This window comes from Gambusia affinis, linkage group LG10, assembly GCF_019740435.1.
Source record: "Gambusia affinis linkage group LG10, SWU_Gaff_1.0, whole genome shotgun sequence".
In the NCBI taxonomy this organism is placed as follows: Eukaryota; Metazoa; Chordata; class Actinopteri; order Cyprinodontiformes; family Poeciliidae; genus Gambusia; species Gambusia affinis.
Genome location: NC_057877.1, coordinates 15200712 through 15344890, shown reverse-complemented (window position 1 = coordinate 15344890; position 144179 = coordinate 15200712). Strand labels below are relative to the sequence as shown.

The window sequence follows — 144179 nt, the reverse complement described above, 5'->3', positions numbered from 1 at the left end:
CTCTTCCCTCCCCCCCCCTTCATGGAGTATCACAGGAACTTCTTCAGGACTCAGCGGCTGGGAAAACATTGTGTTTATGCTGACAGTTTATGCATTTCTTCCTGGTTTGTAAAACAGAGAAATGTGAAGTTTTCAAACTGTCGGGTGATTGTTAACCAGCACAGTAAATAGCTGCTGTTGCTGAGGAGGATTTTTACTAGCAGCATTATTGCAGGAGTCATAGGTTAAAATCCTTTCTTATTGCACCCCAGAGTGATGTTTCCCTCCATGCCTTTTGCTGACCTGCTCAACACCCACTGTGAGTTATGGTTAATGTTTAATTCCCTCGCAGTGACAGCTGTGGATCCACATGGTAAATTGGATTTTTCTCTCCCCCCATCCCTGCCTGCCTCTTCTGTTGGAACTGAACTTGTGCAGTTAAAGAGAGAAAAAGACATTCATTGCATTGGTTTGGCAAAGACACCCTTGTCAAACATTGTTCAGAGATTCTCTGTCTCTCACTGACAAATCAAATCAAACTGATTTGTTTCTGAGCACCAACAGGAGAGGGGGGCTAGACTCTCCACCCTGGTCTTGGTGTAAAGTGGACTTGCAACTACGGGTTGCTGAATGAACCACCGTTTCCTGACACTGCCTGGCCTTCTGCTATCAATTCTGTGGACCACAATGAATGATAAAATATGTGGAAGATATATCCAACCTAACAAGTGCTGTTAAGTCATAAATAGAACAGGTGAGGGCATACCCTTCTTAAAGAAAAGCGGAAAAATAGCATGGTAGCTAAAATTCTGTGCAATGGAAAAATAATTATGTCCTTACACTTTTCCTCTGTTTTTGCTTTTTCTTCACACAAACTGCTGTGCCCAAAATCAGTAACAATCCTGGAAGATTACCAATTTTCATGTTGTTGATCCCAAAAGTTAAACCGCATGCCATTTTGATTTTAAAACTGAAGCAAGCGTGAATGAAACGTGATCAAATAAAATGGCAGAAATGTGGATAATTTCAAATTTTACCCATGGTGTATTATTAGTCTCTTCTTTTTAAAACACCAGACGTACAGAGCAGGGATAAAGAAAGTTCATCAAGATGTCCACGTCGGTGTAAATATTTGATCAGAACAACAATGGATCAAAACTTCCAACTGGAAAATTCAGTTCCTCCTCATTATAAAATTGGACATCTGTCACTCTCTCATCTGTCAGCCGTTTGCAGGTAGGACGTCTTGAAAGGCAACAGCGTCTCCCTGTAGATGTTCCAAAGAGCAACAACCCTGGAAAAAGGAAAGTCCAGATTTAGTTCACCTGGTTGCTCCACTCTACTCCACTCTTCTCTTCCTCCCTGGGGCTTGAATGTGGAGAGTGGACAGTGGGGTTAATTCCTAGCTGTAAGCACTGTTTAGGACTAGTGATTGAGTTTGTGTTGTCGTAGGCTTCTCCCACCCACCAGCGAAAAAACATCCAGTGAAAATGACACTGGATGTACCCTGTGGGTACTTTATTTCCTCCAACTCCCCTCCTCATTGTTGCAGCTCAGCGTCCCAGAGGGCACAGGTGAATTTGATGTGGAATGATGATTAAAAGTTTGCTCCCTCAAGGTGACCCAAATACAGGAGAAGGTGAAAGTCGAAGAGATGTGAAGATGAGAGAAGGGCATGGGGGCGAGAGTCTGGTTTGGACATTTTTATGGCACAAATGTTGGAGCAAATGCTAATGCACAGATGCTGTCTCTTCACTGCGCAGGAAATTGATGACATTACCAAAGAGAGAAATCAGTAGCAATCTCATCATATCCAGAGATACCTGTGATGTATGTCGGCGGTGCTCTATTTCAGTGGTGCTCTAACTTTTTATGCCACTGTCATGAATACAAAGTTGCTGAAATACTGACAGACCTTTTATTTCAGTGGTACAAAAGTTCTTGAGCTTTGTCCGTTTTGCTGTGTTAGGTCATAAAAACAGAGAACAAGATATGCAGCAATACATTTTCATTTCTTGTTTGGTTGAAGAATCTAATTCAGGCCCTTACTGTAGCAACTTACTTACAAGTGTAAAAAAATGTGAATTGTGTTTTTTGCTGTCAAGCAGATGCCAAATTAAGAACACATTTTTAAAATAGACTTTAATAAAGCACATGCAATAGATGTACATTCTTTGTAGTCTAAGACAAATTAGTGATATTAGGCTTAATAGTACATAATACTGAACAAATTTCTCAGTTACAGGAATGTGGATTAATTTATTGATGCTACAGCTGCCTTCTGTAGCATCCATCACATCTCCCCACCTGCAGCCCAGCAGTCTTGTGCAAATCTCCAACTGGTCTCCATCAGCAGCTCTTGGTCTTGCTCATGATGGAGAGGTTAGAGTTTGATTGATTAAGTCTTCTTTGTTCATGTAACAAGTTCAAATAGACGCAATTAATACAGGTAATGAGTCAAGGATAAAAGGGTTTTTTAATGATTTGTGAGAGCCAGAATTATTAGTTTTTATACACACAATATGATATTATGGACTTTCTTTTTAGATTCTGTCTCTCACATTTAAGCTATACCTACAATGCTATAATGAAAAGTACAAATCTCTCCATTCCTTATAAGTGGCATTTATGAACCGTAGGTGTTGTATTAAATTTTTCTTACTGTAACTATCAGGACTTGTTCTCACCATTGGTCACTATTGTACCCTCAACATTGCACAGGGAGTTCTCCTTTGTTCTTCATCAGGGCTTTTCAAATTGAGGAACAAAAATTCACCCAAAAAAGCAACTGCAAACATTGATCCAACTTCACTGAGAATATCCCTGAGACAAATTTGATTGATTTCTAGTATTTAAAGCTACTGCGAGTAAGGAGACGGAGTTTTGGCCAAGCAAAAATAATAAAAGAAGGAAGTATTACCATTATTATTTAAAATGTTCAATGTCATGGGCTGGATCTGGTCTACTGCCACAGCGTGGTCTGACAAGCTCCAGGAGTTTTTTTGACAGGAGGCTAAATGGACTGCAGCTACACCAGAAAGTAGTTTACACTTTGGGTACTGTAAATGACACAGAAACCGAAGCATCATATCATAAAGCTTAAGCAGGTAAACCCAGCAACATCAGTGAACCATGTTCGAATGGAACATGAAGCATCAACAGCAAAAAGTTGATAGAAATAGAAGAAAAAAATGTAGCTGGAAATACGTGGGAATCACAATTTTGCAAAAACACAATCCTGAGGGCTACTAAGAGCAGCCCTCTTGGTACCACACTTCAAGAACCAAGACTCCATCACATCTCCCCACCAGCAGTTTGGGCCGCCGGTGTAGTCGAGCAGCCGGTCGACAGTGACAAATGCCAGCGATTAGCCTGGCTACAGTTCAATTATGATAAAAAGCCGGCACACCTCTTAGGCCGTGATTAAAGCCTCGGCCTGGCCTTGATAAAGAGATCCCATCCCAGCCACATTATGAGACACTCTCCTGTGGTGTTCTGCCTCATGCTTTTCACATCAGAGCCTGGATGGAGTTCATGGCAGAGCGAGCTAGATTGGGGCAATGGGGGTCTTTATCATTCAGACTTGGCTGACTATACTTCTCTACCTGCTGATTTTCTATTTACACTAGTATTTTTTTTTTTTACAACCTTCTCATTTTATATCTCCATCTTATATCAGCCTTGTAACTTGGGATGAGTTTTGATACTAAGAGGTGTAGCAAGGAAGCCCCAGTTTTAATAAATGGATGGGCAGTGATGAAAAAGATATCAGAGGAGCATGAAAGGAGAGAAGAGGAGGAGGGAAGGGATTAATCCAACAGCCGACCTGTAGAGAGCGAGAGAGAGAGAATGAAAGACAGAGAAGAAGGGCTGAGAGAAGGGAGGAGGAGGAGGCGAAAGAAAGATAGCCTTTCGGCTGTGTTCTGTCAAGGGAGAAATTACACATTTACGGAGGTTTTTTCAGCCAACGACGAGTTCCATAGATCAAGCCACTGGATTTATGAGCCAATTTTCAACATGAAATATAGACACAGGGAATCCATTTTACCCATGTTTACTTGCCTCCTCTCACTCTTTTTCTCTCTCCGTCTCAATCAAATGGCCTTCAGAGTGAGGATGGGTATACTACTGTAACGGTAGCAGTGCTTACTGAAGCTGTGAATGAAAAGTAGGTGGATTACAGTATTGATTAATGATTAATGCACATTTCAAGAGTGCAGAATTTTGAATTTGAAGATAAAGCAAAAATATAATTTTTTTCATGTCTTTTTTTTGGGGTTTTGTTTTTTACTGAATCAATGACACAAAACTTTTAAACTGAAAATTAAAGGCTTCAAATGTTTACTAAAACACTCAGGAACACTCAAAACAGTAACCCCGGGTCCAGGGCCGGATTTAGGAGGATGGGGGCCCCTGGGCTAGAGTCAGGATGGGGGCCCCTGGGCTAGAGTCTATATATATATATATATATATATATATATATATATATATATATATATATATATATATATATTTGTATGTGTTTGTTTTGTTTTAGAGGATGAACAGAAAATGACCGAACAGTAAGTTTTGACAACTTACAACTTTAATAAGCCAGTTGTCACAAACTACAAACAACTCTGAACTCTTTTCTAGAAAGACTAAACCACATGTTGGGGTTGAAACTAGAATATGATGCTTGCATCACAAAATAAAATCACTGAATAGTTATTGTTGCCTGGACTTCAACAAACTATAAAACAGATTGAGTGCAAGAAAGTGCAATGCTCAAATATACTTTTACAAAGCAAAGCGAGTAAAACAATATTTATACAAATATCCCCAGCATTTACAAGTCCATATAAGTACAAGTGGAATATATCAAAACTCAAACTTTTTCATTGGTTTTAAAGTTCTTGGTAAATAGTGGAGGAAATAAATGTCAAAAAAGTGCTTCTCTGCCAGTCAGACAGAACATGGATATAAACAATATCTTCTGGAAAAAAGAGATCAGGCATACTGTAGTTTTCAGAAAATATCCTGACCCAGGTAAGTCCAAAGTGCTGCCCTCTGAAGGATTTTTTAAAGTTTAGGCATTTGCGTTCAGTTGCGTGCTTCCAGTCACTGAAACCAGTTTCAAAGTTTGACTGAGTATTAGCATTGCTGAAAATGCGGCATGCAAAACAAAATGCAGCTCGTGGATGGAAAGTAGAGCAGCCACGGTCTTCGGCGTACTCACCATTTAACATCTATGCTTAAAGTGAGATTTGGAGAAGTGACGCTTTTGTTGCTTGTACACCCGTTCTGATGCTTGAAAGCCAACATTCATATTTTGACAGCTCTCCGGTCCTCGCTCAGCCCAGTAAGCTCGCACGGACTCGTCAATTTCCCCCCAATGCGCCGGATCGGTACTGTACGGATCCACAGTCGTCTTTCCATCTGCGGAAGAAGATCCCGCTTCCACCAACTCTGACTCCACAGACGCCAGTCCAGCCACCGACTCAGTCACGGTTAAAGGTTCTGGCGGGATCTTAGTGCCGGTGTTAGCATAGCTAAGGGTTTGAGGAGCGGGGGATAATGATGTTTCTGCTTCATCTCCGCTAACAGGTTTAAAAAAGCCTGTCAATTTAGGCATTTTGTTTGTCGCCTCTTTGGCGCGATGCTCTTTTTCTTTTCTCTTCCTTCTTTTCTGCGCTCCGCTGTCATATTTTCTGTTGTCCGCCATTGTAAAATAATATTCCCTTGACGCTCCTCCTCCCCAATGCGTAAGATGCGTCAAAAGTGGACCAATAACAAGCAAGCATTCAAGATGGACGTTTGCCAGAACAAATTGGAACATTTTTCATCGGTGCTGTCAAAATCATGGTAGTCATTGATTAAATTCTGACACTATCCATTCACAAAAATATAAAACATCCTTCGGGGCCCCCGAAATGCCGGGGCCCCGGGCTGCAGCCCCGGTAAGCCCCTGCTAAAATCCGGCCCAGCCCGGGTCTAACTATCTGAAGTTAAAAATGACTCAAAAGGCACAAATGTAAAAGACTCATTACCAATTGTAGGACATAGCTGAAATGTTGCTATAAGTGTATATATTTTTTCTGCAGGTTAAAGATGGAAAGACAGATAAGAGGCTCTTAGTATTATGACAAAACATCAGGTGCTGCAAAATCTTGAAATGACAAAAATAATATTGCTTCTCATGTAAACAAAGTTAAATTTGTAAACAAATTAGTTGGAAAAATACAAGCAGATGTTCTGTCATGATTAGATTTTCTTAAAATGTTCCACATGTGCCATGCACAGAGCCAAGTCTGTGAAACATCTGGAGTATCTCTAAAAGACAGTGTTGGGAAAAAAAAAGTACAAATAAAAACCTCAAAAAATGTTTTCTTTTTTTATCTAAAAGTCAGATGCCTTCTGTAACACATGTAAGACATCATAAACAATCACCATAATTTGAAAGGAAAATTAAAATGGCATTCAGACTAATAAATTAATTAATGTATGGAAAGGTTTAGATCAAATCATGATTATTTAGCTTTAAAAATGTGCAATTTCAAAACATTTTTTAAAAAATTGATCCAGAAATATTTTCCAAAAATTGATAAATACTAAATTTAAAAGGGCCATGTTACAGAATAAAATTTTTGCGCCAGACAGAATCTGTGAATTTAAAGTTTCAAGTCCTGCCTAAGATTCTTGATTAGATTTAGGTCTAGATTTCTGATACATAAATATGATTTGATCTAAACCACTCCATTGCAGAGCTGCTTGTATGCTCAGGGTCACAGAAAGTCCTGACAGTACACAGAGAAAATACGAACTTTAGACATGGGAAGTTATAATTTTAGATATCTATGGCCACATATGGCCCCTAGTCCTAGAATTTGACACATTTGTTCTGGGTAACAATACTTTTTCAAAGCCTGATAAACTACTAATGCATGTCCCTAATTCAAAAAGGGTCCTTCTCCTGGCAAACATATTCAAAATTTGCATAGAAATTAATGCCTAAGTAGGCTAAACACCATAATTGACAAGCAATTAGCAATATTATGAGAAGGGGGAAACTTAATGAAGTTTCATTGGCTCTGCTTAATTATCATATTAATGGAGTCATTAGTTGTCACTTAACTTAGATGACAGGTAAGGTAAGAATGTCAGGATCCTACAATTTTCTGAACAAATCTGTATTCAACACTTATTGCCCTCCAAGCCCACACCATCTGAAAAGAAACAACTAGACACAGTTAGAAAAAAAAAAAAAACATTTTTATTTTATTGTTTTTCGTAAGCAGAAATTTTTTTGAAGTTATCATAAAAGAACATTAAGACAGTTCAACATAAAAATAGACAGAAGGAAGACAACAAAACTCCCAAGTCGAGAGGGATCCAGCTCTGCAAGACGACACTGGAACACATTTCCAGTAAACACCATTGCATTATTAGACTACAAAAAAAAAAAAAAAAAAAGCAAAAACCCTCCGATGACTCCAATGAGCATTGCGGTTCCAGGTCCACCCACTCCCTGCCTCTGGTCTTTCATTCCAATTCATTTCAATTACCCAGTCATTCCCACCTTCTTCACCCTGTCCCGATTAGTTCAGCCTTGCAATTTACAGTTGCTCTTGCCTCATCTATGGGCAACCGGTGGTGGAGGCAGGGAGACGAGCAGTAATGGAATGAAATGTCACTCAGTCATTGTGAATGACAAGTCATCTTGAGAAGCTTTGATTAATTGACAGCTGTGAGGATATTGTGGCAATTTAAAGGTTGAACATACTGTACTAATGCATCTGTCTAGCAAATTATCTGATAAATCTTAGGCAGGTACTTAAAACACTTAGGTTGTATTAATCAGTTTAGTAAAATACTTTTATTAATGTGTTAAAAGGAACAATTACCACTACCTATTACCTGTACACTTCAACATTTTGTTTGCAAACAGAGGTTTATGATAATAGAGGTGCGTTGCTGATTAATGTGAAACAACACACCTTCAGTTAAAATTAAAAATGTAAAACAGTAAGGTCTGCGATGACATGTGGGAAAGACAAAAACAAACTTCTGATAAATGTGTAATTTTTTTGTTTTTAATAGCTCTGGTGATTTATCATTTTTTTATACTTTCAGAGGATATCATTCCTGATGATCAGTTGGAAGTATAGTCATTTATAAGGAGGTGCTTCAACCTTCACCCACCTTTAGACTATAAAATTCATTAATGTTGGCTTTTGAAGATTATATCTTCTTATTGTTTGATCTTATTCATAATTTGCTGCTTTTCTGTTTTATTTTCAGTCTAAAATAAATACATCACTAAAAAAAGAAAAACACATAACACTAAAGACAAACTGCACACCTTTCTGGACTGTATGGGAACCCTGCTAATCTACTGAAGTTGTCACTTTTCCTCCTCTACTCAAACTCACATTTACTGCAGAGGACTGCTGAACATGTGAAACTATAAAATGTTAGCTGATTGCTAATATTTATTCATACTCACCCACTCCTTGCTCTGCCAGGATCTGCTCAATGGCCTTGATCTTCTTCTGGCCAACAGAGCTTGGCAGTTTCATCTGAATAACAGAGAGAGACGGAGAAACGCACCAGCGCAGGGCTGTGATTTAAGGTACTGGCAATATTAGGATAAACGGCTTCACCTCAGGGCTTTTAATTTGTATGAAATGCACTTCAGCGGGTCAGATCAAAATGTCTTTATCCAGTGAACTGCATCTGACTGATTAGCCATAGGGGCTCTCCACTTCCTCAGCTGTGCTAATGCATTTTCCATTGAGATCAGAATCTCCTCATCAGTCTTCATGATAAATAAAGATGCTCTTGCTGCTTTTACAGATATTAGCAGTTCAGCAACAGATTTAATCATCAAAGTGATAATAAAAGATAAGTTTGAAATTCCTGTTACTTTCATACATCAAATTTAGCACCAACCCACCAGGCTTCTGGTTGAAAAACTAAGTAAGAAAAAAACTTTACTGGTTTTTCTAAAAAGTTTTTCAGAGCTTTAAAAAGAAAGCTGTGTGATCATTTATTGCTGACTAGAGCAGTTTCAAGTCTGATTTTTATTTCATCTGAAGTTTTGTGACTCCCGACTGGGATTTAAGAACCAGGTTATTTATGCAGGAGGAAGAAGCAACACTCACCCTCTGACTGCGCAGAGTGACACCGGCAGACTTGAAGTCAGGGAACTTGATGCCAGCTGTCTCTGGAACGGCCTGGAGAAAAACAAATTACAGGATTTGATTTTATTTTCAACTTTTGGATTGCTATCAAACAAAATCAAATAAATATGTTGGGACAAATCTGAGTAATTTGTTACTTTGATGACATGAAAATTACTCTTTAAGGTTATTTGAGTGACAACTGCCGAAACAAACATAAAATAAAACTGATTTATATTTTTTACATATTCAATTGAGGGTTGTTTTTTTTTTTCAACTTTTTGCGCAGTTCCTTTGCTTACTGGTTTCTCTGTGTCTCTTTTTTGAGGGAGCTTCTTCTTAGAGACTCTCTTTTCAGCTCGCCTCAGCTCTGTAGTCGTGTCAGCTGCTTTGATGAGTTTCTGCAGATCCTGAGCCTTCTTCTCACGCTCCTTCTTCCTATTCTCGATCTTCCGTAGCTCCTGAATAAGATACTCTTCTTCTGCCACCTAGAGGACAAACAAGAGAGGTGCATTTTTCTTATTAAAGGGTCACAGAAAGCACATAATCAGTTTTCATAAACAGTTCAAGTGTGTCTTAATCGATTTGAAAGGCATTGATATATTACTGCTTTTACCTTAATTCAATTTACAAGTGAATTAATAAACTTGTTTATTTTATAGATTCATTAAACAGAGTGATATGGTTTGAGTTTTTATTTTTGTTAATTTGGATGATTTTGGCTTGAAAATGGCATCTTATTACACAGAACTTATAATAAATAAATACAGAAATGTCATGTTGAGGCCCAAACTATAGTTGTCCAGCAGATTGCCATGGACATAATCCACAAAGAGTCACAGGAGGTTATTTCTACCATTGTTAAACTAGCTGAGAGTGCTGTGTAAAAGTATTTTAATTTAAGGTTAAGTGGAAGAAAGATTTGTGACAGCAAAATGTACGTAACTTTTCACTCATTGAAATGAACTTGTCAACATTGCTACACTTTATTGAGATTTAACTACAAACATTATAGTTTATATATATTTTAGAAATATTGAAGGTAAAATATCACTAACTTGCTCAGGTGTGCGATTAAAGAGCTTCTCCAGTTGCTCCTTGCGGCGCCTTTCATGGCCAGCATCAAAGATGTAGATCTTGGGTTCGGTCCCAGAGGCTGCACGGATCTTGGTCAGCTTACCACAAATGTTATAATATCGTTCTTTCAGGTCCTCTATGGAACGTTTCTAAAGATGCACAAATTCAGAAAGATTATTCCAAATGCAAATGTCTCAAGAGTTGGGATTTTTCTCATAAACAGCAAACAACAGTTCTGGGAACTTTACTCTGTATTGTTGGTAGTCATAGCGGTCGTGGATAACTACGAAGCGCAGGTCGAAGCGCTTGCACAGGTCAAAGAGGTGGTCTGTCTCTCCCTTAGTCCAGCCATCGTCATGGAGATGCATTTGATATTCTTGCTCTGAATACACTGGCACTTGGACTGTCTGGACATGCAAATAAGGAAACAGAAACATCAAAAAAGAAAAAAGAATTGGGAGAATACTTTAAAATATTCTTTGTCTTAAATGTCTGTAAAGAGACAGGTGAAGCTTACCTTGTTAAAGCGAGCAAAAGGGTAGTCCTTTCCCTCCTCGGCCATCCGTCTCCAGTGGTGGAAAATGGCCCCATCTTTGCGAGCTGGATTGGTGAAAGGCATCCATTTCCAGGGACGAACTTTTTTACATCCAAGCTTGGCCTTGACCGTCCGATAACCTTGAGTAGTATCACTAGGCAGCAGAGGCGGTGCGTCTCTAAAGGTAAATAAAAGACAAAAACACTGGGGATTTTTTTCTTCTCCTTTTTTTCCTGCTTTTTGGCACTAGTGGTCTTTATTCCTTAGTAGCTAAACAGGAAACAGCTCTGAGAGAGAAGGGAAGGATATCCAGTAAATCCCTCTGGACCATTTATTTCATGTCAAACCTAGGAATTAAACCAAGGACAGCTGCGTCGAGGACTGGTGCCTCAGTAAATGGTGCCGAACCAAACAAGAGAGGGCTTAGAGGAGATCCTTGATGCTTTCCCGCCTCCCCAGCTTAAAAGCATCAAGAATTATTGCTGGGGATAAAACAAGAAGTGTAAAATATATTGAAACTCCCCAATCAAAATCAAATTGATGGTCTAATTTCCTAATGAATACAAACAAACTTGTTTTGAGTGAGGAACTACATAATGAACTTTACAATCATCTTGAAAGCAACTTTCCTTAAAAAGGCTTCCAAGAGTTCAAAAAAAATTATATAGTTAGTATTCTGTTTCTATAACAGCAAAACATTTTGTAGAAATATAAAGTGAATTAAAGAAACAACAACAACAAAAAAAAACATGAATGTATGTTTTGGAAGAAATGCATACTTCTTATCTGAATAGAGCAGCGCATAAACCTCTCTGTGCATTCCCTCTGGTCTCTTGAAAGTCAGCGTCTCAGTTGCTTTCTTGGATTTTTTCTGCAGTGAGTAACGGGGAAAAATACATCTGAATTATAATGGTGTTACATACATAACCCCAATGTATAATTATACCAAACCTTACAATCATTTTAAGGCTGTGGTTATCCCATATGCTAATACAAATTTTGCTATCACACTTTTTTCTTCCACTCAACTTTTTATTGATATGCTTTCAGCCAGCTCTCTATCAGTGGCGTTTTAGTATCTTACCCTCTTTGTGGAGGTTGTCAACAACTGTCTTCTTCATGACTATAGCATAAAATGTCTGTTTGAAAAATAGTTTGTTTTGGTCAAGATAGTCTAACTTTCAGTGACATTCGGTTTTCATAACTGTAGGCCCTAAACATTCAACGTAACAGAAATAAATCATATTTTGTTATTCTAATTTACTAAGACATATCTGCGCTCGAACAAATCAATAACTGTTAAACTTTCTCTCACCTTATCCGAGTTGATGAGATCTTTCTTACTGATGGGACCATCGTTGTCCGTTCCGCCAAGCTCCAGAATGTCCCGAACATCAGCACCGGTAGCCATGGTTATATGATGTTTCTTATGCTGTTTATAAACGCTTTTTCAGCCTGTCAAACAGAATTACCGCTCACCAATCTATAGGCGCTCATTCATTCTCTGAACAGTTAAACAGATGCCATCAAAGCTAAAGGCTAACGCGTTTATTTCTTAAGCTTTTGTCTCACATTACTCCAAATACCTGAATATTCTTGTATATCTTTTAGTATTGTAGCTACTTCGGCTAAGGAAATACGCGTAAACTATTTACAAAACAAAACAAAGAAAATGTTTTGTTGTTAAAGGCAGAGCGATAGCTAGCTAAACACCGACGCTGATTATTCCATTCTGACTACACCGAGAGGAATTGACCGTCGCCACCTTGTGGTGTGGAGGAGCAATAACTTATCAGTTTTTTGGGGGTCACTTTTTCTGCTTTCTGAACTCAATTACTCTTTTTTTAATTAAAGTGAATCTGTTTTGGAATATATTATAAATGTTCTTAATCTATGTGTAGACTATACTAGGATAATATACAGATGAACTGCATGATGTCTCACCTAATGACCGCTCATCAATTCATACTCAGCTTCAAAAACAGTCATGTTCAGTTTATGTCGACTTGACAAACATCTGTATGTAGAAACTCAGTCGACTGCTTGCCTTTTCAACAACCCTTCAGCCTGTGAGCATGTGAACATGCAACCACTGAAAAGAAACAGCAAAAAGTCCACAGTAAAACTTGGCTAAGAAGGAGCAATCAATTTACTGAGACCCACTGGGATTAATCAGTTTTATTGAAGTTTGTGCACACAACCAAGGACTTTGTATTCGGTCCCACTTTGCGCTCAATAAAGACATATAGATTATAAATATATCTTAAAAAGGCAAAAATATTTATTTCTTGTAAAGTGTTGGAAGGACAAGGTTGAATTTGTGCAAATATGCTATCAATCTGAGGATGCCGTGCATTTGAAAAGAAAAAATCTAACATTTTTGGTGTGTATTGATTGCTGTAATTTATTTCTATATTCTGTAAGATTGTATTATTCCGGTTGAGAGGAAAATTATTTCGGTTAGTGTTGCTGTCCCTAATTTATTATTCAGGCGAATCGTTTTCTAATAAATTTACAAGCATAAATTTGCGATTATATAACTATAAATACATAAATAATAAATCTCGTTAAACTTTAAGCAGATCATTTTTCAACAAGAATATTTTGTTAATGATTAGCATACATGGTTACTGATATATAAAAAAAAACACTCAAGGATTTTTAAAACAATACACATTAGGTCCTGTTACCAACAAGATTAAATAGATTGTCTTAAAACTGATTTAACTACAAAATTGTAATTTTGTTATATTTTGCGCTATTTGATGTTTTTTGGAACTATTATAGTTTTATGCAGTTCGAGACTGAAAATTACATTTCCAAAAAAGCATTTACCATGATGGAATAATGACACAATTGCAACAAATAATCTATATTTGAAAGGTTTAGGTTGAAATTTGGCGGTGCACTAATCTTGAAATCCCGTTTGATAGTAGCAGCCAGCGAGGTCCTTCTCGTAGGAGCTTCCAACTCACCGGAAGCAGTTGCGAAAGATTTAAAACTCGCCCCCAGTTTCTGCTCCGCCATTTTTGTAATAAGCTAAGAGCGAACTGTGCTATTACACCAAGTCGATCTGGTAATACCAGCCTTTTTTATTTGCAATAGTAATTTTAGGTTTCTTACCACCTTCATCAACTCAACAAAATGTCGAGCGAGCAGGGAGAAAACAACATCGAGGCGACTATCGAGTTGCCGCAGCAGGAGTGAGTCCATTCTTTGTCGTTTTCTTTGTTGTAGCTTGCTAGTGAGGCCTAGCGGTTCTGTACAAGCTAATATACTATCATTTATGTTCAGTCCAAGAAAATTCAAAAATATTTTCAAAAATTTAGTATGGGACATGGTTCGTAACTCGAAGAGGTGCATGCATTTTATCTTTGCTGTTTGATTTAAATCATCATAAAAGGCTTGACGTGGGATCCGTCTATTTACTGGCGCCAACTAAGTCGAGTGCTTAAATCAGACTGTTGGCGTAGATACTCGATAGTGTAAATCAATTCATGTAAATTCATGTTTCTTGGGTAAGAAAATGAATAGTATTTTTCTGTGTGGCTCCAGGTCTGTTTTATTTCTCCTATTGCCATTTTAGACCGATATTTAGGGCACTTGCCATGTGGTCAAAGTTTAGTCCTGCCGACTTGCAGCCAAGTAACTCTTTTTGAGGATTAAATGAATGTTAGTAGTGTTGTTTTTCTCTTTGAAAATGCATTATATGATTAAAAGTAGTTGTTGAATTTGCATTGCTAGTGTTTTGGTTATTTTTTTTGTTTTGTTTTTCATAAATGTTGCTTACCATTAAAATTGAGAGCTTAAAATTAGCTTTGAAATTTAACTGTTTAACTTTTGTGCTTCAGAGGAATTAATGGGAAACCCAAGAATGAATCAAGTTCAAGCAGGAAGGAGAGACCCGCTAAGAGAGGTGGAGGTGGTCGCTATGATCCCTATGGCAACGTGAAAAGATACAGAGTGTTTGTCAGTAACATCCCCTATGATGTGAAATGGCAAGCCCTCAAAGACCTGATGAAAGAGAAAGGTAAGGTTTTTTGGTAGGAGACATTTAAGTGTGTGTTTTTTAGGCATCTGCATCCAGGGTTATTTTGTTCGACCATATCACTTCTGAAGGCCTTGTCGGAGTGGTTCTTCAGATTGTTTGGATTTTTTTGGAACATCACCACAAACTAAGGAGTTGCTGCCATTTTGTACAAGCGCTGTGTACCTGGATTGAACATGGAGTCGCCATCGAGGTTATTGTAACCTCTGAGGTGTTTGTCAAATGGAGGTTGTTATTAAAGCAAGTTGTCTAATGTGAAAATCCCTTGGCTTGGGATCTTGAATGGCATAATGAGGTTTACTCTAACAAGTGACAGAAAAATATGGATACCAGCCTCATCTTGTCTTTTCAGTTGGAGTATCTAACCATCTGTATATGTTGAAATTATGTAAAATTTGTTGGAAACATGTCCAATTATAGTTTTGTGCAGAAATTTTGATTTCTGCAAAGATTACATTATCTTCTATATGCATGAAGAGTTGAATAGTTATGGGATATCGGAATTGATCACATGTCATTAGCCATGCAATGAACTGCTATGTTAAAGAATGTGTTTATAAACGGAACAGTCTTTTTGGAGAAGGACGGCCAAGTGTTCGTTTCTGTCAACTGTTGAGTTAAATTGCATTTTCTTTTTTAGGTGTGACCTTGACAAGCAAATGTTTTCTCAGCAGATCTCCATGTTGTGCCACACACAGCGTTTTGCTGGGGATTTCTGTGGGGTACAGGTCTACAAAACAAAGCAGCTTCTTTTTGTACTGTCCTTGTTTTGAAAGCTTAGGTCACTGACGTCCATTTGGTGAACAGGCATGTGACCTGGAACATTGACAGTGGTTCCCATTGAATTGAAAATGGATATTTTTAAAATTTAGTTCCTTTATTTATTTATTTATTTTTTGCAACTCAGGACTATTGGAACAGGTTCGTAGTTAAAGAAGCATCCTGTGCTCAAGAATTTGTTGTCTTTAAGAACACGGTTATTTTTGTAGCTGCAGATCTGATGGGAAGGTTTTATTGCGTTGGGGTGAGGGACAAAATGGCAACATTTGAGTATCAAATGTATCACTAGATGTGTCCTGAAATAGGCAGAGGTTTGGTATGGGATTTTTCTAACTTGAAATTGTATGGTCAGTAAACTACATGGAGAAGGTGGTCTTCACTGTTTTAGCCAAATCTGAAGGCTATTCATTGGTCATTTCAATACTTGGTTTCTTCAATCTACTGCTTTTGTTGTTTCTGGAGAATTCTTGCAAGGACAGACAAAGAAGTATTATTACATTTTTTTTTTAAAGATCCAAGCTTGTTTTTTGTAGACCTGTACCATATTGTGTTGCTGAGGTGCTGGGGGACAGCTCAAGACTAGCAGTCAGAGCTCATCGGCCTCCCTCCTTGTTTCTGCTCTAAACCCCCATTGTTCTCTCGGCTTCTCTCCCCTTGGTGTGTGTCGTCTCTGGAATCTGATTTGTAGTGGGTGAGGTAACGTACGTGGAACACTTAATGGACGCAGAAGGCAAATCGAGGGTAAGTGAAAATGCATACAATCAAAATACATGATTAAACCTAGACAAACACGTGTTTGTCAGCCTTGGCTTCATTAGCTATATTGCTGGGAATTGTTCAGAAATAGAAACCTGGTGGAGATCTTGAGATGGTAATGTGCTGGAGGTGTGTCTTTGGTAGTGTCGTCTGTGCCACTGATTTGAGGCCATCCTGAACTGTTGATGGTTTTAAAACAGGACATCAGCATTACTTGCTTCCAATCCCGTGGATTGAATAAGATGATAATTTCCCTTTTGGTTGCTGGATTTGTTCCTTATGACTTAAGGGGTTTACTCAGCAAGATGTTGTTACAAAGCTGTTTGATGTTTTTGTTAAATGTAATTGGAAAAGACACCTTTTTAAAATATCATAATGGAGTGGAAACCTATCATATTGTGGAGTTTCTTCCCTTTGAATGGTTTGAGATGAGAAACAGATTTTTCACTATTCCTGCTTGGTCACTGACTGATTTGGGAATATTTGTCAGTCTAATTTACATAGGCTTTGTGAAGAATTTTGTGTGTTTCATTCTTTCTTGTGCATGTCATTTCCATTTTCTACATGTTAGTTAAATAACCAGTTAAATATTTTCATTTCTAATTAATTTTTTTTTTGTATTTGTATTGCCTGTTCTGATGACTTCGATCAAAAGGGTTGCGCGTAAGTACACATACTTAATACTTTCATAATTACCTTCTATGTATATCTGGTGGTACAGGAAAGTAGAACCCTGCATTTCTGATTTTGAATGTTTTGTTTAGTGTTGTTGAGTTCAGAACAGAAGAACTTATGAAGAAAGCAGTGGAAAGTGTCAACAAGCACAACCTCAACGGGCGGCCTCTTAAAGTGAAGGAGGTAAACTGTGGGAAAGAAAGTAGTGACACATTTGCATCTTCAGTTCAAAAAGCTTGAGTGATGTTTATACTTTTTCTCTATTAGGATCCTGATGGTGTCATTGCTCAGAGAGAGATTGGCAAGTCCCAACAAGCTGGAGGTCACCCAGGAGGAATGGGGGGTATGGACCGCATGGGAGGGATGGATCGTATGGGGGGCATGGATCGCATGGGAGGGATGGATCGCATGGGAGGGATGGATCGTATGGGGCCTGGACCAGGAGGCCCCCTGGTCAGCATTCCTCCCAGCCTTTTGAACAACCCCAACATCCCCAATGAGATCATTCATGGTCTTCAGACTGGCAGGATTGGAAGCACCATCTTTGTGGCCAATGTGAGTTTTCAAGAGTTTTGGACATGCTATTGTATTTAAAATTAAATCTGAATATTGAGAAATAAGAGCATAACCTAAATACAGCAAATCCTTGGAAGAAAGGAATTTCATAAGTTAGCCTAAACCTGACAATAAAATTTTCAAGGATTTTTTTTATTTTTTATTTACTGTTACAACCTCAACAGAAAAAACTGGTGAATCTGACTTAAAGAACTAGATCGCAGTCTTTGTTTTATAACTGATCTCATCAATTGTTTTTGTAGCTGGATTACAAAGTGGGATGGAAGAAGCTGAAAGAGGTGTTCGGCATGGCAGGTGTCGTGTTGAGGACAGACATTTTGGAGGACAGGGATGGCAAAAGCAGAGGCATGGGCACAGTGACGTTTGAAATGCCCATTGAAGCAGTCCAAGCTGTCTGTATCCTTTGTCATATTCAATACACGTCATTTTTATTTTTACAACTTGGTTTCCTGGCATTTTGTGTGTATTTCCTTAATTATCCCTCAGCTATGTTCAATGGGCAGCTCTTATTTAACAGGACCATGCATGTCAAGCTGGTATGTCACAAAGCCTTGATTGTTAAATCAATTTTGTTGCAAAGGAGGACATCGTTTTAAATATTCTTCGTCCCTTTTTTTCCCAGGATGAGAAATCCCTCCCTAAAGATTTTGGACAACCAGATAGAGGATCCTCTCTTCCCCGTAAGTATACTTAACATATATTTTTAGGTTTGATTTCATTATACCAGCTAATTCTGAAAATATTGTGCATTAACTCTTCCCAAAGTAATAGCAAAAAACAGTAATGTATGTTGAACATTTCAGTGCTGGAAAATTATGTGCGGTCCCCAGTTCGGTTCATACATAGTACGATTGGGAGTTAAAGTTTGTATCTTGTGTAGTTTTTGAAAAAATACGCTTTTGTGCAGACAGGAATTTAAAGCTTTGCAATTTTTCCCTGAAACCAGGTGGACTGAGTGGTATTGGTTTGGGGCTGGGACCCGGAGGTCAACCTATTGATGCTACCATGCTGAACAGAGGAAGTGGAGGTGGTGGTAGTGGCATGGGGAACATGGGCCCTGGCGGTAACCAACACTTTCTTTTGACATTTTAAGTAAGCCTGGTGAACTGTGTTCTTACAAACACTTTTCTCCCCTTCAGGAATGGATGGTATGGGATTTGGCAATGTGGGCGGTCGCATGGGAGGAGGTAAGTTTTTAAATTTGCATCAATAAATTTGACCCTCAGGAGATTAAATATACAACACTTGAACATGATCAGCAAATGTGGCATTAGGACCATTTCATCAATGTTTTCAGGAATGGACAACTTTGGCGGAATGAACATGGATCGTTTTGGTTCTTCAGGCATGGGAAGAATGAATGGTAAGTTTGGGTTGATACTCACTAAACACTCCAAGGCAGGCGTGCTACTCCTCACGTCTTGCCAGATGTTTCTAATGGTTTCATCTCTTGCATTGTCAGAGATGGACCGTGGGATTGGTGGTGCTTTTGACAGGGAATTTGGGCGAAATGAAATGGGAATGTCTCGCAATAATTTTGGAGACTCCTTTGAAAGAGGAATGGGTTAGTACTTACTGGATTGTTCCAAAGCCCTTGTATTGCTTTCTTGTGCTGAGACGATTAAATGTTGCTGTTTTGTGTTAATTTCTGCAGGAAATTCCCTTGGCATGGACCGCATGAACTCTGGAATGGACCGCCTAGGAGGCAGCTTGGATCGCATGGGAGGAATGGGCATGGACAGAATGGATCGTGTGTCTGATCTGGACAGGATGGGATCTGGCTTTGACCGTATGGGCTCTGGGATGGACCGCCTGGGGCCAAGTATGGACCGGCTCGGACCAGGCCTGGACCGCATGTCATCAAGCATCGACCGCCTCGGCCCTGGAGGATTTGACCGACTCGGCCCGTCTAGTCTGGATCGCATGGGAGGAAGCATGGACTTTAGTTCCTCCATGGGTATGGATCGCATGGGCAACACCGGGCTCGATAGAATGGGAACCAGCTTCGATCGCATGGGGTCTGCTGGAGGCCTCGACCGTTTCTCCTCTGGAGGGCTTGACCGCATGAGTTCTGGGATGGACCGAATGGGCTCTGGAGGCGTCGGTGGTCAGTTTGATCGCTCTGGAGAAATGGACCGAGGATTTGGTGGGAACTCCTTCGGCGGAGCTGCAGCTGCAGGGCCTGGAAGTGGTGGAGGCAACATGAGGAAGGGATGCCAGATCTTTGTCAGAAATGTACGTTTCCAGATGTGGCTTAATTTAGAGGGTGTTTAAAGTGTCTGAGTTTTAAACTTGTAATGGATTGTGTTTTTCAGCTGCCATTTGATTTCACCTGGAAGATGCTGAAGGACACCTTTAACACATGTGGTAAGATTACCTTTTCTTTTTCAGGAAGTGTAAAAACTAGCAGGGTTTCAGCTATCCTTTCTTATCCCTGTTGTTGTTGTTTTTTTGGTTTTTTTTTTTACCATATTCTACATTGTGACTACAGGAATGGTCCAGTATGCTGATATCAAGATGGAGAATGGGAAATCCAAGGGCTGTGGCGTGGTTCGTTTTGACAACCCTGAAACTGCTGAGCGCGCCTGCAGAACCATGAACGGCTATCGTCTGAACGGGAGAGAGATCGACGTTAGGATTGATAGAAACGCATAATTCATGTATCTGTGTTGCATCAGATGATTTAGTCAGTAATGTCTAAAACATTCTTGCTCATCAGATTTGTCCTTCAGTATAATTGATTTAGTAAATGTTGGTAAAAGTTTGTTTTTCTTTTTTCTTTTTTTTTTTGTTTATACTTTTAGTTAGCAAATTGTAACTGTGGATATTTTTAGTTTTAGGTTATTCTGGTGTTCTACTTTTTAGCGACCAAACTTTTAATTTTTTTTCTTTTTTGTTCTGTTATGCATCACCTGTCATTGCTTTTGTTCTGTAAGGTGTTTTGCTAAATAAATCAAAGTTGTATGAAAATGTCTTGCCTTCGTTTTGTTTAATGACAACTGGCGAATAGGGATTACTATTTTGATACTGAACAGAATGCGATGACTGTGCACTGACTGTAAAATCCAAGACGTTCATGTATATAAAAATATATATATCAAGATGGAGAATGGGAAATCCAAGGGCTGTTCCTCTTTGCTGACGTAAAGGTCACCACCGGAAGAAGGCTACATTTACTGTATTCAAGATGGCGGCCCCCTTATGTCAGTGTTACCAGGTGAGAGTTTGGGACGCGGTTAATACTCCAGATTTGAAGAAAAATAATGACATATGAGGGGGATTGTATATTTGAATAGTTTTGCATATATATAGTAGATTTTTGACGGCATGACTTGCTTTAACTCAGTCCTTCAATGTAGCGTAAGCTAGCAGTGTTAGCTCTTATCGATGGGAATCTCTTGTCATTTGGACGTGGAATTATATTTATTAAAATGTACCTACATATGCATTCCATACGTAACACTGTTTTATTATGTCACATTTTCTTAAAAGGTGATATTCTCCATATTTTTCCGAGTTCATAACTTTACTTTGACTTGTCAGTGTACTAAAGTTTAATATCTGTTCAGATATGTCTAAGAAGAGGTTTGGTTGCCTTCCCTTCCACTTACGTGCTGCTACCGAACAGAACCAACGTTTACAGGATATGTGGGCTCCCATCAAGATCCTCACAGGTACCAGAACCTCATGGGACGTTTTCTGGACTGAGCAACTGCACTTGATATGTGCAAACTGCATTTTGAGTATTACGACTTGCACTTTTGAATATGGTAAAGTTTTGTATTTCAGAATGTGAAAGTCGTGTTATATTGATGCACACAGAATAAAACACCTTGAAGCCTTAATGTCTTGCAATTTTGATGGTTAGAACTTACAGATAAACATAAGATCATTAAAAATATTTTAAGTAGAAATGTCATACCTCTAAACAGTGTAGCTACAATGAAGATCCCAACAAGATGTTAGAATTGGTGTAATGAAAACCCAAACCTAAATTAAAAAAAACATAGAACACATTAAGTTCTGAATGTTAGACGTAGGTTGAGACTTGGATTATGCCACTACAAACATGCTGCCACACACAGTTTATTTGTAACAGAATTTAAAAATTATTTTCTTTCCTCTACATTTTATTGATGAACCTCATAAAAACCCTAAAACAAATACTTCATTATTTGTGGTTGTAGCTTGACAAAATGTGAAAAACTTTAAGGGGCATGAATGGTTTCTTTAAGGCATTATTTCTTATTTTTTAATTCCCTTAAACATACTTTAAATTTATTTTGTTGTGCCTCAGCCTCCTCTTCTTCAGGTGCGGTATATGTCAGAAGAGAAAGGCAGAGGGAGAAAAGGTTTCTTGGGGGAGTTTTTGGATAACCTCAAGCAGGAACTGAACAAAAACAAAGAAATGAAAGAAAACATCAAGAAGTTTCGGGAAGAGGCCAAAAAACTTGAAGAGTCAGATGCACTGAAACAAGCTCGGAGGAAATATGTTAGTATCTCTACCCAAACAAAATCACTCCCACTTGCGTCATCTTGGCCTCTATTGTCTTTTGACTGTTAGTCCTCTCCACTTTCTTTTCCAAGAAAACCATAGAATCAGAAACAGCGAAGACCTCAGAGGTTCTGAAGAGGAAGTTGGGAACCATTTCTGAGACTGTTAAAGAGGTAAATGTGAAATGAATCTAACCGTGTTGTAGCCCCTGTTTTAACTGACATGAGTTGCTGTAGACTCTTGAAATGTGTTTGCTTATTTGTGTGGGTGTTAAGGGGCTGGAAGAGGTCAGTCGTACAGAAATTGGTAAGAAAATCAAGGAGGGAATGGAGGAAGCAGCAAAAACAGCAAAGACTTCTGCAGAAACGGTCTCCAAGAGTGGAGAGATGCTGGGGAAGACGGGTGCGTTCAGGGCAATATCTCAGGTATGCACTTAACTGAGCCCAAGCCTAAATCATGTTACCTTATGTTCATTTCTTTCCGTTTATTGTTCTATAAATTAATTAAATCAAGCATCATTTGTATTATACTGAGAATGAGAATTGTGAGTGTTACAGGTGTTATTCCCGAATTTGTTGTAGAGCGTGGAGAGTGTGAAAAAGGAGATCGGTGACCTTGGCCAAACGGGACCTTACAGATCGCCAGCCCGACTCCGAAAGAGGACAGAGTTCTCGTCCAAAGGACCGGGGGAAGACGGAAAGGTCTTCGAAGCCAACGAGTACGTGAGTGCTCATTGAGTCCTCTGATACCAAGAGGGAGGAATACCCCTTAAAGTTAGAAATATGAAGTTCCACTCATTTAGGAGTTTTTATCAGGCTTGGCAGTTTGCAGAGTAAAGTAGCTTAGATGACTATTTATCATTTATTTGATGTGGTGATTGCCTTTTCCGTTCTGACTCAAAATGTATCAGAAAGATGTTTGAGTTGAATGCATGGTTAAAGCTTTCATTTCTGTCTTATTTAGGGAAGCTACAGGTGTTGTGTTGCACAAAGACTCAAAATGGTACCAGCAATGGAAAGACTTCAAGGACAACAATGTGGTCTTTAATAGTAAGGAGTAATCACCTTATGTATCTTACTACGTCTCTGCTGTTGTAATTGTTTCCCCAACTGTTGTTCTTTCAGCTTAATTCTTTCCTATTTTGCCAAAAATAGTAATATTTTGACAAGGAAAAGAGCTAATAATTTGCAAAACATCACCAGAATAGCTTGCAAAATAGTTATACTGTTGCCGTATTTATGCAACACATTTTACTCAGAGTTCCACTGCAGATTTGACTGTAGATAAAATATTCTGTGTGGTGTCAGTACGACAAAGAGTTGCAAGTATGTCCTTTTGTATGTCGTGCATTAAAGTTTTTCAGAAGCAAGTGTTTTGTCAGTCATTTTGTCTCACATTCCCACCCAAAAGAGTTTATTTCTAACATTAAACATAACCCAAGAGTTCGGTATTTGAACCTGAGATTATTAAAATCCATAGTGCTGCAATGTTTTGCAGTTTCTCTCCTGTGTTCAACTCCCAATCTAACCCTCTCTTTGTTCTCATTGTTGTCTACAGGATTCTTTGAGATGAAAATGAAGTACGATGAGAGTGACAATGTCATCATTAGAGCTTCCCGTGCCGTCACTGACAAGATGACAGACATCATAGGTACAAATAGTCTGGAGATGCAGATATCGGACGTAAAGATCTTATCAGAATGTTTTTGTTATTATTCCATTTAATAGTAGGAACTCTACTATGTTTTTAACAGACCACCTTTTTGTGCCTTTTTGTTTAGGTGGTATGTTTTCAAAGACAGAAATGTCAGAGGTTTTAACTGAGATCTTGAAGGTGGATCCATCTTTTGACAAGGATTCTTTCCTGAAGCTGTGTGAACAAGATATCATCCCAAATATTCTCGAGGTATGTTGAACAAAAGGTCAGCTCTGTTGTTTCTGTCAGGAGGTTTATTTGGGGGGGAGACTGTATTAAAGAGGTTTAATACGATCTTTCATCATCTAGTCCTTCCATAGTCTTTTCATTTTTCATATGTAATACCTGACAGTTAATAAATACATGTTGAAATTTTTACTTATATGCCTTAAGTGAAAGAAAGATTGAATGCAACATCTGTAAAAAGAGCTTGGAAATGTATGGATTTTTGAAAACAGAGATCTTCAAACATGTCTAAACACTGTGTGTTTTGTTGTTATACAGGCGATGATCAGAGGGGAGCTGGAGGTACTGAAGGATTGGTGTTATGAAGCGGTGAGGACATCAGCTTGGAGGTCTTCTGGGGCAGTTACCAAAGACCATTAGGAAATACTTAGTCATTGGACCATCTACTGAGAATGTGCAGCTCTTACAAAAATGTGTTTTAAGAATGTTGTTTATCATCTATTTCTTTGTCCCTTGGTTTACAGACATACAGCCAGCTTGCTCATCCTATTCAGCAAGCCAAAGCCATGGGACTTCAATTCCACTCTAAGATTCTGGACATAGACAATATAGACGTAAGTTCCTCAAGACCCGATTCACAGATAATTGGTATTCTGAAACATACTGGTTGTTCATTTAAATATTCTGTAATAAACTCAGCAAGTGGTGATTAAATTCAGTTTATTTCTGTTTTGCTAATTTATGCTGTAGGAAATGTTTAGTTACAATTTGTGACTTTTAGCCACCATAGACTTGGCTGTAGGCTGCATAAAGACTGTAAATAAATGCAGAAACATATAGAGTATAGCCGATGAGATCATTCATCACTTCTGCTAAACATATTAACAGATTTATGGTACCAATAAAACATCTGTGTCATTTATTACTTCATAGCAATGGATTAATGTCTGTCTACATGTCTATTTAGTGTTAACTAGAAAACTTAACATTGCTGAATTTGACCATTACTTACTTCAAAAATTCATTCAGGGAGTTTAGTTCCGATTTTTTTACTGTGCATATAAGATTTGGCTTTAGACTTTGCTTCTAAATGACCTCCATTTGAGGAGGGTGACAGCAGGAGCAAATAACAGTTACAGGAATATTTACATTTACATTAACACCCCAAATACCCAGCCCTCATACACATACATCGGCCCATTCTACAGGACTTTGGTTGCACAAGGACTTATCTACCTCATTTCCCATTTGCACCTTGCTAATGCATATTGCACTTTCTTTCTACTTATGTATTTTATGTTTTATTCATTTTTATGCATGCTTTACATGCCTCTTTTAGTGGGAGGGTTAAATAATAGTATTTTGGATTGAAATAGAAACCTAGGATGACATCATGTATTTGCCAGGATTACTACACAGTCTGAAGATGAATAGAGTTTAGTTTTAAGTATTTTCCAGGCCTGAATGGAAAAATGTTTTCATTTTTACTCTTTAATATTTATTTCTTGCTTGCAGCTTCCGTATTTAAATCTTGACCACTGCAGTTCATATTGATTTTTTAAAATGATTTTTAAAAAAATGTTCATAAAACACTTATAACTCTTGAATCTATTTGCCGAAGTTGCACAAATCCGTTCACTCTACTTGTGAATAAATTTCTGGTCTGTTAGTAAAAGAACAACCATGGCCTCTGGTCATTGATATGGATTATTTTAAACCTTCTGTAATTTATGTTTTCTGCTTCATCTTGTGTTTTATCCTGTCCTTCTCCAGCTGGCCATGGGAAAGATGATGGAGCAGGGTCCAGTTCTGATTATAACTTTCCAGGCTCAGTTGGTGATGGTGATTCGAAACACTAAGGGCGAGGTGGTGGAGGGAGACCCCGTAAGTGAAACAGCCAGACAGAAACATTGACTGCTAAGATCATTGTTATGGATTTTTTTCCCCCCTGTAACTGTTATGTGATCAAATGTTTCCAAATTACGGAAGAATTTCACAAAAAGCACAGAGTTTTCTGATGTGAAAAAATATCAAAACACAATATTGGGTTTAAATGAAGCTGGAGACACTACATGCTTTTTAACTCCAACATCCAGTTGGGAACGGCAGCATTATTCTGTGTTGAGGTTAGCAGCATCTTGAGAAGGAAAATCTCTAATTATCAATATGAAACTGAGTTTCTTTCCATATAAAAACTTTAATTGATTGTTTTAATAAGTTTTGTTTTCTGGAAACTTATAGGAGCAGATGTTTCATTGTAATTTATGTTACTCTTTGTTTCAGGATAAAGTGCTCAGGATGATGTACGTGTGGGCTCTGTGTCGAGACCAGGAAGAGCTAAATCCATATGCTGCCTGGAGACTACTGGACATCTCCGCCTCAAGTACTGAGCAGATCCTCTAGGATTCTTTGATATGCACAAAACGCACCAACCCAGGAACAGAACACGCTGTACGCGAACAGGTCCAGGAGCAGCCTGGAGAGACGAGAAAGAGGGGAAGACCTATAGGAATCAGCCGATATGGCATGGGCATTTCAGCACAAAAACACTGTGGCGTAGTGTTACTAACCACTGTAGGTGCCTCTCTGTGTCATATTTTGTTTTATCTTTTCTTTTTTTTTTACTGTAGTTTCTTTGGGTTAAACCAGTTTTTTGTTTTTTTTCTTTAAATGCCTGAGTTGTTTGCGATTGTTTCTCTGGCTCACAGTAGAGGGCAGCAGACCACCATAAACATTCACCTGAAGTAATTTTCTGTTGCATGAAGATGGCTCACATTCCTTCCCATTCCGAGGAATAGTAAATTTATTAACTAAAATTCATCTTCTCTATTATGACTGGTAAGACACCATGAGGATGCAAGTATTTTTTGCCCATCTGATCGAGATCAGGTTGGTTCCTTTAAGGCTGCCCCTCATCTGCAATCAGTCCATCATGTTTTTTTTTATCTTCGTCTGATTTGTTGTCATATGTTGCCATAGCCAATCAGAGCTCTGATGTCCTTATTATTATCCTAATTTCTATGAATATTTTGCAAAATAATTGTTAAATTGTCAGCAAGTCTATATTTATTATGGAAAAAATTAAATATGACAATTTTTTTCCCAAATAAGACACATTTTTGGAGCTTCTAACATTCAAATGGGTCTGTCTTTTTCTTTTGTTTAGCAAACAACTTTTAAAAGTCATCATCTAGTGAGATTTTATTTATGGCTCTAGTATTTTGTTTAAGGAAAATGTCCTTTTTTTAAAAGTTAAATGGTGTTGCCTTTGTGCACTGAGGTGTACGTCAAGCCCCTTAGCTGCAGCAGGATGCTTTGACGCCGTTTCTTTTTTTTTTTTCAGAGGGTGGGTTATTTGTAGGGTCAGAATTTATGCATTTTAGGTTTGACATGTCCTCAGCATACTGTCAGCTTAAGGTCTCATCAACAACAATAGATTATGCCATGCTGCAGTTCCTTTCTAGCAGCATATTCCTTAACCTTCAGTGCTGCTAAAGGTTATATGTGTACAGGTGGATGTTGTATCTACCAGAGCCATACGGCTCTGTGAATAATTAGCAGGCCAACACTTCTTTCATGGAGGTGAAAAACACCAAAAATGGAGCCCTGAGATTTTTGTCTGTGAATTTTTGAGAAAAAAAAAAAGAAACAATATGAAAAATAAAGTTTCAGCTTCAAGAAAAGTCATTATAAACATCAGGTAGTCCTCACAAATATGCTTTTTTAAATGGCAGTCGAGGTAATGAAACATTATTCACTGTAGCAGCCAAGAGGTCCAAGGTAACTTAAGAAGCTTCATAGATCCACAGCTCGGGCTGAAACATGGTGGGAGTGTCATGGTGTGCAGAGGATCTTCCTCTTAAAGGACAGAGAAACTGAGTCAGATACAAGGCAATCCTTAAAGAAATCCTGCTAGAGAAGGATTGTTTTTCAGAAGGTCGACAATCACCAACAAGACTCTAAAAGTGCAAACTATTGTTTGAGATTATAACCCATAAACAGTCTAAAGAAAACTAATAAATGGGCAAGAATTTTATTGTTTAGGTGTGTGTGTTTAGGTATAGCTTTCATTGTAGCCAAAGTTCATTCACAAATAAAAATGCATGTGGCACTTTTTAAATTTTTAGTTGGGAAAAAAATGCTGAAAACCCTGAAACCTTTTCACTTTTTATGGTCTATCATATGAAATCCCAATTTGTAACTGTAATATAAACAGGTTCTGGGGGTATGAATGCATTTTCAAGGCTCTGCACATCATTTTGTACTTTTTTTTCACAAGTCAGCCATGTATAACTTGCCTGTCCTTATCGCTTGACTAGAAGACAACTGGATTTCTTCAGGGTGCTTTAGCTCTCGCTGGACTAAAGACACTTTTGAAATAACCTGTAAAACAAAGAAAGAAATTTGGGATTCACAAATTGCATAGTTTTCACCATTAAGAATCCCACTTCTTCAAAATAAAATTTTATAGTTATTTTGATTGTAGGTGAAAGATCAAATGGATAGAAGCAAGTGTAACTGCAGTTTTCCTAATGAATATTTTTGATAAATCTGTAACTGTTCTCATGATGACACCTTGGCAGAACTAGACTGACATTTAATCATTAACTTGGACATGTGTGTTTTTTTCTGGACAGACAAATTGATTATACACCTTGAGGATGAAGGTGATGGGTGGTTCAAAAGCAAATGGCTGCAGTTCTGCTGTGTACCTGCATTTGTTCATGTAGACCAGCACCTCCATGTTTCCGGCGCTGTCCTGGATGATGAATACTGACTCTTGCAGGGCTGTGCTGAGGCTGCAGCTTCCAGCTGAAGCACTCATCGCTCATCGTCCAATCTTGATGCACGCTCACGTCCCTTCTGCTATTTAAAGGGGCATTTAGCAAGGCCTGCTCTGCACAGTTCAGACCTTTAAACTGGTGGGTAACATACTGACCAAGACAAAGTTTGATTCTTCTTGCACATTTTTGTTTTCATTTTATCAGTACTATGATGTACTAAACTTTATGATATAGTTTAGTACATCATAGAGTAGTGCACAATTCTTGGTTGGAATGATGTGTTCAGGGTTGTGTACATTACATATGATATTTACCTATAATATTTTGAAATACAATTCCGTTTTGGTTTCATTTGACGACAACACCTTCTCCCTCTTCCCTGCTGTAACCTCCACGAGGAGCATGTACGTACTGCTAAACGTGCTAATGACAGAGGAACAACTTACCTTTCCAAGAAATCCATTTAGCCTCTGTCATCAGTGACTGTGCTAATTACATTAAGCATTCTTAGCATCCTTTGTTGTGGCCAACTAGCTGTAATGTAGCAGGGAAGAAGGGGATAGGATGTGAGTGGTATGTACATGAGGGTCTGGCTCTGATTGGGTGTTTTTGACTGGGAGTGGTGCGTTTCTACATATAGAAATAGTTGCACTTGGAGGACAAGAAGGAGCTTGATCTTTTCACATTATAATCTCATGACATAATGATAACCAAGTATGTAAACATTAAAAATTTACATCTGAACTGAGATTTATAAATTACACATAGCTGGACAGTATTTAGTAAATAAATAACCTCTTAGGTCACTGGATTTTATTTAGTTGGCATTAGATGACTAGTAAAAGATTGGTGAAATAAAACAAAAATCAACTGATAATTTTCTTGCTACTTCATGATGATGATGATCTGCTGCTATGTTTTGATGTGTCACATACAATCAACACGACAAAAAGCAAAACGGTTCAACAGTTGTGGACATTTTGCAAGGCTTTGGATGCATGAGGATTCAGGAGTGTGTTCCAGTATTGTAACATGAAGTCAATGGAAATGTTGTTGGACTCAGTCTTGGACAAAGAGCTCTCTACCATGTCTTTCTCTGAAGTAAACATAAACTTGAGGAACTGGTGCTGGGTCAAAGAAGTCAAACAACTAGGACAGAAGTGTCACAAACACTCACTGCCTTGACATTTGAGTGTTGACATTCCACTGTGGCTTCTTAGCTTAGTAGCACCGATGAAACTTACTAACTGAGTGACACATCAAAATGTTATTTAGAAATGCAAATTCTTCTCTATTTCTTTGAGAAATTAGAAATGACATCTTCAAAAAACAAACAACAAGAAAAAAAAATAGTACACAGGTACATTTCCTCACTTTGGTGGTAATTTCTTCAGCATTCACAGTTTAAGCTGTACGTGCTGCAAGGATCAAATTTTTCCTAGATGTTGAGTGTTTTTCACCTGCCTGCCATCCCTTTTTCCAGCATCCGCTCCACTTCCCTCCTTCTCTGTCATCTGTCTGATGCCCCATTAACTATGCTGTCCTTGAGCTCCCCTGACACCAGTTCTCCTTTAGGGCGACTTAACCAGCATTGTTCTTTTCTCTAATCCCTCCTCCATCCAATTATCTGTTTTAATAGATTTTCTGCTGAGATCAAACTATGCAGGTTACATGTACTGTATCATTTTATTCTCTCTGATCATTTACGCATCCCACAGCAACATAACAGCTACAGCTGGAAGCAGTTAATTCTTCTGTGTCAGGAAAAAAAAACATTTGATGATTTTACGTGGACTTAATGCAATGTGACCTTGTCTGGCTTGGTAGTAGAAGTGAGTGCAGCAACACTCACATCTCTGATGTGTTTGATTTTAAAAAGAGCCCAGATAAGGGTTTATGTACGAGGTGGTGAATCTGACCCAGATTCACTGTTGCACTGGGACACTGTGCCGACACGACAGTTCAGAGGTACAGAAGGAACTGCAAACATGCACATAAGTGCTGTCAGTCAAGCTTCAGTAAAGTGGAAAGGTCAGGAGGATGTCCAGATGAGGCTGCTGCAACATTATTTGATCAAAGAGCACTTTGATCAAAGTATTCATATTCATTTTGTTGGATTCAAAATAAGAATAAAGAGTTTATTTAAAATAATTTGTTAGCTACTTCTCTTTTATTAGTTGGGATATGAACAACAATGAGCTCAGATAGAGGAACCATTAAAACATCTGTCAAAATGTTTTTTTTTACTATTCTTTCTAAACTCAAAAGAAATCTGAACTTCTGTTTGTTTACTGTATGCTGTGGAGAAGTTTGTGCACTTCATTGCTAAGGAACATTCTGACTTTACTGTCCATACTTAATTATTAGCGATTAGTTGTGGACTGTACGTCTCCAGATGTTTCAGCTAATTTGTCCCTCCTTAGCTTCACCTGCAGGAAATATTATCACAGTATCTCGGGTAGCATCAGTTTAAGATAGTTCAGTGGAAGATTGTCAAAGTTTTGTTTGGGTATATTGCCTCAAACTAAAATTACAATTCACCTTTGAAAGGTTATCTTTTCATCTTTTCATAAAGCTGGTCTTGTTATTGCAATTCTAGCAGTGTTTGTGATCTAATATCAGGTCACAGACCCTTCGTGAAAGTTAGCAGTCAATATGTTCTTATCATATTTTCATATATTGCTCTGGACCCCTGAGATGAAACAATGGTATCAAATTTTGGACTTGTGTTGTGAAAATACTTCAGCTTTATTGAGCATGTACTCAGTGTGAAAGAGTGAGACAAAGCAAAAGAGAAGTTGGACAGACAAGTAGACAGCTGATTTTTGTTTAGTATTGGTAATAAATATGAAAGCAGGATGATGAAATTTATTTAGGACTGGGTGAGCTCTGATGTTCAGCACAGAATCGGCTCCAAACGGTGCCACATCACGCATATCCTCGGACCTGCCGGGTTCAGCGAACGTGCCAGAACTTCCACAACCAACATTACAGTGTAAATGTGGGAAGACGACTCTCACCGAGTCAACGCAGCAGGCTCAGCTTTGTGTCCCTGCATGCAGTATCACTAATAAATGCTTTCAGGCAGGATCACACTCTCTGCTGGGCTGCTGAGGTCATCAAGCAGAAAGATTTTATTACACATGTTTTTCATTTGATGTGATGTGCAGTGCAATTCTTGCTTCCTTTTGTCTTCCCTTTATTTTGTGAGTTTTAGTTTATTGTTCTGCTGTTTGCAGCCTCAGCGAAGTAACAAAGTTTATTGTGCAAAACGATTTCCTTTACAAATATGGTATTGACAGTATACATTTTTATATTGCAGATGGAATTGCTTTCTGTTTTGCCACTGTCACTTCAAAATTGATCTAAATGAAATTGTCTTTTGGAAAGAAAACGCAGCTCTCAGGGAAAACTTATTTTATTGTTCTGTTGCTGGTTTTTAACCCACAGTTAAGTCCAAAATTATTCAGTCTCCAGTTTTTGATTTAAAAAGATTTTCATTCAGTTACGAAGTTTGTTTTTTGAGAGTAAATGAAACAATAGTTTATCTGTTTTTACATTTTATTTTTAATGTTCTGGCATTAGATGAACCAGACTCTTCTCATAATGGTTGACCAAGTCTTTGAGTAAAACATCTTCACCACTGCAAGCTGAAATCATTTCTAACACAAAGCATTATTATGAGAAGTTATTTTCACTTTTCTTCTTCTAGTTGTCTTAGATTAGCTAATGTGTGGTTTTAGTTACTACAGGATGCAAAAAAAACCATTTTCATTTTCGTACGTAAAACAGATTCATTTATCTGTCAGTCTGTCCGTCCGTCTCCCTCTCATTCAAGGGTATCCCAAATCATTCACAGGCAAAAGAGATCAATTGTTCATCCACTTTATTCTGGATCCACGTTTCCCGAATCCATGAGTACGGAGGTGATAAGGAGGCACCACGATAAGAAGCCTGAAATGATTCAACTGAGTCCTTTTGATACAAAAAAGCAGCAGTCAGTATCTCATTAGTTCAGTCATGTATCTTTTGAACATAAGAAGGTTGAAATGTCGATAATCAAAAAAGTTAGATATTTTATTCCCTTTACTTTGACTATGCTCGTTTTCACAATGGTAGACTGGAGTCGTGCCTAAACCAGTGAATTTCATCCCACACCTTTCCTTCCAACAGGACTGCATTGTAAGTAAAATGCAAATATGAGCCTTTTTCTGAGAAATTGGACCAAGCTGTGTCTATATGACAGGTTAAAATCCTTCTGTCTACATCTGTCTGTTGAGTTTGCCTATTGAGACAAACATTGTAGATAATCTTTTTAACCTATATCTTTAGGATTTTTTTTATTCCTGAGAGTACTTTCTTGGATTATTTACAGGTTTTAGTTCTGTATACTCATGTCACAATTGGTAAAAGGATTTTTGTCCATTTTGCCCCTTTTACATGCAACAAGCAGCAGATAAACTAGAAAATGTCATAACTAGTTTTATTGACCACCTTTAAATCTAAATTACTAGTAATAGAAGTACTTTTTTTTATCTGATTCAAGTTTATGCTCTTGTATTTTGTAATCCACTTGTAAAATTTTAAAATGGACCTTTAATTTCTGTGTCATTATTTTTCTTAGTGTTTTATTTATCTTTGTAAATTGTGACCCTATGTTATCCTGATTTTCTAAAACAGCATCTGACTAAAAAGAGGCAGATAAAATGATAAAGAAAAACATTGAATATTATTCCTTAATTCTTTTTTTTTCTTCTTTTAAAGTTTTCCATTTTGAAAAATCTCCATCCATTAGCTAGTTTCAATTTCAATTAAATTATCACCTCCCCACAGTCCACCCCTTTCCTCCTCTCAGCTTCTTTCTAAATCGAATCCTCTGTCCACCCAGGACATCATCAGCAAGTCCACTCTAATTGCAAGGAGCAGATTCTTTAGAGATTCTGCTGAGAGGAGGGAAAAACAATGGCTGCAAATGCTATTTCTATTGATCAGCCAGCGTCTCTGTCCTCCATCCTTCCCTCCAGCCGGCCGTGTTGAGTGTTTCTGTTCAGAAATGTGCGGTTTCTTAAGATTTAGAAGGTTGGGTGCCCATATCAACCTCTGAAGGAAAAAAAGTATAAATTTTATAGCAGGGCAGGAAAATGTGACCTTAAATGCAGGCGGCTCCTCTGAAAAGGTATGCTGAAGTTCAAGGGTTGTCTGGAAAAGCATCAAGCAAGACCATTAGTGTCATACTTGCACAGTGCAGACAACCCAAAAGTCTGAAGAAATGTATCACTTCAAGAAATCAGCGTGAGTAGCCTGCGTGTCGAACCTTTGAGGGCAAAGCCAGAGTATATCATAACTAAAGAGCGTGTTGGCAGGGGATACATCAACACAAAATGGGAAGCCTAGAAGAGCTCAAACAAAGTAACTCATTTCTAGTACAGACTACACTGTGAGTCATGTCTTTTACTTTATACCCGTAATGTTGGCCAGTGGGTAGTGTCAGATTGCATCACTTCAAGCTGCAGATGACTGAATCAGATCGGGGTCAGAGGTTAAAGGATAGCTGGGCAAAGCTACAGGCACTGCCCTGTCTGCACTTACTGACATCCAAAGTCAGTCTGAGTCTGGATAAAGGGGTATAACTTTTACTTTATCCTCTGGATGAGGTTCTGAATAAGTAACCACAGACAGGCAAACACTGCACTATTTAGATGACATTTGAATTTGTCAAGAATATATATTTATGGGTGTCAGAATAAAGGAATCTGAATACTGTACACATGTATGCCACATTTTTTTTTTATTTCATTTGAAAAATATTTTGAATACCACTTATCATTTTTTTCTATTTTTTCACAACATGCATTGCTTTTTGTGGCTTTTTCATATGAAATTCTCATAAAATGCATCAAAGTATTTGATGATCACTTTGATTCTTTCAATTCTTTAATCATTCAAGGTGTTGCTTTCTTTACTTAGTGATACTTTGTGGGTTCTTATGCATTCCTGCAATTGTAATTTCCACCAGTAGGACTTTCTATTCTTCATGGATTTTGACTAATGCTTAGTTTTTTGGTGTTCAGATCACAGGTTTTGACATCATCACCAATCTACCAGGTTAAATGTTGATGTTCAGTCGTCTTTTATTGCTACAATAGAAATTTTAAGGTCTGCATATCATTTATTCGCTTCAAGGTTAATAAAAAGAGAAAGATATCAAAAGTTTGGATAATTGTAAGACTGCTGGTTGGAGCTGTTGGCATATTCGACTTGCAGAAACAGCAATCACCAAACAGCAAAGGTCTGCTCATTAAGGATTATTGCTCACTTATGTGTGGATTTAGGAAATGGATGACATGCGATAAGACAAGGTTCAGCACTGCTAATTAGTCCACGCCCGCTCTTTTTTAAAATGGGATTTTGAAATTAACTTTAATTACACAGTCCATTGATTAAACTTTTGCGATCATCTCACTCAACTTCACAACATAAGTCACACTAATATACTTTTACGTTCCCTAGTCTGAAGCATTCCCTCCCAGCCTTCCGTGACAAATAACACCAGTGTCAGGCTGACATATTTAATCCACCACACTATTCTCATGAGAATCTGCCACAGGCTAATAATGCGTCAAAGAATAATTGCAGTCATTTAAAAGTAATGCGTGAATGGTGTTTGATTATCATTGTCCCAGCAGCCCGCTATTTCACAGCAATCCACATCCTTCAGACCGGAGGCAAGGACTAAAGTCTGCTTATTGCTTATGAATGTTCACACCACTTACGGATAAGAACCATTTCTTTATGAGTTTCCTTTATGAGGAAACCCATGTTTTCTTATTCAGCAGCTGAAGGTTATGTCAGAATTACCTAGAAGCCAAAATGTTCAATAGACCGAGAAACTCACCAAAGCAATGATTTGATCTCAAAGTCACCAAATGTTATTATACTTTATTTAGAGTTACAGCTGCTCCCACAATGTGCTCAAGCTACTTTAAAATGGCAAGTTTTTCTAATATGAAGAGGTGGGACTTTTTCAGTGTTACATGTTGTTCGTTGAGGTCCAAAGTACTCTTTCAGCCATCTTGTCTAATTTTCTGTGATATTACATATGTTTTATAGACATTTTTTTATGTGTTGCCTTAAATTACACACACACGCCCACGCACACGAGTGTGGCTCCAATTAACTTAAATCAAATGCCATAATCAGCCAAGACTTTCCCAAGATATTATGTTTGTATAAATTATGAATTAAAAAAAGAAGTAAAGATTCTAAATATCTTTACACATAAAATATGTAAAATAATTAGATCAGATGGTGTGTAAAACTGTGTCTTTATATTCTTTGTATGAAGATACATGGTTTCCATTGTGTCCTCTTGTGAGTATTAAGGTTAGTTTTAGACCATACTCAGTATTGTTTTATTGGTGATGAAAAAAAATTATATTCTAAAAATAAATCTAGAGAAGAAACTATAGATGAGATAAATTATGTGAATTTGGCCTCTCAACAAAAATGCTTAACAATCCAGCCAGAAACGTTTAATGCCATTTTACAGCCTGTCTTACCTACAACCTCCTCATTTAAATCAACTGTTTAGACATTTTTCCCCATTTTTCAATCTCCTCACTGGACATATTTCCATTCTGTCTGTTTCCCTCATAGCATCCATCTATCTCCACAAAAGGCCAGTCATGTGGCCTGAACGATGCAGGAGCAGCCTGTGGCTCCCTAAATGGCGTGCCACAGAGTTGGTGTTCACTTTGGAGTGACGGATCGTCCCGCCCGGCCTGGCGGAATAAATAGAGGCATTAGCAGCTCTACGACTGGCCCACGCTGCTGCCGAGGCTTACCGGTCTGTGAGCTGTGCAGTATGGCAGCTTCCTGGGCACAGCCACAGTGTGATGAACGGCCTATATTCCTCCATAAACCATATTAAAGTCAGATCACATGATGAATAACAGGCGGAGGACTGGAGGGAAGGAAAAGATGGAGGCAGGAGGACGGAAGTTCAGGAAGTAGGAGAGCGAGCTTATGATAAAATATGGAAAAGAGAGGAAATTTAATCCAAGACAAAAATATCAAAGCTGCTCCCCTTCTTGCTGCTCTACATCCCCCATTTTCTGGTGACTGATGAAAAGAGTAGAGGCACATCTGAATTTTTTATGAATCCCCTTTGGGCCTCAATTTATCGTCTGGTCTTTGTGTGGCCTGTAGTCTGAGCAGAAAGGTTCCTGTGCATTTGCTTCACTTCACCCAGCTCAGGTGTTCTCCCAAAGGCAGCCTTCACTTCTTGCCATGATCCGTCCATCTCTGAGTGACAGTCTGTCAAAACACAGGCTGTGTTTGCTCTGAAAACTCTACTGGAAACTCTAAGCAGGTTCAATGTATTAGAAGAACACAGAAATGTACTCCACTTGTGTTTAAATGTCTAAAGTTATTTGTTTGGAGAACCAGAAAAATTAAATCTAACTTGGTCCAAATAAAGTAACTACATACATCTTGTTTCATCTCTTATGTTCTGACTTTTCACCGGGAAAAATAGGAAAAATATTCTTTACTATATATGTATATATATATATATATATATATATATATATATATATATATATATATATATATATATATATATATATATATATATATATGTATATATATATATATATATATATATATATATAAACCAAATGCAAAAACATTTACAGTTAAGTGGGAGTCTGCTTGCTTTGACTGCCTGTCACTGAGCTGCTGTTGTTGTTTATTGTTCCCCATTGTGGTACAGTAAAGTAGATTTCTATTCCATTCTTTTCTATCCGTTGCTTTGCACTCAAATAGGCTTATTATAGCATTTCTTTGGAAAAAAGAGGAAACCTTAAACCAAGATTATTTATTGAAGGTTGACTTCCTGGTGGTTAGTTTCATTATTTCTTTTCTGCAGAGTAAAATAAGTCACTTCCGTCCTCTTACTTTTGTAATGATTAATATTGCCCACACAGAGAGTCATCAGGATGAAATGTAACTCGCGTGGCTGCGAGGTTGTGTGGCCTTGGAGATAGGAAATTAAATCAGAGGTAAAATTCTCCACCAAGCACATTCAGGTGTGAAGATTATTAAACAACCAATCTCTATATCTGCTAGATAAGCTAAGCAATCACAGTTTGCTGCAGGGGGCAGGCCTCCAGTCCTCTGCTAAATTATTTTCCAAGGCCAAGTTTAACTTGTGCAGGAAATGTATATGCATCACACTTGCACATGATCCATGTTCTATTTTCATATTTTCATTAATTATGCTTTCATTTTAATGCTCTTGTTTGCATTTTTGGGTAATTTCTATGAACTGGGGTGATTTCGACTAAGCTGAACAATTTCTCAGCTGTATGGTCTTATTGTGCATCTCCAAGCATGACTGATTAATATTTAGCTTTAAAAATGTTTAAACATCAATGTTCTTTAGGAACAATGGAGCATTTTTGACATATATCTTCATTCCTACAAAAATGTTTTAAAATGTTTAACAAAAACTGTAGACAATTCTACTCTAGCCTGGCTATATTCTGTTGCAATGTAGCCAGGGGTAGAAACTTGTACTTTTTATTATCATTGACAACCAAGGATGCTTATTTGTGCAAAAAATTATTAGTCACTGTTTTGCCGCGATAACTTCAGGGATCATGATTTTTTCCCTGTATATGTACATTTCTGTCCCCTACCTGGTGAGTCACTATTCAACCTCAAAGGCTTCATCCTAAAATGACCCCAGTACAAATGAACCACTCTAACGTAGACTTTAGGTTCTTTAGGAACAACGGTCACAAATCCTAAGTCAAATGCTGATAGATTTATGAAATAAAGAACCCATGCATAAATTATGGATTTCATAATTACCTCAGAAAAAATCTAGTTATATATTATTAATTGTTAATCCCCTTTCACAGAAATTTCCCTTCCCATTAACTGCCTGTCAACCTCAGTCAATTAGTCTGAGGCTTTACTGTGTTGATGATGCATTCAGGCTCCCAGCATCGTAAACACTGAGCAGTGAGCAGGTCGTGCAGTTTGGGTCGATGTTTTTCAGAAATCCTGTTCTCAAGGTCTTTGTTTGGGGAAGTTTGCTAACCTCTAAAAACAGTCAGACAGAGTTTGGGGATCAGAGGAGGATGCTCCCACTCCTTTACTTTCTATGTGCAGCTCAGAACATGTTATTGATTCATTTTATTTGAAGAGATGAACAATATATTTTCATACTCTGTACAAAAGGCATCTACATTATTTCCCACTACAAGATATTACACCAGTTTAAACCACTTCCTGGCCAGGGGCCATTTGCTGCATGTCTTCCTGTCGTCTCTCTCTCCCTTCCTCCTTCCATCAAATCTTAATTAAAGGCCACTAGTGCCAGGAAATTCTAAAAAGAAAGAAATAATAATTATCCATTACGATATTTGTGTAAAAATGTTTACATTTTTTTTAAATCTTTCTCTGCTAATCTAGATTGAGTTCCTTTGGATCATCCTCACTATTAAAGCAGTGTTAATTTCCTCTTTTAACATTTCTCTTGTGTTATGTGATTCCCAAATTTTCATCAATATTCCTATACTCCTGTTGTGTTAATCATGTGTACAAAATTCAAAAGGCTGCTTCATCAGTTAGCCATACAATGTGCTGAGTGTCCTCTTGCTTTAATTTAATTCAGTCCTTCTCTCCCACCCTCCCAGTTCTTTCCTCTTGTTATCAGAGAAGTAAAATTATCCCATGTGTTGCAGGACAAGATTATTTTCTATATCACACTGTCTCTATCATCAGTGTGATTAAAGCTTTCATTTTCAATGCATAAACTGTCGTTGCTTTAAGTTTAGGAGGAATACTGGCCTGAAAGCTCAGATATAAGCTTTTCAAGAGACCTTTAGCAAAACCACACTTTCTCACTCTCTGTGCCAATTGTTTATTGCTTCATACATAATTAAAACTCTTATGAATACAGAATATAATCTTCCAAATGTTTTTTCTTTCTTTTTTTTTTACCAAGGTCGGTATTTGAGAGAATAGGCCATTAAAAGCCAATTTTCCAAATGTGCTTTCAGGGATGAATTGAAAGCAACAGGCAGCTTCAAGGGGAACTCAGTCTGATTATTGTATGTTTACTATTCCTGTCCCTATTTTAGGAGTAATGTTGCACAGTCTTGTTTTGAATTTCCAACATTAACACATTTTTAAAAATGTCTGCAAAATAGCCCAAAACAAAGAACAATCTTGTTGCCTTGCAACAGGAAGGTCTTGGAGGCTTGGGACTTTTTGTATGGAGTTTATTCTCCAGCTGCACATTTGGGTTCTCTCCAGGTGCTCTGGATTTGAGGGAGCACGGGGGGAGATTGTTTTCCAGTAAAAACAGTATTTCTAATATTCATTAAAAGGCTAAGATGTAATTAATTTGATCCTGCAACCTACTCTTCATGGATCGTCATGACTTTGTTAGTGAACTGAAGTTGAGAATTTATGTCAAGAGGAGGAACGAATGTAAAATGAAACTACTCATATCTGAGCTGCGTGGTTATTACAACACAGGATGGTTACTAGTCCAAAGATGTTTTGTTAACCAACTATGGTCAACCTGATACATCCATGTAAAGATGAGCCAACTAAAAGGTATAACAGTATATTCTGTAAGGTAACTACCGGTACTTATAAACAAACAATAATCTAGCAGGTGTTTTTTCTACATGCAAAACTGCTTTTCAAAATAATAATAATAATAATAATAATAATAATAATAATAATAATAATAATAATAATAATAATAATAATAATAATAATAATAATAATAATAATAAAGAAATGTTTTAACACCATTACAATTTTTATATGTTTAATTTTGGGACCAATTACAATAATGGCTGATTTTCTGCTTTAAATAAAAAGCGATTAACTCGTGTTGAACATTTTTCATTTTTTTTACTGTGATACTGTGGTATTTCTACTCAACAATGTCATACTGTGAGAATGTCACACTGGATCATTCCCACTAGTTAATGTGTGAAGCACCGTGGACACACACACAGAAAAGAGAGAGAGAAACCTTGACTCTACCTTGTCAGACGCTTTAGAGTAATTAAACAGGAACAGAATATCAAATGGTCCATGAAGAATGGATCAGCGAGGAGGAGCTTGTGGTGGTGCTGTTTATGCCTGTGTGTTTGTGTGTGTCCGACTCCACATTGCTGGCTCTGGGACTATCCAGGGTGAAGTTTTGAAGCTGTATAATGAATGTCGCTCCATAACAAGAGCTGAAGGGGAACGATTAAACCATGTCCACCAATCGCCTCCTGTGGAGCCTGAAGGAAACAACCAGGGAAACACGAGCTTGGCTCTCAGCAGCCCTGACAGCAGAGGACACACACAGATGCACACATTCTGGTTATTTTCACATACACGCTTTGTTTTCTTTCCCTATATATTTACAAACCAAATGAAAACAGTGTAAAATGATGCTACAGATGATGAAGGATGCAAAACTTCTTGAAATTCCATGTTGATCGCCAGATGCCCACTCCCTTCCATGTTTGTAATTCATGTCCATGAGTTAGTGTGAAATGTGCTGAAAAATAAGTTCTGCTTTAGCCATTGAAGCATTTTTTTTCTGATTTTAGTTTATATTCATAAAATTATGTTCAAGCAAAAAGTGGGTAAACCCCTATTTTAGCTAAATTTCAAAGCAAAGCTGCATTTTCCGTTAATAGCATTTGCAGTATATAGCCAACATCCATATTGTAAAACCAGACATGCACACGCAGCGTAGCGCAGCCCACAGGGTCTCAGGGCACTCTGGAGGTCAAACAGCTACAAAGCAGCTTTGATTCCCTGCAGTTTTAATGACTTTGAGAGACCATGTTCACTTTTCTTTTTATTCCAGTAAATTATTGTGATGATCCTTGTGCTGCTGTGCAGCACAGGAGGGATTACTGCCATGAGGGACATTAGGCCTTGAGGAGCAGGAGGAGGACATTTTTAACTACGGTATTAAATTGTCCAACATCCAGTGCAAAATGCAGTGAGACAAGATTTGTCCCCTTGTAGATTTCTGCTGTTTTTGTCACACCTATATAGTTCAGATTTTTGCATCATTGAATAATGATATGAGGAAATTCAAAATGCAGTTTTCAAACTGATTAACCAAACCAGCCTTTTGTTGAAAAGTATTTGCCCCTGATTATTGGCAGTGCCATGCAAATGCACAACTTTCATAAAGTCTTCCTAAAAATTACTCATCATTTGTGTTCATAGACACGATAGTTGAGCTTCAGGAAAGAAAAATCCCAAAGTTTGTTACCAAATCATTTATTTAATAATTTTGTTCTTTAAAATATACAGACACTGTGTAACTAATAGAATGAGAAATACTTCTTGAAGTTAAGAATTACATTTTTTAAGTGTCTCCAATAGTTCCCTTTGTGTTTAGAGAAGTAAAATGTAACTTCCGAATGTGGTGTAATTTTACTACACATGAAGTGGGAAGTAATCTAAAATACAAATATTTCCATTTTGGTAAAAATGAGAAGCAAAATGAAAAGTTTATTTAAAAAACTTACAATTTAAAGAAAAGGTGTAAGCCTTCTTATTTTGGGGTTAATGATGGTATATTTTGTAAAATGTAAATATAAATATAAAATTATTTTTATTTGGATGTTTATTCATTTTTTTATTGAAATTGTTAATTTTATTTCTCATAATGCTCACATATTCAACTCAAATCAATGTAGTGAATAATGTAAATGGTAGCGGTAAATAAAAATGTATCTTTTGTACACAAGAACATCTTCAAGAAATGTTTCTGGCATCCAGTTGGATTTGTGTTTGTCCTAAAGGTTAATGAGGTGCATGCTAGCTCAGAGGAAAGGAGGCAACAGTGCTCTTTACGAAAGACGAGACGTCGCTCGCCTGAGGGGCCCCTATAACGACACTCCTCAGATCTAATTATCAGGGTTATTGATTGGCCATGGCCACCTACTCCTCCACCCACATACACACAGAGATTCACGATCACATATGCAGATAGAAATACAAAAAACACATTGTAATATGCATACAGGGGAATGTTAAGGAACGACAGACTAACATCTGCTCAGTCTTCCGGCAGGAGACTGCTGTCAGCCTGTATTCGTCCTGTCAGTCCAAACCTCCTACTCACTATTGACACATTTGGACAAACTCACCTGGGAAAATGGCTCTCTCAACATCCGTAATGCACTTGCTCTCGCCCACACAGCCACTCCACTGGGTATGAAAAGGCGGACTCTTTCACAAACTCACTGACATTTTTTGAGCCCCTGACGTAAAGCTGCCATTTTGTTCCAAGAGAAATGTATTTTTATTTCAAAACAGAGATAATAGACCAGCTGAGTTGTTGATGGTTTGAACACTCCTCCAGTTTGGCCCACACATTTTCGCCATCATGAGCTGAACCAGGTGCCAGTGGCTGACATTTTTCACTAGCATGTCCTTCCTGAGCGGCGGGTTAAAAAATGTTTCTTACTAGAATATATGTAAAAGTTTTAGAAATGATTCAGCAAATTCAGATTTTACTCAGTAATAATGTAAATACGTAAAAAAAAAAAAAAAAAAAAAAAACATCAATTAATCTCCTACATGCTGGGGGAAAAATATTTTGAAAAATTATTTCTTAAACTAGATATCTATATCATGAGTACTTTTCCCAGCTGGAGAGACACATAAAGCCTGACCCACTCTGCTGAGGAGAATGGCGGGAGGTGATTGGCAGCAGGGTGGAGGTGCTGAAGAGGACGGCACAGATGGCACAGATTGCACAGATGCCAGCCGTTCTTTCCTTTACGGGAAAACTCAAACTATAACGGTAGGAGGATACCTGAGCTGGCTGGTCGGATTGAACCTGCTGTGAAAAGGAGGGTGAAGAGTTTCAGGCACAAAGCTGAACTGTGCTACAGATGTTAATGAGATGAGAGGATGCTAACTCTATTTTATGACTCTTGATTTTATGAAACACGCTTGCAGTGTTTATACATATAAGCCACTGGATGATTTTTACAAATTTCCCACTTAAAATCAACTCTAAATTCAGCCAGCTCCTTCGTTGCCAAGCCGAACTTGACTAATACTGTTCAAATATACTTCAGAAACGTTCAAAGCATTATGACTATAGCCAGTTAAAGTTTCATCGTCGTCAAAGAACAGAAGTTTGAGAATTAATCATCCCAATAAGTGAATGCGAAAACACAAAGCTGGCGACATATCTCCAAATTTCACCAGCTTTCCAGTTCTTACTAAAAAAAGCATGCCCACAGCATATCAGTACCCTTTTTATGGAAGAGACAATCAGTGGCAATAACCCAAGCAAATACAATGATGACACAAATGGGGCTATTGTAGCTTTTTAATGCCACTGATGTTTTAATTTGGTCAAATCCCATAACGTGGAGAAAATGGGATCTGGGGTTCAAACCCTGGCCCCTCTTGCTGTAATGTAATAACTGCTCCACTATGCAGTGTTGATGGATGAAAAATGTTTGATTGAATAATGTTTAACTGGGAACATTATTGGGAATTCTCTCAGGATCTCATATTTGTTATTTGTTGACCCAAAGTGAGGCCTCACCCCCACCTTTGAGAACCACTGAGTTCTCAAAGAAGTTTGACTCACTGTTTAAAATGTAGCATTTTTTAAATTAAGGTAAATAAGCAGTAGAAAAAAAAGCTTCTTGTAAAGACAGAAAATCATGCTGAAAAATCATTTAAGGGTCACTTTCAATACAAAAGCTTCACGATTTAAAAGCTGGACTAACTGACCTCAGGCTGCAAAGATAATACTCAATCATATTAGTATTACTATGACTATGAGGACACATATTGAGGAGGGTCTGCCTTTGTGATTGGCTGTGCGGTCAGCAGCGGTGGGCGGGGAGCTTTAAAGACTCTCCGCCTGCCATCAGTGTTGTCTCTCGGAGTAAAAAGCGGCGCACAGCAGCAGCGACTGAGCAGGAGGAGCAGATTTTAAAGTTTGATGCCAAAGCGGTCCGGACAGAGCGGAAACTCATCCCTGCTGGACTCCGGAACCAGGTTGGTAAATATAAACCTGAAACTTATAAAACCGGCTTTAAAATACGTAAAGAGTTTGCAAAATTAAGGCAAAATATGTGCTAAGGGCGAAACTGCCTCTTCTTGTTCATTTAAAATGCGGTGCTGCAGAGTTTTAAAGTTCGGGTGTTGTTTCCATGAATCAGCTAATTTGCATCAAACTGTGGAAATTAAAGCACAGTCCTGTGAGGTGATTCTTCAGATGAAGCATATAAAGAAGTTCCTTTGGGGATAAAAATAAGGGATTTAAAAAAATCAAGAGCTGCAAAGGAAAACTCAAAATCACTATACAGATTAAGCAAAAACGTAAAATGACGGAATAATTTTACACACTGGTGTTTAAATTAAATTTTACATTTTAGCCTATTTTCCTCTCTAACATTTAATATCAGACTTGTAGTCTACTGTTTTCTTAATTAACCTTTATGTATTCATGATTTCCTAAATTTACATCAAACTACTCAATCAAAATAAAACCAGTTACTTACATAAAGCAACTGGGTCTGTGTACACTGGAATTACGTGGATTGTGGTTAGATGTCCTTCCAGTCTCAATCTTGCGCAAGTCACCTTCAGGAAATATGGATCCCGTTGTCCTGCTGTGATATCAGGTGAATATTATCCTTCCTGACCTCCCCTGTGGACCACAGTGGACCAGTCAGGAAGAACAGGTTCTCTGTAGTCTATATGGGACCTGTTAGGAAGAGAAGTTGATTTAATGTAAAACTGTCAGCTAGCATTAAGATTTTCTTTGTAATGTTTTTCATATTTGATAAGCTTTTTCAGGGCTTAGTTGCTGAACCATTACTTAGTTCATCATAAACACCAGTTTCTTATTTTGATTTAGTTTCTGTTTAATAAGGATGGCAATGTACAAACCATTCTGAAACCAGTCCCAGACATTGTGGAGCCCAGAAAAAAGCTTTCTTGATTTCAGTAATTTTTTGTTGTCTCATTTCAGTAAGAAATGCAAATTGATTTGTGTGTTATGCAGGGCGACCAATTAAGTTTTGTCATCCAGTATCTGCTGTAAAGCTGGGTTCTTTTAGCTTAATGGTACTAGAGATAACTTTTTTTTTTTGCAGGACAGCCCATATTGTGTCATTCTTCCACTGAGATAAAGCACTCAGATATTTGTATTGCTGTTTGTTTCACATTTTTTAATAAGGACTCAATTTATGAAAACTCAGTGAAGAGGTTGAGCACGTAGACAACAGTAAACCATGCCAGATTTTGAAACAAGCCTAAAATGCAACTTGTTGAAACTACAAAATCCAGACCAGATTTTGGCTGTAGCTTCTAGGATTTTTTTCTACCACCAGGAAATAAAGAAAACCTTTTTTGAACCCATATCAGCTTTGCTTTTTATGGTAAAGTTTTTGCTACTGATTCTGTTACATTTTCATCTCTTTAATCTCCACACATTGGCTCCTTCAGCCCTTTGGCAATCTCTACTTCCCCTTTCTTACCATTGCAGTTCCATTTATTCATTCATTCTAAGTTTTATTTTTGTATTGTTGTGAAATTTTTATTAATAGAAACTGTCATTAAGAGAGCTAAAACCTCACAAATAACGTAAATGAGTCTTGCGTTTTCTTCTCTCCTTTATTTATGTCCTGATCCCTGATTGGGCCAAAGAGCTCTAAGGACCCTGGATTAAATCTAATATTCCACTCAGTGAAGTCTGTCTTTTTGGTAACATTTACTGGAGTCAAAACGTTGTACATGAAATTACCATATCTGCAAAAATACAGAATGGAGTAAAGGTGAACTCACCAGCATTTATTTTGAAGCTGAGCCAGACTACATCCAACTGGTTTGGACACGTTTTCAAAAATTGCACATTACTACGTGGTGATGTGCAAAGCCGATGCACATGTATGTGATTCTCAGAGTCTCTGCATTTGCTACATTTGTATTTTAGAATTTATTTTAATGATGTTTGTTTTTTAGTCCATTCATGGTATTTAACCATTGACAATATTTGTCAGAGTTGCTTTGATTGTATAAATTATTTCAAATCCATCAGGTAACCTGGAAAATGAACAAAAACCTGTGGTGAGGAGGTATTTTCTGATTACAGCTCTCAAATTTGTACAAACCTGAAGGCAGTGGAGACTGTTTATGGTTTCCAAAAAGGATATCTTTTTTTGCCTGGCTTTTAGTTGCCCTTCTTTGATAATTTAGTACTATTGAATTTTACCGAATCAGGCTGCACAGTGGCGCAGTTGGTAGAGCAGTTGCCTTGCAGCAAGAAGGTTCTGGGTTTGATTCCCGGCCCGGGGTCTTTCTGTTTGCATGTTCTCCCTGTGCATGCATGGGTTCTCACCGGGTTCTCCGGCTTCCTCCCACAGTCCAAAAAGATGACAGTCAGGTTAATTGGTCTCTCTAAATTCTGGATGGATGAATTTTACCCTGCATTGACTGAATTTGTACTTTTATTTCCCTTTTAGTTTCCTCAGTCCTTCAACCCTACCTGCAAAGCCTTGTTTATTTAATTATTTCATTTCTATTAGATTTTGTTTTTATTGTTTTTTTTTTTCTTAATTTTTGTTCTTTATCTTATATTTTGTGTCTTAATAGTCCTCTGTAAATAAGACTGAATAATTGAGTGTTTTCATGCTACGGTATTGTCTGGTTGTTTTGGTAAGAATAGCCTCTGTGCTTGCAGAGTCATATTAATGAAAATTTTCTCACTACACTTTCCCGCCCACTCGACAGCAAAGGCTGCTCGACATAAATTTCATCATGTTCTTTCCCGTTTGGTCTGCTGGGACTCTTTGCATACATCCACCAGATTGTTGTGACTTTGTGCTTTCTTTTCAGCTTTTCTTCTGACTGCACTTAAAGCTGTATATCTCTGAGTGGAACTTTAACTGGAATAGTGCAAATATGGTATGCTTGTTGTCAAGATTCAAGCTGCTTACATTTATGAACACTCTGGACCTGAATAAGAAAAGTTTACTCTAAACGATGCATCAGCTGTTAGATATGAGAGGAGAAATGCTTGGTAAATGTCACTTGGTTTAAGGACAAAATGCTTGCACAACCTAATTTAGAAGCTTCATTAGAAAATAAAAACTCAAACTTGAAGTGTAATGGTTTTTATTCATGCTAGACTATGGATCTTTAATTTTATAATTATGGCCACTTGGAGACAAACCTGCTCAAACTTGACATTTAGCTCAGATTTGACATTTACAAACACAATCAAAGGAACTGGAAATGGGGAAACATTTATGTCTAAAGGTTTAAGAATGTTACCACCTACTAGCCTGCCGGTTTACATTTAATAAATGAAAGGGTTAGGGTTAATGCTGATTGGCTTGATGCTGTCAGTCATTATGTAATGTTCTGTAATGAGAGGAGAGATGGAGACAAAGAAGAAAAAATAGAGCTCCTGACCTCCCTTCCCTGTCAGCAGACAGACTATTACAAGGAGCACATTAGAGAATCAGGTTCTCTGCCACATAGCTATCTCTCTATGTCACCGCCAGTCTCCGTTATTAGCTCAGATATCGGATATCATTTACTCTCTGCTACTCGCCAAGGTGGATGTTTTATTTCATTGTTCAGCTGTCATTTAAAAGCAGTCAAGTGAGGAGGTGAAGCCACTAATGTGTCTTTGCTGCATCACTCTGACACGTTTAATTCGAATGTCACACTGACGCTCAAATGACTCTTTATGCAGTTGACAGCATCGCCTGTGTTTTTATCCCTGAGTTATTAGCAGTGTTACATTTAGTTTAGTACAGTTTAGAGAATTTTATTAGGTAGCACACAAGTAATAAACATTCTTGTTGGTGTCCTGAAGAGCCACCTCCTGCAAATCCACCAGGGAGGAAGGGGAGGACGGCTCCTGCCAATATGACTTCATGTCAGTACAGAGGGATGTAAGAAAGTCGTTGAGGGCTTTCAACCCTGACAACTTGGTCCAGTAAGTGGTTTTGATTTCTTGTTTAAGATCAGCCATCAAATATTTATCAACCGTTCATCTATCAGGCTTTGGTTAGTGACTCAGGGCCTGAGATTTATTGTCCCTTCTCGGCTTCGAAGGCAGAGACACCACAGCAACCTATCAAACATGTCTATTAACTTTTTTAGAAATGCTAACGGGGGAAAATGTGCTGATTCCAGTTGGATTACTGGAAATAAATCTGCTGAAGGAATGGGGAGGGAAGAAAACAGAAAATACATCCTTTCTTCTGCCTTAGATGGATTTAGTTTGGTCAGACGTGAGCTGTAGAAACGCCTACTTTACCCAGAGGGATGTCTGGTAATCAAACATACTGAACAGGCAACCTTTACTTCCACAAGGTGACGTGTTTGAGTTTAGGGCATAAATTTTCATCTGTGTTTAATGCATGGTCAGGTCTCTAACTGGTAGATTCTTTAGCCTCTTGGGAATGGAGCAGTCAGCAAAATTAATTCACATTCTGTGCTTGAGTCAGTGCTTTCACTTTTTTGGTATTTATAGTTTGTCGACTGTATTTTTCAGACATTGGGCCCTAACACTCTATTCTGTCACTCCTGGGTGTGGCGGGGTTTTTTTTTTTTTTGCCTCGCTGACTGAAAGGCATTGTTTCACTTCCTGGCTTAAGGCTGCACTGACATTTCAGCTCGCTTTGTTTGCTGGCTGGAGGAAAGTTTTTGACTTTTTAATGCTGACTCTGGGCTCTCTTCCACCTTGGTTTTGAGCAAGTGTTGTGTGGGCAGAGCATGTAATATATATGGCCTTCGTAGCGGGCGGGTTGGTTGGCTCCGTTCTGTCTCGGTGGACTTGACAGAACGTCTGCCTGATGGAAGGAAAGTACTTCTGTCATCTCCACGTTGGCCTTCACATACACACACATACACTCTTTATTTCTTCATGGTGTCTTTTTTGTGGTTTCACCTCCCTGAGTACTTTTTCCATCTTCTTACATTCACGTTCACTTGATCTATCCTTTCTGACCCTTCGTTCTCACCAAGTAGCTACAGAGTTCAGGTCTAACTGACTGCAGGCATGAATCATGGGTTCTTAACATTCTGCAAGCTACCAATCTTCCTGTAATGTCTCCTGCTATAACTCTGTAACTTTTCACCATATCTTGCTATTTATTATTTCATCAGTCCTGTCTTCCTTATCTTTCAGCTTGGTTTCACTTGGTAATGTGGCTAAAATTGCATTAAATCCGACTAGATGTTTAGTGTTTGAGTTCATTTAAAAGTTCCAACTTTCTTTACGTTTGCTAAATGCAACAATAAGGAATGAGGAATGTGTGTTATTTGTTAAAATTCAGAAGTTTACATAGACTTGGATTAGATTCGGGGCTAAATAATTAATAAAAAATGAAGATGACCGTCATCTTTTGTAAGCTTTGGGTTAATTCGGAACATTTGGGTTTCAGGCTGTAGTTATATAGATGTTGCAAAATCTCAAACAAACGACTTCCTTGTTTGACATCAAAAGCAATCAAGAAGAAATTGTCTACCTCCACCAGTCCGGATGCCTGAAGGTGCCACGTTTATCTATTCAAACAATTATATGAGAGTGCAAACACCATAGGAATGCACAATTATATTATTCAGGAGTGAGACTGGCTCTGCGTTCCAGAGACAGATGTGGTCTGGTTGGATGTGTTGGTGTAAAAACACGAGATCAAAAGCAAAAAAAAAATAAAAATCCCTGTGAAGATACTGACAAGTTGTTAAAAGAGCGACAACAATCAAAATTTTTTGTTATTTCACTATTTAATTTGAGTTTATTACAATTTTTGGAGCTATTATTCAGTTTGAAATTGATTCAAAACAATTATTTATTATAATTTCTATTAACATGCTATAGTTGTGCAAGGATCGTGTGCTTTGTACAAGCATCTCTTCCAAGGCAAATACTTTGCAATGACTCTACCTTGCAAAATCCTTCTGCTTTGCAAGACAGGAGCACAATTGGAGATAAAGCGTTTTTTCATATTTATTAAATTCTATATAATAATACATGCATAAATGGAATTACTCTCTCTTTGCATCGTCTATTTTGCTTTATAAAACAGCCAGAATCGCAGGTTGTGCCAACAACACTCTTCAGTGTTGATGCTGTTGCCACCAAAGAAATAACATTCAAGGTTTGCTATTTTCAGTGTCAGTACAGAGTGTAAAGTGAAATAGACGGCAACACAGAAATGTAAATAAAAATTCTATAAAAAAATTTACTTCCCATGGTATGTCAACAATGTCTGCAGTTCATTCAGGCTCCAATAGAGAAATTGAGAGCAAGAACTTCAATACACAAAAGAAAGACTTAGTATTTTACAGCAAAATGACTCAAACTTCAATCTTTGTCTGTCATGTAACTTGCTTTATTTATTATGTATGGTTTTATTTATATGTTGACTGCCTTTGGGAACTCTATGTGTCGCATACGTATAGGTTGGTAAAAACGTTACAAAAAACAGATGTTAGAGATCGACCACAAAACTCTGACTGATGCATTAGATCGATTTTCTCAGGTGTTTGCTCTTGATCTCATCTTCTGTCCACAAATAGATTTTGCCCACTCACTGCTGACCTGCGAACATTTGTGAACCAGTCTCCATTCATCTTCATCCTGGTGTGAATATTTCATGTATATGATTTGTGAATTAAACATAGGGCGGATATGATTGGCTTGACATTTATTCACTCTGACTGGTGGGACAGAAGGATTTTTAGAGCTGATTAAAGTGGTGATCTTGAACGGGACATAAAGGTGGGTTCAGTCTTCAAGGTAGAATCCTGCAGGTGACAAATGTCTTTCAGAGTCTTTGAGTTTAATGCTTGCAGCATAATAGTTGAACAGACTAATATCATGTTTGTAGTCTGTGGGTTCAGTTAGTTTTATAAATTTTTCATTTTTCCTATTATGAATATTTTTCTTGACATTTATCTGTTGGACAGGTGGGAAACCACATGGATGCCAAACATACCTCTCAAAAAGCCTGAAACTGGGGCGTGCTCTGGTGGCGTAGAGGTTAGCGCACCCCACGCTTGGAAGCCTTCAGTCCTCGACGCTGCCGTCGCGGGCTCGATTCCCAGACCCGACGACATTTGCCGCATGTCTTCCCCCCTCTCCTTCCCCCTTCCTGTCAGCCTACTATGATAAAAGGGACACTAGAGCCCACAAAAAAGGACCCCCTGATGGGGGAAAAAAAAAAGAAAAAAGCCTGAAACTAGAGGATGTGCAGAAATTTTGTCCTTTAACCACAATTTGTTTCAATTAAGTGTTTATGGATTTATCGGCCTGGCTTTTTGGATATTTTTGTTGGTCGTCTTAAATAGATCCCACCGTCAGCCACTGCAACATCTTTTCAAAATTAGAAATGCCAACTTAGCTATATTAAATATTATTTTTTTTCCTGCACATGAAGACCTTTTTAGGTTCTCGTCCTTTTTTGTGTCTTCTTTCCTTGCAAGCATAAAGTATTTCTTTCATCAGAGTGCTCATTTTTGCCAAATAGATTTGTACAATATCCTGGGGAAAGGACAATTGAGCCTTATTGGCATAATGGACTTCCTCTCTCTTTTTTACTGCCATTTACATGTTTTCTCCCACAAGGGATAGACTAGTTACTGTGATAAGGTTAGTTTCATAATAGCATAATCTTGTTTTTGAAACTCTGTCTACAGATTAAAAGCATTTTAATGGCATCTTAGAGAAAGTGGCCTCAGCTGCAGAGGCCTCTGAAAATCATGTAAGTTTGCTTTTATCACTAGTAATTTAAACTAAAGCTATTTGATTGGTAAGTATTAAGTATGATCTCTACAACTTTCCATCCCTTAACACTTTGGAACAGTCAAGTGCACAACTAATGTGCTGCCTATGGTCTAAAATTGTAGAAAATGGCAAACCAATTTTAAATTAATTTGCCCTCCATTCTTGAGAATTAGCTCAGTGTTAGATGAAATTCATCAATTGGATGGATAGAAAAATATCTATCTATCTATCTATCTATCTATCTATCTATCTATCTATCTATCTATCTATCTATCTATCTATCTATCTATCTATCTATCTATCTATCTATCTATCTATCTATCTATCTATCTATCTATCTATCTATCTATCTATCTATCTATCTATCTATCTATCTATCTATCTATCTATCTATCTATCTATCTATCTATCTATCTATCTATCTATCTATCTATCTATCTATCTATCTATCTATCTATCTATCTATCTATCTATCTATCTATCTATCTATGTGTCTTTTGAGGAAATGTGCTATTTAGCACACAGCTGGTGATCTTATGATGGGAGTATTTCAATCACAAAACAATCTTCTTTGTGTTCAGGTAAAATATAAAGCCGTTTTGTCCAAAAATCGTCTTTATCTGAAATGCTGAGTTCTCTCCCAGTTGGTGCTGAGGGGCATTCAAGTAAATCTCTAAATATGCTGATAAAGACAAAAGATATTCATCTGGGTTCACCTGTTAAAATGATAGATTGTAGGCGCCCCAAAGATGGAATTACTCAGCTGCATTGGTGCTGTTGAAAATCTCAAGGGACTTGTTTTTTTTCCTTCCCTTTGCTGTTTCATCTGTACTCTGCTCCATTTATCCACCTCAACAGGGAATGCAAACGTTTGAGCGCATCAAACAAAATTCCAGCAGTAAAGATAAACTATTAAGGAAATGCATATAATTTATTTTTAATGAATAGGGCAATATCTTTTTCAGTCATATATGTACAACCTGATTCTTGATCATAGATTGTTAGTGACAATTATGAGATGAAAAATTAAAGCATGATCAAATCATCAGATTTATGGCTGCTCAAAGGAATCATTATGGAAGCGAAAAGATAAAGCAGTTTTAGAAGCTTGAAAATTAAGACCCAAATAGTTTTTTTGCTTTTGTTTTTCAAAGCGTGACAACAGAGCTGCTCAAGTGAAGCGACTAAAAGCAGCGCTCTCACTCCTCCTCACCAGCGTTACGAAGGGGCACCTGTGGGCATCCTGACAAGCTGCATCACGTCTTGGTGTGGCAGCTGCAGTGTGACTGAAAGTCTCTGCAACATTTGCTAGAAAAGGTCCAGGGATACTCGTGGTCTCACTGCTCTCTGGTTGACCATTTTGAAGAATAATGAAATCATCAGCTTTGGGAAAGATCCATTTCAGTCCAAAAACTGGATTGTGTACATAGTATTCATATTTCATGAATTCATTTCATCAAAATATACTTAAGAGAAATAAATAAATAAATAAATAAAATCTTATTTGTATAGTATATTTCAGCAGAAAGGCATTTCAAAGTGCTTTACATCACAACAAAAACACAAAGTCATGCAACGTAGAATCAACAATCAAAACATTACATTAAGCCAAATGCCATCAGTAAATTTGTAATTGATTACATTTCGAATACAACTCCAAACAGGTGGGTTTTTAGTCGAGATTTAAAAGCATTCTGTGTTTCAGCTGAATGTTATGGATTAAATTGTCAGAATTATAGCTGCTTGAAGCTGTCAGTTTTAGTCTGTCACAAGATTTATACCATCAGTATCCTTTTAGACATTATCCCACACTCAGTAAGAACTGCGGCTTCTTTTTAAAAAACTTCTTACAGAGATCCTCTATGACCTAACTTTAAAATTATTCAGTGATATTAAAATAGCTTGGCTTTGGCACAGTCCAAGATTTTATTTTACTCAACTGAAGCAAATAGCCACCAAAGAAAAGTGTTAGGTGTAGAAAAGTAGCAGTTGTTATGTAAAACAGACACATATTGCATGGCTGGTAACTTGCTGGACTTTGTTTTGTTTTCAGAGGTTGGTACTGTGGACTGCTTTCTTCCTGCAGCACCGCTACTCATTTGCATGCATGCTCAGTGAATGTCTCATACACAAACACACTTTTTTTGTTCAATGTTGCATGCACAGTCAGAGCCGACTGGCTGGCTGAATGTGAAATATGCAGGACATTTAGCTGCCAGACTTTATCACCCATACAGTAGCTGCCGACTGTCTGACGTCCTAATTATGACCAGGAACATCTGAGGAATGGGTTGGTGGTGAACCAGGATCCATGCCAAGTGGAACAAGGAATGATCTAAGAGTCTGTCTTCACAGCTGCAAGACACACCTGGCATGGTATAGAATTGAATAAATACTTTATTGTCCCAATAGGGAAAATGTGCTCATTGACTGAACACATGACACACAGGTCATTTACATCGACTTAAAGCAAACAGAGTAATCAAGTAAGACACTTAGCTGCACACAATGTAAAACCAGAATCAGCTACAATAGAGTCATAGTGTTTTAATATAGGTTCTTAAATCTCTTTGAATTCCCCTGTAATTACTATTTGAAAAAAAAAAATAGTGATTAATGTATGAAAAAAAAAAAAAAAAAAAACATTTGTTGTTTTGTGGAGCTCAAGGTGACCTGGTCCTTGTTGTCCTCATTAGATTTGGAAAAACAGCAGGAACCAACTCCCCCAGGTGACAAATGAATCACATGTATCCAGAAGAGAGAAAAACACATCTAACATCAATAAGCTTTATGACATGTTATACGTTTCTATTAGGGTTTCCCCTCTTTGTCTCTGCAGTTCTTGTTCTGCCATGTCCTCTGAATGCTCCATATTTGTCTTGTGAGCTCGATTACTTTTGTGTGGATGTGATGGGGATACCCAGCTGAGCTTGTGGATCACATGGAGCTCCCCTCAGCCTTTTCTCCAAGTCCACTTTATCTTTATAAACAACAAATTGGAAAGGGTTAATTCAATTCCCTGCTGGCTGGAGCTGAGACGAACATTTACCATCTCTGTCTCTTTCTTTCTCCACTTCTTCACTGATGTTCTTTTCCTCCCTGCCTCTTTGTTGCTAAAGTGTAATTACTTTTAGAAAGTGGCTTTACTCAGTCAATACATAACAACAGATCATGACTATCTGCTCAGAGCAACATGGAGACTGGCTTGGCTGGCTGTTTGCATGCTTAAAGTATCATCTCACTAATGTCCAATAACAAGATAATGCATGTCAGATCTGTTTGATTCTCAGTTAAGTATTTTTGTTTCTGGATTTAAGTGAAAAGGCCACATTCACAGTCAAGTCAAACACCTCCACCTTGCTTACCGTGTCATGATAGCTCTCCACTTTTCCTTCTTGCACTTGGTGTTCCTTCAAGGTAACTAATATTTATCTTACCTTCGAGGAATAAAGTAAAATGCCTCAAAGATTAATTTCACTAGAAGCAATTCACAATAATTGCCACCTAAATCGTGCATTAGACAAACAGGCTTATGTGTAAATCCAGTCCAGTTAATTTTTACATAATTAATTTAAACATTCAGATTCAGGTCATATAACTTTCCAGTTCAATCGTCGTAAGGCCTGTCACGATAGCAAATTTTGCTGAGCGATTAATTGTCTCAAAAACTAATGCGATAGATGATAATATTGTTTGAAGACCTTTGTACACTGATTTAATGGAAATGACATAATAAAGCATGCGATTTCCTGCCAAAGATAGATATGCTTTATTTTCAAAAGAACACTCAACACAGGAACTGATAAAATAAACAAAACAACCAAAAACAAAAATAAAATGGATTCTCAGGCTCCATTAACAAAAATGTATTTGAATAGAAACACCAAAGTGTAAATAAATACTGCATTCAACCAAAAAAGTGCAGATTATAAAGTCTGTTTACCATATTGTCCTTCAGTAATCATTAGATTTAAATAGAGAAGATGGGCACATCGACTACCTGATGCAATAGTTCACACTACTATTGCATCAGGTATAATGCAATACTATATACTGTTATAATATACCTGATATATATATATATATATATACTCCTGGTTAAGGAGTACTTAACCAGGAGTACTTTCTCTAAGAGCCAAACAAAACAGGAGTAATGGTTAAAGGCATCTTACCTTCTAGGAACAAAACACAATTTTGTCCATGAAGGGCAGCCAACGTCTGAGCTATTGGAGCAGGCTGAGTCTCCGTGCTCATCCTGCTCCTGCTCCTGCAAGTGTATGCATGTGGGAAATAGATGTCAATTTGAGGACCTTTCAATGAAGACTGACAAGTGTCTGCTTCACTGCTCTTCATTACAAGGGTCTCATTGGTGCTCCGAGGAAGTGTCATGGAGGAGAGATGTAATGGGTGCAAACTAATGTGCAATAAGGTGGGCGTGCGTGAGTGTATGTATGTATGTGTGGCTGCATGGGTGTTAGGACTGACAGAGTGATATGGTATGGATATGGCTTAACGAGGAGGAAAATAAGCTGAGCAATCTATGTCTGCCCTCCTTCCACCACCCAATTTCATATGCCGACACACAGCCATGACAGAACTACTGGGTCACTAACTGTGCGTGGGCTTGTTGCAAGGCAGAAAAAATGCAATTGTGAAATTTCAGGTTTCTTTTTATAAAAATAGGTTTGTAATATATATATATCTTATATAACATCAGTATCTTGGAGCACAAAAACAGCTTATCAGAATTTATACCTTAATACTTCCTTTTTTTCAATGGTTTTGCTAAGTATATTGTAATTGCAAAGAGCTTCTTAAATGTAATATTTGGTAAGATTTTGACTTCAATTGTCAAAATCTTACTGGATTTTGATAATATGTTGGAGAGATTGCAAATGGGGGTTACTCAAAATGGATATTTTGAACGCAGTTTTCAATAGTATTGCAAATTTGTGCTGCACAAATGTACACCATCTTTTACCAACAGTCCACAAATGCAAGAGGTTGTGAAGTGAATAAGAAATTGAATTTTGTTATGGTTTTTTTTGTAATGATGCATATTTGATACTAGGACTGCAGGGCTATTTTTTTTTTTTAAGTTTCAACTTTGGCAGGTGAAAAAATGACAAAAATGCAGCACATTTCTGACTGTCACTATGCAGAAATATTGCCACTAAATCTGAAAACTGAGTTCAAGGTTTATTCTTTCAATAACAGTGAGTCTTCTGCATGCACTGCTGACAGTATCTTTGCCATAGTTTAATTCTTTGTCATTTCGATTATAAAGAATTTATCTCACAGGGCTAAAAGTCAGCGTAAATCTGAAACTGGTTGAAAAAACGCAGCAGATCTATTTTTTGCTCAAATGCAAAAGTGCACATTTATTCACACAGTGAGTCTGTTCTCCCAGGTGTGTCATCCTGCTGCCAGCCAGCCTGGTGCAGAGCGGACCCTGGAGACTCCAGCTGATGAAGTAGCAGACAGGAAACCTTTGAACTGAACACGACACAGAGGCAGGGAGTGTGTGGAGAAGGCATTTTGCCATGGTCACGCAGAGGAGAGTCAGTCCAGATTGTGCCAGTGAACTTTTCCTCTTTCCTCTGAAGTGCTGCCCATTCGCCACAGGAGCTTCTCCTCGTGCATCTTTAGCTTGTCTGCCAATCTTTTAACATCCATCCTCCTCCACTTTCCTTTTTCAGGTTCTTTTTACGTAATAAAATGTATTTTGCATAACCTCCCCCCAAACACACACAGAGCGTGTTGCATTACAATTGTCTGAACAAATAGCTCAGTCATTCTGTTCGGACCGGTGAGCAGGTGTAAATGGTTTGTGTATCACATTCCTTCAATGATTCGAAACCTGGTCCGCTGCAGGTGATGTGATTATACATTATTTATAGCCCTCCACAACACTTTGTCTTTCCATCCATAATGTTGCCAAATTTACAAAAAGAGGGTCAGTTAAGGACCCAGTGCTCCTCTTTAACAATGCCATGACAAATGAGAGTGAGGTAATGCAGCTTTGTTTATAACCATGCTTTCATTACCACTAATGTGGCCGTAATGACACCATAATCAGCTTCCTAATTGAGTGTCATTATGGGGAGTGCTGATGCTGTGCTCTCCATGCAGACGGTTAATGTCACTTTTACTTAAATAGCAAAGAGTCACCATAACCCCTCAAAAAGATGAAATAATGGAGGAACGACTTCATCTTCTTCTGCTTATGGATCTCATTAAATCCAGTCAGACATATGTATGAAGCTGATTTAATTGTGAATTTTCATTGGGCTAACTGTACATTTTAAAAACTGCTGGGCTGAACACAACTCAGGCTGGGGGATCAAGCCTTGAGTTCACAAAGAATACTAGGATTATTTTTCAATTAAAAAAGCTAGCTAAAGTGACTAATATCTCAACATTAAGGAGTGAGTTGAAGAGATATTCCATTATCTGTAATAAAAAAAGAGTAATTCTGATCTTTAAAATCTGTAACTATGGCTTTGCCTGAAGGATGGAGTGTAAGAAAAATCCTGCTCCGACAGCAAAACTTTTCCGTTTAATCAGATTTACTGTAACTATGGCACAAGTAAAGGTAAGACGACTGAATGCTAAAATTTAATCTTTGAAAGGTTCTTCAATAAAGCATTTCAATAATAGGCTGGCCATAAGTACATTTTTTTTCCCTCTAATAAATTTGTTTGGTTCTTTAACATGTAGGACGTGTCACCAAATATGATTTTGAAATTATTTATAAAGGTAATTTTTTTTTCACATTACTGTATTTTCTCTGTGCTAAATAAAGACAAGGACTGAGTTTAAATAGCCTTGATTTTCATGAATGTCCAGTGTTTAGACTGTATTGTCTTCTCTAATTCAGACCTATAGGAAGCTTGTTTTGACCCAATGCTTGGTCAAAACTACGCAACCTCTTTCAAATTGGTGTTAACGCAACATTTGGCTTTAAGAGTAGTGTGTAATTGTAATGTTTTATTTGTGCGGTTTTGCACATATTGTAACCAGGAGCTTCTGTTGTTTTCAGGTGTAGAAACCTGGCTCGGCTTCACCTGGAACATCTGATAAGTCCGATAACGCTCTGCTGAGAACTGCTGAGGACACCTGGAACAAGCATCTAAGCGGATTCTGTTTCTCCAAATATTTTGTGCTTCTTGTTGCTTCTCAACTTAAAAAGAAAGGCTTTTTTTTTTTTTTTTTTGAGGAAACCATTCAGAGGGGTAGACGGCAAAAGAAACTTATTCAATATATGACTGTACTGACCCACTTTTTATGCTCCAGCTAGCTGGGTGAAGAGGAACCTTTGCATTTAGCAAGCGGCATCAGAGAAGCCGTTTAACATGCAGGGCCATTAATCAAGTGACCTCCAGTTCTAATTAGCTGCCACACACGTACGCAAACAGTTGCTTCTGGCTGCTGAGGTAGTCTGTTTGTAACAGGATGCAGACAAGCTCTGAAACCGCCAAACCAAGTCAGGTGTTAGATGTCCTCCTGCATTGTATCGTCTCTCTCGGACAACACTGACTTCGGCGGAAAATAGAGATGCTTGCTTGTGTTTGTTTGCATTAGCGGAAGATGGTGCCACCCCCTGTGTGCTATGATTGAGAGTGTCAAAGACACCTGATAAGCAGGGAGGAATAATTACTGCCTGAGGCACGGATGCTCAAATAAGAAGGTGGCTGATCATTATCAGACTTTTAGAGTCTCATCCTTAAATAAGTGACACAGAAACGTAGCTTGTGCTAATTGCGAAGTGCACACGTGCGTCTATCTGACGCGTTGTCAGAGCAGATTAAAGTCAGACCTTTTGTAGGTCATGTCACTTAGACTTACTTAGCTTTGACAGCATCAAGTGGCCACCAGAAAAAAAATGTGTGACGCAGCAAAAATACCAACACCTTAGACGAATACATCACATCAGCCCGCCTGTCTGTCAGATATAAAAGTTGCATGCTGACTTCTTCATCACCTCTCATGAACGCCTTCCCCTTCTTCTCCACACTTCAACCCAACACACCCACCATCCAATCGGTGTGTAAGCCCTGTCTCCGGGCCCCGTGGAGAATGAACGATGTACCCACCCTGGACTACGAGTCGCTGATGTCCCCAGCCAGCTCCTCACTGCCCAGCAGTCCAGCCAGTGGCGGCAGCAGCCCTCCCTTCGCCCTGGTTGCGGTGGACACAGAGCAGCGCACTGCCTTGGCCTTCGTAGGCCTCCTCATGCTTTTCTTGGTCTTCCTGCTTGTCAGATGCTTCAGGATCCTGCTGGACCCATACAGTCGCATGCCTGCATCATCCTGGACTGACCACAAGGAGGGCGTCGAGAGGGGTCAGTTTGATTATGCACTGGTGTAGGCTACAGATTACATGTTTGTTTGTATGCAGATTTTTTTATTTATTTTTTTTTTTAGCTTTCCTCAAAAATGATGATACATGCTGTATTGTTGTAAATGCACTAGCAGATGGGTAGACCTTTTGTTGGTGTAAATTAATGCTGCAGGACTATTTATCTACATCGAGTGTTGTTCAACACAGGATTCACCTTGACAGGCAAACCCTCGCAGTGCTGTGAAAAAGTATGTACCCACTTGCAGATTTATTCTGTTTTTGCTTTTTGTTTTCTTGTCACATTTTAAAATCTGTTTCATAATTTAAAACATTTAATATCAGACCAAGATAACTTGAAGAAACTTACAAAAGATTTAATTTGTTTAGAAAAAAAAAAAACCTCTTAAAACTAACTAGCTTTGCCACCTTTGGCAGCAATAAATCTAATTGAGCAATGATGTATATTTATTCTGGCCCATTCTTTGTTGCAGAATTATTTTCATTCAGCCATACTGTACAGTTTTTAAGCATGAATAGCTTGTAGTGTAAAATACCCAAGCATTAGGAAAAGCCTTGTAGCCTTTTTCAAATTGATAAACTTGAAAACCTCTCTCTGATCTGATCTTGAATTTCTTTAGATTAGATGGTTTTAGCGATATTTTATCATACTACATGTTGAATTATTTGGTGATTTCTTGATTGAACAGGTCTGAGAGGAATCACTATTCTGAGGTGACTTTGAAAATGAGTTCACCAAGAAATTAAATGAAAAATTAAAAAAATATTTTATTGTGACAGTGAAGAAGCAAAAACAAATCTGTAGAGGTTTTTTTTCCCCCACAGTACTGTAGAAACCGGACCTTTAAAAGACAGACAACAACTGCCTTAACCTGACCTACTGTAACAGTCAATGACACCATCCAACCACAGCATCACTATTTTTATCTAAGCTCAGCGGTTCTTGGTTGTAAACATTACTTTACTCATGCTGCTTTTTTAATTCACTCTGTGCTTAAAGCAGACAGTAAAAAGAACTCAGGTGTTGGATGGACTCAGAAAAAAGTTATTCTTAAGCAGATGCCCCTTTAACTAGATCCGGTAGAGTGTCTAAGTTTCCACTTCTAATCCAGGAGCTCATTTTACTCGCTGACTCTGAACTTTTGAACATTGGTGTGGCTTCACATGTTTTCAAAAATCCATGCAAATAGTTTCCATAAAACCCTGACAGTCTATGCTTAATGTGTTGTCTACACTGAGAAGCCATATTAAAAAACACACACAAAAAACTAGTTTGTTACTGCATGCAGAATGTTATGTGGATGGGTTATGTTCCTGTTTTTGGCAACGAAGCAAAATGCATCATTTAGGACAAAAATTATTTTTCTAATCTTGACTCAAGTTTTGGAGTCTCCTTTTTTCTATCTTTTTGTCTCTTCCTCCTAACCCAACATACCAACTTTTAGACAGAAACTTTCAAGGCCGTCAGACAGCCTTGTTTTAAAAGGAGGCAAACAACAGCTTTGCTTTTTGTGAGTGTGTTTTCTGACAGCTGGCTTTCTTTTTTAGCGCTGGGTTAAATTGGTGAGATAAGAACTTTCTTGCAGAATTCATATGTGCTGATCTGAGGTAGTAAGAAGTTCACAATCCGTGTGGGAAATTAAATAAAACTAAATTCTACTTAACACATTAAAGTTCTTTGTGCTTCTTTTTCTTTTTTTCCTGTTTACCAGCAGTGGTGGTCCCAGACTTTTATGCATAGTGTATTTAATAAATATGAATTTAAAAGAAAAAGCAAAATTTAAACTTAAATGATATGCAGCTTGTAACAAATGTAGATTGTCTTTTCAAGTTTTTCATGTTATGTTCTATTAAATGTGTTGCAATGGAATTTTATGTGATAAACCTACAAAAAATCTCCAAGAGTAGATCAGCTTTTTATTCAGACTCCCAGAGTCAAATTCTGTTTGCCTGTCTGTACTTACAGCTGCAAGATTTTATGACGTTTCTTGTTTTGTGTATGTGGATAAAGACATCCATCCATTCATTTTCTGTACACCCTCTGTACCCAGAGAGAACCCGCGCATGCACAGGGGGAACATGCAAACTCCATGCAGAAAGACCCCGGGCTGGGAATCGAACCCCGGACCTTCTTGCTGCAATTCAACAGTGCTGTCACTGTGCAGCCTGGGGATAATGACATATTTCTATATTTCTCTGTGCAAAATAGCTCAAGCTCAAATAGATTTGATGGACATCTGTCAGTTTCCAAATCTTGCCATAGACTGACTGGATTTTTTTTTTAATATTAGGAATCTCGTAAAGTCTCTTGCGATTGATCTTCTACATTTGTTATCAAAACTTTAGTCATAGTTTCCATCAGAACATCCCTCCAGAGTACACTACTAAATGTTTTATCTGCACACAACACTGATACAGATATTTATCTTTGAGAGATGAACTAAGGAAAAGCATGGATTACCAACTGTTTGTACAAAATAGTTTTGAGAAATGCATTTTCCATACTCTTGCAAATGTCTGGGATGATTTGAGAAGTGCACAAAACCTTTAAATAAACTCCAATCATTCTGCTGAGGTTTTGGGGTTGATGTGCCATCCTAAGACTTAAAAAATAAATAAGTAAAAATACAACAACAACATTTTATTGCCATAATCGTCACCGGACAAAATTGTACAATGCGAGTCATTTACATTTTTCCACACTGGCTGTAAAAATCTTTGGTTTCCATCTTCACACAATCATTTAGGATACTGAAAATCCTCCAACAGGAATGAAAGTTGTTGTAGGTGCAACAGAGTGATTGTCATCAGCTTTGAGTTAAACCCCCCTCCCCCTTCCCGCTACTCGCTACTCAATTTCTTTGCTAAAAACCTGCAAAAAGGATAACAAAGGCAGTATTCAAGTTTGATGCTGTAGGTGGGTTACAGCCATTTTAGCAAAGAAAAAAAAATAACAGATTGACAGTAAAGATACAAAGTATACAAACTTTTTCAGATTAGAAAATGGTTATGTGCTATAATCATTGGTCTACTGTTAGCTGTGGAGAAGTGCAGTAACCCTGAATGTTCAAAGAAAAGGATTATTGTAGCACCAAGTAGATCCCAGCATTGTTTACAAATATGCCTCATCATCTTTGGCATCCTACAGACAGTGTATGTTTCCCTGTGTATGAGATTACAAATAAGCATATAGTTTTATTACCTTTTTGTTGATCACTGATATGAGCAGTGATCGACAGATATATATTTTTACCTTGCTTTTTCTTCTTGGGCTGTCCTGAAACAGAATGTCACACTCACTTCAATCTTCCTGTTTTGTTTATATTGTTGATTTGACAGTAAAAAAAAACAAAAAAAAACAAAAAAAACTTTTCATTTGAAATATACAATTTAATTTCAACAAGCATGTTTGATAATATGTTTGTCAGACATTTCAAAAGGCAGACATACACTACAACAAAACCTAGGAAAAAAAAAAGTAAGATTCAAGACTGCGCTTACTTTGTACAGCAACATAGATGGCGTAATGTAGCACCTTTTTCTCTTTCAGAGACAAAATAAGTATGACCTGACAGATATTTTTTGTGAGGTTTTGTGTTCGCCGTGTGTGCCCTCACTCCTCTCTACATCATTAATTTACAGTGTTGTGAAAATGTTTTTCCCCCCTTGCAGATTTCTTCTGTTTTTGCTTTTTTGTGACACTTAAATGTTTCAGATAATCAGACAAGCTGGAGAAAACATGGATCGAATTTATTCCAAGAGCACGTTAATGACTCATCCATCTTTTCTTCATAAAAGGTCAGCTGTCATGATTTAACCACAAGAAAGACACTGGGTACAAATTTTGGAACAAAATCATAATGAGATTTTAGTCTGCTCAGTTCTGCCTATTTTGAGCTCCTGTCAGAACGAGCTGTTTTATGGTGTTTTGTAACTTTAAATTTGCATTTGAAAATTGGTGCTGACAGGACACAATTATACAACCATGCATCTTTAAAGAGCAAAATTGGAGCCTCCAATTCAACAAGAATACAGAAAGTAGTTTCTGAATAATAAGTCAACAACGAAACACTTGTCTTTTCTACCAGCCATTGTACAGTGCAGATAGTGGTAACACCAGCTGACCAAACATGCTGGAGCTCAGCTGGGGTTGCTAGGTCCATTGATTGTGAGTCAACATTGGGAGGTTTTTGAAAAGGCTCCTTTTCCAGACACCAAAATAACACATTAACTTATTGCCAAAAAAACTGCTGGGTATTTTCTTAAAGACAATATTTAGAAACAGTTGATACCCAAGTGGAAGCCCAAATGTCAAAAATTTTAACTCTGTACAATAGGTTCCTTTGAATATTTTAGAGAAGGTGAGAAAAATAATATATGAACTGAAAGGACTAAAGTGACGTTTTTTGAGTGCATCATAGTATCATGATGTAAATTTAGGATTACATTTCAGAAAAATAAATCACACCAATAGTGATGGCCTGGGACAGTTTTATTGCTTCAGGACCAGAAAGAGTTGCTGCAAATGATGGAACCATAAATTTTCCCTCTAAATGGCTCAGAAACAAAATATCTGAAAACAAAAGTGAGATGATCTGAATCATTTAACTGACAAAAACAGAATACATTTGCAGGGGACAAAAATGTTTCCAAAGCAATAAATGTTATAGCTGTCATGTACCTTTGAGATGGCTCCTGTCACGTTGTAAACTAGGCTCAACCTTCCGTTGTCAAAGAAGTCAGATAAAATAAGCTTAATTTCAGCTACAGCTCCTGAAGCATTTCAGAAGACTTCCTGCTCAACGACAAAGCTGGCTCTCAGGATGAGAATCAGTACACCTGAAGTGAAGATAAAAACAAATTCAACATGATCTACCTTCTTTAAAAGCCTATGAGCTCCTAAATGGTGTTTCCCTGCTTGTGATGGATGCTGAGGGACGCTAGCACCCTCTTTTGTTTCAAAGTCAGCATCACAGCAAGGCGTCCACACTATGCAAGACATACTGAGGTAAGCAAACATGACAGCACACACGCACGCAAACACGCCAATCCCTGCTTAGCTCTCCGCCTGCGGGCACGAGCAACAATCAGTCGCATCAGAGCAGAACGCAGCTTCTTCGTGTCTGGATCTGAGGACCGGTCGTCGCCGAGCTGCAAAGAACAGAGTGCTTTGGACGTTAGAACCTGAAATGCTGTGTAAATGTTGCAGTCCTTCGTGGTGATAATCTTTCAAACAGCACAAACACATTAAATGGCACACTTGAATACCGAGAGGGTCAAAATGTGGCAAACCTTTATCCTCAAGTGTTGTGAAAGAATCCCGAGATCAGGTACTTTCACACGACTAAGAAAACCTCCAAATCATTTTAGCTCAGCCCTTGAAACATTGAGACACTAGCCTAAACAGACCTGCTACGTTTTCTGGATGGAGTTGGAGAGGCCCAAGCACAAAAGCATGCCTTTGCCCTCTTCTCCGCTGCCTCTCAGCAGAGAAATGAGTGCTGGGTCAGGTAGAATTACAGTCATGGAACAAATAAAGGAAAAAACATCAACATATAACTTGCAGAGTAACAAAGTGGTGGTAGAGGTGGGCTTATTGACTCAGTTTTTCATAGCCCGTAATACTCCCCCTGTTAGTCTGATGGTCCTTTCAGGCGGGGGAGTAATTCGATGGTTAACAAATAAGTCCAGAGAAGGATTGCACACACATACACTGAGCTCAGTGCAGGTGAATGTGGAGCTTGATCCGCAGAGCGCCCCCTATTTCCCCCTGTAGGTAATCATAGTCGTGCTGCTCCTCCAGCTGATGTAGTCTGCGGGGTCCAAACAGAGGCAGGCTGGTGATCTCCAGCCTGTAGGACCCAGGCTGAGGCGGTCTCTTCCCAAGCCGGAGCACACTCTTTCCGTCCCGGCGCTCCAAAAGGCGGAAGTGTTCGTCTGTGTTGCCATGGGTTATGATGTAACGTACATGATGCTCCAGCGGCTCCAGGGCGGGGAGAAGCTCAAGCAGAGGCTCCTTGTTGAGCAGTGAGGTCAGTGAGAGGTTCATGGGGATGGAGGCCTGGGTGTCCACACTGGCCATGCTCACAACTGCTTCCTACAGAAAGGAGAAGAAGAAAATGATGATGCAAAATCTAAATAAAACAAACTGAAGTTTATTTGGTGCAGAACAACAAAATGTAAAATAGTTCAGGTACATAAATGCTTTTGTAATGTACCCTATACACATTATACGATGTTGGCCAAAAAAGTGAACTCTGGTTTGCCTACAAATTGAAGTCTCGATTCGGTTGAAGTGAACACTGGTGTGGTTTGATTGCATATGTGAACGACAAGCTGACCAAAAGCAGGAAGCCAACTACACCGTAGGGCATTCTGGGTAAATACAATCAAAACAAACATGAGAGCCTAATGCTATTAAGAAAAATTTCTCATGGTCTTTTACCAAAGACAAAAAATAATTTATAGAACTACTAAGACAGTACTCTGTTTTTTGTTCTGTGAAGAAAGAATTTGCATTCATCTTCCTCTGAGGTTTTTGTGTTGTTCCCCTCGGTTATTTGTGCTGCAGCGCCACCACAGGCAAGGGGGTGAACAGGCTTCTCAAAGGGTTTGAATTGTTTGACACGGCCCAGTGTCCAAGTGAACTGCACCAACTGAAAATGTAACTATCAAGAATGAAAACACCCTTAGAAATCTTTGTGTCGCTGTGCGTACCTGATTCAGTTCATTTTCATCAGTACTGCGCCTGTGTCGTCCAGGCTTTCCTCCTCCATTGATCTTGCACTCATAGCAAGCTTCAGGAGACAGACTGTCATCCTCATCACCATCAACGAGTTGGCCTGGGAAGCCTGAGCCTGAAACACAGTGACTGTGAGGAGACAAAAAGAGAAAATTATTTTAATAATCATTACATCAAACACCAAACATGGTTCACTTATTTGATGACGATGTAATTCCTCACCCCTGTCCAGCTCTGAAGAAACCTCCAGGACAGCCACACAAGTAGCCTCCGTCAGTGTTGGAGCAGCCATAGATGCAGGGGTTTGTGCCTGTGCTACATTCATTCACATCCTGGCAGCCACCAGCGTTCTGCTCAAAGTCAAAACCAGAAGGACAGACGCACTTGAAGCTGCCCAGGGTGTTGTAGCAGGAAGCGGAACCACAAACAGTCCCGCTCTGACACTCGTTTTCATCTGCAGAAAGAGAAACCTATTCATTCTGATGATGATGCAGACACAACACATGCAGTGATCCCAGACATCAAAAGTGTTTTTGTACTTTTAGCAATACAATTTTCTGAACTTCTCCACCAAGCTAAACATGACAGCAGTTTAATAAAATCCCTAAAATTTTATAACGGCTTCCAGTTATCATTCAATTATCATTGGATGGCAAGAGTCATAAAGATTTCTGAAGTATTTCAAAAAATATTTTCCTTCTCAAATGGTCCTAGTCGGTGATGACTCTCAATCAGGCCAAATGAACAGACAGATTTGAGGACACACTGACTCACCCACACACTGGTTCCACTGGTAGTGCTGCACGTATCCCTGAGGACAGCCACAGCGGTAACCTCCCAGCATGTTCTGACAGCCATGCTGACAGCGATGGTTATTGCTACACTCATCCACATCTAAGGAAAGGGGAAAATTCATTTCTTTCTGTTACTTACTTTACAAATATCAGCAGTAATGTCAACATTAGAACAGCTATCAAAAGATGGATGGAAGACCGTAGGAACGATTCTAAAAACCCTTACATTTTAAAAAGATTAACGCAAAGAAATAACAATATAGAGAACCCAACGGGACCTGAATATGTGAACATATCTTGTCTGCTCACCTTCACACTCTATGCCAGTGCTATCCAGGGAGAAACCTTTAGAGCATTCACAGTTGAAGCTACCAGGAGTGTTTACACAGGAAGCTCGAGAACCACAGACACTGTTTTGGGCTGTGCACTCATTGTTGTCTGCAAAGAAAGAAACAAAACAAAAAAAACACAGGATTTTTATTTGCTTTAGGGGCAAATAATTAGTACATTAGCGACTATTTGTAACTGAACTCACCAATGCAGGCGGTCTGATGCTGAGTGAACCCAGATGGACACTTGCAGTTGAAGCCTCCGATGGTGTTAACACAGAGGAACTGGCAGTTGTGCTGCTTTGTTGAGCACTCATCCAGATCTTAATGCAAAAAAAGCAAGGAATACAAACTAATTTAGCTTAAAACATGCAATGTAATACGTAACTTTGAAGCTAGTTGATGTGTGAATATATTTGCAAATTACATATTATTCCAAAAGTAAATATTAATCATCATTTATCTGCAAAGGCTAGGCTGGCTTAAGCACAACTACAGAGTTCTGTCACCTTTGCAGGTCTTTCCATCGGGTTGTAGGCTGTATCCTCTGGGGCAGGAGCACAGGTAGCTGCCTTCAGTGTTTTTACACAGGAAGTTACAGGGTTTGGGAGACAAGGAGCATTCATCCACATCTGTAATATGCAGTAAAGTTACACGAAGTAGAAAAAAGGTGAGTCAGGATGCCAACACAAATCTTCACAGTTAAAACCAGATTTTAATGTTTTCAAAGTGAGAAAAAAATGGATGGAAATAAAGCAAAGATCAGCCTTACCGACACAGGAAGTGCTGGTGAAGTCAGCTTTGTATCCTACATTACAGTGGCAGCGGAAGGATCCTATAGAGTTGATGCACTGACCGTTCTTGCACAGATCTGGCAGCACCTGGCATTCATTGATATCTGTAACAATAAAGTTCTACTTTATATTGATCTGCACAGACTGCTATTGCAACAGATTTTCACAAGTCAGTTTTTTAAGTCAAAGTCAACTCTCAAGTCCAGGTCCAGTTGGTTCTACAACGTGCAAATACACACAACACTTTTCAAATATTTAGTTTGAAAAGTTTTTAAAAAGATGTGCAATATTCCTTCCAATCCCACACTATCTGGAACTGTCTCATAAAATTCACATAGAACACATAAAATACTTTGAAGTTAATGGCTGTGTGAATACATTCACAAATCAGATGAAAATTAAAATATTATTACAATCTTTATTTTAATTTTTCTGTTTCAAAGTAACACATTGTGGGTGCAGATTACAGTTTGCTACTCACCTCTACCATCTGTGGTGTATCCAGGTCCAAGAGGGCACATCTTCTTGTACTGCACAGTGCCAGGTAGAGGGCACAACTCGCACTGTGACCCCCAGCCTCGACCCGCATTGCAGCAGCACTCAGACTTAGTCACAGTGTTCCTGTTGGTTGACGACTGCTGGCACATAGTCTGCAGGACCTCTGTGAAACAGAAGCCCTTTCTGTTGTCTAATGGAAAAGAGAAGAAGTGTTTTTATACGTGAATGCATTCTTGAATTTAGGATCATCTATGATCTGAAGGACGCAAAACTGTGGGGAAGTTTGAAAAGTTATTGAAGTCATAAAGAAATATTAAAATGTTATTTTATTAAAAACTGAATCAAAAAGGAGGTTATGTCGACATAAATCTCATAAACTACGCAAAGAAAGACTAATTAATGTCAATAGCGGGACAGCCGGCAGCATAGTTCTTACCAATGCATTCAGTTCCAGTTGAGCTCGGCTCAAATCCGTCGTTACACTCGCAGCGGTAGCTTCCCACCGTGTTGATGCAGCGACCGTTCTTGCAGATTCCAGGTTTGGCACGACACTCGTTCAAGTCTGCAGCAGAACAAACAGGTGAAGGAATAAAAAGTCTGAAGAAAAGGGAGAATTCTGTTGCAACAAAGTTGCTGCAGTATGGCTGGATGAATAAATTATAACATATATGGAGGGGTGAAAACAGATGCATGAATGGTTGGGTTGATGGACCGAGGTATGGATAGATGGAAAAGTAGCTAGATGGACATAAAGGACAATAGATATCTGTTCATCTGAGTCATATTTAATCAAGAAAACCTATAGAATGTGCATATATATTTTGTTTTTCAGTCAGTGATTAAGAAAAATGTTGCCTCAAAAGGCAAACTAATGACTTCAAGTCTTCATGTAGTCAAGCAGAAACAAGCAGTGAGTTTCTTTTATACAAAACTTACATAAAAAGAACCTAAATAGGAGCTACTTACCTTTAGTAAATAAAATATTCTCATTTTCCATCCTGATCTTGATTTAGAAAATACTTTAATAAAATCCCAGAATTTTTTAGACTCTGCAGGAATCCTGTAATCTATAACCTGGCACATTTCTACTGACCCATGCATCCCTCTCCATCTGGTCGCCGCTGCATTCCAGGAGGGCAGATACACATGAAGGTTCCAATCAGGTTCTTGCAGGTCATGCCTTTGGAGTCGCAGTCATCTAGTCCCTCCAAACACTCATCCTGATCTGTTTAGGGTTAAAAAAATGGCAACTGGTATTACTATTACTCATATTTATACATAAATCAGAACAGAGAAGAAGAGGTAAAAGTGAGAATGTAATTTCTGATCTACCATCTCACCTCTGCACATGCGCTGGTCATCTCGCAGCACATAGCCGGCAGGACACATGCACTCGTAGGACCCAAATGTGTTGACACAACGGAAAGCACAAAGAAGGGGATTCTGGGAGCACTCGTTAATGTCTTGAGCCAAGAAGAGGGACAGAGAGTCATTACTAAGGGGTATTGTCCAAATAATAAGTATTATTGGATGTGATCCACTAACCTTCACAAGTCATCATGGGTCCCGGTTCAAAGCCCTCCTGGCACGAACACTCAAAGCCTCCCACTACATTGGTGCAGGTTCCGTTCCCACAAGGGTTCCCAATGGAGCATTCATCCGCGTCTGAAGAAACCGAATCACAGGAGCAAAAACACAAAGTAAATACATAAAAAAATGATAATGGATGTTGATTCTATGACCATTAATAAGCAACCCAAAACCCTACATTGATCATACATACATGCAGATAAATCCACAGACTAAATCAAGCAAAATTCAGTGATAATAGTGACTTTAGAGATTAAATATGTTAGCTAGAAACCTTTGACACCATAACTCTGTATTTGTCTTGTTCTATAAATTGAACAGCTATCTAGAAGTCATCTCACCAACACAGTTGACTCCAGTGTAATCCAGGTTGTACCCAAAGGGACATTCGCATCGGAAAGAGCCATCTGTGTTGATGCATATTCCATTCTGGCAAATTCCAGGATTATCCAGACACTCGTTCATATCTGCACACAACCAGAAAAAGCTAGCTCATTTCAACAAATCTGTATTTTTTTTTTCTTTATATTCAGGACATCAGATCACAGTTGCAGCACTCACCCTCTCGAGTGTCACCCAGTCCAGGCAAAGCTCCAAGGCCGTAGGGGCATAGAGTGTTGAAAGCAGCTGTTGAAGTGTCAACAAAATGCCAGTGTTTTATGGTTGACATTGTGTACATATGTATGTGTAAAAAGGTGAGTATGTGTGTGTTACACACCATCAGTTTCTCGTGGGCACAGTTCACAGGGAATTCCCCAGCCCTCTCCAGGCATCTTGCTGCAGCAGCACTTGGCTTTAGTGGTGTTGAATGCTTTAGGGACTGAGCATTTGCCCGCCTCAAACTTGGTGAAACAGAAGCTCTCTCTGGTGTCTACCATAAAACGTAAGTGGTTTTAACAGAAAGCACAACGGTAAATATAGCTACAATTTGATCTTCAGCATTGTGATAACGCTTACCATAGCAACGCCGTTTGTTGTCAGAGAGTACAAAGCCTGGTTCGCAAGAGCACTGGAAGCTGCCTGGGGTGTTGGTGCAGGTGCCAAACTGGCAGAAGTTGGGCTCTTCACATTCATTAATATCTAGTAAGATGGTGTGCAAAAGAAAAAAATAGAAAAAGGTATTAGTCAAAATTTCAGCCATTTAAGTAATGACATAATAGCACATAATTTAAAGTTGCACTTTACTGACAAAAAGAGACCTTGCAGTGTCTCGTCCACAGGAATTTTCAAATGCACAAATGGACTACCATGTATGGGTGACGTATCAATAAACTGTAAGTCTTCTTTTTTTCATACAGAAATTGATAGCGTTTTGGGGTGAGGAGTGCCAGGTTACCAAAAAAGATTTTACTATTTGAAATTTTATAAATAAATGTGAGGTGGGTTGGTGGTAACACCAAAAAGACACTGCTGTGTAAAAGCAGAACTGCAGAGTAGTGGGACAGACATTATCCCCAGAATAAATTGTTGACATCTTCAGTGCTGTAACAGTTATGTATATCCACATAAGTAAAACATGGACTGATTGCTTTGTTAAAAAGTGAAACCTGCAGATACCTCAGTTGGTTTTTACTGAATATGTCATGGTGTGTGTCAACAATCATGATGTATTGAAGTTTTTTCCTGTTACCTAAACACTGGTCATTTTGCACCTGGTAACCTGGAGGGCAAATACATCTGAAAGATCCATCCAGGTTCTGGCAGGTTCCCGGAGAGCATGTTCCAGGCAGACTTATACACTCATTGATATCTGTGGGAAATAATTTTAAAAGCATAATTTTACATTCAGTGTGACTTTTAATGGATTACATTTATCTCACACATCTATTAGAACTTGTGACTTACCAATGCAATTCTTTCCATCAGGGGTGTTTTCGTAACCCTCATAGCAGAGGCACTGAAAGGAACCAAGCCCGTTGATGCATTGTCCATTCCTGCACACTTGGCCCTGCAGAGCAAAGCACTCATCCACGTCTGTAAAGAAAATGTTACAGTGATTAGGAAAAACAGTGAAAAATCTTGACAAGAATGATTGAATGACAAGAGTAATCTAAATTAGTTTTCTCATGGCTATACCACACACACACAAAAAAAAAATAGAAAGAAAGCTGCATATTCAACTATTATTTAATGTGTGGCTAAATGTCATGGTGACGCAGCTTATTTTATTAAAATACAGAGGTATAAATGTAATCAATATAACAGTAGCTGAATCCCTGAAGCACTTTGACTTTTAAAGTACACAGCTTGCTGTTGGCATTTTTGAAGCAGAACGATGAACAGTTCCTACCCATGCAGTCATTGTTGTGTGTGAGCTCAAATCCAGGGAAGCAGAGGCAGTTGTACGATCCCACCGTGTTTTTACAGGTACCATTGCCGCACGGCTGCCTTTCGCATTCATCAATGTCTGAAGCACACATATAAAAAAAACATGATTTCATTTGTGAGAAGCTAATATACAGTATTCTTATGTATCACAAAGTTTGAGATTGTACTCTTACCCATGCACATGGTTTGATCAGCAGTGGCCTTGAAGCCATTGTGGCAGAGACAGCGATAACTGCCCTGCGTGTCGATACACTGTCCATGGCTGCAGGCGTTAGGAATCTCCTGACACTCATTGCGATCTGAAAATAAATATATTAGATTTTTTTCTATCCATATTTAATCATGAACTTTCAATCTAGGGATGAAAGTTTTAATTTAAAAAATATTCCTGTCAGAATAAACTCAAGCACAAAAACTAATGAAATGCATTGAGAAAAGAGAAGCATTTAATATTAACTTGCAGTAATATGTATTATACCATTATAATTACCTTATGTGTTGATTCATTATTGGTCTTAATTACCTGTCAGCCTTTTCTTGACGTCATAATAAAATATCAAATGTTTTTGCATAATCATGTAATCTGGAGCTGTACATCCACATTCCTGAGGAGGTTCTTACATATTTGGAGATGTAGAAGAAACCTCTGACATTTCTTTAATGTCTGGTCTTTAAATGTTAAGTGGTCTAAATAATTATTTTCCAGGCTTTTTGGGTGATATAACACTACTCCACCCTGGCTTGTCACTCTGCATTGCATGTCAGGTGGCTAAAAACATGTTACTTTCTATCTTGGTCAGAAAATCAAAACAACACATCCAGGAACTAAAGGAGTATATCCAGTTATATTCATAATGGTATGCAAGATAAAATAAGAACATATTTCTGTGAAAAAAAAAAAAATTTACATGTTGAAAATACAAAATTTAGAAGTATTTGTAGAAACATTTGTTGCTTTTAAAAATAAAAGCAGTTACTCCATGTAATTTATGTTCTTTTGAGTAAATACAGTGATACTGTGATTTTACAGCCAGATTATCATACGATGCAAATTTAATACCAGCCTGTCCCTGCAGGTAATCTGTGAAGGTAAACGTGAGCTCACCCAGACAGGCTCCGCTGGGGGACAGTTTGAAGCCCTGGGAGCATTCGCAGCGGTAGCTGCCTGGGATGTTGATGCAGTTGGCGTTGCGTTGGCACAGGTTGTCCCCACTGTTGCACTCATCAATATCTGTGATGAAAATAGAAAATAACAAGCTATAGACATCGATCACCAGCTCTATAACTCATCATGTTTGGCTCTGAGACTATGTACAACAGGACAAAAAAGACATTATGGAGTCATTGAGTTCAGGAAGCTCCTCTCAGGTTCTGATTGATGGCTTGGCTGGACACAGTTGCCCTTACAAGGACATAATTCATGATAACTGAAGCAGAAATTAACCAGGAGGCTTGTAAACATATCTCACTGCCAGTGAGTAAGAGATGCGCATGCGTTAACTGAGCATGCATGTCCTGGTATGACTTCATTTATTATTGATTTATTTAACCAGCACTTCCAGTAGTAAGTTCTTTGTGATATGAAATGCATTGGTGCATGCAACATGCGTCTGTTCTGTCAAAATTGGAAGAACGGTATGGGTGGTGTGAGAATACATACAAGGCCAATATAGTTTTGACAGCAATTTGCAAAAAAATCATCTTTGATATCAAATAAAAACTGTTTTTTTGGGCTGTCTGTGTGCAACTAATCAATATAATATGCATCACTTAGTGAAAGGAATTATTAAAGCAAATTAATTATTCTGAATTTGAATGTGTTGTTTATTAATGAACACCACTTTAACATTAAATGGTATGTTTTGGTTTCTTTTTTGAAAAGACTTAGTCAAAAATGACAAGTTACACTGACCATAGTTTCCATTACAAAAGCACTAAAGGGATGAAACATTTAGTTTTAGAATGCTTTTTAAAGGACTTGTATGGTTAATTACATGTCGTCCCCAGGAAAATTCATAATGCAGCAGATAGAAGAATAAAAAATATTTGAGCGGAGACTAACCTTCACAAATCAGTAGTATGTTGTTGTAGCTGAAGCCCATTGGACATTCACAGCGGAAGCTTCCAATCTGGTTGATGCACACTCCGTTAGCACAAATACCCGGGATTTCTCTGCACTCATCAATGTCTGCGACAATAAAGCACAATTATAAAATAGCATCAACAATCTTTGAAGGTGATCATTTGAAACTGATTAACAACCACTGCTGGATTCACCATGACCTACCAACTGGTTTGCCGGTGTGGATGTCAATGATGAAGCCAGGAGCCAGGTTACCGCACAGTGTCCGGTACGCATCTGGACGAATCAGCACAAAGGAGACTCAGTGACAGTGATGAAACATGTCAGTGAGGTTGTGTTCAATCAGTCTATTTAATGCATTGTTCTGGGTTTTTGTTGCAGCTCACTGGTAGCAGGAGTAGGACACGGCTCGCACGGCTTGTTCCAGGCTTTGCCCACATTGTAGGCGCAGCAGCACATCTTCTTGGTCATGTTGAATGACAGCTCATTCTCACACGTGTCATTGAAGTTGCGGTAGCAAACACTTTTCCTCATGTCTGCATTACAAGGCAGAAATGAGAACCTTCCAATACTCTACAAAGCTGTTTGCAGTAAATTTGTTTATTTGAGGGAACCTCTACCACTCACCCATGCAGTTGTTTCCTCCATTGACCTGCATGTATTCAGGGGGGCACACACAAGTGTAGTTGCCCAATGTATTGTAGCAAGTTCCAGGCCCACAGATCCCAATATGAGCAGTGCATTCATCAATATCTGAAACAGAAAAAAAAATTAAAATAAATGAAATTCATTCAACTGCATTCATTTTGTAATAACTTCACCGTTAAAAGAAGAGTAGATACCTTCACAGATGCGCGTCTCTTCATTCAGGTAGTAGCCTGGCGGACACTCACACTGGAAGCTACCAAATGTGTTAATGCAGTTCCCACCCTGGCAGAGACCCGGTAACTCCATGCACTCATCAATGTCTTAAAGATTAGGCAAATAGAGAAATGAGTGTTTGTCATGGTATTCCTTTTCTATTAACATGTATCACCCAAAAAGGAGAAAGCGCTGTGTTCTACCTTCCAGAAGAACAGTGATGGGATTTGGTCTGAAGCCCTCCCCTCCTGGACAGAGAGTCTTGTATTCGGCTACAGGGAAATAACAAACAGTGAACCACTGTGATTTCAAAAATATATTACAAGGTAAATGACTGGACTTTGGTTCTGAGGATGCATACAGGAGTTGGATGTTGGGCAAAGTTCGCAAGGGTTTCCCCAAGCTCTTCCATCGGAGCAGCAGCAGGAAGCTCGTGTAACACCCACACCGATCTCCACACTGCAGGAGATTCCTCCGTCACCCCGAGGAAGGATGTCCAAGAAACAGTTGCCGACACGGGTATCTGACAGGAGTAAAGAGCACTGTTAAGCCTGAATAAATCATAGAAGTATTTAAACAGCAAACAGTACAGTTTCTGAATTTTTTCATGTTTTATCGTCTGTAGTTATGAGACGGGGTATTTTGTGCATGCAGTGGAAAGCAATATTGTCACTTAAACTACGGAGTAAGTAGCAGACTCCTCCCCCAGCTTTAAAAGTAAGGAAATATAATGTCTTTGCACCACTGATTTTAACTAAAATGTACAACTTCTCCCTTTAAGAAAGATTAAAGACATGGAAATAATTGTTGTCATTTCATGAAAGCTGCTGAGAACTTCCTCTTTCTGCCACTAGGTGGCATGCTTCAAGCTTGTTACCTGAAGGGAAGATCTCGACATGCAATGAAATCTCACCATCAACAGTTTAGGTATTTAACGTGTCCGATATTAAGCAACTAATAAATCTATTAACTTGTTGCATCAGGTTTGCCTGTGACCACACCTGATTTGCTGATGTGTGCATTGTGTGCAGTAGTTGGTTAATTAATTTAAACCTTGGAGTGCTACTTAAATTGTTCTTGTGTCACTTATTTATTAAAACACTTTTTTTTTGAGTAAACAAAATTTGGAGCTAGGGATGAATTGACACAATTTCTGTACTGGTATGAAGTTCATTCACCTATTTCATCATATCCAAGAGTACTCTTGGAGGACTATCTTGAAATCTTCTGAATGTGACTCACCCACGCAGCCCACGCCAGTGGGGTTGAGTGTAAAATCAGGTGGACAGTTACACAAGTAACTCCCTGGTATGTTCACACAGAGTCCGTTGAGACAGTTCACATGGACAGCACATTCGTTGATATCTGGAAGACACACAAAGAGCACTCGTTTTGAATAAATGCCAACTTCATTGTTTGCACAGGAAGTACAAACTGCAGTTTGTAATAATGAAATTAGCAACTTATCAAGTTGACTAAGTTAGATGGTAGGTTGTTTCTTTATTGTTTATCACTTATTTTATTGGACTTGGTTAAACACCAGGAGGTCAATTTGAAAAATAGAACATCAAGCCTTGCATTATTTATTTAAACTTTAACGTGACAGTTACCAGTGCAGTTTCCTCCACTGCGGTCCAGCTCGTAGCCATCGTCACAAACACAGCGGAACATGCCTGGAAGGTTCTCACAAGTTCCAAACACACAGATGTTCTGGAAATTACACTCATCAATATCTGCAGGGAACATGCCAAAGACAAGGTTATTATACTGCCCAACTTGTGTGCAAATAGTGCAGTCTGCCAGAATTAGTGCTGCACCTTTACAGGCCTTGCTGTCCTCAGTGGGCGTGAAGCCCATCTCGCACTCGCAGCGGTAGCCTCCAGGAGCATTCAGACACTGCCCGTTCTCACACAGGTTGACGTTGTCTGCACATTCATCCATGTCTGCAATAAAGCAAAGAAATGTGTTATTAAACAATGCCAAACTGGACTTGAATGAAATAAAATTTAACACTTAAACAAAAAGAATAATTTAGAAAAGACAACCTTTATTTTTCATCAACAACTATTTTATCATCACAATAAAATCTTTATGGTGTTTTTGTTTTCACAATAAAGCAATAAATACGTATCCCTAATCTCTTAAGCTTCAGTCTACTTGGTGGTGGACTGGTTCTTACATTCAAAATATTTATAGTGTTATTTTTGGGTCAAGACAGTTTATTGTTCATTGTTCTTTTTTCTTATTTGCAAAATGCCTAAATATTTCTTTGCTAGCAAGGTCTGAAAAGTAGTAGGTGTAGTATTGACATTATTAAACCATGTTTAGATTATCTGTCTTTTTCTAAAAAGTTTGCATTCTCTTTATTGAAAGTCAAACTTTCATTTCAATCACAGACTCTTTGACCAAACCTGCTCTCAAGTGAGCACCTAACAACAGAGTAGTTTTCTCACCTGAGCACGAAAAGCCGTCTCCATTGAAGCCTTCTTTGCATGTACACCTATATGACCCTGGTGTGTTGACGCAATCTGCATTGAGGTGGCAACTGTGGTCCTCTGAGGCACATTCATCATAATCTGGAAATAAAAGATTATCATGTCACCATAATCTTGGAAATGAAATACAGCTCTGGACAAAATTAGGTAATTACATTGAATTTAAATCAATTTAAATATTGGGAAATAATAATCAACAACTTCAATGTTTACAGAGTCAATCTGAGTATCGACTCACCCACACACTTGATGCCGTCTCCCACCCAGCCGTCTCTACAGCGGCACTTAAAGCTCCCTGGCACGTTAATGCATGCAGCGTGCATGTCACAGTTGTGAGCTCCAATCTCACACTCATCAATATCTGAAAAGAAATAAACAGCAGATATACCCAGCAGTTATATCATTTATGTTATGTGAACTTTAAAAAATAACTACCACACGAACTCTCATCAGTAAAAAGTGGTTTTGAATGTGTTGAAAGCATCAGGGGGAAAAAAAATCAACACAAATGCAGTGCATCGTTAACCAGGAAAGGAGAAAATATACTTTGTTAGATTCTAATAAATTGAACAGTTTTGAATTTTCATTCCAAAATAAGCTTCACATACAAAGAGAATAGAACAGTTTTTGATGGCAATAAGGAGCTTTGGCAGCAGAACGGTATCTTAAAACTTATTTCTGTCCCTTTGATAACAATACATTATTAAAATGTAAATTTTCCTCACCATCTACCACAACTGGTTACTTATTTCTTGAATGCATTCTAGAGCTACAAAATATAATTTTATGAAAATGTAGAACTGAAAAATTTGAATAAATGGTCGGCCTATTTAAACACTTGGCTCAGACAGCCACTGATGTTTTTTTTCCCCTGTTGGAGTGTGTGTTTGCGTGTGTGTACCTGTGCAGCCTGTGGATCCCTTCTTGACAAAGTATCCCAGCTGACAGTGGCAGATGAACGAGCCTTTGGTGTTCTCACAGTCACCGTGGAGACAGATGTTTGGGTTCAAATCACATTCGTTCACATCTGGGCAGACAGGGATGGATAGAGACCGCTTACACAAGTAGAGTTTTCTCGACGGAGCTCAGAGTGATTTAAAGTGAGACTGACAGAGAAAGTCCCACAGAAACCAAAACAGAGTCATAGCATGTCTGAACCTAAGCACAGGTCAGGGAGAAAATAAATAATGTGTCAGCCAAAAATAAAATGATGAATTTTGAAGAATTTTCCTGTTACCGATACAGGTCCTCATGTCCATGGAAGCCATAAATCCATCAAAACACAGACAACGATATTCCCCAGGAATATTGGTGCACTGGCCTCCATCACAGACCTCTGGAGTCTCTTCACACTCATCAATATCTACCAAACAGCAGGAGTAGTTTTTTTTTTAAATGTTAAAAGCAAACACAAATTTCCTAGTGTACAGTAAAGCATATCCAGAGTTTAATTACCTGAACAAGTCCTGAGGTCAGGCATCAGAGCATAGCCCTCACTACAGCTACACTCATAGCTGCCCTCGGAGTTGGTACAGTGAGTTTCACAGCCTCCGTTCATGATGGTGCACTCGTCAATATCTGGAGAAGAGGTTATCGTCATTAAACATTGGACATCCACAGTCTCAGTGAAAGCAGAAACCTAAAGTTGAATGGATTTCAACTTTTATCAAAACGTTATTCAATATCAGAACAAATTTTCCACGTACCGACGCAGCCCTGTCTGTCAGGTGTGGCCTGGTACCCGGTGTTACAGGAGCACTGGTAGGTCCCGGGCATGTTGACACACTGTCCATTTCTGCACAAGTTGTCACTCAGCTGGCATTCATTCATATCTAAACCAAGGTGAAAATAATGACATAATACATTCCAAAATACAAGAATGTATTGATTATTTTGCAATAAACCCATTTGACTTTCATGGATGCTTATATATATGTATATGTAGGTGCACTATAAAAGATTTTAAACATAAAAAATATCATTACAAATTAATTCAAACAATTAATTCAGCTCAAAAATGGAAACTAATCTATTTTGGAGATTTATTACACAAGTAATATGTTGCAAGATCAATTTTAATAACTAAGGCTTATAACTAATCAATTTTACTTCTCAGTAGGTCATCGTATAGAAAAATATTTCTAATACTGAAATGTTATATTATGACCATGTCATGGTCTACACCAGGGTTATCAGACTAACTAAATTGAAAAGATGAACTAATTTTGAGCCCAAACAATAAAGCATGTAAAAAAAGATGCATAATAATGCAATACAGATATTTCTAACTTGAACAGTGATACTTCCAATCAGAGTGTGGGACTAAACACATGGTAGCTAAAAAAGGAAATAAAAGGTCAGGAATAATAGAAAATGAACAATGAAGCTGTTTCTTAAGAAATACACAGAGATAAATTATCAGCTGGACAATTTATCTCAGGATACAAAACAAACTGCACTGAAATTCTGTTGAGAAAACACTTTATTCTTTCTTTTCACTTTGTTTCCTGTTCTCCTTTTTGTGCATACTGTGCGTAGTGTGTAAACTAGTGTATTACCATCCCATAAGAATATGTGTAGAAGACAAAATATCTTAGTGGAACAGAGTTGTTGAGCTTTGCTAAAAATAATTTGAAATTGGCACATGCTCATCTGTGAAATCCAATTGGTTCCTGGATGCATGCGTTCTTATTTATTTAATCATGAGACTGGTTTCAAGGACAACACTAAAACCTCAACAAAGACACAGGTTAATTGCCTTTAGGCTGGACCACACTGGTCAAGAAGGTTATGCTAAATGAGCTCCCAATAAGAATTAAGTGCATGCATACTTCTTAAAAAACTATTTTTTTCTATTAAAATCACATTTTTAAAAATTTGTTTTAGATAATACTGAAATTTTCTAAGAAACAAAAGTTTGAGTTTTCTTCAGTTGTAAGCCATACATATAAAAAAAAAAAACAACAACAGAGAAATCATTCTTTGTGCAAAATAAAATCTCTCATACATATTTGGTTTCCATTTAGAGCTTAATTACTGTAATAAATTACCCTTTGGGCAGTGTTGTTTGTCTTCACCTTTATATTTTGTGTTTATAACCCCGTACCTTCACAGACAGATGCATCGTTGCTGAGCACATATCCTGCAGGACATTCACACTCAAAACTTCCTTCTGTGTTCAGGCAGGTTCCTCCGTGGCACAGCAAGGGGTTTCTCTCACATTCATCAATGTCTGTCATTAATTAGAAAACCATAAAATTATTTAAAAAGTTACTCAACGAGTGTTAAAAAATGAGCTCATACAATGTTTTTCTGTAGTTCAGACTTACCCATGCAGTTTTTCATCATCATGAAGCCACTTTCGTAGCCTTCAAAGCATTCACACTCAAAGCTGCCGGGTGTGTTGACACACGTACCATGGCCACAGAGGTCAGGGGAGATTTGACACTCATTGATATCTGAAACAAAGGCACACAGAAGAAAAGGAAGCAGTTTGTTTTATTTTATGGGGACATTTGATCAGTTTTGTAATCTTAAATTTAGAGCCTCTGTCACCCAGTTCGAACCTGTGCAGTTTCTCTCCTCGGCTGTGAGAGCAAAACCGCTGTTGCACCGACACTTGAAACTGCCGATTGTGTTTCTGCAGGTCCCATAAGTACACAGACCCTGGAAGACCTTACATTCATTCACATCTGTAAAGAAACACGTTTAAAAAGTGATTAACAACCAACTCATACAGTGAATTCAGTACGGTTCTACCACAAACTGGCTCCCCATCTGCAGGCAAAATCAAGTACCTTTATAGAAAGACCTGCCGGTGAGAATATCTCCTCTGTTTGCAAAACCGCGACCTCTGGGACAGATGGTATTGAATTCAGATGTTCCTTCTTTAGGACACTCCTCACAATCGACCCCCCAAGCAGCACCCACCGAGCAGCAGCACATGTCCACACGGTACCTTCCGGGAAGAGGCTCACCGCACTCATCCTCGTGCCATTTCTTATAGCACTGCTCACTGCGCATGTCTGGAGAAAGTTCACAAAACCAAATGAGGATTTCTGCATTTAGACTTGAAGAAGTGGGGGTTTTATCATCTAAGTTGGTCTTACCGACACATGTGCGACCACTGCTGTCTAAAGTCAGGCCTGCAGTGCATTCGCAGCGGAACGATCCCTGGGTGTTCACACACCGCCCATTGGTACACACTCCAGGGAACACTTCACACTCATTGATGTCTGCAGGGAGAGAAGAATTTGACACATGCATAAAACATTCAAAATAAAAGAAAAATCATAAGACTGAGGTAAAATTGCAAGGTACAAAACACATATTCAGGATCTTCAGTGGCAACTAAAGGGGCCACACAGAGTCATCACACACACATTGATATAAAATACATTTACCTTCACAGACGAGGCCCTTCATCCGAGCAAATCCTCGAGAGCAAGCCGTGTCTAAGAAAACAAATAATGTTATGTTATGAATAATATATACAGTTTTCTTTTGTTAATAATTACACCAGCGTGGATTTATCACATTTTACAATCTTATGTAAAGGGCAAGAATGAATTTCGTGGCACATGCACATATCTTTAACATCTGAGTGATCTCATTAGGCCACTAAATGATAGTTTATTGATTGGAAAACTGTCAATGCCGCAGGGAACAGACGAGCACTATGGCCAGGATACCTGCTGTTTGTTATCAAACTCTTTGCCGTCTCAAAGATAAGTTAATGTGTTGGGTAACTTTTCTTGCATCTGGTGAATTAAGACCAAACCACTAATGGAGAAACATGATGAGAGAGACTTTTTTGTGCTTCTACCCTCATTATTCTGAGAAAATGGGATGCGTTACCTCAGACCCACATCTGATTCACTTAAAAAACATTGAGACAAAATTAACTGGTTGGTTTGCCACAGCAGAGTTTTAAACAATTAAAGATACAAACAATGCCAAGGGTGCATTCTTGGTAGAACTCCAGGTAATCTGTTATACTAGTCTTGGCAACAAGTCAGTGAGGTGCCTTGAATCCCACCATGGCTCTGGCTACAATCCAAATGCAGCAGCTGAAATAAAAAATCCACAGTCTAACTTTGAATATGTGCAATGCTACGATCAGGTGTTTTGCACAGAGAGATTGGTATGTGCCCAGCCACCAATGGAATGTGACTCTCAGCTGGTAAAAGACCACCCCCCCAAAAAACACATCTCCAAATTGTGCATATGCTTGTTTCTTTTAAGCTAATTAATCATTGGTATAGTATTTACTAGATGCTGCACTCTGCACAGAAGACCCAGTCGCCTGCATTCTCTCATGCTGCTGATGAAGGTATTAATGGTGTTTTCACCTTCCACTGTGAAGCTTAGACTGATTCCTCGGTACAAGAATTTTCTCTCGTATACAACGGGAACAAAAGGCTCACTAGATGTTTGGTTTAATTTTGCTGTGATTTATTGACATTCATCCCTGGAAGTTTCAGAAAATGTGGAATTGCCTTAGCCATAAATTAACACCTACTTCATCATAAATAACTTGAATGACTTCAATTATTTGAATTTATAATGTTGATGCTTCCTGTTGTACACAAAGATCTTCAAGAAATATTTCTGTCTTGTAAATAGTCAGATTTTCCATTTCAGATTTCCATTGAGTGACATCAACTTTCCTACTTTGTAACGCTTGAACCGCTATGTAGTATCAAACTAATACTTCAGAAATCAGCAGTAAATGACCTTGATTACTGTCTTCAAACATGGGAGCCATAACCAATAAAACAAAAATGCCTTTGTATCACAGCATAAGTGATATTTTACAGCAAATATTTTTATTTGCTGTGAAAATATTTTTACAATTTCATTAAAGGCATTCATAACTACAATCTAGAAGTTTCATAATATATCGAATCACAATTGTCTTATATATTGTTATAATTGGTCAGGATATTTTTATGTCATGTATTTATGCTCATAACTATATTATAACTAGCAAGTTAAATGAACTCCAGTGTGGCTTAATGCCCACAAGAACATTTCCTTATAGGTTAGAGATGCTAGAGGTCATGCAGAGTGGTGGGGACATTGTGTAATTGAAACAAAGTCAAGTGTGCAAAAGATTTTCAGCAACATAATCGCAATAAAAATATTTCCATCAGATTATGTAGCTTTACTGAATAACCAGTGAATGTCAACTTTACACCCAAACTAACAAACATTGATGAAGTCGTGTTTTCGGATAAATGAACTAACCGATCTCGCAGGGTTCGCAGGGGCTGCCCCAGGCGGCTCCTAGCGTGGAGCAGCACTCAGACTTCAGTGTGGCTCCATTGATGTTCACCTCACAGCGGTTGTCTTGTATTGTGAGCCAGCAAGTGCTCTTCATGCTGTCTGTGGAGCCACAGCAGAACAGAGAGGACTTGATTTAAAGAACTTTGTGGTGTTTTTAGGTGAAACAAACAGTTCTGTTAACACTCAGGATTCCCCAGCCAAAAAAACCTAAACAACAGGCTGAGAAATGTGGTGAGCACATTTCTAATCCCAATAAAACATTTGCCAAGCCAGTTTTTTTTCCTATTACACTCATGTTTGTGGGACACAAAATATAAACCAAACAGCTAAACTGATCAAAGATGACCTCAGCACATTAATATTATCACATAAACCTGGGTAACATCATGTTAAACTCTAATAATATTTAACTTTCCATATTTTACTCTTAAATAATAAACATTTCTGTCTGAGGCTAAAGGTTAAGATAGGTAAATACCATAAATCTGTGCATTTTTGTTATTTTCTAATCCCACACCCCTGCATTGCTTACAAATTTAGAGAGCAAAGATTTCCCACCAAATCCAGACGGCCACCCAAACACAAAAGCACGCTTTACTTCCCTAATCTCTTCCCACTGGGAAATATAGAGCAGGAAACAGAAAAGCTAGAGGAATCAGAAGACCTCTGAAAGACACAGCCCATGCAATGTGTGAACTTTGATTAATATAGTAATAGATACCAAAATTTTTGTTCTAGTTGTATTTCCTATCAGCATATGGCTTTGAAAACTGAAAGAAATACTTTTTTACTTTACTATATAATCTTTCATTTCACCTTATTATTTCTAATCTGTTTCAATGATTATAATCTCTTTTTGAACCAAGGCTAAATTTGGGATATTTTCTAAATAACAGTGTGTGTGCACCTGCCCCAGTTTTCATTTAAATTACTAGTAATTTATGTCCGCACCTGTTTTTTGCAGAGGCATATAGAAACACCCACAAAATTTGAAGTGTTTGATGATACATATAAACTTATATTTTCCTGTGAGTCATGTAAAGCAAGATTATGTATAATCTTGTGACATGGCAAACTTCTAAATTGTAAGGACAAAATGTTAGAAAGCTGTAGTTTGAGAAGGCTGATATGCTGTCATTCTTTTAAGTTGGGGGTTTTTTGTACAGATGAGTCTGCTTATTTCTTAAGCGGAAATCGGAATAGACTAAAATGGAAACTTAATAAATTACAAAAGAAAAGATAAAAAAATCAACCACCAGAATCTCTTATTTGCCATGTTGCTGCCATAATTCACATTAAATGACTGTCTTACCAACGCAGATGGTATTCGTGGAGTCCAACTTGCTGCCATGGGCGCACTCGCAGTTAAAGGAACCGGCCACATTGCGACATAATCCATTGATACATGGGCTGGAATCACATTCATTGATATCTGGGACAGGCAAAGACACACATTTGAAATCAGGGAAAGGTAACTTTCAGTAAGTTAACACATCTGGCAGTAACACCACCTGCAGATGATATCCATGGATAGAAAGAAACAATAGAAAAACAAACAAACATGACTTTAGCAGGGTGAGAACTCACCCTCGCATGTCTCAGAGTCGGGTTTGAAGACGAACCCTTTGGGACAGGAGCACGTGTAGGAGCCCGGGGTGTTTCTGCACAGTCCATTGTCACAGAGCAGTCGGTTCACCAGACATTCGTTGATATCTGCCAGTAGGTCAGAGAGAAAACTCTTTTCAACGTCATTAGGATTTATTTGCATTGTTTACTTATAATTATTGCTCAGGCTCATCACTAGAAACTAAACATATTTAGTTACATTATAACCACAGTCCTCAAAGAGTTGTTTGCAGCTTTTATGTTGACACAATGAAAAACATGCATAATTTTTCCTTCCACTTTAAAGTTAGGCATTTTTTCTATTGGTTTCTCAAATAGAATGCCAGAAAAATACAGAAAATGAGAAACAATTCAGGGGATTTGAATAGCTTTTCCTGGCACTGCACATGTCCAGACATACAAGTCATAGACACAGCTACTTGACTTTTACTAACATTTGTAGCACACTTATGATCACAGCAGCCCTGAAACATCTGTGAATCCTTTCTTTACAGGAAGAAATATTATAAACTTCCCATAAAGTTAAGCTTTGAAAACAAATACAGACTCACCGACGCAGTTCTTTCCACTCGTGTCAGATTCGTAGCCAATGTTGCAGATGCAGCGGTAACTTCCTCTGAGGTTTTCACACATGCCATTCTGGCAGATTTCTGGGTCCAAGGCACACTCATTGATGTCTAAGAGACCATCAAATGTTACTCAGACGATTTTGGAGATAAAAATGAATGAAGTAATGATTTTTCTAAATGTAAAAGGCTAACCTCTTCCATCAGTTGTAATACCAATACCACCGCTGCATACAGCTTGGAACTCAGCTGAATGGGAAACATTGAACAGCAATAAATAAGCAGATTTTCTTTTTTTTTTTTTTTTTTACTTTCAACTTTGACACAAAGATATTACCTGAGTTTCTGGATGGACAGGGTTGGCAGGGCTCTCCAAAGCCGTGCTCAGGGTTAGCACAGCAGCACTCAGACTTGGTCACCGCTCCTGGAAACGGACGTGAGCAAGTTCCCATCTTTATGGTGCCGTAGCAGGTGGTCCTCATGTGTGTGTCTACACACACTCTTCCATCAACATCAACGGCCAGACCCGGTGGGCACTCGCAGCGGAAGGAGCCCTCGCTGTTGATGCAGCGGCCATTCATGCAGATGCCAGGTGTGAGGCACTCATCGATGTCTGATGGAAAGAGAGGGTGCAACAGAAGGACATCATGAAGTAAATACAAAGTGTTTAAAGATTTATGCCAATAAATTAATTTCATAACCAGTCATGACGATTTTATCCCGACCTACTTTTAGATCAGAATTTTATTGTAATTGTCCTCCAATATACTTAGCCAGCAGGCAGCTACTGCTAGTGTAGTTAAACCCTCAAAAGGAAAATACAGGCTGGGTATGTGATCTTAAGAGCTTAAGTAGAAGACAACGGGACTTCTCTTGTTTCATGAGGATATTTTGATTCTTTCCAGAAGTGATAAAACCTGTTAGGTGAAAGATTAAATATCTTCTACTTAGAAAATGAGCGATTATTGTGAAGTCATGCCATTCACAATCACTGACCTACCTAATACTGTATAATGAAAAATGTTTTTGGTGAACCGGTCTTATTTGAAATCCACCGCTGTCACTTGTTGGCATAAAAGTTACTCTGCTGGCTAGAACTGGAGCAGAAATGCAATGTCTACAAAAATGCAATGAGAATTTTACTTTTTTGTTTTCCAAGTAAAAGTTACTTGGAAAATGCAGAGCATTTAATTCCTTCATTAAGGTGTCAGTTTATTAGGCTTTCAATCTTTTTTCTCCTCTCTGAATACATCACAGTACAAATCTTCACATTGTGAAATCAAGTTGTGTTGCAGACTCTATCCCTTTTTTTTTATCCTGAACAGCACCATTGTGTTATGCGCCAGATTGGCATTCGCTCTTCAGCAAATTTTAATTTGTTTTCAGGTTGTGCTCATTTTCTTGTTACATAATTCTTCATTTTGGATGTGAATGTGAACGTAAGTGTTGAGAGTCTTAACACTGAAAAAGGAAAAATTATGTCTTGTGAAAACTTCTTAAGAGAAAATATAATTGTAAGATCATATCCTGTTATTTTGGTTTACTTATATTGTGTTGTTTCTTTTACTGGTCAAGAAATTTGGGATTCATTTATAAACAAAGCTCATCTTAAATATATGTTTCATTACAAATGCAATGATTTGCACAATCATGTGCTAATTAGGAAGTTGGAAAAATTCAATAACATATTCTTAAATGAATTGTTAATTTCCTTGTCTGTTTAGTTATTTTTGGACAGTGGTAATTAGCGACTTGTGAGAAAGTTTAAAAAATGGCACAAAATGTCTTTAAAAAAGAAATGATCATTAAGATTTCACCAAATTCACACATGCTAAATCATACCGATGCAATACCGGCCACTGGGTGCTAAAGTGAAGCCCGGCTTGCAGATGCATTTAAAGCTGCCGTCCTCGTTGATGCACATGCCATTGAGACACATGTTGGTAGTGGCGCACTCATCGTGATCTGGCAGAACCAATAAAAGTTTGATGATTTACATGATGATGACCTCTTCCATATGAAGTTCTGCCATGTTTTTGCATTCTCGTCTTTCTCACCAATGCAGTTTTTCCCATCCGGAGTAAGCTCAAAGCCAGCATTGCAGATGCACTGGAAGCTGCCCTCTGTGTTGACGCAGCGGCCGTTACGACACATCACTCCGTTCACAATGCACTCATCAATATCTATAAAGAGATGAGACTATCTGTTAATTGTGTTTACGAAACATTTGACTCTGCTATGATGAATTTGTGCATGGTGAAGGCAATTTCAGATGTACCAATGCAGGCCTGTTTGGTAGGGGTCCCCTGGTATCCCTCGTGGCATTTGCAGTGGTACGCCCCAGGTGTGTTGGCACAGTCGCCATTGATACATGGGTTACTCAAACACTCATCCACATCTATAGGTATATAATAAAAACAGAGCAAAAATTGCAAATAATCAACCAGGACAATAATTAAGTTCTTTAATCTTACAGGAGATGGCAGCGTAGAGCCTGAAATAAAGTTGTAACTTTCACTGCATCACATGTGGTTCTATGCTCCAGTGCAAACTGCATGGCCATGTTTCTTACCAATGCACTCCCCGCGGACATCCTGCTTGTATCCCATGTTACACTCGCAGCGATAGCTCCCACGTGTTGGGATGCATCGTCCATTCAAACACAGGTGGGTAAAATGTTGGCAAAAATCAAGGCTTTCATTCACAGAAACGGTGCCTTAGAAAACAGCGGACACAAAAAAGAATAAAAGTTCAGAAAAGATTGTGTAGGTACCACACTCTCTGTTTTGTTTCAGTAAACATAATCATTCAGATCTACTGAAGGGACTCACCTATGTTCAGGTGATTCAGGCCTCCTCCATTCCCTCCAAATGTCCCTCCATTGCCCCCAAAGGTCCCTCCATTCTCTCCAAAGCTCTCCCCTCCACCATTGGTATGTGGCCTTCCATTCCCATTACCGTTTGGTATACTGGGCAGCTTGAATCCGTAGTTTCCGTTGTTGCTGGGGAAGTATCCGTTGGGGAAGGTGTGAGGGAGTCCTTGTGGGACACCCACAATACACAGACGCCTGAACTCATCTTGTAGAAAAAGAGATGGCAAACAATAATTTAGAGTTTTGCTGTGATCGGTGTGCTTCACTCGATTCATGCATGAAACAAAATGGCTCATGTAAATCCTCACAGTACTCAGTTATTCAAACCAGCTTGCTTTAGGGCAATCAGTAGGAGAAAAATGTTAACAATGGGACTTTTTAGTCAAAAGGTCACATCAAAATTGATTTTAAATAACCAACTCCTTTGAAAGTCACATTAGATTGCCCCATTTCACCGGCTCCAACCAACTTTCAAACAGATTTACACATCAGTGGATATCTGTGAACATCATTTAGACTTTCACTCTTCAACAACAATTTTAAATTGTTCAGACAAAAGGCAATGTTGTCTTTTCTATGTCTAATCAATAAACCATTGCTGTGGAGGAAATCTGGCTGTATAAAGGTGAAGCGCTGTCCAGTGTCTGTGAAACAGTTCTGAGTTAACCGGCATGAGATTTGCTACCTGTGAGAAAAATAAATGGTCTGATCTGTTAACAGATAAACCACATATTCTATATTATTTCTACAGGTTTATGCCATTTGCAAGTAAAATAAGTGGAGGATATCTTTAATCTAAAATAATTGAAACCACATTTTAGTTTACGGGTGAAGCAGACACTCCTGTAACTGATCAGCAGACTGACGCACAATGATTCTTTCAAATTATTGTTTAGATGACGAAATGATGAGTGACTGAATACTTTCCATCTTTCTTTGTTTGGACTTTCATGACATCATTTCAGATTGAATCTTTGAGCCGGATCTGAAATACTGTAATTTTTCATTTGGCTGACGTTAGCGTTGTTTTGGTTTTAGAAAACAGTTGTAGCAACATCCAATCATAGAACGCTAATATGGAGAAAGTCCAAGGGAGTCTGGACTGTCCGTTACCCAGCCTTTACTTGGAATTACCTTAGCTTAATTCATGTTTTCTGTCCTCTGAAAGGTTCATACTCACCAGACCCCCTGACAGGACACATCTCTGGGATCTGGCCCAAAGCCCAGCAGCGTCCTGTTTCACAGCAGCATTGCATCTTCGTGTACTGGCCATTCAGCTCCGCAGCACAGCGACCATTAGCAAGAGCAGAGAAACAGGTGCCCACACGCTGATCTGGGAGCAAAAGGAAAAAGATTGCACAGCACAATTACAAATCAAACAACAACATAATCTGATAAAGAAAATATACAGAAATCTCAAAGCTACACAAACAACATTCATTTAAAAGAAGGAACCTTTTTGAATGTGTATGAGTTTTGGGTTTTATTTAGATTATTGACTGTGACTGCTAAGCTATTTGTCTATTTTCAGGTCTAAAACAAATCTAATAATAAACTGAAAAAACAGTGACTGTACATGTTTTAGGTGGAGAACCTGTGAATCCAAAAGCTGTGGTTAAAAATGTTGTATTTTTTGCTAAATTTATTATGCGTTGTAAAAATATTGATGCCCCTTTAACATTTCAGCTTGTCCTATAGCACTAAAAATGCTGATGTATTTTATTTAGGAATCATGTATCAGAATGGACACTCAAAGTACAAATGTAAATTCAACCCTGAATATTGATGCACAGCCACTTTTTCTGTAGAGAAAACTTTTAAATCATGTATCATTTTCCACAATCATGTGCTAATTTGTTGGCCTATCACGTAAGGTACAGAGAAGCTACTAAGGTAAGATAATTTTATTTATATAGCACATTTTCAGCAAAAACACAATTCAAAGTGCTTTACATGAATTAGGAGGAAATACAACAAAACAATAAACCAAAGAAAAGAGCAAAAGAAGAAAAAACAAAAAAATATAACCCCAATGTAAAGAATAAGTAGTCTGTGATTTATAAACTGGTAAGGGTTTATCTGTATTCTTGTTAATGTTGAGCAAGGTAATAAGTACTTTCTCTAGAAAGTAATTGTAACATGACAAAGTGTGGAAAGTTCAAGATGTGTGAATGAGGTTGCAGCATACTGTGATGTTGTGAACATTAAGTTACATTCATTCAAACACCTAAAGCGGGACCCACTGGAACTATAAAAGTCCTTTGACTGGCTTGCCCTCTCGATGGTCCCCGAGGAGGAAGACTTTTTATTCGCTCACAGCAGGAATGGTTGCTTGGGGCCTCGCCTAAATACCAACATCTAAAGGGCCTCCGAAAAAGGGGTCGCATTTGTAACGGCTTTCCAGGCCAAGGTCAGTGGGACAGGAGAGTGAACTTGCATACATGGAGAGGGTGATCTGGTACAGCTGGGTAATAAATATAATAACCATATAAAGTAAAAAGAAAGAGTAGCGGTGAACATGTGAGTATTAACTTGGAAGCTGAAAGAAATGCTAAAGTGGAGAAGAAAAAATAAAAAGAGGAGTGAATGAGGACAGGAGGGAGGGTCTCAAGTCGATTAACCCACTAATGAGCCAGCAGTCTGGAATTAATCAGTTCCATATGGAGCAATTCCTGCCAATTAGATTGAACATGAGGGGCTGTGCTGTGTCTGGGAGCTTATACAGAGCAGCGCACGTACGCATGTAGAGGCACACTGACGTATAGGTATGCATTCCCCCGTATGTATACACCAGCATGTACACAAACCACAGAATGACGGAGCTGTAGGCACGGCAGAGCAAAGAGGGAACAGAGTGAGTGAAGTTGTGGTGTGTGGGGTTTCTCATGAAGATGATGATGACTTAAATTAGATCCAGACTACGTTTTACTCACTTCTCTTGCTCCATTTCAGAAGTATATACTATTGTTTGATGGGGTGTTTAAACAGACTGACTGACGGTACAGATCTTCTTTATTCATGCCTTTATCATGCGACAGTATATAAGGCTCTGATTACTGTTGGTGCCCATTGCTAACTCTTCCCCAGTCCTTAAAGTGAAATGGCTCCCACTGGCCTAGTTCACCAGAGAGCAGAACATCCCTGAATACACAAAACACACAGTAACGTTTCCTAGCCAGGACAAACTTCCTGTTTCAAGAACAAGAGACACGGAAAGCTATCAATCAGTCTCATTTATTCTCTTTATGTTAGAATTTTTTTTAAAAAGGAAGACGAGGGTTTTTATTTACACATCGGAAAGTTACAGCCAAATAACTTCAATGTACTCTATTGGGATTTTAACACAAGCTAGAGCACAACTGTAGGAGGAAAATCACACATGGTTTTCAAAGAAAGGTTTTACAGGTTTTCACTGCAGTTACAGCTTCAAGTGTTTTGCAAGTTTAGGTGACAAATGCAAGAAAATAATGTTACATTTTGATCTCGTCTGTATATTGCACCTTATTTCGGGTATGAACAACACAGTTTATAGATTTTTTTCTTGTTAAAGATGTTTGGGAACAATGCATAATCTTCCTTCCACCTAATCATTGTGGAACATAAAAATAATTGAAATTTGTAGGATTAAGTTCAATGGGTAAGAAAACTTTTGCAGTGGTTTGTAGCTCTTGTTGTGGCTTTGGGTTGCTGGTTTGGAACAATGAAAAGATTTAGTTTGTAATTGCATTTGCAGATTTGTACCTTGTTTGTCAATTTGAACAGAAAAATAACAAAAGATACCCATTTCATTTGCTTATGCATTTAGTTTTGTTTTTGTCTTCTGCTGGTTGCTTTGCAGTTATCCATAAAAGAAAGAAAATGGAGAACAGAGTGAGTATGAGGAGGAAGCAGAGAACATGAAGAACAGACATAAAACTTTAACTCAGTGGGAGAGTGTGAGAATGTCTCAGTTTTGGAGACTAAGTGCAACACAAAGAACTTAAAGGAGATGGAAATGGGCTCATATCCACTAAAACAGCAACACTCTACTGTAAATTTTCTTAGATGTTCACCAAGGGAATATTTTATTGCTTCAAAAATAAGAAAAATTGGACCAGAAAGACGGAAACAAAGTGACAGAAATACATCCACTGAGGGAAAAGAAAAGAAACAAGAAAAAAAATACAAAAGGCCTTCATCAGATACAGAAAAGATGCTGTAAGTTGTTTGACTTCATCTCTCCTTTCATTGGGAAGTTCTATGAATATGCAACCATTTTTCTTCCTGCTTTTTAAAAAGACATCACAAAAACTCCTCCACTGTTTATGTCAAAGCTTACTGATTTTTCTCTTCTCATAAAACATTCACGAGAAAAAAAAATACAACTTCAGTAAACAAACAGTTTGAGCTTTGTCTTGTGTTAAGGAAACTCTCCCATCAAACTGCCAAAAAAGCTAAAATCCAGCTGCCAGGTATGAGCTTTGTTTCCTGTAATTCGTTTTGTGCTTGTTGACACAACCAGTTCAAGATCCAACATTAAAACAGTTGACAACCAAACAGCTAACATAATTTTTTATTTGTTTGGTGAGAACAGCTACTTTTATTGATACACACGTTTGGTGGAAACATACTTTGAAAGCAAGACACCCAAGTAAATTTCCGCTGAGAAAATACAAGTGAAACTGGAGTTTTCAAACTAAAATACTGAATGCCCATTTAAATTGAAGGATATGGTATCAGTTGTCTCTGTTGACCAAATATGCTGATCTTCAGATCACTTCAAGATGTCAAAATAACCTCTTACTTGATGCAAAATCCCTCATGAGATCTTCACAATATGTGGAACAATTGACTTCCTCAATTGTTTGCTCATAAGCATTTGTCTAAATGCCTGAATATATGACAAATGTTTCGTTCTGCTTTCTTGGTGGCAACATGTCCAGAAGAAAAACCCAGCAATCTCAACACTGTCCAGCCCATTCCAGGAAACTCCTGGACATTCTCCGGCCAGAAGGGAGCTATAGTACCCTCACCATATTATGAGTTTGTACTGATATATTGTCCAAGAGGGATTTGCCCAGGCAACCCCAAAGAGAGGTTCCCAGTGAGCATCTTGAAAATAAGTCTGAACCAACTCAGCAGAATCATTGGCTGTACTATGAGCTTTCCCCAAATGATGGAGCTCCTAACATTACAATGTCAGTTTGCCATGTCTTCAAAATATCGATTGTTAATGTCACAAGACCTTGAATGATAAATATTGTCTCTGACACAATGTTTGAGATAGTGGCATTGAGACTACCCAAGTCAGAAGTTAATACTTTTATAGTGGCAGGTTGTTGAAACTTATGCTCTCTACCTCTCAGCCAAAACCAATTGTTTGAGGTAGAATCTGATGTTGGATTGGCTGTCTAAAATGACGTAGCTCTCGTATTACCTTTCTTCTGCCTCTGATTGGTTGACCAGTCTATTCTGACATCACCCTTTGAAGAAGGAGACCTCTGAGACTCAGACCAAAAACTCAAAAGCCATCAAAAAGGTTTTACCTAGCCAAGTCAGAGCAAAGCCTGGTGTCTCTTAAAGAAGATTTAGTTGCAATGTTTTCTTTTGTTCTTTTACAATGCATTGGTCACTGTGCTACATTTGCCAATTTCTGTGTGAAGTTCCTTTGAGATTTAGATTTGTTTTACCATTCTCCTTGAACCTGTTGTCAGGGTCACTAAGTACTTTTCTTTAAGGGAGTGATTCAAAGTGATGAATAACCAAACATCCAAAACCTGGGCCAAAGTCTGTGCTAGACAGAAACACTTTTGTAGCAGAACAGCTTACTATCCCTGCAGCTGAGACAGACAGAGGTGGAGGATCTGCATAACAAAGACACAACCTGTTAGTATAAAAGTAAACAATGGTCTGAGCCAGTAAAACATGTTTATTTTATTATGGGTTTTTTTCTCTTTCCCCCTTTTAGATTACCAAAAATGCAGACAAAATTAGCCTGCAAGAATCTGTTAAAATAGGCTTAGGAGACACTGATAAAACTCTTGATAGATGTGAAGATGTTTAGTGAGTTTAGAACTCAGGATAGAAAATGTACAAGATGTGTATAAGATTTTATACCCAGCATCCATTTTGAAGCAGCTTTGTGAAATAACCTGGCTCTGTTTCAGTGTAGCTGCCGTGATGGAGGAGAACTGCAGGAATACATTAGCAACTAGTGGAGTTTCATTGCTGATGTCAGTGAAGTATGTGTTGTGTGTGAGTCAGAGGAGCACTAACATCATGGTAGATTAAGGAAGTTAAGGCCAAACAGTGAACGTAAGTGTGTTTACACATGGTGATCATGGGTTTGCTCATCAAAACTGTTCTCAGGAAACAGCAGTGAAGGTGAGTTCCCAGCCACATGTGTGGCTCTTAGCTGGAAATTCGCACCACAGAGTAAAAAGTGGTCACGTCATTTAGCGGGCGACTCACCCACACATCTGGAGCCATCTGTGCTGGAGATGTAGCCTCGTGGACAGGTGCAGACGTAGCTACCAGCAGTGTTGGTGCACTCTCCTCCATCACACACTCCAGAAATGGTGCTGCACTCATCAATATCTGAAACACAGAGTCCCATCGTTAGCATGGTATAAATGCTAAATGCTCATGTACTTTGAAAAGAAGAGCAGCAATGAAAATGTGTTGAAACATTTTTAAGTCACAAACAGATAACCACAGCAAGCATTGTGAAAGTAGTTAGGAGTGCATCAAATTAATGTTGTTTATAGCTGCATAAGTAAATGGCAAAAAAAAAAAAAAATAGCACAACATGTTCTGCTGGTGCAGAATGATTTTATGATGAGAAATGGGTAAAACAAGAAGCATGTAGGCCAGGTCCAACTCCCGGCACCAAGGGGTGGTCAGAAATGTTTTTCTTTTAAAACTGATTTTACATGTTTTAGTCTTTTAGAAGAGATGCTAGATCAAGTGGCATTTTCTCTGACAAAATGAAGCACAGAGTAATAGTCGGTGCAACCTCCTCTACCTATTGAGACAACCCCTGCAACCCTCCTCTACCTATTTCTGAGAACTTCCAATACTGTTATAAAACTACAGTCAGTATGCTGAGCAGCATGGCTGTAAAACAGGCCTTGCCTGAGCAAATAACCTGATAAACCAGCTTTATGGATTAGCTAAATGCTCTGCATCCTGTTATTTATATTTTTCACTACATTGCATCTGTCAAACATATAGAGAACCCTAAAATTAACAGATCAGAGCTGGATGCTCAAACACAAGTAATGAAAGGCACGGTGTGTTACCTGGCCTTAATAAACACCTATAACAACCTAATTGGATACCAGTTTAAAAGGACTACAACACACTAAATCACATGACATCTCTGAGCCAGAAATTTCAGAACATTTGCTGATGTTCTTCATTCAGGTCACAAAGAACCATTAACACACGTACTGCAGGAGAATAAACCAATTTGGATTCAACAATTTCCAGACAAAAAGTATAAAAATATGTAATACTTTTACATCTGTTCTATTGAAACAACTAAACCACAGTCTAACATTTTGAAAGTCTGTGAGTGTTTGCATAGTGCTTGGCAGGGGCCCCATCTCTGTGGTGGGCTTTATGACGGCATTGGCTTATATTATTCTGAGAGGGGGTCTTCGTTGCTCCGTGATGTTTCAAGTTTCCAGGCTTTTTACAATGTGTCCTGTGTAACTACTGAGCCACTGCTGAGCACAATTATAGTACTGATGCCGAGGTAATGCAGACTGAGGGCGTGCCTTGTGTGTTTAGCTTGAAAACGAGAAAGGCACTTAATTGTCTCTCTTACTTAAAGTAAGAAACACATGATTATCTGTGAAGCTGGTATGGATCTGCTTTTTAATGTGCAGTAAAGCCCTTCTCGTAAAGCTAGGTAAAGCACAGCCAAAAAGCAGCAACGGTGCACCAGACGTTACTCTGGACGAATATTGTGCTGAGGGACTGTCAGTCTGCACAAGGGGAAATAAATGTCACATTTATAAATGTCAATGGGAGTTATGAATATGGCTAGGTGCTTGTAGAGGTGTGTGCACAGAAAACTTAAGTAATTAAAACTCTATTAAACAGTACACTGTTTTTGCTTTTCTGTCTGAAATGAATACAGTTTAAAACTAAATGAAGCCATCAGCTGGTATCTATATGTATAAAGTTCGTACTGGAGAACCTGCGAGTGTCCATGCAACAAGAAGCTCTGTGTGGGTAATGGCCTCACTGAGCCTTCTTACTGCTTCTTAGTCAACACTAACAGCTGCTTTTAAGTCATTATGTGTTCATGGAAAACTGGAGAAAAATGTAGAATAAGCAGAAACAAAAAGAGCAAAAAAGCAGTTTAACCATGAAATCACAGGTGGCTTATTGTTCAAACAATATTGACATTTTAACCGCACTCTATTGTAACTGCTTGCTAATTTCACAGTAATCGCTCTAAGTAAGGTTCCTTGTGTGTTGGCTGCAGAATACAGCCATTTTTGTAAAGACTTATCCTTAAAGGACTGATGGTCTGATCAATAGTGAAAGTTCATTAAATAAGGGTTTCCTGCACAAACACGACCATAGAAACATCTCACAACCGTGCTTTTGTTTTTGCAACTTTTCAAAACTCTGAAGACTTTCAGCTCTCATGTTTACTAGATGAATTAACAAAAAATAATCACCATGTTAGTAATGCTTTCTGAATATAGATAAAGATGAAATCATTTTGAAATCAAAATAATTGGATTAGTTCCCTACAGAACAGAAATTAAATAATTCTAGACTTGGGTCATTCTTACATTGTAGTCTAAGCTGTTTAAGTTGGAAAAATATAAGTTTTTATTCTATTTTGTGGCTGATTTTATCCTCAGAATTATGACTCTTTGATCAAGTACAAAAATCTGAATCACTATGTATTTTAATAAAATCAATCAATTAATTTGACTTAATTGAAAATACTTGAAGATTGCTTTTTCTTTTTGTTTACTGTCTGTTTGTTCAAGGCTGATCTTGCTGCCACTATTGTTGCTGGTCATTTCCTCCTCTTTGCCATTTTAATTTTCATATGACTTTTGTCATGTACAAATTGGTACATTTTGTACATGACAAAATGTCATGTACATTTTGTTTTATGCAAAATGTACATGACATTTTGCATGTACATTTTGTTTTATGCATCATGATTCACTGCCCACCAGGAAGTCAATAAGTCTAAATACTTTCACAGTCGGGAATAAATGCTTTGAGGAACAAATACTCTGTTCACTGATCCCAGACAGGTTCCAAACTTGAATGTTTTAAAATTTTCTGAAAACTACATATCATGTTGGGGCTTTTAGATGTACTGTGACAAATAGTAAAGTTTTTTTTTTTTTAAAAACCTGCACTTTATCCAGAGTCTGTCTGCCCGTTATGATTTGTTCAAGATCAGCTTCCACTAAAGCATGAAGAAACTGCTTTATAATTTTGTTCAAAGAGGTGATTTATTTTCTCTTTACTGTAAATATGACATTTGAGAAGCCCCCAGAGTTCCTCAGGAGGATTTGAGTTCGGTAAAAATCCAGGCTATGCCAATTTTTAGTCAAATTTGAGTTCTTTGCTGGCTACTCAGTCAGAGGAATACTTGATTGAACTCAGTCTTTAATAACAATCATGGTCTTCTTGAATGCTGCAATTACTTTTTTCAGGACATCCAAAAAAAAGTTTACACTGTGATTCCCAAATTTCTCACCATAACACATACATTTCTGTCACAAAGAACAAGTCTCCTTCTCAAATACATCTTAAATCACATCCGAAGGTGTGCCTCCAATTAGCCTGTATGTTGTGAATTAACTCAAAGCGCACAACACCATGACATAATCATCTGGGTTTTCCCAAATTATTTTAATTGTTTTCATGTAAACTTCTGAGTTTAAAGAAATTAATAAAAATGATCCCTTTCACTTCTCTAGCAAATAGCAACAATAAATCATTTAGGTAATTCTGAGTGATCAAAAACATAAAAAGTTTAATTTGATAAAAAAAGATTGGGTTTTTATATGGATTTTTTTAAATATTTACTTTCAATAGTACTCCTAAAATTTATGAAAATATCTAACAGGTGAGAAGAAGATACTAAAAAAGGCAAATATGACTTTATAGATAGCAAAGACTTTATTTATGGGTATGAAATGTAAGAGGGGTGGAATAAAATGGTAATGGCAATCATTTGTCCCTGAGTCTCAGAATTTCTATTTGAAGTTGTTTTGTTTCCATGCAGCTGATTCTTTGCCCTATTGACCATTGGAGTTATTAATGATCCCCTAGTGAAGCATAAATGTTTTGGCTTCATGAGGAAAGACAGGAATTTCTTATCCTCCTTTGTGTTGTTGTGTTGTTATCCTCCTTTAGTTTTAGGCTTGGGTTGTTATTTTATCACCACATCCACACCCAAATCTCACTTAGCAAAAGCTCAGTGTCTCTGGAAACTGTCATCCAATCCAAAGCCACAACTGAAACCAAAAGTCTGGCAAATTTAAAGAAGTCATCCTCCCAATTTCCTCCTTTATCCAGAGACATAAATCAACTCAGTGTGTCACATTAATTGCTTCCCATGAATCTAAAGGTGGAAACATCTTTTCACAGCAAACATGAACAGCCTTACTACATGCCAATAAAAGTCTCATTGAGATAATAAGTCATTACTAATACATGGATACAGTGCAGGCCTGCACTTTTTTCAGCAGACTGACTATCACAAGGCTGAAACAGTTTAGGTGCTCTCAGTAATCCTCCCAGGAGACCGAGACCATATCAGTCTCAGTCCAAGAGACGCGACCCCTGCCTGGAAAACTATCAGGTTGTTTAGCTTGTGCATTGTTCAGATTCCAGTCAATCAACACACTGCGGTGGAAACCCTCTGCTGAGTGCAGACATTTCCGTGTGTTTGCGTGTGCACGCGTCGGGACTGCTTCACCTTCTTACATATCATCAAATTTTAAGCACCGATGGAGATTTGTTAGGCTGATCCAGGGAAAACCAGGATTGACCTTATTACTTAAGTAGTAAAATTTAAATGCTTGGCTGATTAGTAAAATGTCAAAAATTATTTACATCAATCTTTTCACATCATTTTTATACGTATTATTTTTTTTTAGTGAACCAAACCTCTGAAAATTAAATTTCCTGCTCAGAGATCAGAGTGCTATTTTCTTATGGTTCTGTGTCTTTGTGCGTCATTTACCCCAATAGAGAGTGATTTACAAATGTTGGCTTGACACTCACCTTCACATTTGTGACTGGTTTCACTTTGACGGTGACCAGCGGGGCATTTACATTCGTATGATCCAACAGTGTTGATACAGTTGCCTCCAGAACACAGACCTGGCACCGCCTGGCACTCGTCCACATCTAAAAGAATCAGAGACAAATATTGGTGAAAAAAGCCAATGGCAGATAGAAGAAAAAGCTTTGAATGTTGAAATAACTCAAACGAAACAAAAAAATTAAGATTTTATGCTCAATACCAAGGCACCAGCTGTACGGTTTTAGACTCTGTCCGTAAAATACGTACTTCAGCCATTGTTTAAACAGGAAATGACATTTTAATGGTGTGTTTTCCCCCAAAGTTTTATTGTGAATTTGGAATTAGGAATTTGCCAGTGGGAAAGTTCTTGTTAAACTGTGGATACTACTGATTACGTCAACGGTGAAACACACACAGACACACAACTCAGCGTCAGTTAATGATCGGCCTTTAAGCTTTCTGAGCTTTCACCCATCCAATCAAAAGCTGTTTGAACGAATTTTGCACGCATGCAAACAAAGCTTCAACAGCCTGTTTCTAATTGTCTAGACCATAAATCCACCATTGATTATAACAGCTTTAAGCAATGTCTAGGGTTTAAGACGTTTTATGTGCATAAAAGTCTAAAAGAGAGAGAGAGAGAAAGAAGAAAAAAAAAAGAAAGTGACTTCTGGCTAACATCCTGATGTAGAGCCCAGACTGGAATCCGTACATTTGGACTCATGGTCATGTGTGCTTTGTACTGCTGCCAGATAGACGTTGCTCTTGGCTCTCTGGTGATTAGGTGTCTTTAGTGTGTGCCTGTGTGTGGAATCATGTGAGGAGAATTGCTCAAAAAAGGAAAAAAGGATGCTTCTATTCAGAAACAGAAGAACAGATTGTGAAAAATAAAGTCTGAAGTTATGGGTGTATCACATGAACTGGCATACGTGTAGCATATGAGCTTCCTGGCAGCACCGACAAAAGGAGAGTTTGATGATCTATGTAATAAATTACAATTTATACACAGTCTGGCCTCAGCTCCATGTTATGTTTAGGTTTATGGTGATTTATTCAGACAGGATATTTTACTTAGCTTACTGAAATCTAGCAAAGTATACAACATGATACTACCACTACCATCTTTGACACTTAGTATGTCAGTGTTCTCTGGTTATAAAGCCTCACACCTTTACTCTACTAAACATATTTCTCATTATTGTGACCATGTAGGTCTACCTTTGTCTCCTCTGTGTGTAAATCTTTTCTCCAGAAGATATTTGAATAGTTCATGAGGACAAATTTAAGTTGAACTTAAAGGTGTCGGTCTTGGAGCAGGAGTTTCTTGATCAACCCCCTCCAATGATGAAAAAGTTGCTTCACTGTCGTGAGAGACACCAGTTAAGAGCAAAAGCCTTGGTGGTTTCTAGGTGGTTAGTGGTGGTTCCTGAACTTTTCTGAACTCCCTAATCAATTTTCTTTTATTTGTGGGTGACAGTATGAGTCAGCTAGTTGGAACTGCGGTGGGTGTTGCAAAAGGATAATGATACCAAGAACACATTAAAATGTTTCTTGGCATGGCAAGCTTCTAAAATTGGCTTCACAAATCAAACTTACCCATGGTAAGTTTATCAATTAAGTTTTGAAGAGGTGTTTATGCTGGGAACCAAACCGATTCATATTGACACTGCCAAGAGAGAACTATGCCAGATGCTATTTGATGCTAGCAGGTGGTTACAAGAACAACATAGTTGATATGCAAAGTGCTAAGAAACATTCAGCCAAATATTTTGCAAATATGAGTCTGTATGTAAAATTTTGACCCAGTATAGATTAGAGCAAACCCAAAATAGTCTCAAATACTACATCCATTGATACGTATATACAATGTAAATGGATGCACCAGTGATTGCTGCTCAAATACCAAAAATTAAGAAATGACCAAATAAACACAGATTAGCCTTTAATTAATTAAACATTATAGTCCTATTTTACATTTTACGGGTTTTTGACTGTAAGGTCTTTTCACTTCTTTTGTACTACTAAGCATTATTCGGCCTTTACAAAATAAAAACAACACTTTTATACATTATCTTGCCTTCCACTTCTCAGCAACAACAAATAAAATGTTTAGTTTAATGTATTTTGATGAATAAAGGTAAATAAAGATACTGACAATAGTATCTTTATTTATTTAAAATGTTTCTAAAATGAATATTTCCTCAATTCAAATGATTTTGTTGCCTTGACAATCACTGTAATTTATATTTTGTTGAATTCTAACGTATCAGGGCAGACCTTATTCAAAAGACTATACAAATATGCAGTACTAATATCCATCTATATCCATCTATATTATATATACATCTGAAAGGGCAAGCTGGGTTCATTTAACCTGAGACATGACCTGCACATGTGTCATGTATTAATTTAATCTAATATCTTATCATGGTCTGGGCCATGGTTTATTGGAGAGACATACCAAGTCTCTGGTCTGCAGATTTTGTTTTCCTGTCAATGTATTTGGTGGAATATTGGTGTTGTTTTGGACTGAAATACAAAGACGGGGACATCAGGATCAAGGCCAATAAATGACTAACAAGAATTCAGAAGACAGGAACAGTCCTTAGGCTGAGGACGACAGAGGATCAGACAATAAGCAACTGAAACAAAGGATCTTTATCCTGGGGAATTTGATTACCTAATGTTACACAGGTGAGCAAAGATGAGGAACAGATGTGAGAGAATAGGAAGCTGAGTGAAAAAAGTAACACAAGTAAACCACTGTAATATAAGAAGCCACATACAGGCTGAAATTACCAATAATAAACTGAAAATCCCTCAGATCATGAAAGCATAACAAAAAAAAATGTGTATACAAAGCTGTTTTGCAGGTCTACTGAGTTAGAAAAGTGAAATCAAAGGGAGATTCCCCCAGGAGGTTCAAGCTCTAAACACATTGTCTGTAGTGTCCTGCTTTGGGAGCCACATATTTAAAGGCCCTGTCTTCTATGCACCATCTTTACTCTGTAATTGTGGTTTTCTGTTTAAATTTTGTGTCTCCGAGCTCAAACAAACATAAAGGAATGAGGTGACGTCACTTTTACTTTACAAAACCGCGTTTGTTGTCTAACTATGACTTTCAGTGGTCTACCAAAAAGAAATCTCAGCTGTGAGAAAAAGGTAGATGCCTCTGAGCACCTAATACCGTTTTCTGTTTCACTGATAAAGTTAGGAATTGTTTTTTCTCCGTGTTGATTAGAGTTTTTCTGTGTGACTATTTTGAGTTTCCTGTGTCTCTGAGTCTCTGTGCTGTCCTGTCCTCCCCTTGATTGTTCCCAGGTGTGTCTCGTTCCCTGATTAGCTCCTGTGTATTTAGTGTCATCTGTGTCTCAGCGTCTCTGTTGGGTCCTTGTCGTTTGTTCGTGTTCAGTTCTGTCTAGCTGTTGCACTGTGTCCATTCGTTTCCCCAGCTGCTACCGGTGTTGAGCCCTGGCTTCAGCTCAGCCGTGCTGCCTGGCTGTTTGGACCGTGTTGAATTGTTTTGGATATTCTCACCATTAAAAAACCATAATTTCACTTCAACCTGGATCTGGAGTGTTTACCTCACTGCTTCCACCACACCGTTTCATGACAAATAGTTACTGATTGTATATGTTAATATATACCACCTACTGGTTATGTACTCTATTTGATTTAACAAATGGATGAAAAAACTTAATTCTTGACATTAAAAATACAACTGAGTGATTTGTGGCATGTACTGTAACTCAGGAACATATTCCTGCAGCCTGTTAACAGTTTGTGCATTACATGATCTAAACAGGAAATCACAGGTTGGCTGTTTACATGTCCCATCAGCATTGTTGACACAAGTTGAAGGATGTTATACAGCAGGAATTTCTGCTAAAGCAATGATGGATAAAGTAATAGCTGGATTGTTTATCCTTGTGGCAATGTGCAGACATGTTTGTGCTTTTCCCCTTGCTGTTGATAGGAAGTCAAAAATAAAGATTTGTCAGGCATGTAATCATGACGGTCAGACCTTGGCAGGCTCCGGTGCGGATGTTGGGGATGAAGCCTCGTCTGCAGGGGTGCGGCTGGGCGGGGCACTGCTCACAGGGGTGGCCCCATGCTCGGCCAATTGTGGCGCAGCAAAGAGTTTTGGTGCAGACGATTCCACTGAGCTGACCCTGGCACATCTGGTTGCTCACCTGGGTGAAACATGGTCCTGTCCTGTAGTCTGTGGTAAGAGAGGGACATGAAATCAACATTAGTCAACTGTTGGGGTAGCATCCAGCTAATTTAATGAAAAAACACTGATTCATTTCCTTATTCACATCTGGTATTTCTTTAAACAAAACCAGATTGAGTTAAAAATAGGACATTCTTTCTTTCTTTCTTTGAAAAGGACTTAAGAAGTACTGTAAGAGTTGGTAACTGCATTGTAGGGAGTGTCTATAATGTGATTTCAGATCTCACGCTATGAACTTTGGTCAGATTAAACTGAAAATCAGATTATAATGCAACAATAGGGTTGGAATATCTCTGTAGTAAGTTGTTGCTTAGAATATGTTTGATTTTAACTCAGAAATCAGCCCAAAATAAACAAGAACTTCCTCAGCTTAGAAAGTCAGAATCACACCAGCTCTGGCCTCAAAATCAAATATGCTCACCATGTAGTATGACGGTATTGGTAGCTTCAGAAATACACAGATTATTTGCATTGCTGTTGGACTGTTTCCTATTAAATCAGTCACACACAAAGAGCTGTATAATTTTAATCAGTGAACATGTTTCCACTGCATGAAAGGAAGACGGATATGCATATATGCTATGGACAGAGACAACAAGACCAAACACACTCTGTGTGTGAGGATATTCCAAGAAATTCAGTCTTAATGAAACACAGCATTAATGTCAACATTTACAGCGGTGCTCTTTTCAGTCCTTATGACGGAAACCAAGTACTGTCAGAAGGTGCTGCTACAACTTACAATTCAGTATTTTTATATTTTTTATCCAGGAAATGCTCAAGTGTATGTTACTATTTATCAAATACGTCACAAAAACAAACATTTTGACAGGAGTGTGAACCAGAGCCATTGCAAGTTTCTTCATGAATCATAAATATAAACAGTCATAGTATTTTCTGGTTCCATCTTATTTTTTGTTTGAACTCGCTCACTTTTAAAATATGACAAATTATGACACTTCATCAAGACTAACAGTAACTCTAAGTGACCTACTGCTGGCTGGCAATATGTATTGAAGGCATAAAGGAACGTGGACTCTGTAAAACATTTGTTTCTAAATTAAATGACGTCACATTTATTACAGTAAAGTTACTTTTAGTGTTTCTCATGTTTTAAAGCTGCCCTTTCTAGTCATGAAAAGACCAAATCCAGAAAGGTACAAAATGTCAAAGGGGTGAGATGATCGTCATCTTTGTGATAAACCTTTACGTTTATTAAACCTCTTGACAGAATGCATTTATATACTTTTCAACCCAACACACATTCAGAGCGGTGTATAACAGTAATGGAAATATAGTCCTGACATCATGTAATGTGAAACTTTCACATTTGGTTCTTTCTCTGCATGAAAGCACACAGAGGGAACCAAGTGTATATCACTTCATGATCACCTTTCCTTTTTACAATGGTGCTGCTTGTGAGTGAAACTGTCTAAATCTTGTGAAATGCACTTCACAAATCAGACATAACTACCTCATGCTGAAACCATTTCAGCTGCTACGGTGTTCGTCCTTACAAATCACACCCAGCTTAATGATGGCTTCCCCTTGTGGGAGAAGGCCTTATTAAATTCTCTAGTGTGGCGCCAAACTTAATATAGCCTTCATTTAAGAAAAAAAAAAACTGGATTGTAAGATTGTCACAGTGGAGATGAAAGGTAAACTGCATGGTTGGCTAGTCAAAGCTGCAAAAGCCTGCTTAGCTCAGATGGGCAGAGTGAGATGGAAAGATAGGAGTCAGCGTTGGTGTCTGATGGGAATTGTTCACTAGACTTATTGCACTCATTAGTTCCTTCTGGATATGAAAGAGGTCATTGAGGATGGGGCAAAGAGCAAGGAAGGGAAAAAGAGTAAAGGGGATTAAAGAAGAAAGTAGGTCAAACCGAGCCTGCAGAAAGCAGTCACAAGCCAGTTCTCCTTCCCGTGCATCTGTCTTCATTTCTGTCCACTTTAGGCCTTCCTGTCTGCATTTTGACTCTGCTTATCTGTCTGTCAGCTGCTCTTTGATCTTTCAGCCTCATATGACTTGCTTGGCACAATGGAAAGGAGTCTTTTATTCAAACCATACCTGCATTACAATATGTACCCAAGTATAAATGGGCAACAACTTTTTAGCACTTCTAATGAAAAACATACAAGCCTAAAAGCTTGAAATGACTATTTAGGATGAAACAACCTCTTGTTGTGATTTTAAAAATGTATGGAACTTTATGGTTTGATTTTTGTAACATCATTTGATCCAAAATTGTTTTTTTAATCCTAACTAAATACTTTTAACATTTAATTCCTTAGATATTTTATTTAAAAAATGTTAATAACCTTGCATTAAATGCTATAAGCAAAAGAAGCAATAGTTTAGATCATATTGTCAGAATATAAGAACTCAGAAAGCAGAAAGCTGTATAGTTGTGAAAGTATCCACCATTAGTAAACTAAAATGATCATTAATAATCATTTTATTACTGTTTTAGGAAATATGGGGAAACTCTTTTCTTCATTGTTTCCATAGAAAACAGACAAACCTAAAGTAAATTTTTATAGTAGAAATGTGTCATTAACAACAATATGTTAACAAGATTTCATAATATTTAAGATTTATTGACAAATCCCCATGAAATATTAGAGAGACTGGAGTTTCTAATGAATATGAGCCACTTATTGGCCATGATCATTTTAAACAAGAGGGTTTTTGAACTATGCTTTAGTGTGTTGGAACACACCTTTTACTGTTACCTTAATAAATTTAGATTGTTCATACAAAGGAGAGTAAATTACATAAATGAATAATTATTTTTCTTTCAATATACGCTAGAAGAGATGTATTCGTGTAAAGAAATGTGCATGTATGAGGGTCTTTTCTTTAACCCTCCCTTCTTGTCCTGTGCGCAGTCCCAACAGGGTTGTACTGACCCTGCGTACGCTTTTACAAAGTTTTATTATTTTGTGTGTGGTTGCAGGAACTAACAAGTTGAAGGGATGCCCTTATCATTTCCCTGTTGTCCAACTGTCATGTCTGCCACGCTCCTCCTGAGTGTCTGGCTAAAACCACAAGGGATAAGAGAATGGACAGACTTTCCTCTAATCCTAAACAGTAAAACAAATTCCCCACAAAACATCCAAGTTCAGCTGTGCATGCAACTGTGCAAAATAAAATATGTATTCACATTCTTTCTCAGTCCTTAATTCTTGGTGCCTAATGTGAAGACAAATATGTAGATAAATAGATGGAAATAGTTTTTACAGACTCGTAGTACAAATCATATTTCAGAACATTACTGAGCTGCAAGTGAAATTAAGCTTAAGAGCCCCAATCAAAAGTCTAAACAAGACCCATCTTCCAGTATCCATATTAGTCAATATTAATCAACACGTTAGCACAGAGGGCAGAGCATCCTGGACTATGTAGGTGAAAGTAATGGACCAGTTGAAAGCAAAAGCTACAGCAGGTTGGGACAAGAGAGAGACCATACATTCTGTCTTAGTCCAGCTGATAACATCTGGAAGCAATTTGGTATAATTAGAGTTCAGATTGCAGAGCAGATCAAACTGTTCCCTGTGTCCCTTCATTATTCTTTTTACCTTAAATCTGCTTGTGGTGGCCTGTGAGTCTTAAGAATACCTCTGTTTTCAGAGGTATGCTGCTAACCTAATGTGAAGGTTAGCAGCATTGCTAACCTTCACATTGTGGTTAGACTGAAGAAAGTCTTCCGACTCTTTATGTGTTTATTTTGCGTTACAGCTTTAAAACATGAGCACGTCTTAATATCTGAGCCAAAGAATCTCACTCAGGTATGACAGCGTTTTCATGGACAAGTATATTACACTTTGCTCTGAGGAAAACTAAAGGAGGCAATATTTAATCCTGTCCAGAGCTGAAGCTTTTTCCCATCAGTCATGTCCAGCTTTTGGGATCACAGCCGATGAGACTGGGCACTGACCTGAGCTGTGGGAGGAGAACAACTGGAAAAGAAATAGCACAAGAGGAGGAGAAAAAAAAACATAAATCCCTTTTCATTAATAACTGCCAGAGCACTTATAAATTTCCAAGGGATGGGAGTTTGGGAAGATAAGAGATATTAAATATGAGACTGTAACATAAAAACGATGTTACTTGTGCCTATGCATACTTTACTGTGGTCACAGTTCCACATGTCAGAAAAAAGTAGAGGAAATACCATGTGTAAAAAGTCTTCAGTGTGTGTGGTGTGGTGGGTGGGTGTGCATGTGTGGTATGGCTTTAGCCGGATGGCCTTCCCAGACTTTATACAGCTGGAGGATTTACTCTGAGGCTAAACGTCACACTGTTACTCACCTGTGAGGAAATTTTTTCATTACTCTGAGGGCATCATGTCTTTAGGAAAATCTAACCGCAGCCTTTTGCTGGAAGCCCTCTACTCGTAGTTCATTCAAATATGTGTGCTTGTTTGTTTATGTGTGAGAGTCTGTGTGTGTGTGTCTGGATGTTTATCTCCATCTTGACCAACCGTAGCGGCACCGCTTAGCCCTATAAGTGCTATTATCAACAGGCTTAAGATCAGTCTTTTCCTGTGGCTGTAATCACTCCTAAAAGAGTCCCCTTCTTTATTTCTCCGCAAACACAGTCGGTCAAACGTGACTAAGTGCGCTTAACACATAAACACACACATACAGAGGGAAATAACTGTGGGAGAAATCCAACAAAGATCGCAGATTTGAAGGCCCCAGGGTTGAGCATACCTTCGAACAGATTGCATGGTTCACACACAAAACGTGTGTGTGTGTGTTGCTACTTAGAGATACTACATCACATTGAAAGGCTCCACTTCCTCTCTTATTGTTTCTGTACCTCATCCATTGTGCTATAAAATCTAGCTTGACATCTACAGTTATTTTAGTCTGTTTTGGGAAACTTTACCCAACACTCCCCAGCAGTGGAACAATACAGCAGACCTAACTGGATGCAGACTCCGCCAGGCAGTGGGGGCCAATGGGTTCCAGTCTCCATCAACAACAGTCGCTCAGGGGACGTTTACATATTCCAGCAAAAGGAGAGTGAGGTTTTTGTTATGCTTTCTTAGCTGAGGCAAGAGAAAATGGGCAACTTATTGAGCCAAGATAGCTAGAAGCTCAAATCATCATCCTCATTCTGAGGAACCAAACATATCTTAATAGAGATGAATGGGTTTAAAAACATTTGATTTTCCTTAAATAGATTTCAAAAGTTCTTGTTGGTAGACAATTCTCCATTCATCTTTCCATGCATTGTCTTCTGCTTCCTCCAGGTAGCTGGGGTTAATATTGCAGGAGGGAAATCCAGTACATCACTTCATGCAGCAGCTCTAGCTTACTGCCCAAAAGAGACGCATGCATACACATAGAGGGCAGTCAACATTAACCCATTAATGAATGCAATCAATACACTTTTTTCCCCTTCAAGTTCAACTTTTGCTGCATCTTGAAAAAGCCACCTTGTCTCAGACAATCCTATATGCCACCTGAAGGTGTTTGAGGCTTTTCTTTTCCATCCAGATCCTATCCTTAGGGGAGAGTCCTGCCACACTTTGGACAAAGGCCATGTGAATGCCTAAATATGTCGGAATATAAACTAACCAGAAAATCAAGAGCTTTGCTTGGGTTGTTCAACACACAAAAGTTGCATCCATATCGCTGCAGATGAGGCTACAGTCCATCTGTCCATATCCTGTTGCATCCTACCATCATTTATCAACAAGATATCAAGTTATTTCAAGACCTCCACTAATAAATTTAAGACTTATGACTATTGTATACTATGTTGAGGTATAAATATCTACGACATACTGTACATGACCATGCATGATCCAAAAACAGTTTGGATCAAACATGGATTAAATCAAAGGCAAAATTAAAGATCTTCTAATAATTTTCATCCTCTTTTCTTATTGCCCTGTAAGTTTAGGTGCACAAATCTACACATGGACTCACTGTTAAATATAGAAAAAAACTGTTATTGTACTCCAAATTTAACAAGGCTCCAAAGTGGCTGACTCAAACTAAATTGTCACTGGAGGATATTTTCCACAGAACAACCTGTCCCTGCCCTCGAGTCCTTCCTCCCCATTCAACAGTGTAGGAGTCCTTTCCAGCTTTTCTCTCTTATCCAGAGTCAAAAGACAACAATCTCCAACTTTTACACCATCTCAAAGCACATGGGAAGACACTAATTGCTGCGGCTCCATATATACGTCCAATGTCCATTATTTAATTTCAGCTGGAATGAACAAAACAACATCAGTTGAATTCCACAGAAAGCATTGTGCATACATATGATATGGTCATTAGTTATAATAGTTGGGTAATAAATTTTTTCATTTAATATTGCAACTGGATGGAAACTAAAGGAACACAGACGCCCAGTTTGATGGGAGAATGAATAGAGCAGATTGAGTGTGAAGTAGTTAGGATGAGGATTTAAAGCTCCAAACTTAAAGTTCATATTTTTTTAGCCACAGCATGAATCATTGCCTCCAATACAAAGGTTTGAGTGTCATGGGGTATTTTTAATAAGCAGGGATAAGCTGTCACTGATGCCTTTTCAATTTACAGGTTAATTTCTTTGTCTTTATTTCTGCTCTTTGTGTCTTTGCATTTACTCTTATTTTGGTTAGGAGATCCTTTATGTTTTAACACAGCTCCATCTGTGCTTTTAATCAGTCACCTTACCTCAGTCATCCCTGGCCTGCCCCTTTCCAAGCTGCTCCACATTCCCCAGATTAGTTACACTTAGTTGTCATCGACTCTCCCAGAAGGTAAAAGACTCTTTTCTCTTCCCTCCTTGCCACGTTCTTTTGTTATTGGATCACGGTTTACTTTTTCCATGTTTTTCCTTGTTTTTTCCCACATATCAGTTCCTTGTGTCATTTGCCTCCTCTCTACTTAGCTTTAATCCTCTTTGCATTTACATCAAGTATGACACTTCAGTCTACTACCAATATTTGATGAAAAAACAAACAGAAAACTCATAATCATAGAATGAAAAACATAATGGTGACCTATACAAAACATGCTTATTACACTTTGCATAAAATTGTTCCCAGATAATAAGATTTTTGTCTGGTCAGATGTGCCTATTTTAAGCCTCTTTGAAAATGAGCTGTTTCCCTGTCACTTTAAATCCAAATAAGCTGTAGCTGGCCATACACCCCAACACAACATTTACACTCGCTCATAAAAATAGCTGCAAAAAGATGTGCAGTAATACAGCCGTACATCTTTGAAAAGCAAAAGGAGAGCCTCCTGCACAACCAACAAGGATGTAGTAAGTGATTTCTGTATGGTGAGTCAACAACACTGCTAGAAAAACACTTGTTTTTCTAGCAGCCACTGGACACTTGGCCTTGAGTTCAGTTTAGGCTGTGTCTGCTGATTGTGGCTTTACATTCAGGAGGTTTTTTGAAATGGCTCATTTTCCTGACACACAAAAAAACATCAACTTACTGCACTTGGCTGTTTTGGGTTAGGGTTAAAAAAAATAACTTTTAAGGTAGTGGACAGAAAACTTAAATCTAAGGAAATAATAGAGTATATTTAAATTAACAACAGTGAATCCAACAATGTTTATATTTTAGTCAAAACCAAAAACAAACCTGATGTTTGCTGTCAGATTTCTGACAGCAAACACCAGAACCACAGAGATCGTGGGATTTTTTGTTTTTTTTTTTCAGATTACGTTTCTTGCTAAGTCAGCAGGAACAACAAATAGCTGGCTCACACACTTTCCACACACACTAAGGATTCCCATGATTCACCCACCCCCATTTCACCCTCACTGGTCGACTTTCACTGCCTTCATAATCACATCCCATCAGCAAGTCTTCCCACTAAATCACTCAGTAAATTTAATGACTCGTGGCCTCAATTACACAAACTTTAGAACCATGATATATAGACAGAACTCCAAAGGATGAGGTAAAATGTTTTCTGCTCTAACAATGGGATCTGTTATCCCAGGGAAATTTTGAAAGTAATCTCAAATACTATTGAAGGTAGTATTATGTTGAGGCTTGCTTGATAAAGATGTGGTGAAGGCAAATCTTGCCAATCACCCTCTTTCTATGTATACTCAACACAGGAAACAGATAAACGGATTTCTGTGCATTCTCCTTTTGGCAACCTTAAAGGTTTTTGGTCATGCTGATCCTCCAGCATGGGGAGTGTTTGTGGTTCCTACTTTCAGACTTTGTATACACAGCTGGGGAATCCATTTTCTTTCTAACCCTTTTCCTCATGACTCTCTTTCTGTCTCTTGTTCCACTTCTCATGAGGAAATGTCCTCAGCAAGTCCACAAAGAAACTGTACTTTATCTGTCCTGTGGGGATGCCAGTAGCACGGGGAGGGATTTATTCATTTTTAGGGCTTTTGCACCCTAAAATTATGTATTTTCCAAGAAAACCAGACCCTGATTATGTCTAGCATGAAGACATTTATGAAGTGGCAGCTACAGTCAAGTTTATAAGGATGAAAGCAAAAGACAGTGTAGAAAGGCAGGTTTCTGTTTGTGAAACTAAAAAGACTTTAGGCAGTTTTTATGCCGATAAACTGGCATACACATATCTACAGAGGAAATGGGAAATGTGCGAAAACAAAAACGAAGATAAGTGGGAGCCCTTGAAGTACATACCAGCAGGGTGAAGGCAGAAGCAGAACACTGTAAAAGTAGGAGGAAAGTGAGGATCTCTGACAGGTATGACTCTCAACAGTAACGCTTTCTCTCCTCTGAGACCGACAGAAATTAAACAGTACCATCAGTGGGAACATTTTTAGCTGCCACCTCTTACCACACACAGTTCAAAACACAGGAGATAAAAACACCCACGGTCTGACTATGAAGTCATCAACGCTTCTGTCAAAGAGCTGAACCAGGCGCCTCTCTGGACTGATAGGAAGAGGGAAACATCAGCGCCTTCCTGGACTGATATCTTTCTTTAAAGAAGAGGAGTGTGTGAGTAGGAACTGTGTTGTCCTTAGAAAGGGTCACTCAATCTTCTTTTGGTGCAATCCACATCTACTCAGAAGCTCTAATTTTAAAATGCTAACTTAAAACGACAATATCTTACCTCTCTCACACTGAGGACCGGTGAAACCGTAGACGCAGGCACATCTGTTGGGCCCGATGCAGCGTCCGCCGTTCTGGCAGCCGCTGTCACACACAGCTAGCAGAGGTGAGGGGTAAATATTCAACATTAGTTTCATATAAGGCAGGTTTAGTTTCCTCTGTATCTATAAGACAAAACTTTTGACAAACAACCCATCAAATAAGTTACAGTAAAACAAGGAGATGTCTTCCTTTTTAAATAACATTTCCACTCTGGCCTAAAATGGAGCATTAATTCCTAAATTATTACAAAATAAAAGAAATATTTGCTTTGAAATGTGGGATACACTACATTTGACTTGTCAGCTCCTTCTATTCCAGTTTCATGCCTTCTGCATACAAATCATCTGAATGTATAATTTCACCTACCGGTAAATTAATGTTTTTTCTCCTTTGAATGAACAATGTATTTTGGCTGAAAGTTGGATGATGCTTTATGTAATTTTGCATTTAAATTCAACTTTTTAGCACAGCTGCAACAGTCTTATTCATTTATCATTCCTAATATTTCATCTTTAAATCTTTAAATTGATTCTCACAAAAATTAGAGCAATTGCTAACCCTTTATAATGAACTAATTCTTTTGAATTCAAAATGACATCTGCATGTTTCTTCCAGACCAAACTATGATTCAACCATAAATATAAGTGCAGGTATGTGGCCAGTGTAGAGCAATACTCACGCTGTCCACAGTGGTTCCCAGTGTATCCCTTTGCACAGGAGCAGGAGTCCTCCATGCAGCTGCCTCCATTCATACACCTGATGTTACAGGATTGAACTGTAAGAGAAAAATACAAGCAAAAGCATAAATATTTATCCTCCCTTATGAGGGTTGGGATGCTTTTCTCTACCTTATGTAATACAGAGGATTTCAAACGATGTGCAGATCCCTCAGACAACAAGACCTTACAGCGTAGGAGTTGGCCGCAGTTTAAAGGTTTGATTTAAAATAATATAAAAGCATGAATTATTCAAAGCAGCACAACAGCTGGAATCACAGCTGGTTTTTAAGACTGCTTGTAGCAAGAATCTACTTGCTACAATCTACTTACTACTTACTCTTTAAAGAATAAATAATCCTGTTCAAGTATGCTCCAGTTTTGAGTAATTTATGTTTTTAAGCAAAGTCAAATCTGCTTCAATTACTCATCTTCTTTGCATTTTAGGCCTTTTATCTCCAGGTTACAGCTGATTTGTTTCATATTTTCCTTGTTAAAATAGTGTTACTTGTCAGAGTACCAAAAAAGGCTACTATTGGGCCACTATAAAACCATAAGGAATAATAGATTAAAACTAGGAGCTATAGAAAAGTTTAAAGAGGAAAGAAAATATGTAAATGAGAGAAAGAAGACATCCGTTTTGATTGAGATAAGGATTATTTTTCCAGTGTTAGTGTGATAATATAAACATAAAGGAGCAACTGTTCCTGCACAATTTAAAGTCCCACATTTTATTAAATCTTTATAATTCCTAAAGTAATTTGGGGACATTTTAAATGTCTAATTTCAAGCATTCATATAACATTTATCTGCTCTGGACACCCAGAGAGTTGACTATTAGGATAAATCCATCAAATGTATTTATTGTTGTCAATGCCTCACATTGATTTATTTTGTTCTTTATCATTCAGGCACCTTAACTTTTCTTCCTTCCACCACTTTTGTTTATGTACTCTACACTTTTTATGCTCCACTCTCAACAACATTAATTTCCTCTCTTTCTATCGTCTTTCTGCTCTTTAACCATCACACTGCTTTTATCTTTTTTCCTCTTAAACATTTCTGGCATGCAGAGAGGAAAGCCTCCTCTGTAGTAGAGTTTGCCCAACAACATATTTGGAGTTTGCACACTTGCCAGCGGGCGGCATTTCAGTCGCTGTAATCTGCCACTTGATTTAACTCACTTCCGTGAGTAAAAGAGTGGGTAGACTCTCAGCGCGCTTCTCACTGTTGACGACCTGTGCCTGTCTTACTGGAAGCTCAAATTGTTCCAACTTTTTTGCATGAGTCAAAACACATCTAGTGTGCATTTTGCACAAGTCGGAGTAATGGTAACACCGAACAATAGTCACAGTTTAATTTGTTCCATGTAGTATGAAGCATTTAGATGAAGTTCCAGGAAACATTTTCATGTGAAAAGCTTGGCAGCCTGTGTGTACAGACTTGGCTGGACCTACTTCTGTCTGGCAGTGTGTGATGATGAATTAATGCAAGTGCTTTGGGACTCCAGAGAAGCATGACTTTATAGGTCAGCATGCTCATGTCTTTCTCACCCTATTTCTTGTCCACTATAATGCCAGACTAAGCATGCTTTGTTTTCACGTTTCATCCTCTATTTTATATAAAACATGTGGGCAGTGGTATGCAATAGAACTCCTTCTCCTCCCTCTCAGCCAGAAATATAGACTGGAAAGTGAAACATGAAGAATAATTACACTGAATGATAGCAAATCTTTGCTGTTGCGGAACAAACTATGAAGAAAGCTGCTCCAAAGTGCACCAGCTAAGACTTCTCCAAAGCAGAAGGGCAATTTGAGCAAACTCCCCTTCAGAAAAAATATCTTACTTTTAAATAGGTCATGGATGTATGGAGAAATAATTTGACCAAGTGAATAAGATTGTTTCTGTCCAAACTAAACTCTCTGACTGCAGAAATGGAGGTGGATAAGAAATAGACAACAGAAGAGGCAAAGGAAGTGGCTGGACAGCTGCCTGTGAATAGCGACAGGACGGCATCCTAGTCTGCAAACAACTTGATTTTTTATACTTTTTGACATGTTACAAGCACAAACTTAAATTTATTTCACCGTATATGATGGACCATCAATAAGTAGCGCATAAAAGTAATGTAGAAGGAAAATAATATGGTTTTAAATATTTTACAAAGAACAGAAACTTCCTTCCACCACTTGAATGGCACGCCTCTTTGTTCTGATATGCAAATTAAAATTCATTGCAACCAGTTGCCATTAAAAGTGCCAAGTTATCAAAAGAGTCCACTAGTGTTTAATTTAATCTCATTATAAATCAAGCTGTTATTTGAAGGCTTTAGAGGTTTAAACATCAACCGGACGACCAAGAAACACAGCAGAGAAGTTACCTATGAAGACGAGGACCTCCGTATTACCTGATCAGTTTTATTTATTATTGAAGTAATGAAGTACTTTGTGTTGGTCTTTCATAACATCCTGCTAAAACAATCATATTTGTGTCTTTAAAATGGCAAACTGTGTAAAGACTCAGTGGATATACCTACTCTTGCAAGGTGCTGTGGATTGTGCTATCACTATCTTGACACAATGCACCTCTGTGTTCTGGTGCTGTTGTTGGTGAGCTAATGACATCTGGCTGTTTTTTACGACAGGCCGAGAAACACAGGAAGCTCCGGCTCGTGAGGGAGAATGTGTGTCTGATGGAAAACCGAGGAGCTTTTTACAGCCTGCATTTTGTCCTGAATTTGCATAAACCCCAGGGAAGAGAGACAAGTCTGCCTCAATTTCAACATGAACAAACTATAGGATACTGTCTTAAGTTAAGTTAAAAAGCTATGTTTTTTCATTCAAGAACAAAAAAACTCCACCTTTTTTGTGGTATTATTCCTTAACTGCACATATATCATCAGTTTTCCCGGTAAATGGGAGTGTAATATATTCACTTAAGTTGTTTGTGGACTACATATCTAAAGGACTGAGAATTACTTTGTGGTCAAAAAGACAGATCATGTTTAAGTGTGATGGTTTCTAATTAAAAAGCTCTGTCTCTACTTTTTGTCTTTACACACCATTGGAAGTCTGTCACTCTTAAGACATCTGTTTTTAAGCATTTGGTATCCCTTGTCAGGATTTTGTAATTATGGTTATGGGAAGATGACGCTACAAAGACAACCTAACACAAACCTGAGCACAGCTGCTTTGTCCTGAAAGTGTTTATTAGAGGGGGGACTTACAGAGTGAACCCCCGTTGTCTGGGAAGTGACACAGATTTTCGTAAAACGCGACTCAAGTTCTTGTAAAGCAGTCTTGGCTTGGCAAAGAGTGAGCTTTTCTATTTCAAGTCCGTCAGGTCTTCCACAAAAAAATGGTTTTGCATTGTTCATTGGCAGCAGCACAAAATCCAGGAACAAAGAAAAAAAACATCATCCACTTACGGGCAAAACAACACTCACCAACATGTAGAGCAAGAAAAAATAAAAATAAATTCGCTGGTGATTTATTTCAACCTCTGCATTCCACAGGCAAGACGCAAGACATAAAGATGCCCTCAAAATGACCTGCTTACCAGGGTGCCAGAATTAGACTGGGTAATTAAAGCAGTTAAATTTGACTTTGGAAAATAAATCTACTTAAAGTTGCAATTTGTTTCAACTACACTTAATCATCATGTTGAATGTGGGACTTTTTCCAAATTGGAGTTGGCACCTTCTTTAGAGGATAACAGCTCCGATGAAAGTGTCTACTTTAGTCGTGATTGAAGGGCTCTGAGATCAGGTTTGTGATTAACTTTTTTCTCACTCTAATAGCTTGAACAATTTCACAATAAGTGAGACTAAAAACTTGAATGAAGACAAAGCTTAGTTCAAGTAGTGGAGGTGCAATTACAGGGTTTAAAATCAGAGGACGTTAAGCTCGCTGGCATCTGATGTGCTCTACATCAGAAGCTTTGGTGCGAACACACAAGGTTCGGATTTTCCTACCAAACTGCTGGGAGTACTTGGTTACCACCCCTACTTTCTGTTTCTACTGCTGCAAGTACCAGCAATCGCAGTGCAACACTGCAGCTTCACCTTGCACCAACTTTACCAGCATATGACTGCACCATCACCTCTTAGCTGGACCAGATCGTCTAATTCAAGCCATCAACCATGATGGATTTATGATTAGCTCAAAGCACTCTCTGTTGCTTTGCTGATACCCAATATCATCAGGTTGTTTCAATAAACAACCTGCTTGAAACACTGAGTGAATTTCCTGATTAAATGACAATCAGACTGTTACTGAAAAGAACACATAAATTAGGCTGCTAATATTACGGAATCTGCTTATATATATATAAAGGAAAGCAGATGAGGTACTTGAACATGGCACAGATAGTAAAATGTGGTGCTAGAAACAAAACAAAATGAGAAACAGCAAAAGAGAGCAGCAAAATCCAGTTCTAGCCAGACAACCTATTGCAAAACAAAAAAAAAGGTAATATATTTACAAATACTTACTTTGCTATCACAAAATATCATAATAAACTTTCACCCATCTCTACTAGTCAAGTAATATCAATACACATGATCACTTTTGCTGAAATTATGGCACGACTGCACAACTGTTGGACAAAATAGGTAGATAGTGTGGAAAACCACTAGGAAATGCATAAACAGCAGATCAGATTACTATATAAATGGATATTGCGCTAAGATGGCAGTTCTCCAAGTGTTTCTGACCAACAACATAACAGCAGCTGCAAACCAGTCTTTTGCCAGATAGAGTAGATAAACACTGTTGCAGCAAGATAAACAATTATCGTCCTATCTATGGAACAACTTAGAAACTGAAAACAACAATGCTTGTCTTTCATGGTACTTTCCAACTCATGTAGGAGGTTCAAGCCCAGTTAGTATTTGGTGTTCAGGTTTTTGCAATGAAACCCATTAACCAGATAAGCGTTCACTTAGTTTATGACAACAGAACAACAAACTTTATCTGGTATCTGCAAACAAATACGGACAAATCCTTGCAGAGGGAAGGCAAATAGTTAGCGCATTGCTTCACTCTCTGTAGGCAGTCATGCCCCTAAAGGTCATGGCTTTATCCAAATCAAGGCAGTTCTTTTCCACCCCAACCCCCTCGCTCTTCACTTGCTAGCTCTCCTTCCATATGGCTGGAAAAGAAAAAAATCCTTTTTTACACATCGGGGTCACAGCCAAAAGATTTTCTGTGAGTGTCAGTTTGAATTTGGGTGTTTAAGTATGTGTCTATCCGTGCGAACAAATCCCAGCAAGTGAAAGTATGTGCGTTTGCAGGCTTCCTGGAATGTGAGCATGAGTAAAAGGTCTGGCTGTGCTCAAGCGTGACTGATGAACTGACTTCGGACGAATAAAGCTCTGAAACTTAACACACCTCATGTCGCACTATCTGCTTGCTCCCCAAGCAATTGTCTTCACCATGTCCAGTACATGACTGTTTACACGGAAACACTGCAGTAATCTTATAAACCTAAAGCCAATTTCCCACACTCTGTAAAAAAGACCCACTTTGCTGCACTTGAAGCTGACGTCCTTAGTGGTCTGTAACTAAACCCAGAAGACGGAGCTCAAGCAGCCAGGTTTTCAGTCCTGACAAACCCACTGACCTCGATGCTGTGATGCAGATCTGACTTTACACCATTACCCCATTACAGTAACATGTTGCTGGCTGCAAAATTATTGTCTGTCTCTGTGCTTTATAGGCTGAGAGTCCTTGTCTTTGAATTATGTCTGTTTAATCAGAAGGTTCTACACTTGCTGTACAGGAGATGAGTACCATTACTTTATGGTTTTATGAAAAAAAATTACACATTTAAATAACACTCCAACTTTTTAAATGACTAACTTATTACACCAATAAATGGAAGTAGCTTCGGATAATCAATAAGTTGCAGCTACAAATCAGTCTTTTTCTGGTGTGCCCCTGATCAGTGCTTGAATAACCAGAAACTTGAGTTTAACAGCTCTTTCTAGTATGATAGTGTTTAAAGTTTAGGTTCCAGTAACTGTGTGTGTTTTTGTGATATTACTCACTTCCTCCACCTCCACAGCTGGGAGAGAGCTGGCCGTTGGAACAGGTGCACATGTTGGGTCTGGAGCAGAACCCATCGCCACATGAGTTCCTGCAAATTGCTTTAGAGGAAAAGACAAAACAAAACAGGGAGAATGAAGGACAGTGAATTAAACTGGTTGTTTTACTTTCCATGTAGCTGTAATTATATTTAATGTGGATTTTAGGGAACTTACGAACAATACACTGGTTGCCTCCAGAGAGCGTCTTCCAGCCTGGGCAGCAGTACGAATGGAAGCGAGAGCCACACACATTGGGTCTATTGGGAGTGAAAAGGTGAGAGCAGATATATTTTGTGAACATCCTTGTATAAGTATGAGTTATTTGTTTATTATAAACCATTGTAACACCAAACCACAGTGAGGGAGAGGAAGGAAAAGAGATGAGGCTGTTTCATTTGTAAACTAGGAAAGAGTATTCATGCCTGGCTGCCCTGTTTTCTGAAAATATTCCAACACATCCATCCAAAACTGTTGGGATTTTTACTGGTTGGGTTACAGTAACTAACTCTGTACCAGTCCGACAGATGTAGGAGTCATCACAGCATACGTAGCCCTCGACTGGCCTGGCAGGTTAGCCACAAAGTTTCCCTGAGAGGAAATGGCTTAACCACATCTAGAGATGACTGACTGAGCTCACACACACTCACAAACACAGTTTGAGCTCTGTAGCTGTTTTACAACATCGTGTTTTTTGGGGTTTTTTTGCCATCTATTCATAACCACGAACTATTTATGTATCAGTTTGTTTGGAGGCAGAATAAGAACTTCATCATGTATTACTCTCAAACATTTAATGAGCAGGATTTGACGTTGTGGTTACTTGAGCGAAACACCCAAGCTCAGTAGAGCAGCTACAAACCAAATGCAGTCCAGTTATGTGGTGGCACTAAGTGGCTTTAAAACCATGTAATGAAGGGGAATTGTGGTCATTTGATTTGGTGGTTCATCATTTGCCTTTGCTGACTAAGAACTGAAGAACAGCTGTATGGTAAATTAGGGCTCTTATGGTAAAGTAGTTTGCCAATCAGATCACATATTTTGTGTGTACAGTTTCTGTCTCAGTATTGTCTTTAATTATGTCCCCGAGGGAAGAATAAAATTTGTGAAGATTTAACATTTAACTTTTTCTGAGATGAAATTAGTAAAGAAACAGGCAACGTAAAAAGGTGAATTAATGTCTGATGAATTATATTATAATTTCTGTATCTTCTTTAGATAGTTTAACACTGGACTTTTGCATATAAATATGTAGTCAAATCTAGAGTGGGACAAAACTATATAGTATTTTTTTTTTTTTAAAGAATCCCCATTTATACTTTCAGACTGTCTTTCACAGGCAGGTTTGAACATTTTTTGTACAAAGGTTCAAGGAAATTGTGACACTGCTGAACATTTTATTCAACAAAATAAACTGATTGATTATTAAGTCATCATTGATGTTTTTCTTCAATCACAGTAAATATTTAAACTACATGTTCAAAAAATTTTAATTAGTGCCATCTTTTAAACTTCATAATCCAGATGCAATCTATGAAATATACTATATACTTTTTCACAGGTTCCTAACAGACAATTGATTGCCACATGGTTAATCAACACATCTTTGTTTTTATATGCTTATTTCCTTTTTGTTTGTATGGGGAAATTTTACTAATCATTGATATCCTTATTGACATCCTCTTATCAGAATAAACTGTATTTTAAAGATGAACCTTATGTTGCTTTGTGTTACATCTTCAGTATTATTCTACAACCCTTAGTTATCTAAATAAATACAAACACGACACAATGATGTAATCACACATTTACATGAAGATGTTAGAAAAATCCAAACTCATTCTTCCATTTTTTCTGTCCATCTCTGACTTGCTCATGCTAAGGACTAAACACAGAGCAGATTGCAAATTCTTTTTTTTATTTCTACACTTGTTGAAATTTATGGCATTAAAGAAAAGTTACTAGTATCAAGATACACTCAAGGTTTTATTAGTTACAGTTTTGAATAGTTTTATTATTATTTTACAGAGATACTAGAAAATGTTTTCTTTCACATCTCACTTGTTAAAAGTTGGTTTAAAAGTACATTTGAAAAGCTACAAGCAGTATATCTAAAGAAACAGACTGAGGGTGGACAACCTTAGCACATAGCCTGACTAATTAATATGATCCTGTTATACTTTGCTAAAGAAAACCAAAAAGGGTTTTCTGTGGAATTAAACTATTTTTCATGGCTGCTTTATTTTTCCTTGCATGTATCTAAAAACGTCGAATTTGAAACCAGGAAATTCATCCTCCTTTTAAGGATTTCAGGAATTAAATAAATCCAATATGATACGATTACTATAACAACAGGAATGCATATGTTAAAATAGTTTCTCTGCAGGAGGAAAAGATTTTACGTTTTGCTTATCAAGCAGAACGCTTTTTGCTTTTTCATTGCTGTCTTAAGTAAAATAAATTGCACCAGTTATGGATTTTGTGAAATTATAGTATTTTGATCCAAGATTATAATAAGAATTTCAGACAGAGCCATCCCAAATCTAACTGTAAACATACACAGAAAAAGGGAAGCAAAGAAAAGTGGATTTTTTTTTTGTCTTCATCACATTTGACAAAGCATACTGTAAACTCAGGCTTTCCTCCAATCTTCAGGAGAATAGTGACATTATCTTGGAAGAGATTGCAGCGACTAAATGTAATTTTCTGCTTTGGGACTGATTGTCTGCCAATTCTTTGCAAATTAGTGCCAAGAAGGGCAAAGTAAAAACATTGAAAAAAAAAAAAAACACAGACAGCTGCACCAAAAGCAGAACTCAGATTTTTAACTCAATATTCAAGTGATCTTATCAAACAATGGATTTTGTTTTTCTCTGTTTTGACACGAAACTAGTAACAAGAAGGAGGTTGTTGGAAAAAAAAAACATAGTTTCCTATGCCACACACTTTTCCTCGCTCATTCTAACAAGCAGACAGTCAATCACTAGTGGATTAAAGCAGCCCAGAAAGTCATTAAGCCAGCCTGAGGTCTGATCAAATACCACCCTAGAGTGGACTCATGCCAGCCTGCAGCCTTCTGTGAGAGCCAATAAATCAGAGTCAGTAAGTATCAGACCCAGAGCTCCCAGAGAAACACCAGGGAATACGTTCTTTCAGCCAGCAAATAAACACTGCAGCTGAGCTCAAGGCCAGAATAATGACCATCATTAAACCAACCTCTCTCCACATCCCACACACAGAACCTGAGAAACCCATACTGAGCTGCTGATAGTCCTCCGCGTGTGTGCAACCTTCAGATGAAAGTACAAGCATGGGTTTGCAGAGGTTATGGTTAGCTGGGGAGAACAAGCCACATAAAAATTCAACAACTACTGGGAAAGAAAACCTTGGCTCATATTAAACAAAGCGGAACAAATAGCCAAAAAACTTTTTCATTACAAATGAGATCCCCACTCTCTCAGGGCTTCTGGTCAGACGAAACAGGCTCACGTGTAGATGACTAATCTCGCTCGGTTCCGAAGAAATGCTGATCATTTTCCGGCAATAACTCACACAGAAACTGAGAGTAAATTTATCGCATCAGTCCTGTGTGCTTTGGCAGTTCATGGGCGGTTCTGTCCGGTTAATTTCAGTAACATTAAGCAAATATAATAAAATGATAGAAGATTTAGAGCTTCTCCATAAGTACTTCAGATTGATTGTACTCGGTAACAAAAAAAAGCTTTTTTTTTAAAGAACATTTTAGTGTTGGCAATATATTTTCAGTCATTTTCAAAACATGTGTGCATCATGGCCAGAACCATTAACAATTCCGTTCAGAAAATATTTATTAGTGGTACAATTATTTCTTTTTTTCACATTTTGTAATGTTACCCAGGTTTCAGTGTACTTTGCTGGAATCTTGTGTGATCCAATCGCAAGGCAACTTTATTTATATAGCACCTTTCAGCCATAGACAATTCAAAGTGCTTGTAAAAGAAGTAAAAAACAACATACAACAAGAAGATAATAAAAGGAAAGTAAATTAAAGTTTAAGCAGATTAAAAATGAACAAAATAAACATTACAGTTTTGAATATAGTTAAAAAAATACATTTAAGAATAGGCATCTGCAAATAAGAAGGTTTTAACCTTGTTCTAAATAAACTCAAGGTAGGGGCAGTCTTACAGTGAACAGGAAGCTTATTCCATAATGTTGGAGAATAAAAACTAAAAGCTGCTTCACCATGTTTAGTTCTGACTCTCGGAATAGTTAAAAAGGTTTGATTATGATGATCTTAAAGGTCTGAGTGGTATATAGGGTTGAAGAAGATCAGAAATGTAGTCTGGGTTTCTATTATGAAGTGCTTTGTAAACCATTAAGGAGATTTTAAATTCTGTTCTTTGAGCAACAGGCAGCCAGTGCAGGGATCTTAGAACTGGACTGATATGCTGATCTCTTTTTGTTCTAGTTAGGACTCTTGCAGCAGCATTCTGGAGAACCTGGAGCTGTCTTATTGCTTTTTTTGATAATCCAGTAAAAATTCCATTGCAGTAATCAAGTCTACTAAAAACAAAGGCATGAGCTAATAGCACAAATAAGAGCATAATTGTGATGCAGAAGAAAATAAGAGAATAAGGGGTTTCAAAGTTGTTTGCAAATAAAAATTGCTGTGGTGTGCAATTGCATTCAGTCTCACTGAATTTATACTTTTTAGAACAATTTGTTATGACAATTGCAGCTGCAAGTAATTTTGCGGTTTGTCTCTACCAGCTTTGCATATCTAGAAACGGACGTTTTTTAATCATTCTTCCCAAAAGAAAAAGCGAAAGCCAGGGTCAGGGAGACTGAAGTAAAAGCATCTGAAAAAAACATTTTAAGCCTCCATATAAATTTGCAATTAGATTTAGGCCTGTACTTCGGCGAGGATATTGCAAAATCAAGTTGCACGTGTGACAAAATTGGTCCCTTTTTAGAGCTTTGCATAGTTTAACAGGTAATAGTTCTGTCATGTTGTTATAAACAGAAAAAGAACTAAATAGAAAAGTTTATTCCTAAAACCTTCAAAAATAATTTTGCTTTTGATTTATGTCTAAGTCCAGAAAGAAGACTTTACATGTAATACTGACTGATGATCTTTTTGGTTTATAAAATGATTTTGATGAGACATCTTAACTACAGTGAACATATGAAAATTCCCCATGAAAACCTGGAGAGTCAACAAATAGTCAAGCCTTTAACTTAGTTTAGCTCAGTTCTCCTTAAAGGGGCAATATATAAAATTTACTTTTTTGAGCTTTACATCAAGTTATAACATTATTTTCGCACCGAAAACGTGCCTGGAATGTTGCTTTTATTGTTTCATGAATCATTCCACTAAATAATCCTGGAATGATTTAATTCTCAAATGAGATTAAATCATTTGAGAATTATTTAATCTCCCCTAGTGTAACCAAGCACTGCCTTTTCAAAGAACCTCCTGCTTGGAGCGAAAGTCCCCAGCCAAGCTTCGACTTCAGAGCTTCCCTTCAACATCAACTCTCCCACTCAGCTCCTTCAGACTAGTGGCAGCAGCAATAGACAAACACTTGGGGTAACTGAGCTGAGCTCATTAAACAAGCTATTTCTCAGTGAGATGCCAGTAAAACTGTTTTCAAACCATTAATAGAGGAATATTGTCCTGATGACTTGCTGAAAGCAGAGTGTCGGAAAGAGTAGTGGATTCTTAAAGTGACAGATATCAATTTCTTTTAAGTAATGTTTGATATACACACCATTTTTAGAGCGACTCAAGGTTACATGGTTACTTAATTATGTTATAAGATGACTCTGTGTCTGGAATATACATAATAATGTCCCTTTATAGCAGGGGTGGGCACTCCTGGTCCTCGAGGGCCGATGTCCTGCAACTCTTAGATGTCTCCCTGGTCCAACACACTTGAATCCAACAGCTGAATCACCTCCCAAGTGCAGTCAGGTTCACCAGAGTCCTGCTAATGACCTCATTATTTGACTAGGGTGTGTTGAAGTAGAGATACATCTAAAAGTTGCAGGACACCGGAGTACCCACTCCTGCTTTATAGGATAAGAAGTCAGAACAAAAACATAACATTTTAAGACTTGTGTCGATTTTCATCTAGGTTTTAAGAACTGTATGAATGAATGCCTTGCATTCATTCATACAGTTCCTGCTCTCTTCTACTTTCAGGGTGCTTTGTCACCTACAGCCGTGAAACAAATGCCCCTTTTCATATCCCTCACTAGTGATACAAATACCTCATTTCTTGTGGCTTGACACTAGGGGAAGCCTGAGCTGGGATACTGATTGGAATAACTGATGGGATTGCTGAAAACTGGCTCCAAAAAAACATCCTTTGTTTTCCAAGGAAATGTAAATTTTTTGCTACTTTGACCTGTTTTCTGCTACCAAGGTTGGTTCGCAAAGTGAAAGAGTTGGACGTGAAAAGAAACAGAGAGGTTGGAGGAGAACGCAGGTGGTGAGAGGTGATCCCTGTTTCTAGCAACTATTTTCCACACATAAAATAATACATATATGAAATATGTATTCATATGTATCCCCAAGTCTGCCTTTCAAATCAATGTGAAACACCTGATCCTGTAGTATTACCAAACAGCAGTCCAAAACAACCCAATACTTTTCACACACTCACAGGAATGTGGGGAATACTTTTTATTCATCAGGGGGTGCTGCTTATATTAATCTATTCTTTTCTCTCTTTTTCCCAGGAAAATGTTAATTTGCAGTGAATATATGTGGAGGTTTCAGTGTGTAAAGCAGCCTGTTAAGGTTGTATTGTTTATGAAAAAATGGTCCAGAAGTAATCAGCAGCGTACGAGAGCAGAATATGAGTGTAAGATGATGTTGGTTTGAGTCCAAGAAGAAAAACAGCCATAAAAAAGTCAGACAGTCAAGGGGGAAAATAATCTCTCCTGCTAGCTTAGTGCACTATTGGAAATGTGAGATTTGAAAAAGACAACAACTTTTACCCTTTCAAGATGTCCTGCCCACGGCGCCGGACTCGCTGTGCTTCCCTCTGGTCCACGCTCCCGGTGAAGCGGCTATCTTGGTAAGGTCCACTTCCAGTTTGAGCACAAGTCACCTGCATGGCACTGAGACACACTGCCGCCCATCCCAGCAGCATCTGAGCCAGCTTCCCTGATCCCATTGGTCGGTCTGGCTATCCCCTCTGCTGGAGCTCCCCCTGCTTTGCTAAGGCTCTCGCTCTGTATGATGTAGCTCCAGGAACCAAATCTACATCCAGAACGGGCCTGGCGTTGACTCCTGGGCAGGGGCTGGAAAGAAAAAGGAAAAATTATGATGTGTTAAACTTACACTTTGGAGTTCAACTCTTGTTAAAGAAAAAACTTTTGAAGCGATCAGATTTATCCCCACTGTCAAATAAACTCTCCTGCCAGCTTTTTGAAGACAAGTTTATAGCAGTTAATAAGTAATAAGATATAACATTATCTATTTCTGGTGGCAAATTATCTGTAAAATGAGGCTTTGAGGACTAATTTTGGTAGTAAAGAGTGATGATACATCAAGTGTACAAGAGTCTCAGTTGGTAAAAACTTAGGCCAAAGTTAACTATGTCAAAAGGGCTTTCTGAAAACCTAATTATTTAAGCTTTTTTCAATTGCCAAGCTAATGCATACCTAAATGACAAGTAGCTTAAACATAATCCTCCTACCTAAAGCAAACACACATTGCTTTTTGTTCTTTTTTGTTTTCACCATCATGATCCAGGAAGGTTTAGGTCTTGGGAGATGTAATTCAGAAAGTCATTTTATCCTATATATGTTCTAACCTTTAAAATAACTACATACGGTACTTTAACACTCACACACACACATACATACATACATACTAAATCCTCTCAACTAATTTTGTATCTTTTAAATATTTAATAAGTGCTTGAATTACATCATTTGATTGCTGCTTCCCTAATAAATTATCCAAAGTTACTGAAATCCCCATTACCCTGTCCATTTCTTTCCTCTCTCTTATATATTTTCTACAATAAATCAGCACATGTTCTACTCCTCCACAATAAGAACAATCCACTTCTGTGATCATTTTCCATCTTGCCTTTAATTGTTTGTCTTTTCTCCCAGCTGCACCCTAAAAGTGATCAACCACCTGCAACAATCAACTCCTTGGTATTTAAGCCTCTCTGTTTCTGATGGATCATGAAGTGGAGCTATTTAATCTATATTTTATCCATTCTTTTTATCAACAAAATCACAGTTTCCAAGAGTTGTAATAACCTGAGATCATGTAAAAAAAATTTTCATGTGATTGGTTTGAGTTATTTATTTGAAATGGGAAAGTGCAGATCAGCTGATCCACACCTAAAACTAGCGTATGTGTCAGATTTAGCTGGTTTCCATCTGTAGTCCCAAGTGGATGGGACATTAAAAAAAGTAATATGAGAGCCAGCCAAACCACACAACAAGAGAAAAACACAAAGCAATGAACACTTTTATCTGCCCAAACATTGTTCCAAAGATTTAAAGTCTTATTCTCATTTCTCACATACAGTTGCCAGGGGACTTACCAACCAATTCTATTTCTGGCTTAATTTACTTCATACTGATGAAATATTAGTAAATTTTATTTTATCTCTTACAGTTAAGTGTTATCGTTGCGTGTTATCAAAATTAGTCTAGCTGATCGTTTTTTAAGAAATTGCTTATAAAGTTTGTTTTACTGAAGTGACCGTATGGAGGAGAAAAGGAAGAAAGCGGGAAGTTGAAACATCACAGACTAAAATATTAACTACATGCTTTTATCAGAATGAAATGACTTCTAGCTGCCCAAATGTGAGCAGAAGTGCAATCTATCCAGTCATTAAATTAGTTTTTTGATTTTTCTTTTATTGTCCATTAAAAAATCAAAGCAGGAGACATCCATTCAAAACATATGTCTTGTTTACAAGAGGAAAAGCAGACAACACTGGCCTTCATCTAAACAATATGGTGGTAAAGAAGCAGATGAAAGGCTGCCAACATGATGAACAAAAGCTGGACCCGTATTCTCATAGAATCTTAAGTTTCTGTGAAGTCATTTTGGGAAAATTCTTTGATTTCAAGGAAATTCCACCATTCTTACCTGAGTAAGATCAACTATTCACAAAGCACTTTAGGCCTGACGTGACCTTCTATGATAAGAAAATGTTAGTAGTGAGGACTTTTTCCTGAGTCTTAACCAGAGAAGATGGCAGAAAGACTGACAGAAAAGAGACGCTTTCCATAAAAATGTGATAGCCATGCCGACTGCAGGCACTGCATGTTAATGCTGTGTGGCATTTATTTCAATTTTCCATAGTTTCATCAACAAGACACTTTTTTTTAATGGAGTGAGTGAACAGTTACTTTCTATCAGTTATTTTCTATCAACTGAATACTGGGGTGTATTTGTTTGTGTGGGCGTGTGCGTGTGTGTGTGTGTGTGTCTGTGTGTCTTATTTTGCTTCACGTATCAACCAGAAAAAACTAGATCTAAGAGCGATGTCCTAGAGAGTCCAAATCCTCATCTTAGGCCAGAAAACCTTGGTGATTCCTAAATACGTGTTCCCTCCTGATTCTATCATTTCTTCTAGCAATGCCAATGCATCCACTGTGCATCGTTAGGCATAGGTGTCACAACAATATTTAGATGCTTACAGCAATCCCTGTTGATATTTCACACCTTGTCACTATTTGAGTTAACCTGTGGTAGGTCTGCTGATCAGTGGGGACGGGAACGTGACGGTGAGAAAATGTTTTATTTAAAATGTCCTCATGTAAAGCTGAGGCTATCTTGTGCAAGCATAAGTCACACTGCATTTCTGTCGGACCTTTAATTATCCCACCAATTCCCCTCCTCACCATCTGTGTCGCCATTTCCCCCGTCTCTACCACAAGCGTTTACAGTCCGTATGGGTCAGAGTTGGCGTGAGGATTGCACAGTTTCCCGTCAAGTTTGTGTTTCTTATTACAACATTTATATAAGAAGTAACATCTCAACCCTCAGGCCACGTTTGCTGCAAACACAAGCTTTATAAATGAGGCCACAGGACTTATGGAACAATGTTCTTTAGACAAAAAAGTCTAAAAAATGAATTATTTGAACACCAAAACAGAGGTCATGTTTGGCATAAACTAAAATAAAAACCTGACTATAAAGTATGATAGTTTGGGGGGATGCTTTACTTCAAGACATCATACAATAGCTGGATTGTATGATGGCTTACCACCACTAAATTCTAAACTATGAATTTAGTGCTTGAGAAAAATAAGAAACATCTGTTATGTAAAATTTTTTAAAAGACCTTGACCTTGACCTTGACCTTGATGCATGTCAATGACCCAACACATACCAGTAAATCCACTACAGAAGGGCTGAAACTAAATATTGGAAAATTCAGGGCCAACTCAAAGGTCAAATCTTGACCTCACTGTGATGTTGTGGAGTGACTTGAACTGAGCTGACCATGGCAGAAACCCCTCAAATATCTCACAGCTAAAAGTGAGGAGTGGGGCAAATTGGAAGAGGAAAGGGGCAAAACGACAACATAGGGTATAAATTGGAAAATTGTTTCTCAGATGGGCCAACAAAACCAGTCCAATCAAAAGTTTTGATTTGGGCTGAATTCGGGGAGAATACATAGTCTACATACGTCAACTTGTCCTGTTTTCTAGGATTAAATAAAAATAACTACTGACCAAAGGCCAAGTAGTCATGAAACGGATGTTCTTGGATGTCTTGCTGAGAAAGAGCCATTTGTGTTCTCCCAAATAACAAGCATGTTTTTGGACTGTGGGGAAAAACCAGCAAACCAGAAGAAAAGCCACAATTGTAACAGAAGAATCTGTCAAAATAAAAAAAAATAAAAAATGCTTGGGAACTGATATTTGAGCTTGAAACATTCTCGCTATGAGACAAGAGGGCTGACCATGACACCACCATGTTTTTATTGTTTCAAATGTTAACACAAATAGCCGAGCTTAATATACAGCGCAAGAGAGCAGAACGGTAACCAGCAGTAAAAAAGTAAAATAATTTTTTAATTTGTTTTAATCTGTTTCAATAAAACAACTATAGGCTGCAAAAAGCAAAGAAGTCATCTGGTTAGAAAAAAATATTAGGCAGTGAAAAACTCAAACAAAAAACACTACTACTGCTTTCCGATCATTGATTAAATCAGGGTTTTAAAATCTGTAACAATCTGAAGATAATGAAGAGTCCCTTATTCTAACCCTAATAAGAGTATAAATGGATTTAAACTAGAATGTAGGCCGAAACAAATCTTCATTTATGGTCAGACAGAAATGATTGGGAGCAGAGGGGAATGTCTTAATAAGTATCACATTCTAGCAGTAAACCACTGGAGTCACTTCCTTCTGTCAAACCAGTTAATCATTCTCTACATCAGTTCTTCACCAGCTGCCATCATCCTTAATTTAAAATTACATCCCATTATCGCTTCTGTATGGATAATTTTTTCTCAGAATTACAAGAGATGCATAAAAGCTTTCTAAAAATGGAAAACTTCAACATAAGTTTCACTTAGGATTCTTAAATTGCATAACGACGGGTCCAGAACTTGTATTTAGGAGAGTCTCCTCAAGTCTCCGCAGAGTGTTGGATCTCCTCTCTATCTGGAATAATACATCGTTAGTCTATCAAGAATCATCGGACTGCAAAGACAGTCCATTCAACTGAATGCGTTTTGCTTGGTTCTATTTTTACATTTTATGGGCTGCTATAACATTTGTCCTTGCTAAATAGTCGATTCTGAGCACAGTTCAGTTTGCACCATCTATTAGAGGACATTTGCCAAGTTGCTAAATCCGTCCAACAGACTTTTCTCTCTTAAATTTTATTTTACATGGTTAAAAATTTGGGCCCCTAATATCTATAAAACAATAAAACATTTATGCAAGTCAATGCTATTCCCATTACCTCCTCAAAGCTTTGGTATATTCAGCCTATTTAGTTATTTATATTTAAAGGCTTACTAACTGAAGATGATGGAAAGCAGGGAACTAAATGCAGAGCCAGAAAGATTAACTGGGGTGAATATGTCAAGCAATGTACGGTAAAGTCAACAACTAAGATTATTTTTCTGTCCACCGACATTTGTTTAGGATGAGGGTTTGCTGAGTATTTATGGATAACTTTTTAACAAGAGCCATTAAATGGTTAAATTGATTCAATTGTATAATATTTGGATTAATATGATTTAATTTGAATAAATCTAACTGGAATCTAGTGAACTGGATGCATCTCAATGGAACATGAATCATATTTGAATTTACACGGACTGTGTTGGGGAAATATATATCATCAGGCACCATGTAAATAAAACCAACTTCATTTATCTTAATTAATTTCACTCAGGTGATTCATATATAACCAACAACAATGAAAAGTATATTTGAAAAACCAATTTATTGAGTTACATTTAGAGTTTATGTGCTTCATAAAGCCTCAGTTTCTGAATTTATTTCTAGTCAATGTAACAAACCAACACACAAAAGAAAACAATTGTGACGTGGAGTGAAAATCCTGTATTGGGTTGTAACCTTTTTTGCTTACATTTGTATTCAGTTCCCCTCAGTCAAGACTTTGAAGGACCACGTTTTGCTATAATAACATCTGAACATTTTGAAAATCTACACACTGATTCATTTCAAATTTGCTCAAGTTCATTCAGAATGGCTTGAAATCAAATGCTTCAAAGTCTGGCTACAGATTTTCATTTGGATTTAGGTCTAAACTTTGACTGGGCCACTCTAATGTGTTCAGATGTTTTACTCTAAACCACTCCCTGAAGCTCTGGGTGTAGGTAGAGTCATCGTCGTGATGGAAAGTGAACCTCAGCCACAGTCAAATATTTTGCGCACTTTCTTCCGGTATTAGTTCTGTTTATCATCCCATCAACTAAACCCAAATTCTCTTTTCCAGCTAAATAAAAGGATCCCCGCATCATGATGCCACCTCCGCCATGTTTCATTGTGGTGTTTGCTCAGATGGTAGTTTTCTACCATACACAATGTTTTCTCAAGTGTCAAAAAGTGTAATTTCTTTCTCATCTGGCTCAGATCTTTATTGACTATAAAAGCCTTATAGCCATTATTTTTGATCCAAACCTTCACAAATTGAAAACAGTTGAAATCAGGGAAGTAAATTGTTGGACTGTACCCAAACAAGCCAGAGAAGTCTTTTATTTGTCCACTAAAGCCTGTAAATGTATTGTTTTACTACCCTAACTAAACTGCATTATGTCTTAAATTTTAACATCTTACATTAAAATGAAAGACATTATTGGTCCAGCTCCACTGGAAGCCATGAAGTTTTTTTTTTTCCCCCTCTTTCCTGCCCCGACATTCAACTGCAGTTTTAGCAGCACAATGTGGGCCCCGGATGATATACAACCTCAGCACATCCAAACTCCATCCCCCCCAATCAGGAGCCTATACCACATATGTGACTGGACTAAAGCACAGCGACAAGATTAGACCGGCATTTTATAGTAAAGCATACAAAAATTGGAAGTGACCATAATTCTAATTCAGATTTCTGTAGTTATTTAATAATACTTAATAATTGTAAGTTGAAATCAAAACTTTGAGGTGGTCTGTGCTGCCTCTCCTAATGCTTCCTCTACAAGTGAAAGTTATCTCTAAATCCCCTCAAATCTGAGACAAATGCCTCAGTTTGCAGTCAGGACGTTATATGGAGGCGGGATTAGCGCCGAACAAAAGAAATGCATGATCAATGACCCGACGGAGGAGAACTACTGTCAAATTAAGGCAGGGAAAGGACCCGTCCTTAATGAGTATTGTTGCAGCAAAGCTATTTTCTCTGTTCATCTCCCAACATTTAATTTTGGATCAGTGGTTCGGATGTATGAGATGCAGACAACCTCAAACAAAAAAAAATCAGGGAGAGATAAACGTATTGTGCTAAACACACACAAAAAAACTATTTGAGTCAGAAAAAGATTCTGCTGCAGAAATCTGACGGAATATTTAAAAAATAATAATAATAATCTGAGATACCAGCCGAAGAAAAGCGCAACATCCTCTCCAACTCAATAAAACGCAAGATATTCCCACACAGAAGAAATATCTGAAAAAATCCTTGAAAGATAGCCATGAAACTAAAAACTAAAATTATATACATATATATATATTTAAGCAGCTGGGATATAAAGGCGTTTTCTACGTGTTTTTATAGCAAGCAATAAAAAGTATAACTCGCAGGCGTCAAACATTAAACTTTCCGCAGCTTCTGCGCATCCTAATCTGGTTCTTTGGTCCTAATCTTGAAAGCAGTCGTGCGTGAGCGGATAATCGCCACAAAACAACGGTGTTCCTGAAAGAAAGGTCTCTATCAAAGCCCTTTCACATCCAAATGGTAAGATTAATAAAGAAACCAATACCTTGCAACAGTTCGTTGTGCCTCAGCGTCGAGGAGCCCGGCAATTTGAAACGGGATATGAGCCCCAGAGTGGAATATTGAACTATGGGGCTTGTGAGGGGAAAAGGCAAAAAAAAAAAGAAAAAGAAAAAGTGAAGGAATTGCCCGGTTTCTGCGAGGGGAGGGGACACAGAGCGAGACAGAGGCAGAGGAGGGGGGTAGTAAAGGACTGCAGGACAAACCCACATTCCTCAAGACTCCTGGAGTTGTTATAACAAGGGGCCAAGCAGCGAAACCCACTGTTGCTCACTATCATCAAGCCGGAGGTAAGGGGGGGAAAAAAAACTCAACTTCGGGCGAAACGAGTGATGAGATAACAGTGTGATACTGTAAATAACCTTCAGGTCATGTAAATTACCAATAAAGCATGAAAATTAAGGCTCTTTTTTAACCCTTGTGTTGTCTTGCGGCTCAAAAGTGACCCATTACCATGTTTACCTGTATAAAAAATATGCTAAACTATATTTTCCTACTTGAAATTTTATGACTTTTTCTAAATTGACCTGTCATTAGAAGAAATGATACTTTGTTTTTGTTTATATTTCCATGTGGGCTGTACACCACTAGGGTGCCAGGATTGTCTTATGGGTCAGTTCTGACCCACGAATTATAAAAGCATTTAAACACCAGAAAAAGAGTTCAAAGGTCACACACAAATTCTCTTTAATACATATACACACACACCACCCCACGCCTACACACCTGCACCCCATACACACACACACACACACGCACACACGCACGCACACATATCAAAGAAACTGGATTGATGTACAAATTTAACTTGCATTTGACCTGCACCTGCCCTCTCAATCTGCAGCTAACCCCTCACATCAAGCTCCCAAACACAACACAAAACAATCTCAGATATAATAATAAAAACAAGTTAGGTATAGACGATATGAAGGTATGCTGAATCTGAGTACCACTAGTTGGTTCCTTGTTGAAGCAACGAATAGACGTTTCACTAACAGGTGCTACATTGCATGTTTGAACGTATTGTCCTACATGGGATCTTAAGCATAAGAAGTTGAACAGCTCATGCTGAACAAATGCTTGTGCTGAAGATGTTCAACGTAGGAGTATCTTCATATGATGAACATCTTCAGGCTATGAAGATTTTTTTGAACATCTTGTGTTGAACATTTTGTCTTCAACGTGGGATCTTATGTTCAACATAGGGTAGGAAGTTTAGGATGGTCTTTGTCTCATGTTGAAGATGTTCATCGTGAAAGCATCTTTATAAGATGAAAAACATCTTCATCTCATGGGTATGTTCTTCATCTTAAGTTCAACGTGGGGTGGGAAGGACAGGATGTTCTTCGGCTTATGTTGAAGGTGTTCAACATAAGAACATCTTATAAGTTCAACACCTTACGTTGAACAGAAAATGTTCTTTATCTTGTGTTGAGGATGCTCAGCAGAAGAACATCTTCATGAGATGTACATCATCTCGTGAAGATTTTCTGTACCTGCACTCTCGATCTGCAACTAACAGATGCTCAACACCTCATGTTGAGCAGAAGATGTTCATCTTGTGTTGAAAATCTCGTAAAATTATGAGACGTAACATAAGAGCTGATGTTAAATTGTTCACAAAATCAAGCTACAATTTTTTTTTATTGTGTTACAAGAGGTATTTTTATAATTAAATTCCTAATAAAAATATAAAGGAATGAACCGTTGACAAAAAAGTTCCAAATTGTAAAATTTTTGTTCCCTTCCAGTGTAATTAATTCACAAGTAATTACTTCACATTTATATAATTACAATTATAAACATTTACTGTGTAAAAGAAAACTGCTGCTTGTGGTAAAAAAAAGAGTGCTATTCTGTTGATCGTCTTTTTTTATTGTATAACAATAAATGATAAAAAATGAATTAAATTGAGGTGAATTGATAAATAACAGATTGTTTCATCATGCAAGATAGATTTTGGATTTAAAATGTAATTAATTTGCTTTGTTTTGGGGCTTTTGTTAGGGCAGGTCATCTTTGATCCGAAGTAAAGCATGGGTGATTTTGTTCAGTTGGTGGGAGTGTAAATCCTAATTTCACAGTTAAATGTGCTTTCTCTTGTTCAAACATTCCTCCTGTTTACTGGCTGGACCCTGCGGTGATTGTTGCGACTGACACATCCTTGTGCTTTGTTACCTCTACGGCTGATAGGAAGCTAACATTGAGAAAGTGGCCATCTGGGTGGTATACGAGAGAAGACAGCTGAGCACATCTCAGATCCTGCTGCAAGTCTAGAAGAGTGGAAAGTTCCAGATTAAAAATTATCTCACCTCTCATTGCTGGCTGTCCTCCCTTCCAGAACAGGGGCTGAATAATGTGAAATAGCTAGAACAAGCTGAAACTTTGTAATATGCTAGGTGTCAGAAAACTAACCTTGAACACCCTTTCATGATAGTGAAACATGGCAGTGGCAGCATCACAATGTGAGCAGCATGTTGGATCTTTTTTGCTCTATCTACAAATTCTCCAGAGATCAGGCCTTTGTAATGCAATCCAAGACATCAACTTGATTGTCCTGAAGCCAATTTGTAACTAATGGTAAACTTTAAGGTAATGCCCTAATTTGTCTAAACTTTAACTTTCCGGCACGTCATGAGATACTGCTTCAGTATGTTCACTTCATGCTCTTTCCTCATATTTTTATCTATTTTGGAAAAATGTGTCAGTCCAAAACATGATGCTTTCATCACCAAGCTTCAGTTTGGATGGTGTTCTCAGGCTTACAATGTTCATCCTTTCCCTCCAAATCACAGTAATTATATCCAATTTAATCTGAGTCTACAAAAATTAAGTCTTTTTAATTTCAATCCCTTACCAGGTTCAGCCAGTATCTTCTGCTTTTGTTTTGTAGTTGATACAAGCATTTCAAATCATGTTTTTCATTATTTGTCATTCCTTTCTGGAACTGTAAGATGAATGGACATTGCCATGCTGCTTATACTTTTGCATAAGTATTAGAAGAGATGAATGTGACACCTTTATTTTGTCATGTCGGTCTGATTTTAAGTCACAGTGAGATGCGAAAAAATGATTTAGACTGAAGGTAATGTTTTTTCTCAGTTTAGCTACTGGTTTACCTAAAACTCCCATTAAGGCTTGTGGGAAAGTTTATTTCCCCCTTGTAGCCATTTTTGCCCCATGTCCACACAGAACAAATATTTTTCAGGACCCAATTTCTTAAATTTTTTTTCAATTATTATTATTTTAAATAAACCAGTTCTAGAGTAAAAATTTCAACCTTATTTATTCATATAGGCAGCAAAAGTGGCTCTTTTGTAAAAACAACTACATTTTTATCCCAACCTCTAACCTGACCTAAAAAGATAAACCCATCAAACACAACAGCAACAGAAGTGGATTACATGTTTGTCTTCTTGTTTATACATGAAATACAGAAGAAGCTCAAATTAATTGTCAATACGCACATAACACTCCACATGCGCTATGCTATTTGCTATTTGCCATTCTTGTTTTTTGTCATCTTTACCTGTTACCCAGTGTTGAGGCTTTATTTGCCCCATACTCCATGATTCGTGCCACTTAGCAATATGGGGGAGAGAAAATAACAGTTTTGGTCTGTTCTGCTTCCTTTCAGAAAATGTCCCAGGTGTTTTTGAAAACAACAACTCATTTGGGAAAGTCCTCAGAGATGACAAAATGACTGATTCAGTCTTGGGGCGAGCATTAAGTTGCAGTTTTTTCCTGGATTATTAATCTATCATTTGTTCCAAGTCCCTGCAGCAATTTGCCACCTAATCAGAGTCAACAGGGCAGAAAAAAGTTGGTGTGAGTGTTTTCTGTTAGTTTGTTTTCCGTTTTCTTATAGCTCCAACATAAATCACTTTGAGTGTGGTCATTTGGAAAGCTTGGCGTCTCTTTTGCCAACAACATGGTCATTACTTCAGACTGTGAAGTAATGACTTCTTTTTTTTATCCTTCTAGTCTCTTTTTTGATATATTGCATTTGCTTGAAGAATGCTCTTGTCTTTGTTGAGTCTGTATGTCTTCCTTTTCTGTGTTTGTACTTACTGTTTGTCTGCGTGGGTGTGTTTGTGATTTTTTTGCTGGTTGTATTTCTTTGCGTTTTCATGGGTGGTTGTTTTCTCTATGCCTTTTGTTCACTTACATCATTTCATTGTTATGTCTCCAAGCAGTCCTTCTGCAAATCTTCACTATGGATTAGTCTCAGTTTGCTTTTGCTTTAAGGTTTGTTGTAGTATTTTTCCATGATGTTTGGTTTCAATTTTTGTGTATTTTATGGTTAGGTTGCGCTTCACGGGAAAAACTATGCAAAATGATTCTCTCTTTACAGAAAGGAATATAAGTGAAAAATACAATTATTTTTACTGTGGAAAAAGCAAACAATGCTCTGATGCAGAACTTTTTTTTATTTTCCCCTTTTTTCTGCCATTCGTGACAAGTTTCACTGGGTCCTAAAGGAACCTGTAAACAAACACCGGTGTTCAGGACAAGGAGACCATGTTTGTCACCACAATCTCTGTGGAGGAGGATGATCTGAGTCATTATACGAGGGTACGTCTCCTGCCTTTTCACATGGGGACTGACAGACAGGGTAATAAATACTTTTTTTACACCATCAGACATTAGGTAGATCAGAAGGAAGCTGCATGGATATCCCTTATTTTATTTCTTGTGACGTGCCCTCATAAGATTTTAAGAGAATGAGAAGTTCTGTTGTTAAATCTGTACTTTGTTTTCATTAGATGATGGAAATTGCAACCATGTGTGTGATGCTTTTGTTTTTAATCTTTGATCTGAATGTACCAAAATCAATCCACTATTCAATTTCCCTGAGATGAAATAACCTTAATTTCTGCCTTGATTCTCACAAGATATTCTTTGATGGAAAAGCGCTTTAGTTTTTTGGGAAACATGATTCAAATCATTTTAGGAATAAGAATTTTCTTTTGCTGATTTGTGCCTTGAAATGATTTAAGCATACCCTCTCACCTCATCCTATTTCAGAATTTGTTGTAGCGGGGATCATAGAGTCTGCTGTGGAACCGTGACATGAAGCAGAGTCATGCAGAATGATTTCTGGCGAGCTGCAGGAGTTCTTGTGGAGTCTCACACTGATACCACGATAAACTAGCTTGAATAACAAGAAAGAAGTAGATCCCATTTAATCCAAAAATCCTTTAGGATTGTGTGTGTGTGTCTCATTTTTTTCTCCTCCATATCCTTCCAAGCAGTTCCTCCCTCCTACCTCTAAACAGAACCACATTTCGCCATGCATTCATCGAGCGTTAGAGGCAGAGGTGCTTTCACTGACGCTCGATGATTGCCTGGCAAAGCTCACATTTTGCCTGACAGTCATCTGGACTGTATTTTACTTTCAGAGCTTAGGCAAAAAGTACTTTTACTAGCCCTCTCTTCACATCTTTCTCATTGCATTCTGTTTCTCACTTATTTCCTGTTCATACATTTGTAAACACATACAGTATGTGTCTGGAGCCTAAGATGATGGTTTTTTTAGTCAAGAATTTTAAAGAATAGATGTAATGAGACTGGGTTCAAGACAATTTATGGCACAAATATTCAAGAATGCACTTTATAAACCAGACCCTGTCATGTTTACTATCAGTCTCTCATTCAATTGATGAAAAACAGTCCTATTGAGACTTGTAGTCAACATCATTGGGATTCCATGGGCTTATGATGACTAGATGAAGATTTTTGTTATACACCGCCTAAATGACATTGTAGTTTCTTTTTGTCATGTCCAAGAGGAGCATAAATGTGGGAATCTCATTCAGATGGTGTGAAAAACAGCAGAACATAAACCAGATGAGGTTTGAATTGTCCTCACATGAGCACACACTCACACAGCCAGACAGAGGTTTGCATACACTCATCCTCAGATGTATTTTATTTTGGATTTTTTAACAATTTTTCTCTATTGATAGTGAAAGAATTACACAACTTACAAGTTACATTATCTTTTGATTATTAATTGGTTGCACAATTAACCCAATAAGTTGTTTTCTTTTATTTTCTTTTTCTCATTCAAACAATTTATACATACACATAGATCATCAACTAATGTTTTGTCAAATGTTACCTGGTGAGTAGTAGCATCACCACATGCTTTGTGTATCCATTAATAACTTCCTGGCTTACTTCTGGCTGATATTAATTCTGGTATTCATGGGAGGTTGCAGACCTCCTTGAGCATAACTGCCTGTTCTAAGGATTTATTAATCAGTGCAGTAATACACACAGTGGAAACTGTCTTGGCACGGCCACAGGAGCCAATATAAACACTCTTCTTCATCTCTGTTTTTGGGGAAAGAACGAATCAGCAAAGACTAAGGAAAATGAACAGTGCTCCTGGATTGACTGCTTTGCAATAATGAGCCAACGGCGTGTCAAGTAGCGTTATGCTGGCTATTTCAGCTTTCCAAGCTGCATTTTCTTTTGAAAACTTTAGAAATGTTCTATGATAAAAATCTTCCTCAGTATAAGTTTGTGATCATCAATATCAAAAGCTGCATTAAACTCAAAAATGCCACTCCAATCAATAGTATTCTGTCAATATGTCTTAACCAATCATCAGTAAGAACTGTCAATGCTGAGTATCAATTTTTATACAAGTTGAACATCACAATAAATGCACTTTAGGTCAAAGTACTGCTTTGTTCAAGCACAACTCCTTTCAATAACTTTCTTAAAACCAGCAAGATACTTCTGGGTCTGCTATTTCGCTCCATCAAAAGTTCAATCAAACTTTTGATGAACTTGGAATGATTTTTACAATTTTTTTGCAAATCTGGATAAACACATTGATCAAAACACAAAGATATAGTCTTAGATATTAACTTAGCTGAAATGCTTCCATCCATATTGTCAATTACACAAGGTTTATCAATATTAATTGTTCAAAGCAACTTTTATGTTTCATCTTCTGTTGTACTTTATGAATTCAACATCAACCCGGAGGGATCTCCTTCCCTCTTTCATCCTTCTTTCTTCAAAACCATAAGCTATTTTTACTCACTCTTCCTGTCTAAAGATTAATTTCAGTATTTGTCCTTTGTTCCATTTGACAAATTAAGAGGGACCAATCTTTTTGTTAGTTATTGAGCATTTAATGGATTAAATTAATGTCTGATTTGTCTCAAAATGGAAAAGGAGAGATTTTGAGTCAATTCTTTGTAAGTGCTCCAGCTAACCTCCCAGCAAAGAGAGAGTCACTGGTCATGTAAAACTTCCCACAAGGATAAACCAGTGGATATCCTTTGACTCAGATGAGATTTAAATAGCTTTAATCAATAGTCAGTACCTTTCTGCTTGGGTGCATTCATAAAAACTCCACATAATTTAAGAGTCAAATGTTATTGTCCCCCAAAGTTTGATCCAATAAAGAGTTGCTTGGGTCACAAGTTTGAATTGTCTACATATATATATATATATAGGTTGACAGAAATGCAATAA

General features: G+C 38.0%; 5 protein-coding genes across 9 annotated transcripts; 3 read left to right on the top strand and 2 right to left on the bottom strand.

Moving 5' to 3' along the window:
- Positions 1 to 8442: 8442 nt before the first annotated feature.
- dmap1 (DNA methyltransferase 1 associated protein 1) lies at positions 8443 to 12509 on the bottom strand. Of its 2 annotated transcripts, XM_044129424.1 has the most exons (9): positions 12339 to 12509; positions 12068 to 12207; positions 11532 to 11623; positions 10735 to 10930; positions 10466 to 10624; positions 10199 to 10366; positions 9443 to 9628; positions 9123 to 9194; positions 8443 to 8537 (listed from the first exon to the last, which is right to left on the bottom strand). In XM_044129424.1, the coding sequence occupies exons 2-9, from the start codon at positions 12161 to 12163 to the stop codon at positions 8451 to 8453; spliced, it is 1056 nt and encodes a 351-aa protein (XP_043985359.1). In that variant the 5' UTR covers positions 12164 to 12207; positions 12339 to 12509; the 3' UTR covers positions 8443 to 8450. The 2 variants fall into 2 exon arrangements, with proteins under 2 accessions (XP_043985359.1, XP_043985358.1); XM_044129423.1 differs by having other exon boundaries at positions 12068 to 12509.
- A 1246-nt stretch (positions 12510 to 13755) lies between these two features.
- Positions 13756 to 20557, top strand: hnrnpm (heterogeneous nuclear ribonucleoprotein M). 3 transcript variants are annotated; one of them, XM_044129419.1, is made up of 16 exons: positions 13758 to 13955; positions 14604 to 14782; positions 16269 to 16321; positions 16992 to 16999; positions 17101 to 17194; positions 17279 to 17566; positions 17830 to 17983; positions 18074 to 18123; positions 18210 to 18267; positions 18534 to 18650; positions 18727 to 18774; positions 18885 to 18950; positions 19050 to 19151; positions 19242 to 19822; positions 19903 to 19954; positions 20079 to 20557. In XM_044129419.1, exons 1-16 carry the CDS (start codon positions 13897 to 13899, stop codon positions 20240 to 20242), a joined length of 2073 nt encoding a protein of 690 aa, XP_043985354.1. In that variant the 5' UTR covers positions 13758 to 13896; the 3' UTR covers positions 20243 to 20557. The 3 variants fall into 3 exon arrangements, with proteins under 3 accessions (XP_043985356.1, XP_043985354.1, XP_043985357.1); XM_044129421.1 differs by lacking the exon at positions 19050 to 19151 and having other exon boundaries at positions 13756 to 13955; XM_044129422.1 differs by lacking the exons at positions 13758 to 13955; positions 16269 to 16321 and having other exon boundaries at positions 14657 to 14782.
- Positions 20558 to 20698: 141 nt separating this feature from the next.
- timm44 (translocase of inner mitochondrial membrane 44 homolog (yeast)) lies at positions 20699 to 27103 on the top strand. Its single transcript, XM_044129418.1, has 13 exons — positions 20699 to 20804; positions 21157 to 21261; positions 21885 to 22079; positions 22175 to 22255; positions 22358 to 22507; positions 22664 to 22800; positions 23046 to 23131; positions 23640 to 23732; positions 23863 to 23987; positions 24282 to 24332; positions 24488 to 24577; positions 25737 to 25847; positions 26247 to 27103. Exons 1-13 carry the CDS (start codon positions 20775 to 20777, stop codon positions 26364 to 26366), a joined length of 1374 nt encoding a protein of 457 aa, XP_043985353.1. The 5' UTR covers positions 20699 to 20774; the 3' UTR covers positions 26367 to 27103.
- Positions 27104 to 44701: 17598 nt separating this feature from the next.
- On the top strand, positions 44702 to 62606 carry LOC122838641 (cortexin-1-like). Of its 2 annotated transcripts, XM_044129417.1 has the most exons (3): positions 44714 to 44824; positions 48657 to 48779; positions 59620 to 62606. In XM_044129417.1, the coding sequence occupies exon 3, from the start codon at positions 60543 to 60545 to the stop codon at positions 60945 to 60947; it is 405 nt and encodes a 134-aa protein (XP_043985352.1). In that variant the 5' UTR covers positions 44714 to 44824; positions 48657 to 48779; positions 59620 to 60542; the 3' UTR covers positions 60948 to 62606. The 2 variants fall into 2 exon arrangements, 1 of the variants encoding a protein (XP_043985352.1); XR_006371931.1 differs by lacking the exon at positions 48657 to 48779 and having other exon boundaries at positions 44702 to 44824.
- Positions 62607 to 65412: 2806 nt separating this feature from the next.
- Positions 65413 to 136755, bottom strand: fbn2b (fibrillin 2b). Its single transcript, XM_044129416.1, has 65 exons — positions 136669 to 136755; positions 129224 to 129529; positions 122414 to 122496; positions 122201 to 122299; positions 116115 to 116210; positions 115395 to 115490; positions 106110 to 106307; positions 102064 to 102189; positions 97255 to 97380; positions 91985 to 92137; positions 90764 to 91009; positions 90505 to 90648; positions 90211 to 90330; positions 89990 to 90115; positions 89775 to 89897; positions 88270 to 88545; positions 88128 to 88181; positions 87918 to 88043; positions 87328 to 87453; positions 87053 to 87172; positions 85702 to 85839; positions 83856 to 83906; positions 83562 to 83687; positions 83250 to 83477; positions 83019 to 83144; positions 82782 to 82910; positions 82559 to 82684; positions 81159 to 81284; positions 80908 to 81030; positions 80690 to 80815; positions 80354 to 80479; positions 79691 to 79813; positions 79411 to 79533; positions 78775 to 78900; positions 78568 to 78690; positions 78200 to 78322; positions 77319 to 77480; positions 77161 to 77229; positions 76939 to 77064; positions 76724 to 76849; positions 76483 to 76632; positions 76301 to 76372; positions 76076 to 76201; positions 75119 to 75244; positions 74187 to 74312; positions 73976 to 74092; positions 73531 to 73659; positions 73316 to 73435; positions 72643 to 72765; positions 72404 to 72556; positions 72247 to 72312; positions 72027 to 72152; positions 71641 to 71760; positions 71436 to 71558; positions 71189 to 71320; positions 70532 to 70657; positions 70079 to 70285; positions 69576 to 69701; positions 69313 to 69435; positions 69010 to 69126; positions 68784 to 68912; positions 68455 to 68574; positions 67903 to 68134; positions 67656 to 67809; positions 65413 to 67035 (listed from the first exon to the last, which is right to left on the bottom strand). Exons 2-65 carry the CDS (start codon positions 129400 to 129402, stop codon positions 66658 to 66660), a joined length of 8664 nt encoding a protein of 2887 aa, XP_043985351.1. The 5' UTR covers positions 129403 to 129529; positions 136669 to 136755; the 3' UTR covers positions 65413 to 66657.
- Between the last annotated feature and the right edge of the window lie 7424 nt (positions 136756 to 144179).

Excerpts from the sequence above, each read along its gene's own strand:
- dmap1 (XM_044129423.1), bottom strand. The coding sequence starts at position 12,163 with ATGGCTACCGGTGCTGATGTTCGGGACATTCTGGAGCTTGGCGGAACG. Across the intron at positions 10,367-10,465 it reads ATGACTACCAACAATACAGA|AAACGTTCCATAGAGGACCT; the intron begins GTAAAGTTCCCA and ends GTGCATCTTTAG. Across the intron at positions 8,538-9,122 it reads TCACTCTGCGCAGTCAGAGG|ATGAAACTGCCAAGCTCTGT; the intron begins GTGAGTGTTGCT and ends TCTGTTATTCAG.
- hnrnpm (XM_044129419.1), top strand. The coding sequence starts at position 13,897 with ATGTCGAGCGAGCAGGGAGAAAACAACATCGAGGCGACTATCGAGTTG. Across the intron at positions 18,651-18,726 it reads GGGGAACATGGGCCCTGGCG|GAATGGATGGTATGGGATTT; the intron begins GTAACCAACACT and ends TCTCCCCTTCAG. Across the intron at positions 19,955-20,078 it reads GGACACCTTTAACACATGTG|GAATGGTCCAGTATGCTGAT; the intron begins GTAAGATTACCT and ends TTGTGACTACAG.
- timm44 (XM_044129418.1), top strand. The coding sequence starts at position 20,775 with ATGGCGGCCCCCTTATGTCAGTGTTACCAG. Across the intron at positions 22,508-22,663 it reads CGTTCAGGGCAATATCTCAG|AGCGTGGAGAGTGTGAAAAA; the intron begins GTATGCACTTAA and ends AATTTGTTGTAG. Across the intron at positions 25,848-26,246 it reads AGGTGGTGGAGGGAGACCCC|GATAAAGTGCTCAGGATGAT; the intron begins GTAAGTGAAACA and ends TCTTTGTTTCAG.
- LOC122838641 (XM_044129417.1), top strand. The coding sequence starts at position 60,543 with ATGCTGACTTCTTCATCACCTCTCATGAACGCCTTCCCCTTCTTCTCC.
- fbn2b (XM_044129416.1), bottom strand. The coding sequence starts at position 129,402 with ATGGGATCAGGGAAGCTGGCTCAGATGCTGCTGGGATGGGCGGCAGTG. Across the intron at positions 79,534-79,690 it reads AGACGGCATCAAGTGTGTGG|ATTATGATGAATGTGCCTCA; the intron begins GTGAGTCGATAC and ends TTTTATTTCCAG. Across the intron at positions 74,313-75,118 it reads CCCCAGCGGAGCCTGTCTGG|ATCGCAATGAGTGTCAGGAG; the intron begins GTGAGCTCACGT and ends ATTTATTTTCAG.